Raw genomic sequence first — 138,895 nt, 5'->3', positions numbered from 1 at the left:
TCATGTTTTTTTCTATGTCTGCTTTTTATTGTACAGTGTTTCAAATATGGAAATGTATTTGGAAGTATTGTACATGTAAATAAAAAAGAAAGTAAAAAGGAGTTGGCTAGGAACTTTTCCTATGTACACATTCTACTAAGCAAAAAGAATGACAGTGATTGCTGAAAATTTTTTTAATGAAATTATTGTAAACATGACAAAATTTACAATATATAATACAGATGTTCTTGTTTATATTGACTATAGATTTAGATAAAGATATTTATTAATTAAATATTTCTTTCCAAAGGTAGCAATATAAAATCAGAATCATAAAAGTAATTTACTATCCAATGAAAACCTATACAATTTCCTGACTATACATGTGTTTAGGAAGAGTTATTGAAAGTGGAAGATCAGGCTAAGGCTCCCTATGACCTCAAATAGGTGACATGGGATTTGAGGAATGCTTGTTCTTCCTCAGTCCAGGTGCCCCTTTCCTTCACACTCTTTGGAAATGGGAAATTGTTGGGAGAGAGCAGTGAGCTGGAATTAGGTGGGAGGGAATCAGAGATTCAGAAAAGAGTATGTATTTGGCAAAATGAATATAAAAAGTCGTCGCTCTTATAAAGAGGCAAACTGGAGACTTCTGAGCTGCCACAATAACGCAAGGGTTCTCCCATCCTTCCTGGTCTTCTGAGCTTTTCTTCTGTGTCTGGATGCCTGGTTTGGAATTCCATAGTTGTTTCTGCAGTTTCCTCATGTCCCTCATAGCCCCTGAGGGGGATTTTACATGACTTTTCCTGATCTTCCTCCATTTCTGGACATTTCTTGTGTCTCTTGCAGCAACCATTCAGCCTGCAGCATGACCAGCAGCTGAGGATCCCTTTTCCAACCCCTCTGAAGACAGCAATTATTTTCCCTGTGATGTCTCTTTCTGCAAAAACAAAGAGGAAGTGAATAAGCTTTTATTCAACACCTACTATGTGCCAGCCCCTTGCTAAGGGCTATACACATATTGCTTTGTTTATTGTATGCATGTATGTATAGCTTGCTCTTGTGCAGGTACACACACACACACAGAGGATCTGGCATTTTCTACAATCGTGTCCCATCTCTTTCTGGCCAGGAAAAGGCAGGCTGGGGTTTTCCTTTTGTAAAGAAGTTTTGGCCCCCAAATGTTCCCCAGGATGCTAGCAACCCTTAGGAAGTTCAGTTCTTAGCTGCTGTTAGTCCTGCCCCAGTTCTTCTCTATAGCCCAACAATGCTACCTGCCTCATCTTCCTGAATTAATATCAAACCTCACATGCTTACTAAGAGTATGACCCTGGGCAAGTCAATTCTTTCTTAGCTCATTTCCTTATTGATAAACAGGGTCACTACAGAAAAGGGTAAAGCATTCTAGGCTCTCAGTAAAGAGAACTGAAAAATAACAGAAGGGGAGCTGGTGTTACCTGGCCACTTGATCCCTGAGTCCCTAAAGGCAGGAATATCCTGTAGGTTTTGCTCCATCACTGGCTCTTCCATCAATGACATTTCACAAAAAGATGACAAAACTTCTATCTTGCTTATAGGAGAATGGGCATTATCTGCCAAAGAAAGTAAAAACCCATTAGGAATAAGGTCTATTTCCCCAGCGGAGGAGTGGAAGATGGCAATGTCATGAGAGAACAGTACTCACTGCTAGGGCTTCCTTTTTCTTCCTTTATCTTCTCCAGATACAGTGGATTTTCAGTGCTCCTCTTAGCATCAGAGTGGGAGTTTTCCAATTGACATAGAGGTGGAGTTGCCATGGTCTAAATTAATAAAATTTAAAACAAAATATGCACCGACTGGATTTTGCATCAGGACAATTGGTCACACAACAATACCACCAACAAAAAAAAAATATAAGATGTTCTAAAACTCATTAAAAAGAAACAAACGAACAAAGGGTAAACTCATGGGGCCATTTTATAAATTTAAAACTTTTATTTTCATCCATACATCTGGCTTTGCTATTAAATCATATCCCTTCTCGCTGCATTCATTCTTTCTCTCCTCCTGCCTCAAATTCATAATAAATCACTTTTCTTTGAGGCTGGGGTTAAGTGACTTGCCCAGGGTCACAGAGCTAGGAAGTGTTAAGTGTCTGAGGCCACATTTGAACTCAGGTCCTCCTGAATTCAGGGCTGGTGCTCTATCCACTGTGCCACCTAGCTGCCCCTTCATAATAAATCACTAATCCTGCCTTTAGTCATTGCCCTCCTGGATTTCTCTACTTGTCCTCATTAATGTCTAACGTGTAAGTGTCTCATTCAAGTATCATTTTACAGATGAAGGAACTGAGGCTACTGCAGAAGGAGGCCCAATATATTCCAGATGGGAAATAGCAGATCTTCTGCCCCCATAGCCAGTCCCATTACTACTCCTAACTTCTATTCCCTCTGGCCATCCATGCCATCAACACTGCATTAAAATTTTGGATCCTTTCTCTATTATAATTAACCTATTGCCCTCACCGCCTGAAGGTTGCAGCTTCTGCACCCTTCTAACACCCAAGGGGATCAACCCTTCCCATGTGCCTATTCCCCTATAAAAACTGCCAATAAGCCTGATAATTGACCCACATCATTGCCCCAGAGCTACTGAAAAATGATAGCTCTATGACTCCATTTTTTTTCCTGCTGAGGCAATTGGGACTAAAAGACTTGCCCAGGGTCACACAGGTAGGAAGTGTTAAGTGTCTGAGGTCAAATTTGAACTCAGATAGTCTTGATTTCAGGGCTGGTGCTCGGATCCACTGAGCCTCCTAGCTGCCATTCTTCCATTCAGAAAAAACCCTCCTTCCAGGGAGAGCAAATAGCCAACCATCCCTTCCCCAGAAGCTCTGATTCCCCCTCAGGATAACCTTGTGAAATCCCTGGGGATCTGGGCTGTGGGCACACTCTGCCCACTCAATAGACAGCAGAGAGAAATATTTGGATGTCTAATAAATAGCCTGTGCTACTTTAATCTCAAGACCTAAAGAATCAAAAGCTGAAATTTAGTGATTAGTGAAAATTGATTAGTGAAAACCCCAATTGCCTCAGGGGGAAAAAAAAGAAATCTGGTGATTAAAAAAGAGGTAGGGAGGTGCCACAGTGGATTGAATGCTAGGCCTGGAGTCAGGAAGACAACTTCCTGAATTCAAATGTACTTCCAACCACCAGCTTTGTGACCTTGGGCAAGTCACTTAATGCTGTTTGCCTCAGTTTCCTCGTCGGTAAATTGAGCTGGAAAAGAAACCCAATACCACCCTACAGTAGTTTTACCACAAAACCCAAAAATGGGTAAAAGAACGCTCACATCAGACAGAAAACGACAGGGCTAAAATTTTTAAACCTCCCTTTGTACTCCCAAGTAATGCTAGAGGATACCCCGTACCTCCTCGGCCTGAAAGAAGTAGAGCTTTATGGAGAAGAAAAAAAATAAAGAGATCCTTTGGATGACTAGCAGAGAAAGGAAAAGCTTTGTCCCACACCCCAGGTCTCCAGGAGAAAGCAGTGCTTTCCTTTCTCCCTGCCCAAGGCAGGCAGGGACAGCCCAGGCTGCCTAGGGGCAGGTGAAGGAGCTCCAAACTCAGCCCAAGCTTACCTGTGGTCAGAGGGGGATCTCTGTCCAAGGTGCTGAAAGCGGCCGCAACGTGCGCTGAGACTCAAGCAGGGTCCCTTCTCTTTCCAATCCTTAGCCCGGCCACAGGAGCCCGATTCAGCCCACTGAGAGTTGTGGAGACTTCTGTGCGAGTTTCCCCAGAGGCCCAGGAACGTTCCTTCAGAAGAAGGGAAGGAGACGCCAAAGGAGCTTGGACTTCTGCTATGGCTTCATCCACCTGGAGGACCGCTTTTTATAGCTCGATTTGAGAAGGAGTGGGTGGGAAGGCTGGCTGATTGGGGCCCTCTGGACAAACGCCGACACCATTTACCACCTCAGGCTCCTGTTCTCACCTCCTAGAACCTCCCACCCATCATCAGCGGATTTCCAAGTGAACGTTTTCCTCAGGATCTCATTTATTTTGCAGAAAGAAATGCAAACTAGGGAGAAGCAGAGCAGGGGGTCCAGTGCATTAAAAGGTTGATGTCTAATGAGCATCCATTGGTCTTTATTGGGGTTCAATCAAGAATTTCAAGACTTTGGGCTGATCACATGGTTCACCCTTCACTTTAGTATCTTTTTCACTCAAGGCACATCACTGAACTTCCTAGTGGCCCACACCATTGTCTAACTATCCAAGTTGAAGAGGTGTCAAGTAGCCTTGGTGGGCAAGTCCTTCATCCTCCATTCCCTTTATTGATGAGTTCACAGGTCTAGTCCCAAAACAGCCTTCCAAACAACCCAAACAAACCAGACTAGGAAAGGAAATGCTGCACCTAGATAGCAAACTCTATCACATTGCTTGTCATCTTGGATAGGGGGGGAGGAGAAAAAGTGTAGCTCAAAATCTTATAGAAGTAAATGCTGAAAATTATGTTTACATGTTATTGGAAAAAATAAACTACTATGGGGGAGAAGGAGGCTAGAGAGGGAATCAAGAGTTGCAACAGAAGTATCTTCCTAGCCTCCATGGGACTTCTATTATATGTACTTACAACCTACCCAACAGCTTTGCAGCTTAGAGCTGCTGCCGGGACTGCTGGCACTATCTGTGACTTCCAGGCTGATTCCTCTTTCACTTCAAGGCACCAGTCAGAAAGGACCAAACTGTCCTGGTCAGTAGAGGCTTCCCTTCTCCTCAAGGAGTTGCAGGACCAATCTATCATCTTCTAATTCTAGAGGGAATCCCCTGTGATAAACCAAAAAGCCCTCACTGGGCCTGATCTGCACCTACTGTCTTTCCACATTATTCCTCCAGACAAGGAAATGTGACCGCCAACATTCAAATGCACAGTGGTGACATTGGCTCAATTAGTGAAAAGAATCTTTCCAGCAAATTGTAGATCATACTTTGAGATTGAGGAGAGAACTTGATTGAGTGCTATTATTGTTCTATTGGAACTCTCGACTTCTCGTATTTATCGAGTACTTGTCTTAACATTTTAATAACAATTTCAGAGAGAATTTGAGGGGGAGGAAGGATGAGTATGTGAGGTGAAGTGTCACCCAACTAATCAACCAACAACTTTTCCTTTAAACATCATCCTTTTAAGATGGGAAACCATTTTTCTCCATTTAGCCATCAGTTATCATTCTTTCAGCACTGGGTGTTAACTAAGTTAACTACGGACTATGCATGTGCTATTTTCTATTCTTGTACATAATCACTAAAGTCCTTCAAAGGATAGCTCAAAAATAGCCTTTTACTTGAAACTTTCCCTGAGCTTTCTCTGTCTCTGTCTTTCTCTCTGTGTGTGTCTCTCTGTATGTCTGTCTTTCTCTGTCTCTCTCTGTCTCCTACCTCCATCACTACCTCCCCCAGGCATGAATCTCTAACAAAGTACAAATACTGTTATTAGGAAAATCTAGGTGCTGCACTGCATATGATGCTACACTTGGAATGAGGAAGACTTTCAATTCTAACCTCAAGTCACATAATAGTTTGGGATCCTGATTTCCTCAGTTCTTTAACTATAAAATGAGCTGGAAGAGGAGATGCAAACTACTCTAGGATCTTTACCAAGAAAACCCCAGATGAAGTGATAAAGAGTTGGGCATGACTGTACAAACAACAATATTCTAGGCAGAGTAAAAGTGGGCAAAAAGAGGGCAGGAAATATGAACTTTGGGGTTCCCTGTGGAATGGTAGAACAAACACTGGGTCTAAAGTTAGAGCACTTGGTCCTAACTTTCTCTGTGACTTTGGAGAACAGTTATAGCTCACAGGTATACAGCATTTACTATGTTCTACATACTGTGTTAAAAACTTTAGAAACATCTCATTTGATTGTTACAAAATCCCAAATTTATTCCCATCTGATCATCCTAGAAGTTTACTATCACTTCAGTGTATTTCACTTTGCTTGAATTTGTGTGCAATTATCCAGGTTTTTCTGAAAACATCCTGCTCATCATTTTTCACAGAGCAATAATATTCTATCAGAATCACATGACATAATTTATTCATCCATTCCCTAATTGATGGGCATCCCCTCAGTTTCCAGTTTTTTGTTCTGAGAAGAGAGCTGCTGTAAAGGGCAGGAACTTTGGGGACATATAATTAAGATGACAATACTCCCCAAACTAATCTATTTATTTAGTGCTATACCAATCAGACTCCCAAGAAACTATTTTAATGACCTAGAAAAAATAACAACAAAATTACAAGTACAAGTACAAGGGATAATGTTGTAAAAAATAAAATTATTTATATATATGTACTGTCAAAGAAAATGTTATAATTTTAAAAATTAATTTTAAAAAATTTAATGTAAAAAAAAGAAATTCTGCTATGAATTTTGACTTTTTAAAAAAGCAAGCTTTTCTATTTCTTCATTGAAAATAGCCTCACATTTCACCACTCATTTTTCTCTAGCAGTTCTTGCTCTGGGTCTCTGAATTTTTAAAATAAAATAAATAATTGGATCATGGCATTTCAATGTAACTGATTTCTTTTGTAATCCTATGTGTTCTGTTTTATCTATTTACATATATCATTTGGAGAAAGTATCTATAGATAGCCCAAAAGGTCCATAAAACACAAAAAGATTAAGAATGGCTAATTTAAGGGGAAGCAAGGTAGCAAAGTATAGTGAAGAGGACATGAGTCCAAATATTATCTCAATTCCTAGAATTCTGGAGGAAAAAAGGGAGAGACAAAAGAGAAAACCAAATAGGAGTCTGAAACATAGGACAGGGGCCATACTGAGGAAACCAAGTTCAAGTGACTCACTCCCTATTGTCCCCAAAATACCCAAAACAAACAAAAAAGAATCACAATTCTAGGTAGGATATTGTTGGAGCAAGACACTGGCTACAAGGCAGAAGAACAGAATTCTGATTTTAGCTCTGCTATATACCATGGGACCTCATGCAGTTTTTTCATCTGTGGTGCTCAGTTTCTTCATTTATAACATCAGAGGACTGGACAAGATCTAGGAAGCCCCTCCCTCCCTTCCTTCTTTTCCTTTCCTTCCTTCCATGTCTTCTTTTTTCTTTCTTTTAGGAGCAGACTGGATCATCTGGAAAGCCCCTTCCTTCTGTCTCTGTCTCTCGCTTTTTGCTTTTTTTTTCTTCATTCTTTCTCTCAACATAATTCATAAAACAATGTGTATTAAAAATAAATAAACTTTTAAAAGTAATGATATGTCACAGTTTAATCACTCCAGCTTTGGCTGTCTGTTAAGTAAAATGGAGATGTTTGAATTCCTGTTCATCTATAATAAAGGATAATTCCTGATCAAAATAGTAAGTGAAAAAAAAAGGAAAGTACTATACCATCTCTGAAGTTCCTTTCTTCTTTTTCCTTTCCTGTCTTCCTCCATACCAGTGAGTTTTCCTATTCCACTCAGATTGGAAGTGTAACAGCCACTCACTGTTCACCTGAGCCTGGTGTCCCTCCTTGGGCATGGTGGTTTTCCACTTCTGCAGGCTTTTCCCATTGAAGCCAGGCTTAATGGAGACACCTGATGGGCTCATGAGCTTTGTAACACCTTAGAACTTCAGGGCTCCAAGGATCCACCAGCCTCAGCTCCTTAGGAGCAAGGACTACACATGTCAACCAAGAAACACAGCCAGTTCTTCTCCCCTTTAACAATGTAGGAGTCGCCTCCTGAGACGAGCTTGACAATTTTCTCACTTCAACTCCTTTTTGGACTTAAAAGTGTCTTACTCGCATCTTTCTCGATCACATGACATTATTTTTCATACAGAGGAAGACAACTTCTTATTTCTTCTGAATGTCAATGTCTGTGCACCTTTAAAACTACATAAATACCAAATTAAGATAACTTTGGTCAAAAATTACAGTCCTTTGGGGATCTCTGAGCATGGAACTCTAAAGGAAAAAAATAATCAAGCAACTTCTGTGATCCAGTCTTCTTAGACAGTGTCTTTCCAAAAATATATCAAAGCACACCATGTACACAGATCACATGAATAATGCAAATGGAAAAAGACACACAAAGTGTAAAGGAGATCAGTGAGGTACATAGCTTCTGTATTTATACTATGCTTATGAACAAGTTTAAAAGATAGTACAAAAAATGAATGGGAGAAGGAAATGGCAAACCACCCCAACATCTCTGCCAAGAAAATCCCAAATGGAGTCATGGAGAGTTGGGACAGAACTGCAAAAGTCACAGTAATAAAATGGGTGTTTTATACTGTTCACCCCACAATTCCATTGGGAGTTTACTTCAAACTTTATTAGTAAAGTTGTTTACAATACTATTTCATTGGTGGTCTGTCCTATAAAAGGTTCCATATATGTTTCATTTATCATATATATCAATTGTATAAGAATATATACATGGTGCAGTATTGAGTCATCTTATTTTCTTTAATGTTTTAATAATGTGTATGCAAAGTTGTGATTTATCTCCTCTTGACCATCAGATATGTTGTGTTTTTTGAGATTTAATTTTAAAGTTTTCTGCAGTTTCACTTCGTGTAATAACTTTTCATAACCTATTGTTTTTGTAATTCAGAAGCTTGAAATGTATATTTAGAATATGTGTTACATAATTCTACCAATAAAGATGATATGAAAAAGAACACATTTTACTCTACCGTACAGCACAGGTGTTTCCTCATAATCTTAAATTTTTCTAGAAAAACTTATGACTTACACCTTACACCTTAAAAGTACACCTAAAAAAGGAGTAAGTAAATGTTATCCATACCTAGAGAAAAAACCATGGACACTGAATGTGGATTGAATTGATCAGATTTTTATTGCACAATGTTACAAATATGGAAATATATGTGGAATTATACATGTAAACAAAAAAGAAAGAAATGCAGTAAAAAGGAGTTGGCTGAGGACTTTTCCTATATGACACATTCTACTAAGCAAAAAGAATGAATGGTAGTGATTGTTGAAATTTTTTTAAATAAAATTATTGTAAACATGACAAAATTGACAATATATACAGATGTTCTTGCTTATATTGACTATTTAGATAAAGATATTTTGTAATTAAATATTTCCTTCCAAAGGTGAGCAATATAAAATCTGACTCATAGACGTTATTTACTATCCAATAGAAAAACTATACAATCGCTGACTATACATCTGTTCAGGAAGAGTTACATACAGTGGAAGACCAGGATAAGGGTCCATATGTCCTCAAATAGGTGATAGGGGATTGGAGGAATGTTTGTTCTTCCTCAGTCCAGGTGGTCCTTTCCTTCATACTCTGTGGAAATGGGAAATTTGGGGAGAGAGCAGTTAGCTGGAATAAGGTGGGAGGGAATCAGAGGGAAGAAAGGTATGTACTGCCATCATCACTATGCCAGCTTCACTGGAATCTAAAAAGACGCTTGTTCACTTGCCATATTCCCGGGACCTTTGTTCCCCACCTTCCTCCTCTCAGAATGCCTTTCCTCCAGCTTTCTGCCCAAACAGATACTCAGAATCCCCCAAAGCTTCTCTCCCCCAGGAAACCAAAGGTCCCCTCTCCCTGCCCTGCACACAGAGCTTGGATCTATACCAGTCACCTAGCAAGTAACAGCTGAGATTCATACTCAAACTTCAAACAAGTCAGACATTGTTTCCACCTATTCTCGTTTTCTGACTCAGAGGAGGGCAAAGAGGGGAAGTTATCCATACCAATCTATGTGGGGCACAGGGGACTAGTTGCAGATGGGGGTGAAACTTCACCATCCTCATTTGTTTATTAAGACACAAGCTGTAGATATCTGGTCATTTCTTAGGAAATTCAGCTTGTGAGAACAAGAGCTAGGGATGGTTCTCTAGCCCCCAAGTCACTGTTCAGAGGCAGCTGAGACCTCGGCAGCAAACCAGCGTCCTTTTGGGATATGGAGACTTAAAAAAAAAAAAATCCGGGTGCTTATGGGAAGGATGGAATGGGAAACTGAGGAAAGAACAGAAGGTCCCAACTGTGCATTCTGACCTGGAGGGAATCTGGCAAAGTGCTTCCAGAGCTGGCCAGAGTAGTCAGGAGGGTCGTGGTGGTGGTGCCGATGTTGGAGCCCAGGGTCTGGGGGTACGCTCTCTCCAGGCTGATCACTCTGATGCCTAAGGGGGGAGAGGGAATACAGGTTCAGTCCTGGCTGGGAATGACTCAGCATGGCAAGACCAAGGGTAAAAATGGAGACATGGACATGGGCAAGGGGAAATGGGGGGGGGGAAAGGGAGGACTCACCAAATAGAAGAATGATGGTAGACGTGAACACAGAGCTGCTCTGCACCAGAAATGTTTTCCCAGCTCCAACAAGAATGGTGAGGTAGTCCTTCAGCCAGGCAAAAGGAAAAGGAAAATCTGGGGAAAAGAAGAAAAGGCCCCGTTTGTCCACGTGTCCTGACAAATCGCTATTTCATCCTTACCAAAAAAACCTCTGGGAGGTAGATTCTATCCTCATCCTAACAGAGGAGGAAAGTGCGGTAAACAGAAGACAAGTGACTTACTTGGAGGATTTGAATTCATATTCCTTTCTCTAAGCCCTCTGTGCTATCTCTTACAGTCAGCCCATTCCTTCTTGCCTAATAACTGCTCTTTAATTTTATTAATAACTTTGATGATTTTTAGGATTTTAATGAGAACATCTGATTATTTTGGGTGGCCAGAGAGGGCCACCACAGCCATGCTCTGCCCGCTTGATTCCTTTTCCTTGGACATTCTTCTTCTGTGTTTGTGTATAAGGTAGGAGGGAGATGGAGCAGCATGGGACAATGATCCCTGGCCAACTACTGAGGACAGTGACATTTCTAGAGCCCTTTTGTATTTACAATGACCTTAGCGATGATTTCTTTATTTACAAATTCATTTTATCAGAACATAGAATCTTCAAACTTAGAGACAGAAAAAGTAGAGGAGCAGAGGAAGGCCCAGGAAGGGAGGAATTCTACCTGTATTGATGGTCTTCTTAATCACCGAAGCAATTTGTCCCTTGAGCATGGAGTTCAGGACCTTGACAATCAGGATCAAACAGGTGCACAGGACCAGCAAGGAGAGGGCCAGAAGAATGAGTCCAATGGTCAGGTCAGAGAGACCGACATCCACAAATGCGTGTTTGCCTGTGGGAACCAGAGCAGCCACCCGTCATCATCTCTCTCTTCTTCATCACTTAACCCAGATACAGAGCGTTCTATAGAGCACAAGCTCTTACAGAAAGTGGTTGTAATTCACAGGTTTATATAATTCCCCCCAAAAGATCTCAGGAGATATTGAAATTAAATACAAATAACATTTAACCCTGGTGCCACACAGATTTTATAAAAAGCCATTTTGGATTTCTAAAAAGACTTAAAATGTGAGGACATGAGGGTTAACTGAACGATTTCCTACTCACACTTTGCAATGTTCTGTTTAGATGTTGTGTTCATGACGGTCCAGGTCATGTTCCCATTGGTCCAGGAGAAGCTGGGAGAGGTGCAGTTTTCTGGTGAGGGAACAGTAACATTTCTTAATGCCTAAATGAAAATAAAGGAAAAAAACCTTGTTATTGAAAATGGCATTTTGGAAAATTCGATTTTACTGCACATGGCGTACTAGCCAATGAATCCTCACTTTCCCCGTCTTCTCTACTCCACCTTTCCCATAATGCTTAGAAAAGGCCTTCTGTCTCTGTGCTTGGTCCATAGACCATGGAGCATCTAAAGTCCAGACTCTGGGTTACTTCTGAAGGTCAGCCCAGCTGTGCTCAGCCTGAGCACTGTTACCCTGGAATGGGGACCTGAGCATCACTTGCTTTAGCTCTGTCTTAGAGAAGCATTCTGCTCCACAGAGTCTGAGGTAGAACTAAGGCAGGGTGAGGAGAGCTTTGGTATAGAGCTGATATTTACCACATATTTTACTGTTTTACACCAAGTCTTTATCAGGCTCTTGTTTTTGGCTGCCTCATTTCCCATAGCAATTTCATTTATCACTTTTTTATCCAGCTGGAAAAGCAACACACATGAGGAAAGAGTTAGCTTGTTCCTCACCTATAATTTGTGACTGAAAAGTTACTCTCCCAGGGGCTCCAGTGCACAGAAGACAAAACCCTGATGTATATAAAAGGGACACAGATTGGTCTCGTTCCCCAAGGACCTCACTTCTACATGGGACTGTCTCATCTTAACCTGACCCGCATCAGGCCAGATAGACCCTTTTGCCCTATTCTGGGGGGCCAGTACCACCAGCTCCTTGAAGCCTTGAAGGGGCTCGCATTTGGTCATCATATCTCCCAGTGCCTGGTTCAGAAAGGCAACAAAGCAACCAACAAAACAGTGATTGGGCCCCAAATGGCAGAATGGAGGTTCTGAAGAACACAACTGCCAATGTGGAGGGCCAAGCAAGCCCTTTAGCTCCACTCCCTCAAATAAAATGGGGGAGTCAGAGCAAGGAAAGGCATGTCTAACCAGCACTACAGATTGGGGGAAGAGACTTAGAGCTCTGCTTTCACAGGAACCTAGTCCACCACTGGCACCATTTCATTCTCATATTAAAATCAGAGGGAGTCTTGATGCTCACCCGGATAATGAGTTGGGTGAAGGGATCGGTGATGACTTTCAGGAGGTCAGGGACATTTTCCTCGCTATTGATATTAAAGGTTTCCACGATGGGATCGGTGAGGTGGTAGAGGTAGCCAGTGACCACCTCCACGGGCAGCAGCACCAGCACTAACAACCAGTTAAAGTAATCGTGGACAGTCGCTCCAGCAAAAGCCCTAAAGCAGGGAGAAAAAAACAAAGCAATTAATGTGATGGTTTTTTTTCACTCTGAAATTATACCCCCCCACATCCTTTCTTATGGCCCAATAGCATTCCATCACAATCACATGCCATAAAGAATGTCTGAGGCCAGATTTTAACTATTCTTCTTAATCTTAATGAAATCATTATCAATTCAAGGTTATTGAAATCGCAGCTGAATTATGTGAACTTCTGAGTAGTTATTCCACACTCTGAAAGAACCACTGGAAGAGCAAGAGGAGTATCTAGAGCAGAGTAAAGATTCTCACCTTTATAAAATACAGTTACAGCAGTGATTAAAAAAAAAAACAAAGCTTCATACCCTCGGAACCCATTTCTGTCTCCAGCCTGCATGAGGGCCACGATGGTCTTGGTCACTGGAGTCCCAATACTGGCTCCTATGATGATGGGAATGGCTGCCTTTACTGTCAGCACTGTCAAAGTAAAAAAAGAAAATGAAAATAAAATAGGGAAATTCATAGGGAGAAGCTTCAACAAGCCAAGGAATCAACTTAAAAAAAAAGTTAGGGAAGCTATGAAGACCAAGAAACAGGAATCTTTTCTACAATGTCTCCAACCAGTCAGTCACCCAGTCTTTGCTTGAAGATCTGTGTGAAGAACAACTCATTATAGTTGCAACCAGGTGCCCACGGCTCTAAGTGGGGCAGGGCAACTGGACCTTTACTCATAGCAAGAAAACTAGACTACTGGCAGCAATGTTGGGATATGTGGGCATGGTTTGGATCAAGACTGTAGCAAGAGCTCTGTCCCAAGCTTGGAAGGATGGAAAATCGGGGAGATGATGACTCTGGGGCACATAGGGAACAATTTCACAGTTCTAAAATTTGGCATGAAGTTATTTCAAGAGATCCAGTTTGGCATAGGGACTGGGGCACTGGGGGAGAGGGGAACGTGCTGACTCACGTGAAGAGGATACCAGGCTGACAACAATGGATGTAGAAGTGCTGGAACTCTGCACCAGGACTGTCAACAGCATGCCAATCATCAGGCCAGCCACAGGGTTGTTCAACACTGAACCATCTTGGAAAATCTTCCCAGCCATTTTCCCTGCAAAGAGAAGGGAAAATTTTAAGTTATACGTGGTTATATTAGGGACTTCTGGGCCATAGACCAAATTTAGAGGCCCCTGTGGGGGAAGGAGGAATGAAGAAGAGTCACTGGCTGCTGAGGAAGGCAATGTGGCAGAGGACAGTGAGGGCTGAATTTGCTTAGAGCGGGGCTTGACACAAATGATCTAGAAATGCTTATTCCCTTTCCTGATATGGGTTATTAGAGGAAAGAGAGACAGAGACAAAGGGAGGGAGATTGGGAAGAATCTGTGGAGAGGGGGTTAAGGAAGGTCTCCAGGAGGCTGATTTGGACAAAAACGACCTCCATTTTTCTAGTTGCTTTCCGGGGACAAATTTGACTTCTCACTCTTTCCACTTGAAACCATTTCTGTTGCCAACACAACATCTAACATCCAAAGATGCATCTAACACAGATGCCAATCTCTGAATCCAAAGCTATGATTCAGACATCAATGTAAAGATACAGAGGGTCACCCTCAACGCAACTTTTATCTGATGACCTAAGGTGCCCAACTATCACATTCTTCCACACAAATTTTTGATTCCTATTCCCTAAAGTCTTTTCCCCAAATATGAGAGTGTAAGTAGGGAAGAGGGAAGAGAGAAGGGCAGAAAGAATGGAGAAGCATCCATGTCTCTGGAGTGGATGAAAAGATGAGACATCTTGGCCAGGAAGAGTTTAAGAAAGGGGACATTACTTGGGTTGAGTTGGCCAGTTGGTTGGCTACATGCTGAACCAAAATCAACTCTAAAGCTACAAAAGCCATGCAGAAACTTTTGATCTGTGCTGATATCGCTCCTCATACCTCCAACCAGTTGGAAAGCGCTGCCGAGAACATCCAAGGAACATACAAAGAAGTAGAGAAATCCCAGGAGGAGGATCCCTTTTCCAAACCCTCTGAAGACAGCAATTATTTTCCCTGTGGTGTCTTTCTCTGCAAAAACAAAGAGTAAGTGAATAAGCTTTTATTCAACACCTACTCTGTGCCAGCCCCTGTGCTAAAAGCTATACAAATTGCTTTAGTTATTGTGTCCATATATGTAAAGCTTGCTCTTGTGCAAGTGCACACACACACACACACACACACACACACAAAGGATGTGGCATTTTCTGGAATCTTGTCCTATCTCTTTCTAGCCAGGAGAAGGCAGGCTGGGGTTTTGCTTTTGTAAATGTTCCCAATGATGCTAGCCAAATCTAGGAGGTTCAGCCCTTAGCTGCTGTTAATCCAGCCCCAGCTCTTCTCTGAGGCCAACAATGCCTCATCTTCCTGAGTTCAAATTGGATCTCAGAGGCTTACTCGTTGTATGACCTTGGGCAAGTCACTTATTCGTTACCTCATTTCCTTATCTATACACATGGTCACTACAGAAAATGGCAAAGCATTCTAGGCTCTGTCAGGAAAATTGCAGAGAGAACTGAACAATAACAGAAGGGGAGCTGGCGTTACCTGACCACTCGATCCCTGAGTCCCTAAAGTCAGGAACATCCTGTAAGTCTTGCTCCACCACTGGCTCTTCCACCACTGGCTCCTCCATCAATGCAATTTCACAAAAAGATGACAGAACTTCTATCTTACTTATAGGAGAATGGGCATTATCTGCCAAAGAAAGTAAAAAACCATCAGGAATAAGGTCCATTTCCCCAGGGGAGGAGTGGAAGATAGCAATGTCATGAGAGAACAGTACTCACTGCTAGGGCTTCTTTTATCTAACTTTGTCTTTTCCAGATATAGTGGATCTTCAGTGCTCTTCTTAGCATCACAGTGGGAGTTTTCCAATGGAGATAGAGGTAGAGTTTCCATGGTCTGAATAATAAAATTTAAAACAAAGTATGCATCACCATTTTAGATCACCATGGACCGCAGGACAATTAATCACACAATAATAGCATCAACAAAACAAAAACCAAAAAATAAGTTCTAGAGCTCATTAAAACTCATTAAAAAACAAAGAAACAAATGGGGCCATTTTGTAAATTTCATCCATACATTCGGCTTTGCTATTAAATCATCCCTTCTCCCTGCATTCATTCTTTCTTTCCTCCTGCCCCAACTTCATAATAAATCATTAATCCTGGTCTTAGTCATTGCCCTCCTGGATTCCTCTACTCTTCCTCATTAATCTCTAACGTGTAAGTGTCTCATTCAAGTATCATTTTACAGATGAAGGAACTGAGGCTACTGCAGAAGGAGTCCCAATATCTTCCAGATGGGAAATAGCAGATCTTCTGCCTCCACAGCCAGCCCCATTCCTACTCCTAACTTCTGCTCCCTCTGGCCATCCTTGCCATCAACACTGCATTAAAATTTTGGATCCTTTCTCTGTTGGCATTAATTAGCCCACTGCCCTCACCTACAGAAGCCTGGAGCTCCTGCACCCTTTTAACAACTAAGGGGATCAATCCTTCCCATGTGCCTATTCCCCTATAAAAACTGCCTCCCCATAAGCCTGATAATTGACCCACATCAAAGCCCCAAAGCTACTGAAAAGTGATAGCTCTATGACTCCATTTTTTTTTTCTTGCTGAGGCAATTGGGACTAAGGGACTTGCCTAGGGTCACACAGATAGGAAGTGTTAAGTGTCTGAGGTCAAATTTGAACTCAGATCCTCTTGATTTCAGAGCTGGTGCTGGATCCACTGAGCCTCCTAGCTGCCATTCTTCCATTCAGAAAAAAACCCTCCTTCCAGGGAGAGCAAATAGCCAACCATCCCTTCCCCAGAAGCTCTGATTCCCCCTCAGGATAACCTTGTGAAATCCCTGGGGATCTGGGCTGTGGGCACACTCTGCCCACTCAATAGACAGCAGAAAGAAATATTTGGATATCTAATAAATAGCCTGTGCTTCTTTAATCTCGAGACCTAAAGAATCAAAAGCTGAAATTTAGTGATTAGTGAAAACTGATTATTGAAAATCCCAATTGCCTCAGGGGAAAAAAAAAAGAAATCTAGTGATTAAAAAAGGAGGTAGGGAGGTGCCACAGTGGATTGAATGCTAGACCTGGAGTCAGGAAGACAACATCCTGAATTCAAATGTAGTTCCAACCACTAGCTTTGTGACCTTGGGCAAGTCACTTAATGCTGTTTGCCTCAGTTTCCTCATCGGTAAATTGAGCTGGAAAAGGAAACCGAATACCAACATGCAGTAGTTTTACCACAAAACCCATAGATGGGTGAAAGAACGCTCAGATCAGACAAAAAACGACTGGGCTAAAATTTTTAAACCTCCCTTTGTGCTCCCCAGATATGCTAGAGGATACCCCGAACCGTCTCGGCCAGCAAGAAGTAGAGCTTTATGGAGAAAAAAAAAAGTAGAGAGAACCTATGGATGATTGGCAGAGAAAGGAAAAGCTTTGTCCCGCACCAAAGGTCTCCAGGAGGAAGCAGTGCTTTCCTTTCTCCCTGCCGAATCCCGGCAGGGACGGCCCAGGTTGGCTAGGGGCAGCTGAAGGAAGGCTAAACTCCAGCCAAGCTTACCTGTGGTCTGAGGGATCTGTCCAAGGTGCTTAAAGTGGCCCAGATGTGAGCTGTAGTGGGAGCTGGCTTCTCAGCACAGGGCAGGGGGTGCAGTCCAGGGAAGGGGCCCGCAGACTCTCACCCTCGTTCTCGGTCACCAGGGTCCCTTCTCTTTCCAATCCTTAGCCCGGCCACAGGAGCTGGGAGCTCAATTCGGCCCACTGAGAATTGTGGATACTTCGGTGCCACTCTCCCCGGAGGCCCAGGAACGTTCCTTCAGAAGAAGGGAAGGAGACGCCAAAGGAGCTTCTTCTTCTGCTCTGGCTTCATGCACCTGGAGGACCGCTTTTTATAGCAGGATTTGAGAAAGAGTGGGTGGGAAGCCTGGCTGATTGGAGCCCTCTAAACAAAAGCCAAAACTCTTTACCTAATCAGGCTCCTGTTCTCACCTCCTAGAACCACCCACCCACCATCAGCGCATTTCCAAGCCAACGTTTTCCTCAGGTTCTCATTCATTTTGCAGAAAGAAATGCAAACTAGGGAGAAGCAGAGCAGGGGGTCCAGTGCATTAAAAGGTTGATGTGTAATGAGGATCCATTGGTCTTTATTGGGGTTCAATCAAGAATTTCAAGACTTTGGGCTGATCACTTGGTTCACCCTTCACTTTAGTATCTTTTTCACTCAAGGCACATCACTGAACTTCCTAGTGGCCCACACCATTGTCTAACTATCCAAGTTGAAGAGGTGTCAACTAGCCTTGGTGGGCAAGTCCTTCATCCTCCATTCCCTTTATTGATGAGTTCACAGGTCTAGTCCAAAACAGCCTTCCAAACAACCCAAACAAAACCAGACTCGGAAAAGAAATGCTGCACCTAGATAGCAAACTCTATCACATTTCTTGTCATCTAGGAGAGGGGAAGGGAGAAAAAGTGTAGCTCAAAATCTTATAGAAGTAAATGCTGAAAATAATGTTTACATGTTATTGGAACAAATAAACTACTATGGGGGAGAAGGGGGATGGAGAGGGAATCAAGAGTTGCAACAGAAGTATCTTCCTGGCCTCCATGGCACTTCTATTATATGTACTTACTCCCTACCCAACAGCTTTGCAGCTCAGAGCTGCTGCCAGGACTGCTGGCACTATCTGTGACTTCCAGGCCGATTCCTCTTTCACTTCAAGCCACTAGTCAGAAATGACCAAACTGTCCTGGTCAGTAGAGGCTTCCCTTCTCCTCAAGGAGTTGCAGGACCAATCTATCATCTTCCAGTTCTGCAAGAATCCCCAGTGATAAACCAGAAAGCCCTCACTGGGCCTGATCTGCACCTACTGTCTTTCTACATTATTCCTCCAGACTGGGAAATGTGACCTCCAACATTCAAATGCACAGTGGTGACATTGGCTTAATTAGTGAAGAGAATCTATCCAGCAAATTGTAGATCATACTTTGAGATTGAGGAGAGAATTTGAGGGGGAGGAAGGATGAGTATGTGAGGTGAAGTGTCACCCAATAATCAATCAACAACTTTTCCTTTAAACATCATCCTCTTCAGATGGGAAACCATTTTTCCCCATTTACCCATCAGTTATCATTCTTTCAGCACTGTGTGCTAAGTTAACTAAGGACTATGGATGTGCTATTTTCTATTCTTGTACATAATCACTAAAGTCCTTCAAAGGTCAGCTCAAAAAATAGCCTTTTACTTGAAACTTTCCCTGAACTTTCTCTGTCTCTGTTTTTCTCTGTCTGTCTGTCTGTCTTTCTCTGTCTCTCTCTGTCCCCTACCTCCATCACTACCTCCCCCAGACATGAATCTCTAACAAGATACAAATACTAATATTAGAAAAATCTAGGTGCTGCACTGCGTATAATGCTGCACTTGGAATGAGGAAGGCTTTCAAATCTAACCTCAGACACATAATAGTTTGGGATCCTGATTTCCTCCGTTCCTTAAGTATAAAATGAGCTGGAAGAGGAGATGCAAACCACTCTAGGATCTTTACCAAGAAAACCCCAGATGAAGTTATAAAGAGTTAGGCATGACTGGACAAACAACAATATTATTGGCAGAGTAAAACTGGGCAAAAAGTGGGCAGGAACTATGAACTTGGGGGCTCCCTGTGGAATGGTAGAATAAACACTGGATCTAAAGTTAGAGTACTTGGTCCTAACTTTCTCTGTGACTTTGGAGAACAGTTATAGCTCACAGGTATACAGCATTTACTATGTTCTAGGCACTGTTTTAAAAACTTTACAAACATCTCATTTGTTTCTTACAAAATTCCAAAGTCATTTCCATCTGATCATCCTAGAAGTTTGCTATCACTTCAGTGTATTTCACTTTGCTTGAATTTGTGTACAACTTTCCAGGTTTTTCTGAAAACATCCTGCTCATCATTTTTCATAGAGCAATAATATTCTATCAGAATCACATGACATAATTTATTCATCCATTCCCCAATTGATGGGCATCCCCTCAGTTTCCAGTTTTTTTGTTCTGAGAAGAGAGCTGCTGTAAAGGGCAGGAACTTTCGGGACATATAATTAAGGCTCAGTATGAGTGATTTAATTCTATTGCAAAGTGTCAACTTGTAGAACTATACTAAGTGCAGGTAAAGTAAATAACCCTATCTTATCAATTCCACTGAGGTGTTAAACCTTATTTTGAATATATTTCTCTAAAGTTCTGGCTCTCTACATCACCCCATTTCTTTTGTTTTTGAACATAGGTAGGCATGCCCTCCCTGACTTCTCAGGGAGGTGGGAACCCCCAAAATGAGAGCACAAAAAAGGTGTTAACTCAGTGGAATTGAGAAGACAATAGTTACCTAGTTTACATATGCTTAGTATAGTTCTACAAGTTAACACCTTGGAGGATTAAATCAATCCTATTGAGCTTCAAGTATATTTCTCCAAAGTTTCTGCTCTTTACAAGCTGCTGAAAATATTTTCGTAGGACTTATAGGTTCCTTTTCTTTCTTAAAAAATTTTATTCAGGATTCATGTCTGCTAGTGCTATGGCTAGGTTAAAGGATATACATTATTTTATATTATTTTTGGACAAGGTTCATATTTTTTAAAAGGGGATTCTTACAGGGACTAGATGACTTATAATGTTTCTCCCAGCTCTGAAATTCTATACTTCTAGTACTGATGTAACCCTGTAAATGCCTCATTTACTTACAGGGCTCACAGTAGCTTAGCACTTAGTAGGTGCTTGGCAAACATTAATTGAATGAATAAAGAAAGAATTAAATCTCTTTTTATTTAGCACTGGCCCCAAGAAAGAAATGAAAATGTTCTGATAGTTTTTACATGTTACTTTTTATTTACTTCAAAAAAGAGTTACTAAGAATCAGCTATGTGCAAAGTCTTCTATTAGACACTGGGTAAATGAAAGTAAAATGAAAAATGAACGTAAATGAAAGTAATCCAGCCCATCCCCACAAAACAGATCAATTGTTTGTCTTGTCAATTTGTTTTCTTTGATTCCACTCTGACAAAATGAACAAAAAATTCAAAAGGGCTTTAAGCACTGACAGCTTCTGTATGGAGAGAGAGTAGACTTCAAATCCTGAGGAGACTAAAAACAGACTGTCCCCAGAGGAATCCCTTAAGGGGATATGATCTGCTCCTCAATACAAAAGAATCTCATAGAGGAAATCAAAAAGGCTCTCACAAGAGAGCTAGAAGGGAAATGGGAAAAGGAAAGGGAAGCTTGGCAAGAGAGCCTGGAGAAGTTATCCAGAGTGGATAAAGAGATCAAATCATTGAGAATCAAAATTAGTTAATTGGAAAAGGTAAACAACTCCAAGGAAAATAGGATTAGTGAGCTGGATGAAGAAAATAGCTCTCTAAAAAATAAAATGGATAAAATGGAAAAAAATTCCATAAAAGAAAAAAACTCACTTAAAAACACAATTGGACAATTACAAAAAGATATAAAAAAAGTGAGTGAAGAAAATACAGCATTGAAAATTAGACTTGAACAAGTAGAAATGAATGACTCAAGGAGAAACCAAGAAGTAGTCAAGCAAAACCAGAGAAATGAAACAATTGAAAAGAATGTCAAGTACCTTATTAGAAAGACAACAGACCTGGAAAACAGATCTAGGAGAGATAATTTGAGAATAATCGGACTCCCTGAAAAATATGAGGAAAAAAAGAACTTGGACACTATTTTCGAGGAAATTATCAAAGAGAACTGCCCAGAAGTTTTGGAAACAGAGGGTAAAATAGACATTGAAATAATTCATCAATCCCCTTCTGAAAGGGACCCTAAAATCAAAACGCCAAGAAATATAGTGGCCAAGTTCAAGAACCATCAAACAAAGGAACAAATACTGGAAGTTGCTAGAAAAAAAGCAATTCAGATATGGATGAGCCACAATAAGGATAACCCAGGATCTAGCAGCGTCCATATTAAAATAACAAAGGGCCTGGAACATGATGTTCTGAAAGGCTAAGGAACTTGGTATGCAGCCAAGAATAACTTACCCAGCAAGAATGAGCATCGTTTTCCAGGGAAGAAGATGGACATTTAATGAAATAAATGGATTCCATCTATTCTTGATGAAAAAAAAAGACCTACATAAAATGTTTGATTTTCAAATATAGAACTCAAGAGATTTCTAAAAAGGTAAAAAGAAATCTTGAGAACTATACTTCTGCCATAAAAATATGTAAAGAACATATGTATAATTTGTCCTAGAAACTAGAGGTGGAAAGGAAAATATATCACAAAAAAGTGTCAAGTGATGGTACTACATCTCATGAAGAGGCAAAGGTATCCTATTATATCTGAGAGAAAGAAAGGAGGGAGATGAACATAGTGTATATCAATAGACATATTCGATTTATGATGAAACTTCTTCCACTTCATTGCAAAGTGAGAGGGAAGGGGTAAGCTAAAGGGAAGGGAATACAGAAATTGTGAGGAAAAAGGGTAAAATAAGGGGAGGACCTTTAAAGTAGGGGAGGGATACTAAAAAGGGAGGGCTGTGAAAAACAAGTGGTGTTCACAAGTTCAATCCTGGGTAGGGGGATAAGAGGGAAGGAAAGGAGAAAAGCATAATCAGGGGTTAACACGATGGCAAACAATATAAAATTAGTCATTCTACCCATAAATGTGAATTGGGTAAACTCCCTCATAAAGAGGAAGCAGTTAGCAGACTGGATTAAAAGTCAGAATCCTACTTACTATATGTTGTTTACAGGAAACACACCTGAAACAGGATGATACATTCAAACTTTTAGTTTAGTAAATGGGTGGAGCAGAATCTACTATGCTTCAGGCAAAGTCAAAAAAGCTGGGGTAGCCATCCTCATTTCAGATCAAGCAAAAACAAAAATTGATCTAATTAAAAGAGATAAGGAAGGGCATTATATCCTGCTAAAGGGTAGCATCAATAATGAAGCAGTATCAATATTAAACATATATGCACTAAGTGGTGCAGCATCTAAATTCTTAAAAGAGAAATTAAGAGAGCTGCAAGAAGAAATAGACAGCAAAACGATAATAGTGGGAGATCTCAACCTTGCACTCTCAGAATTAGATAAATCAAACCACAAAGTAAATAAGAAAGAAGTCAAAGAAGTAAATAGAATACTAGAAAAATTTGATATGATAGATCTTTGGCAAAAGCTAAATGGGGACAGAAAGGCATATACTTTCTTCTCAGCAGTTCATGGAACCTATACAAAAATTGATCATATATTAGGGCATAAAAACCTCAAAATCAAATGCAGTAAGGCAGAAATAGTAAATGCATCCTTTTCAGACCACAATGCAATCGAAATTACATTTAATAAAAAGCCAGGGGGAAATACACCAAAAAATAATTGGAAACTAAATAATCTTACACTAAAGAATGATTGGGTAAAACAGCAAATCATAGACATAATTAATAACTTCATCCAAGAAAATGACAATAATGTGACATCATACCAAAATGTGTGGAATACAGCCAAAGCAGTAATAAGCTGAAGTTTTATATCTCTACAGGCCTAGTTGCATAAAATAGAGAAACAGAAGGCCAACGAATTGTGCTTACAACTAAAATTGCTAGGAAAGGAACAAATTAAAAACCCCCAGACAAACACGAAACTTGAAATTCAAAAAAATAAAAGGTGAGATTAATAAAATTGAAAGTAAAAAAACTATTGAATTACTTAATAAAACTAAGAGTTGGTTCTATGAAAAAACCAACAAAAAGACAAAACCTTAGTAAACCTGATTAAAAAAAGGAAAGAGAAAAAGCAAATTGTTAGTCTTGAAAATGAAAAGGGAGAACTCACCACTAATGAAGAGGAAATTAGAACAATAGTTAGGAGCTACTTTGCTCAACTTTATGCCAATAAATTGGATAACTTAAATGAAATGGAAGAATACCTTCAAAAAAATAGCTTGCCCAAATTAACAGAGGAAGAAGTAAGTAGTCTAAATAGTCCTATCTCAGAAAAAGAAATAGAACAAGCTATCAACCAACTCCCTAAGAAAAAATCCCCAGGACCAGATGGATTTACATGTGAATTCTACCAAACATTTAAAGAACAACTAACTCCAATGCTATATAAACTATTTGAAAAAATAGGGATTGAAGGAGTCCTACCAAATTCCTTTTGTGGCACAGACGTGGTACTGATATCTAAACCAGGTAGATCGAAAACTGGGAAAGAAAACTATAGACCAATCTCCTTAATGAATATTGATGCTAAAATCTTAAATAAGATATTAGCAAAAAGACTTCAGAAAATCATCCGCAGGATAATACACTATGCCCAAGTGGGATTTGTACCAGGAATGCAGGGCTGGTTTAATATTAAGAAAACTATTAGTCTGATTGACGATATTAATAATCAAATTAATAAAAACCATATGATCATCTCAATAGATGCAGAAAAAGCATGTAATAAAATCCAACATCCATTCCTACTAAAAACGCTTGAAAGTATAGGAATAAATGAACTATGACTTAAAATAATAACGAGCATATATTTAAAACCGTCAGTAAACATCATATGTAATGGTGATAAACTAGAACCTTTCCCTGTAAGATCAGGAGTGAAACAAGGTTACCCACTATCACCATTACTATTCAGTATAGTACTAGAAACTCTAGCCTCATCAATAAGAGCCAAGAAAGAGATTCAAGGAATTAGAGTAGGAAATGAGGAAATCAAACTATCACTCTTTGCAGATGACATGATGGTATACTTAGAGAACCCCAAAGACTCTGCTAAAAAGCTATTAGAAATAATTCAGAATTTTAGCAAAGTTGCAAGATACAAAATAAATCCACATAAATCCTCAGCATTTTTATACATTACCAACACAATCCAACAGCATGAAATACAAAGAGAAATTCCATTCAAAATAATGGTCGATAGTATAAAATATTTGGGAATATATCTACCAAAGGAGAGTCAGGAATTATATGAGCAAAATTACAAAACACTTGCCACAAAAATGAAGTCAGATTTAAATAATAGGAAAGACATTCAGTGTTCTTGGATAGGCCGAGCGAATATAATAAAGATGACAATACTCCCTAAACTAATCTATTTATTTAATGCTATACCAATCAGACTCCCAAGAAACTATTTTAATAACCTAGAAAAAATAACAAAAGAATTCATATGAAACAACAAAAGTTCGAGAATTTCAAGGGAAGTAATGAAAAAAAAATTAAATGAAGGTGGTCTAGCTGTACCTGATCTAGAACTATGTTATAAAGCAACCATCACCAAAACCATTTGGTATTGGCTAAGAAATAGACTAGTTGATCAGTGGCATAGGTTAGGCTCACAGGGCAAGATAGTGAATAAAAACAGCAATCTAGTGTTTGACAAACCCAAAGATCCCAAATTTTGGGATAAGAATTCATTATTTGACAAAAATGGCTGGGAAAACTGGAAATTAGTATGGCAGAAACTAGGCATGGATCTACATTTAACACCACATACTAAGATTAGATCAAAATGGGTCCAAGATTTAGGCATAAAGAACAAAATCTTAATTAAATTGAAGGAACATGGGATGGTTTACCTCTCAGACTTGTGGAGGAGAAAGGAGTTTGTGTCCAAGGGAGAACTAGAGACCATTATTGATCACAAAACAGAAAATTTTGATTAAACCAAATTAAAAAGTTTCTGCACAAACAAAACTAATGCAAACAAGATTAGAAGGGAAATAACAAATTGGGAAAACATGTTTACAGTTAAAGGTTCTGATAAAGGCCTCATCTCCAAAATATACAGAGAATTGACTTTAATTTATAAGAAATCAAGCCATTCTCCAATTGACAAATGGTCAAAGGATATGAACAGACAATTTTCCGATGATGAAATTGAAACTATTTCCACTCATATGAAAGAGGGTTCCAAATCACGATTGATCAGAGAAATGCAAATTAAAACAACTCTGAGATATCATTACACACCTGTCAGATTGGCTAAGATGACAGGAACAAATAACGATGATGTTGGAGGGGCTGTGGGAAAACTGGGACACTGATGCATTGTTAGTGGAGTTCTGAAAAAAGCCATCCATTCTGGAGAGCAATCTGGAATTATGCCCAAAAAGTTATCAAACTGTTGATACCTCTTGAGCCAGCAGTGTTTCTTCTGTGCTTATATCCCAAGGAAATTAACTAAAGAAGGGAAAGGGACCTGTATATGCCAAAATGTTTGTGGCGGCCCTTTTCATAATGGCTAGAAACTGGAAGATGAATGGATGTCCATCAATTGGAGAATGGTTGGGTAAATTATGGTATATGAAGGTTATGGAATATTATTGTTCCGTAAGAAATGACCATCAGGAGGAATACAGAGAGGCTTGGAGAGACTTATACCAACTGATGTTGAGTGAAAAGAGCAGAACTAGGGGATCATTATACACTTCAACAACAATACTGTATGAGGACATATTCTGATGGAAGTGGATATCTTCAACATAAAGAAGAGCTAATCCAATTCCAATTGATCAATGATGGACAGAATCAGCTACATCCAGAGAAGGAACACTGGGAAATGAGTGTAAACTGTGAGCATTGGTTTGTTTTGTTTTGTATTGTTTTGTTTCTCTTCCCAGATTATTTTTACCTTCCAAATACAATCCTTCCTTTGCAACAACAACAACAACAAAATTCGGTTCTGCACATATATATTGTACCTAGGATAGACTATAAGATATTTAATATGTATGGGAATGCCTGCCATCTAGGGGAGGGGGTGGAGGGAAGGAGTCTGGGTCTGTGAATTTTTAAAATAAAATAAATAATTGGATCATGGCATTTCAATGTAACTGATTTCTTTTGTAATCCTATGTGTTCTGTTTTGTCTATTTATATATATTATTCTGAGAAAGGATCTATAGATTGCCCAAAAGGTCCATAAAACACAAAAATATTAAGAATGGCTAATTTAAGGGGAAGCAAGGTAGCAAAGTATAGTGAAGAGGACATGAGTTCAAATATTATCTCAATTCCTAGAATTCTGGAGGAAAAAAGGGAGAGACAAAAGAGAAAACCAAATAGGAGTCTGAAACATAGGACAGGGGCCATGCTGAGGAAACCAAGTTCAAGTCACTCACTCCCTATTGTCCCCAAAATACCCAAAACAAACAAAAAAGAATCACTATTCCCTGTAGGATATTGTTGGAGAAAGACACTAGGCTAGAAGGCAGAAGAACAGAATTCTGATTTTAGCTCTGCTATATACCATGGGACCTCATGCAGTTTTTTCATCTGTGGTGGTCAGTTTCTTCATTTATAACATCAGAGGACTGGACAAGATCTAGAAAGCCCCTCCCTCCCTTCCTTCCTTTCCTTTCCTTCCTTCCATGTCTTTTTTTCTTTCTTTTAGGAGCAGACTGGATCATCTGTAAAGCCCCTTCCTTCCTTGTCTCTGTCTCTTGCTTTTTGCTTTTTTTCCCCTTCATTCTTTATCTCAACATAATTCATAAAATAATGTGTATTAAAAATAAATAAACTTTTAAAAGTAATGATATGTCAGAGTTTAATGACTCCAGCTTTGGCTACCTGTTAACTAAAATTGAGATGTTTGAATTCCTATTCAGATATAATAAAGGATAATTCCTGATCAAAATAGTAAGTGAAAAAAAAAAAAAAAAGGAAGGTACTATACCATCTCTGAAGTTCCTTTCTTCTTTTTTCTTTCCTGTCTTCCTCCATACCAGTGAGTTTTCCTATTCCACTCAGATTGGAAGTGTAACAGCCACTCACTGTTCACCTGAACCTGTTGTCCCTCCTTAAGCATGGTGGTTTTCCACTTCTGCAGGCTTTTCCCATTGAAGCCAGCCTTAATGGAGACACCTGATGGGCTCATGAGCTTTGTAACACCTTAGAACTTCAGGGCTCCAAGGATCCACCAGCCTCGGCTCCCTAGGAACAAGGACTACACATTTCAACCAACAAACACAGCGAGTTCCTCTCCCCTTTAACAATGTAGGAGTCGCCTCCTGAGACAAGCTTGACAATTCTCTCACTTCAACTCCTTATTGGACTTAAAAGTGTCTTACTCGCCTCTTTCTTGATCACATGACATTATTTTTCATACAGAGGAAGACAACTTCTTATTTCTTCTAACTGTCAATGTCTGAGCACGTTTAAAACTACATAAATACCAAATTAAGATAACTTTGGTCAAAAATTACAGTCCTTTGGGGATATCTGAGCATGGAACTCTAAGGAAAAAAAATAATCAAATAATTTCTGTGATCCAGTCTTCTTGAGCAATTAGTTTTAGTGAGTAGTGTCTTTCCAAAAATATGTCAAAGCACACCATGTACACAGATCACATGAATAATCCAAATGGAAAAAGACACACAAAGTGTAAATGAGATCAGTGAGGTACTTAGCTTCTGTATTTATACTATGCTTATGAACAAGTTTAAAAGATAGTACAAAAAATGAACAGGAGAAGGAAATGGCAAACCACCCCAATATCTCTGCCAAGAAAATCCCAAATGGAGTCATGGAGAGTTGGGAAAGAACTGAAAAAGTCACAGTAATAAAATGGGTGTTTTATACTGTTCACCCCACAATTCCATTGGGAGTTTACTTCAAACTTAAAAGTTTGTAAAATTGTTTACAATACTTTTCATTGGTGGTCTGTCCTATAAAAGGTTCCATATATGTTTCATTTATCATATATATCAATTGTATAAGATACATGGTGCAATATTGAGGCATCTTATTTTCTTTAATGTTTCAATAATTTGTATATAAAGTTGTGATTCAATTTATCTCCTCTTGACCATCAGATATTGTTTTTTTTGAGATTTAATTTTAAAGTTTTCTGGAGTTTCACTTCATTTAATAACTTTTCATAACGTACATTATTTTTGTAATTCAGAAGTTTTAAAGGTATATTTAGAATATGTACTATATAATTTTATCAATAAAGATGATACAAGCCATTCTCCAATTGATAAATGGTCAAAGGATATGAACAGACAATTTTCAGATGATGAAATTGAAACTATTTCCACTCATAGGAAAGAGTGTTCCAAATCACTACTGATTAGAGAAATGCAAATTAATTCAACTCTGAGATACCACTACACACCTGTCAGATTGGCTAAGATGACAAGAACAAATAACGATGATGTTGGAGGGGATGTGGGAAAACTGGGACACTGATGCATTGTTGTTGGAGTTCTGAAAGAATCCAACCATTCTGGAGAGCAATCTGGAACTATACCCAAAAAGTTATCAAACTGTGCATACACTTTGACCCAGCAGTGCTACTACTGCGCTTATATCCCAAAGAAATACTGAGGAGGGGAAAGGGACCTGTATGTGCCAAAATGTTTGTGGCAGCTCTTTTTGTAGTGGCTAGAAACTGGAAGATGAATGGATGTCCATCAGTTGGAGAATGGTTGGGTAAATTATGGTATATGAAGGTTATGGAATATTATTGCTCTGTAAGAAATGACCAGAAGGAGGAATACAGAGAGGCCTGGAGAGACTTAAATCAAATGATGCTGAGTGAAATGAGCAGAACCAGAAGATCACTGTACACTTCAACAACAATACTGTATGAGGATGTATTCTGATGGAAGTGGAAATCTTCAACATAAAGAAGATCCAACTCACTTCCAGTTGATCAATAATGGACAGAAACAACTACATCCAGAGAAGGAACACTGGGAAATGAATGTAAATTGTTAGCACTACTGTCTATCTACCCAGGTTACTTATACCTTCGGAATCTAATACTTAATGTGCAACAAGAAAATGGTATTTACACACATATATTGTATCTAGGTTATAGTGTAACACATGTAAAATGTATGGGATTGCCTGTCATCTAGGGGAGGCAGTAGAGGGAGGGAGGGGAAAATCTGGGAAAATGAATACAAGGGATAATGCTATAAAAAAAATTAATCATGCATATGTACTGTCAAAAAAATTTCTAATTATAAAATTATTTTTTAAAAAAAGGAGGAGTAAAGAAAAAAAAAAAGAATTTCAAGACTTTGGGCTGATCACTTGGTTCACCCTTCACTTTAGTATCTTTTTCACTCAAGGCACATCACTGAACTTCCTAGTGGCCCAGACCATTGTCTAACTATCCAAGTTGAAGAGGTGTCAACTAGCCTTGGAGGGCAAGTCCTTCATCCTCCATTCCCTTTATTGATTAGTTCAAGGGTCTAGTCCCAAAACAGCCTTCCAAACAACCAAAACAAAAAGAGACTAGGAAAAGAAATGCTGCACCTAGATAACAAACTATATTAAATTGCTTACTATCTAGGAGAGGTGGAGGGGAGAAAAGTGTAGCTCAAAATCTTATAGAAGTAAATGCTGAAAATTATGTTTACATGTTATTGGAAAAAATAAACTACTATGGGGGAGAAGGGGGCTGGAGAGGGAATCAAGAATTGCAACAGAAGTATCTTCCTACATTCTATGGGACCTATTTTATATGTACTTACTCCCTACCCAATAGCTTTGCAGCTTAGAGCTGCTGCTGGGACTGCTGGCACTATCTGTGACTTCCAGGCCGATTCCTCTTTCACTTCAAGCCACCAGTCAGAAAGGACCAAACTGTCCTGGTCAGGAGAGGCTTCCCTTCTCCTCAAGGCGTTGCAGGACCAATCTATCATCTTCTAATTCTGGAGGCAATCCCCAGTGATAAACCAGAAAGCTCTCACTGGGCCTGATCTGCACCTACTGCCCTTCCACATTATTCCTCCAGACTGGGAAATGTGACCTCCAACATTCAAATGCACAGTGGTGACATTGGCTTAATTAGTGAAGAGAATCTATCCAGCAAAAATCATACTTTGAGATTGAGGAGAGAATTTGATTGAGTCCCATTATTGTTCTATTGGAAGACTTGACTTCTAGTATTTATCTAGTACTTGTCTTAACCCTTCAATAACAACTTCAGAGAGAATTTGAGGGGGAGGAAGGATGACTATGTGAGGTGAAGTGTCACCCAACTAATCGATCAACAACTTTTCCTTTAAACATCATCATTTCAGATGGGAAACCATTTTTCCCCATTTACCCATCAGTTATCATTCTTTCAGCACTGTGTGTTAACTAAGTTAACTAAGGACTATGGATGTGCTATTTTCTATTCTTGTACATAATCACTATAGTTCTTCAAAGGTCAGCTCAAAAAATAGCCTTTTACTTGAAACTTTCCCCGAACTTTCTGTCTCTCTCTGTCTTTCTCTCTCTATGTGTCTCTCTATCTGTCTGTATGTCTTTGTCTTTCTCTGTCCCCTCCCTCCATTTCTAGATCCCCTAGACATGCATCTCTAACAAAGGACAAATACTGTTATTAGGAAAATCTAGGTGCTGCACTGCATATGATCCTACACTTGTAATGAGGAAGACTTTGAAATCTAACCTCATTCACATAATAGTTTGGGATCCTGATTTCCTCAGTTCCTTAACTATAAAATGAGCTGGAAGAGGAGATGCAAACCACTCTAGGATCTTTACAAAAACCCCAGATGAAGTCATAAAGAGTTGGGCATGACTGGACAAACAACAATATTATTGGCAGACTAAAATTGGGCAAAAAGTGGGCAGGAATTATGAACTTTGGGGCTCCCTGTGGAATGGTAGAACGAACACTGGGTCTAAAGTTAGAGCACTTGGTCCTAACTTTCTCTGTGACTTTGGAGAACAGTTATAGCTCACAGGTATACAGCATTTACTATGTTCTACATACTGTGTTAAAAACTTTAGAAACATCTCATTTGATTGTTACAAAATCCCAAATTTATTCCCATCTGATCATCCTAGAAGTTTGCTATCACTTCAGTGTATTTCACTTTGCTTGAATTTGTGGATGACTTTCCAGGTTTTTCTGAAAACATCCTGCTCATCATTTTAAAAAGAGCAATAATATTCTATCAGAATCACATGACATAATTTATTCATCCATTCCCCAATTGATGGGCATCCCCTCACTTTCCAGTTTTTTGTTCTGAGAAGAGAGCTACTGTAAAGGGCAGTAATTTTGGGGACATATAATTAAGGCTCAGTATGAGTGATTTAATTTTACTGCAAAGTGTCAACTTGTAGAACTATACTAAGTGCAGGTAAAGTAAATAACCTTTATCTTATCAATTCCAATGAGGTGTTAAACCTTATTTTGAATATATTTCTCTAAAGTTCTGGCTCTCTACATCACCCCATTTCTTTTGTTTTCGAACATAGATAGGCATGTCCTCCCTGACTTCTCAGGGAGGTGGGAACCCCCAAAATGAGAGCCCAAAGTATACTATACACAAGGTGTTAACTCGGTGGAATTGAGAAGACAATGGTTACCTACTTTACATGTACTTAGTATAGTTCTACAAGTTGACACTTTGTTGTAGGATTAAATCCATCCTACCGAGCCTCAAGTGTATTTCTCCAAAGTTGCTGCTCTTTACAAGCTGCTGAAAATATTTTTATAGGACCTATAGGTTCCTTTTCTTTCTTAAAAAATTTCATTCAGGATTCATGTGTACGAGTGGTATTGCTAGATTAAAGGATATACATGATTTTATAGCCCTTTGGGCAAGGTTCATGTTTTTTAAAAGGGGATTCTTCCAGGAGTCAGATGACTTATAATGTTTCTCCCAGTTCTGAAATTCTATGATTCTAGTAATGATGTAACCTACTTTCTCTGATGCCTTAGTTATATCCAAAGCTGAAAGTAGGTTAGCCCTTGATAGGTGCTTGGCAAATATTAGTTGTGATTTATCTCCTCTTGACCATCAGATATGTTGTGGTTTTTCTGCAGTTTTCTGCAGTTTCACTTCATGTAATAACTTTTCATAACCTATTGTTTTTGTAATTCAGAATCTTGAAATGTATATTTAGAATATTGTTACATAATTCTACCAATAAAGATGATATTAAAAAGAACACATTTTACTCTACCGTACAGCACAGGTGTTTCCTCATAAGCTTAAATTTTTCTAGAAAAACTTATGACTTACACCTTACACCTTAAAAGTACACCTAAAAAAGGAGTAAGCAAATGTTATCCATACCTAGAGAAAAAACCATGGACACTGAATGTGGATTGAATTGATCTGATTTTTATTGCACAATGTTACAAATATGGAAATATATTGGGAATTATGCATGTAAACAAAAAGAAATAAATGCAGTAAAAAGGAGTTGGCTGAGGACTTTTCCTATATGACACATTCTACTAAGCAAAAAGAATGAATGGTAGTGATTGTTGAAAATTTTTTTAATAAAATTATTGTAAACATGACAAAATTGACAATATATACAGATGTTCTTGCTTATATTGACTATTTAGATAAAGATATTTTATAATTAAATATTTCCTAACAAAGGTGAGCAATATAAAATCAGACTCATACATGTTATTTACTATCCAATAGAAAAACTATACAATCGCTGACTATACATCTGTTCAGGAAGAGTTACATACAGTGGAAGACCACGATAAGGGTCCATATGACCTCAAATAGGTGACATGGGATTTGGGGAATGCTTGTTCTTCCTCAGTCCAGGTGCCCCTTCCCTTCACACTCTTTGGAAATGGGCAATTTTGGGGAGAGAGCAGTTAGCTGGAATTAGGTGGGAGGGAATCAGGGATTCAGAGAAGAGTATGTATTTGGCAAAATGAATATAAAGAGTAGTCTCCCTTATAACGAGGCAACGTAAAGACTTCTGAGCTGCCACAATAACGCAGGGGTTCCCCCATCCTTCCTAGACTTCTTAGCTTTGCTCCTGTGTCTGGATGCCTGGCTTGGAATTCCATAGTTACTGCAGTTTCCTCATGGCCCTCTTGGCCCCTGAGGGGGATTTTACTTGTCTTTTCCTGATCTTCATCCACTTCTGGACATTTTCTGCTTCTTCTGCAGCATCTGGTCAGCCCGCAGCGGCAGCAGCTGCATGTCAGGAGGGACACCAGCCCATCCCAGGGCTTAAGGGAGCGCATCCACAAGGGCAAGAAGTCCCAGGTTTGCAGCGTGTCAGGGAGAACTTGAGGGCAGCGGGCTTGGAGGACAGAAATCACCAGGATCACCAGCAACAGAAATAGGAAAGGTGCCCCTACACCCACCAGCACAGTCCAGCCTGCCAGGGAAAGCCCAAGCACTGCCACTGGGGCTAGGAAAAAGCAGATGATCAGGTAGAAGACGGCGAACCAACGGTAGGTGGCCGAGATATTCCCCAGGCCCCTGGCAAGACGGATCGGCAGGCGCATGAACGGGACTGGGTACCACAGAAGAAGTCCAGACAAGTTGAAGAAGAAATGGCACAGGGCAATCTGAAATCAAACAGAGTAAACATAATGAGATCTCATGGAGACACACTGGGAGCCAATCAGGGAGAGGGAAGGGAAATCAGGAGGCAAGTGCTGGGGAGAAGGGAAAGATCAGAGGCTCCAGAGAAATTTTCCATGACTATTTTCACTGTGGGCTCATCCATTTAAGAGCCAAGAGGGAGAGCAGCAGGCAGCTGGGCCAGTCTGTTTAGTTTTGTAAGAATACAGCTGGCTGATAGGGGGGCTGGGACCCAGACAGCATCGGACCCAAATCCAGGGAGACTTGGGGTGGAAGCCTCTCAGCCTCACTTTGCTCATCTGACATCAGCAATGGAGCCTTCATTCCCTGGGTTACTGTGGACGTCCAATGAGATCATGTTGTCAAGAGCTAGGGAACCTTTCATGCACCCTACAAGTAAAAGTCCTATTATGGCCTTGTGGAAAGAACAAACCATCTAAATGGGAGTCTGAAGATCTAGCTACAATCTAATCAACAAGTATTGATCAAGTACCTCATGGATACAAAGCCCCATGCAAAGGGAAAGCTCCTGCCCACCATCAGCTTACATTCTGCTCTTCTGAACTCTTACCTTATGACCTTGACCTTTAGCAAAACCCTTGTCCTATGTACAAAAGGAGAACCAGATGATCTCAAAGATCCTTAAATCCTATGAAAATGGGCCTTTTTGCAAAGGGCCATGCAGCAAGGAACAAAATTCAAGGAAGAGCTCAAGTCTCAGATTACAAATGAATGAAGTTGAATATTTGAGCCACATTTGCTGAGCTCCAAAAGAGTGATTTCTGCTCCTGAGTCCTTCTACAGGATCTCTTATTTGTTCTTTTGCTCCTATCCACCAGATTTTCATTTTTCATGACCTGCAAAATAATGCTGCCTATCCTCTGGGAAATACCATTTCCGTGACAGTGGGCAAGTCATTGAATCTCAAATTAATTTAAACTCAAATTTACAAAACGAGGGGAGATTGGACAGGATCATTTCTGAAAGCCCTTCTCTCTCCACACTCCGGAACTATTCCAAAGCACCTCCTGGCTGGTCCTTGGCTCAAATGCTTCCTCCACGTACTCTGTTCCTAAATCACACCTCCAGGGCTACCTGTAAATCTCTGATACCTGTTGCCTTTCTAATGCATGAAGGATAAAAGTAAAATCCTTGGTTCAGTTCTCAGGACCCTCTAGAACCTGATCTCACCTGGCTTTTTTAGCATCACCTCAGCTGCTTCTAACCATCCAGCATCCAACAATCCCATCCTCATCATTCATACTACCACTATCCCTGCCATCATCACCATGCCAGCTTCACTGGAATCTAAAAAGATGCTCTTCACTTGCCATATTCCCGGGACCTTTGTTCCCCACCTTCCTCCTCTCAGAATGCCTTTCCTCCAGCTTTCTGCCCAAACAGATCCTCAGAATCCCCCAAAGCTTCTCTCCCCCAGGAAACCAAAGGTCCCCTCTCCCTGCCCTGCACACAGAGCTTGGATCTATACCAGTCACCTAGCAAGTAACAGCTGAGATTCAAACTCAAACTTCAAACAAGTCAGACATTGTTTCCACCATTTCTTGTTTTCTGACTCAGAGGAGGGCAAAGGGGGAAGTTATCCATACCAATCTATGTGGGGGACAGGGGACTGGTCGCAGATGGGGGTGAAACTTCACCATCCTCATTTGTTTATTAAGACACAAGCTTAGATATCTGGTCATTTCTTAGGAAATTCAGCTTGTGAGAACAAGAGCTAGGGATGGTCCTCTAGCCCCCAAGTCACTGTTGGGAGGCAGCTGAGACCTCGGCAGCAACCAGCGACCCTTTGGGATATGGAGGATCTTTCAGAAAAGGAACCCAGGTGCTTATGGGAAGGATGGAGTGGGAAGTTGAGGAAAGAACAGAAGGTCCCAACTGTGCATTCTGACCTGGAGAGAACCTTCCAAAGTGCTTCCAGGGCTGGCCAGTGCACCCAGGATGGTCGTGGTGGTGGTGCCGATGTTGGAGCCCAGGGTCCGGGGGTACGCTCTCTCCAGGCTGGTCGCTCCGATGCCTAAGGGGAGGGGAAACACAGGTTCAGTCCTGGCTGGGAATGACTCAGCATGGCAAGACCAATGTAAAAATGGAGACATGGACATGGGCAAGGGGAAATGTGGGAAAAGGGAGAACTCACCAACCAGAAGAATGATGGTAGACATGAACACAGAGCTGCTCTGCACCAGAAATGTACTCCCAGCTCCAACAAGAATGGTGAGGTAGTCCTTCAGCCAGGCAAAAGGAAAAGGAAAATCTGGGGAAAAGAAGAAAAGGCCCCGTTTGTCCACTTATCCTGATAAATCTCTATTTCATCCTACCAAAAAAACCTCTGGGAGGTAGATTCTATCCTCATCCTAACAGAGGAGGAAAGTGGGGTAAACAGAAGTCAAGTGACTTACTTGTAGGATTTGAATTCATATTCCTTTCTCTAAGCCCTCTGTGCTATCTCTTACAGTCAGCCCATTCCTTCTTGCCTAATAACTGTTCTTTAATTTTATTAATAACTTTGATGATTTTTAGGATTTTAATGAGAATATCTCTGATTATTTTGGGTGGCCAGAGAGGGCCACCACAGCCATGCTCTGCCCGCTTGATTCCTTTTCCTTGGACATTCTTCTTCTGTGTTTGTGTATAAGGTAGGAGGGAGATGGAGCAGCTTGGGACAATGATCCCTGGCCAACTACTGAGGACAGTGACATTTCTAGAGCCCTTTTGTATTTACAATGACCTTAGCGATGATTTCTTTATTTACAAATTCATTTTCTCAGAACATAGAATCTTCAAACTTAGAGACAGAAAAAGTAGAGGAGCAGAGGAAGGAACAGGAAGGGAGGAATTCTACCTGTATTGATGGTCTTCTTAATCACCGTAGCAATTTGTCCCTTGAGCATAGAGTTCAGGACCTTGACCATCAGGATCAAACAGGTGCACAGGACCAGCAAGGAGAGGGCCAGGAGAATGAATCCAATGGTCAGGTCAGAGAGACCGACATCCACAAGTGCGTGTTTGCCTGTGGGAACCGGAGCAGCCACCCGTCATCATCTTTCTCTTCCTCTTCATCACTTAACCCAGAAACAGTGTTCTACCCAGCACTAGCTCTTACAGAAAGTGGTTGTAATTCAGCGATTTACACAGTCCTCCCCAAAAGATCTCAGGAGATATTGAAATTAAATACAAATAACATATAGCCCTGGTCCCACACAGATTTTATAAAAAGCCATTTTGGATTTCTAAAAAGACTTAAAATGTGAGGACATGAGGGTTAACTGAACGATTTCCTACTCACACTTTGCAATGTTCTGTTTAGATGTTGTGCTCATGAGGGTCCAGGACGTGTTCCCATTGGTCCAGGAGAAGCTGGGAGAGGTACAGTTTTCTGAGGGAACAGTAACGTTTCTTAATGCCTAGATGACACAATAAAGGAAAAAAAGCTTGTTATTGAAAATGGCATTTTGGAAAATTCGATTTTACTGCACATGGCCTACTAGCCAATGAATCCTCACTTTCCCCGTCTTCTCTACTCCACCTTCCCCATAATGCTTAAAAGGCCTTCTGTCTCTGTGCTTGGTCCATAGACCATGGAGCATCTAAAGTCCAGACTCTGGGTTACTTCTGAAGGTCAGCTGGGCTGCGCTCAGCCTGAGCACTGTTACCCTGGAATGGGGACCTGAGCATCACTTGCTTTAGCTCTGTCTTAGAGAAGCATTCTGCTCCACAGAGTCTGAGGTAGAACTAAGGCAGGGTGAGGAGAGCTTTGGTATAGAGCTGATATTTACCACATATTTTGCTGTTTTACACCAAGTCTTTATCAGGCTCTTGTTTTTGGCTGCCTCATTTCCCATAGCAATTTCATTTATGACTTTTTTATCCAGCTGGAAAAGCAACACACATGAGGAAAGAGTTAGCTTGTTCCTCACCTATAATTTGTGACTGAAAAGTTACTCTCCCAGGGGCTCCAGTGCACAGAAGACAAAACCCGGATGTATATAAAAGGGAGACAGATTGTGCTCGTTCCCCAAGGACCTCACTTCTACATGGGACTGTCTCATATTAACCTGACCCCCATCAGGTCAGATAGACCCTTTTGCCCTATTCTGGGGGGCCAGTACCACCAGCTCCTTGAAGCCTTGAAGGGGCTCGCATTTGGTCATCATATCTCCCAGTGCCTGGTTCAGAAAGGCAACAAAGCAACCAACAAAACAGTGATTGGGCCCCAGATGGCAGAATGGGGGTGCTGAAGAACACAACTGCCAATGTGGAGGACCAAGCAAGCCCTTTAGCTCCACTCCCTCAAATAAAATGGGGGAGTCAGAGCAAGGAAAGGCATGTCTAACCAGCACTACAGATTGGGGGAAGAGACTTAGAGCTCTGCTGTCACAGGAACCTAGTCCACCACTGGCACCATTTCATACTCATATTAAAATCAGAGGGAGTCTTGATGCTCACCCGGATAATGAGTTTGGTGAAGGGATCTGTGATGACTTTCAGGAGGTCAGGGACATTTTCCTCGCTATTGATATTAAAGGTTTCCACGATGGGATCGGTGAGGTGGTAGAGGTAGCCAGTGACCACCTCCACGGGCAGCAGCACCAGCACTAACAACCAGTTAAAGTAATCGTGGACAGTCGCTCCAGCAAAAGCCCTAAAGCAGGGAGAAAAAAGCAAAGCAATTAATGTGATGGGTTTTTTTCACTCTGAAATTATACCCCCCCATCTTTTCTTATGGCCCAATAGCATTCCATCACAATCACATGCCATAAACAATGTCTTAGGCCAGATTTTAACTATTCTTCTTAATCTTAATGAAATCATTATCAATTCAAGGTTATTGAAATCGCAGCTGAATTATGTGAACTTCTGAGTAGTTATTCCACACTCTGAAAGAACCACTGGAAGAGCAAGATGAGTATCTAGAGCAGAGTAAAGATTCTCACCTTTATAAAATACAGTTACAGCAGTGATTAAAAAAAAAGCAAACAAAGCTACCTACCTGTGGAACCCATTTCTGTCTCCAGCCTGCATGAGGGCCACGATGGTCTTGGTCACTGGAGTCCCAATACTGGCTCCTATGATGATGGGAATGGCTGCCTTTACTGTCAGCACTGTCAAAGGAAAAAAAGAAAATGAAAATAAAATAGGGAAATTCGTAGGGAAAAGCTTCAACAAGCCAAGGAATTAACTTAGCAAAAAGTTAGGGAAACTATGAAGACCAAGAAAGAGGAATCTTTTCTACAATGTCTCCAACCAGTCAGTCACCCAGTCTTTGCTTGAAGATCTGGGTGAAGAACAACTCCCTACAGCGGCAACCAGGTGCCCACAGCTCTAAGTGGGGCAGGGCAACTGGACCTTTACCCATAGCAAAAAACGAGACCACTGGCAGCAATGTTGGGATATGTGGGCATGGCTCGTATCGAGACTGTAGCAAGAGCTCTGTCCCAAGCTTGGAAGGATGGAAAATCGGGGAGATGATGACTCTGGGGCACATAGGGAACAATTCCACAGTTCTAAAATTTGGCATGAAGTTCTTTCAAGAGATCCAGTTTGGCATAGGGACTGGGGCACTGGGGGAGAGGGGAACGTGCTGACTCACGTGAAGAGGATACCAGGCTGACAACAATGGATGTAGAGGTGAGGAAACTCTGCACCAGGACTGTCAACAGCATGCCAATCATCAAGCCAGCCACAGGGTTGTTCAACACTGAACCATCTTGGAAAATCTTCCCAGCCATTTTCCCTGCAAAGAGAATGGAAAATTTTAAATTATACATGGTTATATTAGGGACTTCTGGGCCATAGACCAAAGTTAGAGGCCCCTGTGGGGGAAGGAGGAGTGAAGAAGAGTCACTGGCTGCTGAGGAAGGCAATGTGGCAGAGGACAGTGAGGGCTGAATTTGCTTAGAGCGGGGATTGACACATAAATGATCTAGAAATGCCTATTCCCTTTCCTGATATGGGTTATTAGAGGAAAGAGAGAGACAGACACAAAAGGAGGGAGATTGGGAAGAATCTGTGGAGAGTGGACTTTAAGGAAGGTCCACCGGAAGCTGATTTGGACAAAAACGACCCCATTTTTCTAGTTGCTTTCCGGGGACAAATTTGACTTCTCACTCTTTCCACTTGAAACCATTTCTGTTGCCAACACAACATCTAACATCCAAATATGCATCTAACACAGATGCCAATCTCTGAATCCAAAGCTATGATTCAGACATCAATGCAAAGATACAGAGGGTCACCCTCAACGCAACTTTTATCTGATGACCTAAGGTGCCCAACTATCACATTCTTCCACACAAATTTTTGATTCCTATTCCCTAAAGTGTCTTTTCCCCAAAGACTAGAGTGTAAGTAGGGAAGAGGGAAGAGAGAAGGGCAGAAAGAATGGAGAAGCATCTACGTCTCTGGAGTGGATGAAAAGATGAGACAGCTTGGCCAGGAAGAGTTTAAGAAAGGGGACATTACTTGGGTTGAGTTGGCCAGTTGGTTGGCTCCATGCTGAACCAAAATCAACTCTTAAGCTACAAAAGCCACGCAGAAACTTTTGATCTGTGTTGATATCGCGTCTCATACCTCCAACCAGTAGGAAAGCGCTGCCGAGAACATCCAAGGAACATACAAAGAAGTAGAGAAATCCCAGGAGGAGGATCCCTTTTCCGAACTCTCTGAAGACAGCAATTATTTTCCCTGTGGTGTCTTTCTCTGCAAAAACAAAGAGGAAGAGAATAAGCTTTTATTCAACATTTACTCTGTGCCAGCCCCTGTGCTAAAAGCTATACAAATTGCTTTAGTTATTGTGTCCATATATGTACAGCTTGCTCTTGTTCAGGTGCACATACACACACACACACACACACACACACACACACACACACACACACACAAAGGATCTGGCATTTTCTGGAATCTTGTCCCATCTCTTTCTAGCCAGGAGAAGGCAGGCTGCGGTTTTGCTTTTGTAAATGTTCCAATGATGCTAGCCAGCTCTAGGAGGCTCAGCCCTTAGCTGCTGTTAATCCTGCCCCAGCTCTTCTCTGAGGCCAACAATGCCTCATCTTCCTGAGTTCAAATTGGATCTCAGAGGCTTACTCGTTGTATGACCTTGGGCAAGTCACTTCTTCCTTACCTCATTTCCTTATCTATACACATGGTCACTACAGAAAATGGCAAAGCATTCTAGGCTCTGTCAGGAAAATTGCAGAGAGAACTGAACAATAACAGAAGGGGAGCTGGCGTTACCTGACCACTTGATCCCTGAGTCCCTAAAGTCAGGAACATCCTGTAGGTCTTGCTCCTCCACTGGCTCTTCCACCACTGTCTCCTCCATCAATGCAATTTCACAAAAAGATGACAGAACTTCTATCTTACTTATAGGAGAATGGGCATTATCTGCCAAAGAAAGTAAAAAACCATCAGGAATAAGGTCCATTTCCCCAGGGGAGGAGAGGAAGATGGCAATGGGATGAGAGAACAGTACTCACTGCTAGGGCTTCTTTTATCTAACTTTGTCTTTTCCAGATATAGTGGATCTTCAGTGCTCTTCTTAGCATCACAGTGGGAGTTTTCCAATGGAGATAGAGGTGGAGTTGCCATGGTCTGAATAATGAAATTTAAAACAAAATATGCATCACCATTTTAGATCACCATGGACCGCAGAACAATTAATCACACAATAATAGCATCAACAAAACAAAAACCAAAAAATAAGTTCTAGAGCTCATTAAAACTCATTAAAAAACAAAGAAACAAATGGGGCCATTTTGTAAATTTCATCCATACATTTGGCTGTGCTATTAAATCATCCCTTCTCCCTGCATTCATCCTTTCTTTCCTCCTGCCCCAACTTCATAATAAATCACTAATCCTGGTCTTAGTCATTGCCCTCCTGGATTCCTCGACTCTTCCTCATTAATGTCTAACGTGTAAGTGTCTCATTCAAGTATCATTTTACAGATGAAGGAACTGAGGCTACTGCAGAAGGAGTCCCAATATCTTCCAGATGGGAAATAGCAGATCTTCTGCCTCCACAGCCAGCCCCATTCCTACTCCTAACTTCTGCTCCCTCTGGCCATCCTTGCCATCAACACTGCATTAAAATTTTGGATCCTTTCTCTGTTGGCATTAATTAGCCCACTGCCCTCACCTACAGAAGCCTGGACCTTCTGCACCCTTCTAAAAAGCAAGGGGATCAATCCTTCCCATGTGCCTATTCCCATATAAAAACTGCCTCCCCATAAGCCTGATAATTGACCCACATCAAAGCCCCAAAGCTACTGAAAAGTGATAGCTCTATGACTCCATTTTTTTTTCCTGCTGAGGCAATTGGGACTAAGGGACTTGACTAGGGTCACACAGATAGGAAGTGTTAAGTGTGGGAGTACACATGTGAACTCAGATCCTCTTGATTTCAGGGCTGGTGCTCTGATCCACTGAGCCTCCTAGCTGCCATTCTTCCATTCAGAAAAAAACCCTCCTTCCAGGGAGAGCAAATAGCCAACCATCCCTTCCCCACAAGCCCTGATCCCCCCTCAGGATAACCTTGTGAAATCCCTGGGGATCTGGGCTGTGGGCACACTCTGCCCACTCAATAGACAGCAGAGAGAAATATGTGGATGTCTAATAAATAGCCTGTGCTTCTTTAATTTCAAGAGCTAAAGAATCAAAAGCTGAAATTTAGTGATTAGTGAAAACTGATTAGTGAAAACCCCAATTGCCTCAGGGGAAAAAAAAGAAATCTGGTGATTAAAAAAGGAGGTAGGGAGGTGCCACAGTGGATTGAATGCTAGGCCTGGAGTCAGGAAGACAACTTCCTGAATTCAAATGTAGTTCCAACCACCAGCTTTGTGACCTTGGGCAAGTCACTTAATGCTGTTTGCCTCAGTTTCCTCATCGGTAAATTGAGCTGGAAAAGAAACCCAACAACACCCTGCAGTAGTTTTACCATAAAACCCACAAATGGGTGAAAGAACGCTCAGATCAGACAGAAGCCGACTGGGCTAAAATTTTTAAACCTCCCTTTGTGCTCTCCAGAAATGCTAGAGGATACCAGGAACCCTCTCGGCCAGCAAGAAGTAGAGCTTTATGTAGAAGAAAAAAAAAATAGAAAGAACTTTTGGATGACTAGGAGAGAAAGGAGAAGCTTTGTCCTGCACCAAAGGTCTCCAGGAGGAAGCAGTGCTTTCCTTTCTCCCTGCCGAATCCCGGCAGGGACGGCCCAGGTTGGCTAGGGGCAGCTGAAGGAAGGCCAAACTCCAGCCTAGCTTACCTGTGGTCTGAGGGTTCTGTCCAAGGTGCTTAAAGTGGCCCAGATGTGAGCTGTAGTGGGCGCTGGCTTCTCGGCACAGGGCAGGGGGGGCAGTCCAGGGAAGGGGCCCACAGACTCTCACCCTCGTTCTCGATCACCAGGGTCCCTTCTCTTTCCAATCCTTAGCCCGGCTACAGGAGCCAGGAGCTCGATTCAGCCCACTGAGAGTTGTGGATACTTCGGTGCCAGTCTCTCCGGAGGCCCAGGAACGTTGCTTCAGAAGAAGGGAAGGAGACGCCAAAGGAGCTTCTTCTTCTGCTCTGGCTTCATGCACCTGGAGGAACGCTTTTTATAGCACTACTGAGAAGGCGTGGGTGGGAAGCCTGGCTGATTAGGGCCCTCTGGACAAAAGCCGACACCATTTACCACCTCAGCTCGTGTTCTCACCTCCTAGAACCCCCCCAGCCACCATCAGCCCATTTCCAAGGGAACTTTTTCCTCAGGTTCTCATTCATTTTGCAGAAAGAAATGCAAACTAGGGAGAAGCAGAGCAGGGGGTCCAGTGCATTAAAAGGTTGATATGTAATGAGCACCCATTGGTCTTTATTGGGGTTCAATCAAGAATTTCAAGACTTTGGGCTGATCACTTGGTTCACCCTTCACTTTAGTATCTTTTTCACTCAAGGCACATCACTGAACTTCCTAGTGGCCCACACCATTGTCTAACTATCCAAGTTGAAGAGGTGTCAACTAGCCTTGGTGGGCAAGTCCTTCATCCTCCATTCCCTTTATTGATGAGTTCACAGGTCTAGTCCCAAAACAGCCTTCCAAACAACCCAAACAAAACCAGCCTCGGAAAAGAAATGCTGCACCTAGATAGCAAACTCTATCACATTGCTTGTCATCTAGGAGAGGGGAAGGGAGAAAAAGTACAGCTCAAAATCTTATAAAATTAAATGTTGAAAATTATGTTTACATGTTATTGGAACAAATAAACTACTACGGGAGAGAAGGGGGCTGGAGAGGGAATCTGGAGTTGCAACAGAAGTATCTTCCTAGCCTCCATGGGACTTCTATTATATGTACTTACTCCCTACCCAACAGCTTTGCAGCTCAGAGCTCCTGCCGGGACTGCTGGCACTATCTGTGACTTCCAGGCTGATTCCTCTTTCACTTCAAGCCACCAGTCAGAAAGGACCAAACTGTCCTGGTCAGTAGAGGCTTCCCTTCTCCTCAAGGAGTTGCAGGACCAATCTATCATCTTCCAATTCTGGAAGAATCCCCAGTGATAAATCACAAAACCCTCCCTGGGCCTGATCTGCACCTACTGTCGTTCCACATTATTCCTCCAGACTGGGAAATGTGAACTGCAACATTCAAATGCACAGTGGTGACATTGGCTCAATTAGTGAAGAGAATCTATGAAGCAAACTGTAGATCATACTTTGATATTGAGGAGAGAACTTGATTGAGTGCTATTATTGTTCTGTTGGAACAGAGGACTTTTAGTGTTTATCTAGTACTTGTCTTAACCCTTCAATAACAATTTCAGAGAGAATTTGAGGGGGAGGAAGGATGAGTATGTGAGGTTAAGTGTCACCCAATTAATCAATCAACAACTTTTCCTTTAAACAACATCCTCTTCAGATGGGAAACCATTTTTCCCCATTTAGCCATCAGTTATTCTTTCAGCACTGTGTGTTAACTAAGTTAACTACGGACTATGCATGTGCTATTTTCTATTCTTGTACATAATCACTAAAGTCCTTCAAAGGTCAGCTCAAAAATAGCCTTTTACTTGAAACTTTCCTTGAACTTTCTGTCTCTCTCTGTCTTTCTCTCTATATCTGTCTGTCTGTCTGTCTTTCTCTGTCTCTCTCTGTCCTCCCTTCACCTGTTCCTCCCCCCGACATGAATCACTAACAAGATACAAATACTATTATTAGGAAAATCTAGGTGCTGCACTGCATATAATGCTGCACTTGGAATGAGGAAGGCTTTCATATCTAATCTCTGACACATAATAGTTTGGGATCCTGATTTCCTCAGTTCCTTAACTATAAAATGAGCTGGAAGAGGAGATGCAAACCACTCTAGGATCTTAACCAAGAAAACCCCAGATGCAGTTATAAAGAGCTGGGCATGACTGTACAAACAACAATATTATTGGTAGAGTAAAATTGGGCAAAAAGTGGGTAAGAACTATAAACTTGGGGGCTCCCTATGGAATAGTAGAATAAACACTGGATCTAAAGTTAGAGCACTTGATCCTCACTTTCTCTGTGACTTTGGAGAACACTTATAGCTCACAGGTGTACAGCATTTACTATGTTCGAGGCACTGTTTTAAAAACTTTACAAAAATCTCATTTGATTCTTACAAAACCCCGAAGTCATTCCCATCTGATCATCCTCAAAGTTTCTATTACTTCAGTGTATTTCACGTTGCTTGAATTTGTGTACAGTTATCCAGGTTTTTCTGAAAACATCCTTCTCATCATTTTTCATAGAGCAATAATATTCTATCAGAATCACATGACACAATTTATTCATCCATTCCCCAATTGATGGGCATCCCCTCAGTTTCCAGTTTTTTGTTCCGAGAAGAGAGCTGCTGTAAAGAGCAGTAATTTGGGGGACATATAATTAAGGCTCAGTATGAGTGATTTACTTCTACTGCCAAGTGTCAACTTGTAGAACTATACTAAGTGCAGGTAAAGTAAATAACCTTTATCTTATCAATTCCACTGAGTTAACACCTTCTTTTAAGTAGACTTTTCAAAAGTTCTGGCTCACTACATCACCCACATTCCTTTGTTTTTGAACATAGATAGGCATGCCCTCCCTGACTTCTTAGGAACGTGAGAGCCCCGAAAATTAGAGCCCAAAGTATACTACACACAAGGTGTTAACTCAGTGGAATTGAGAAGACAATGGGTATCTAGTTTACATGTACTTAGTATACTTCTACAAGTTAACACCTTGTAGGATTAAATCAATCCTACTGAGCCTTAAGTATATTTCTCCAAAGTTGCTGCTCTTTACAAGCTGCTGAAAATATTTTTGTAGAACTTATAGGTTCCTTTTCTCTCCTAAAAAATTTCATTCAGGATTCATGCCTACTAGTGGTTTTGCCAGTTTTAATGATTTTATAGCCCTTTGGGCAAGGTTCATGTTATTAAAAAGGGGATTCTTACAGGGACTAGATGACTTATAATGTTTCTCTCAGCTCTGAAATTCTATGATTCTAGTAGTGATGTAACCTACTTTCTCTGATGCCTCAGTTACTTGCAGGGCTCACAGTAGGTTAGCACTTGGTAGGTGCTTGACAAATATTAGTTGAATGAATAAAGAAAGTAGTAAATCTCCTTTCATTTAGCACTGGCCCCAAGAAAGAAATGAAAATGTTCTCATAGTTTTATACATCTTATCTTTCATTTATTCAGCAAAGAGTTAGTAAGAATCAGCTATGTGCAAAGTCCTCTATTAGACACTGGGTAAATGAAAGTAAAATGACAAATGAAAGCAAATGAGTTTTAAAAATATAATAAATAAATAAAAAGGCTTTCTTTCAATGAGCTTACATACTACTGAAATTTTGCTATGAATTTTGACTAAAAAAAAACAGAAAACAAAAACAAAAACAAGGTTTTGTATTCCTTCACTGAAAGTAGCCTCATATTTCACCACTAATTTTTCTCTAGCAGTTCTTGCTCTGGGTCGGTGAATTTTTAAAATAAAATAAATTATTGATTTATGACATTTCAATGTAATCAATTTCTTTTGTAATCCTATGTGTTCTGTTTTATCTATTTACAAATATTATTTGGAGAAAGAATACATAGATTGACCAAAAGGTCCATAAAACACACAAAAAAAATAAGAATGGCTAATTTAAGGGGAAGCAAGGTGGCAAAGTACAATGAAGAAGACATGAGTTCAAATCTTATGTCAATTAATTCCCATAATTCTGGAGAAATAATAAGGAGGGACAGAAGAGAAAACCAAATAGGTGTCTGAAACATAGGATATGGCCCATGCTGAGGAAGCTGAGGGCAAGTGGCTTGCTCACTATTGTCCCCAAAATACCCAAAACAAACAAAAAACAATCACAATTCCAGGTAGGATATTGTTGGAAAAAGACACTAGACTAGAAGGCAGAAGAACAGAATTCCGATTTTAGCTCTGCTACATATCATGGCAACTCATGCAGTTTTTTTCATTTGTGGTGGTCAGTTTCTTCATTTATAAATTCAGAGAACTGGACAAGATCTATGAAGCCCCTCCCTCAATTCCTTCCTTTCTCTCATTTCCTTCTTTTCCTTCCCTCCCTGTATTCTTTTTTCTTTCTTTTAGGAGCAGACTGGATCATCTGTAAAGCCCCTTCCTTCTGTCTCTGTCTCTCCCTTTTTGCTTTTTTTTTTCTTTATTCTTTCTCTCAACATAATTCATAAAACAATGTATATTAAAAATAAATAAACTTTTAAAAGTAAAGATATGTCAGAGTTTAATTACTCCAACTTTGGCTATCTGTTAACTAAAATGGAGATGTTTGAATTCCTGTTCATCTATGATAAAGGGTAAGTCCTGATCAAAATAGAAAGTGAAAAAAAAGGAAGATACTCTATCATCTCTGAAGTTCCTTTCTTCTTTTTTCTATCCTGTCTTCCTCCATACCAGTGAGTTATCCTATCTCATTCAGATTGGAAGTGTAACAGCCACTCACTGTTCACCTGAGCCTGGTGTCCCTCCTTGGGCATGGTGGTTTTCCACTTCTGCAGGCTCATCCTATTGAAGCCAGGCTTAATGGAGACACCCGATGGGCTCATGAGCTTTGTAACACCTTAGAACTTCAGGGCTCCAAGGATCCACCAGCCTCGGCTCCCTAGGAGCAAGGACTACACATGTCAACCAACAAACACAGCCAGTTCCTCTCCCCTTTAACAATCTAGGAGTGCTAGTTCTCCTGAGATGAGCTTCAACTCCTTTTTGGACTTAAAAGTGTCTTACTTGCCTCTTTCTTGATCAAATGAACTTATTTTTCATACTGAGAAAAGAACTTCCTAGTTCCTCTAAATATCAATGTCTGTGCACCTTTAAACTACATAAATACCAAATTAAGATAACTTTTGTCAAAAATTACACTTCTTCTGTTCTATAGTACTGATGTTTTTAATGAACTACTTTTTATAGCTTTAATCAAAATAATCTTTCATAGTAAAATTATCATTTAATTCAGTGATTACTTATTTCTCTAATGCAATTGTGGCTTTTTTCATTAGGAAAAACACAACTTTCTTAACAGGATTATGCTCAAAAATGTTTGTAATGAAATTTTTTGATTTGGTACTTGAGGGTGACAATGGGCATGTGTGTGAATGGAAACCGGCCCATGACTTATTGCTTTCTTCCATACAAGGGTAAGAAAACATATGGATGTTTAGTATTTTTTTTCCATTGTATAGGACACTGTCAACTATTGACAGTCACTCTAAAGAAGCTGGAAATAAGCAATGTTTGGGGTTTGGTCTTGTGTGATTGTTATTTTTTTTCTATTTTTAGAGAAAAGATTAAATTTGAAATATCAAACTAACAAGTTCCAGTAAAGTTCCTTGAAAAGCAAAAAAAAAAGTTACAATCCTTCAGGGATATCTGAGCATGGAACTCTAAGGGGGGAAAAATCAAATAACTTCTGTGATCCATTCTTCTTGACCAATCAGTTCAAGCACAATGTCTTTCCAAAAACATGTCAAAGCATACCAAGTACACAGATCACAGGAATAATGCAAATGGAAAAAGACAAAGTGTAAAGGAGATCAAAGAGGTACTTAGGTTCTGTATTTATAGTATGCTTACGAACAAGTATAAAAGATAGTATAAAAGATGAACATGAGAAGAAAATGGCAAACCACTCCAATATCTCTGTCAAGAAAATCTCAAATGGAGTCATGGAGAATTGCGACACAACTGAAAAAGTCACAGTAACAAAATGGGTGTTTTCTATTGTTTACCCCACAAATACATAGGGAGTTTACTTCAAACTTTATTAGTAAACTTGTTTACAATACTTTTTCATTGGTCGTGTGTCCTATAAAATGTTCCATATAGGTTTCATTTATTATATATATCAATTGTATGAGAATATATACATGGTGCAATATTGAGGCATCTTATTTTCTTTAATGTTTTAATAATTTGTATATAAAGTTGTGATTTAATTTATCTCCTCTTGACCCTCAGATATATTGTGTTTTTTGAGATTTAATTTTAAAGTTTTCTGGAGGGGCAGCTAGGTGGCCCAGTGGATAGAGCACCCACCTTGAATTCAGGAGGACCCCAGTTCAAATCTGGTTTCAGACACTTAACACTTCCTAGCTGTGTGACCCTGGGCAAGTCACTTAACCCCAGCCTCAGGGAAAAAAAAGTTTTCTGTAGTTTCACTTTGTGCAATAACTTTTCATAAGGTACATTATTTTTGTAATTCAAAAGCTTGAAAGATATATTAAGAATATGTAAATAATCTTTATCAATAAAGATGATAAAAACAATTTTTACTCTATCCTACAACATAGGTGTTTCTCATATTCTTGAAAATTTTTTTCTAAAAAAACTTATAACTTCCACCTTCCACCTGAAAAGTATAGCTAAAAAAAGAAGTAAGTAAATATCATCCATATCTAGAGAAAAAACCATGGACACTGAATGTGGATTCAATTGATCAGATTTCTATTGTATAATGTTACAAATATGCAAACGAGAGAGAAGCAGAGCAGGGGGTCCAGTACATTAAAAGGTTTATTTGTAATGAGAATCTGTTGGTGTTTATGTGGGGCTCAATCAAGAATTTCAAGACTTTGGGCAGATCACTTGGTTCACCCTTCACTTTAGTATCTTTTTCACTCAAGGCACATCACTGAACTTCCTAGTGGCCCACACCATTGTCTAACTATCCAAGTTGAAGAGGTGTCCACTAGCCTTGGTGGGCAAGTCCTTCATCCTCCATTCCATTTATTGATGAGTACACAGGTATAGTCCCAAAACAGCCTTCCAAACAACCCAAACAAAAACAGACTCGGAAAAGAAATGCTGCACCTAGATAGCAAACTCTATCACATTGCTTGTCATCTAGGAGAGCTGGAGGGGAGAAAAGTGTAGCTCAAAATCTTAAAGAAGTGAATGTCGAAAATTATCTGTACATGTCATTGGAAAAAATAAATATTGGAGAGGGAATCAAGAGTTGCAACAGAAGAATCTTCTTAGCTTCCATGGGACTTCTATCATATGTACTTATTCCCTACCCAACAGCTTCAGAAAGGACCAAACTGTCCTGGTCAGTAGAGGCTTCCCTTCTCCTCAAGGAGTTGCAGGACCAATCTATCATCTTCCAATTCTGGAAGAATCCCCAGTGATGAATAATAAAACCCTCCCTGGGCCTAATCTGAACCTACTGCCCTTCCACATTATTCCTCCAGACTGGGAAATGTGAACTCCAACATTCAAATGCACAGTGGTGACCTTGGCTCAATTAGTGAAGACAATCTATGAAGCAAATTGTAGATTGAGTCCCATTATTGTTCTATTGGAACACTTGACTTCTAGTATTTATCGAGTACTTGTCTTAACCCTGCAATAACAATTTCAGAGAGAATTTGAGGGGGAGAAAGGATGAGTATGTGAGGTGAAGTGTCACCCAACTAATCGATCAACAACTTTTCCTTTAAACATCATCATTTCAGATGGGAAGCCATTTTTCCCCATTTACCCATCAGTTATCATTCTTTCAGCACTGTGTGTTAACTAAATTAACTAAGGACTATGGATGTGCTATTTTCTATTCTTGCACATAATCACTATAGTTCTTCAAAGGTCAGCTCAAAAATAGCCTTTTACTTGAAACTTTCCCTGACCTTTCTATCTCTCTCTGTCTTTCTCTCTGTGTGTGTCTCTCTGTCTGTCTGTCTGTCTTTCTCTGTCTCTCTCTGTCCCCTCCCTCCATCTATCGCTGCCCCAGACATGAATCTCTAACAAAGGACAAATACTATTATTGGGAAAGTCTAGGTGCTGCACTGCATATAATGCTGCACTTGGAATGAGGAAGGCTTTCAAATCTAATCTCAGACACATAATAGTTTGGGATCCTGATTGCCTCAGTTCCTTAACTATAAAATGAGCTGGAAGAGGAGATGCAAACCACTCTAGGATCTTTACAAAAACCCCAGATGAAGTCATAAAGAGTTGGGCATGCAAAAAGTTATCAAACTGTGCATACCCTTTGACCCAGCAGCGCTACTACTGGGATTATATCCCAAAGAAATACTAAAGAGCGGAAAGAGACATATATGTGCCAAAATGTTTGTGGCAGCTCTTTTTGTTGTAGCTAGAAACTGGAAGATGAATGGATGTCCATCAGTTGGAGAATGGTTGGGTAAATTGTGGTATATGAAGGTTATGGAATATTATTGCTTGGTAAGAAATGACCAGCAGGAGGAATATAGAGAGGCCTGGAGAGACTTACATCAACTGATGCTGAGTGAAATGAGCAGAACCAGAAGATCACTGTACACTTCAACAACAATACTGTATGGGGATGTATTCTGATGGAAGTGGAAATCTTCAACATAAAGAAGATCCAACTCACTTCCAGTTGATCAATGATGGACAGAGGTAGCTGCACCCAGAGAAGAAACACTGGGAGGGGAATGAAAATAGTTAGCACTAATATCTGTCTGCCCAGGTTGCATGTACCTTCGGATTCTAATGTTTATTGTGCAACAAGAAAATGATATTCGCACACATGTATTGTACCTAGACTATATTGTAACACATGTAAAACGTATGGTATTGCCTGTCGTCGGGGGGAGGGAATAAAGGGAGGGGGGGTAATTTGGAAAAATGAATACAAGGGATAATATTATAAAATATATATATATATATATATAATAAAAAAAAAGTCTTCGGAAGACTTACATAGATTAATGCAGAATAAATGACAAAATATGAAAAATAATTTATATAGTAATGACAGTGTAAACGAAAATATCTTTGAAAAACTTAAGAGTTCTGACCAATGTAATTATCACTAAGATTCCAGATTATTGAAGATGGAGTTTCTACCCACTTCCTGACTTAGAAATTATTGACTGAAGATGACAAATAATAAGATATATTTCTGCCAAAAAAAAAAAAAAAAAAAAAAGAGTTGGGCATGACTGTACAAACAACAATATTATTGGCAGACTAAAATTGGGCAAAAAGTGGGCAGGAATTATGAACTTTGGGCCTCCCTGTGGAATGGGAGACTAAACTCTGGATCTAAAGTTAGAGCACTTGGTCCTAACTTTCTCTGTGACTTTGGAGAACAGTTATAGCTCACAGGTATACAGCATTTACTATGTTCTACATACTGTGTTAAAAACTTTACAAACATCTCATTTGATTGTTACAACATACCAAAGTCATTCCCTTCTGATCATCCTAGAAGTTTACTATCACTTCAGTGTATTTCACTTTGCTTGCATTTGTGTACAATTATCCAGGTTTTTCTGAAAACATCCTGCTCATCATTTTTCATAGAGCAATAATATTCTATCAGAATCACATGACATAATTTATTCATCCATCCCCCAATTGAGGGGTATCCCCTCAGTTTCCAGTTTTTTGTTCTGAGAAGAGAGCTGCTGTAAAGGGCAGGAACTTTGGGGACATATAATTAAGGCTCAGTATGAGTGATTTAATTCTACTGCCAAGTGTCAACTTGTAGAAGTATACTAAGTGCAGGTAAAGTAAATAACCTTTATCTTATCAGGTCCACTGAGGTGTTAAACCTTATTTTGAATATATTTCTCTAAAGTTCTGGCTCACTACATCACCCACATTCCTTTGTTTTCGAACATAGGTAGGCATGCCCTCCCTGCCTTCTCAGGGAGGTGGGAACCCCCAAAATGAGATCACAAAAAGGTGTTAACTCAGTGGAATTGAGAAGACAATGATTACCTACTTTACATGTACTTAGTATAGTTCTACAAGTTGACACTTTGTTGTAGGATTAAATCCATCCTACTGAGCCTTAAGTATATTTCTCCAAAGTTGCTGCTCTTTACAAGCTGCTGAAAATATTTTCGTAGGACCTATAGGTCCCTTTTCTTTCTTAAAAAATTTTATTCAGGATTCATGTCTACTAGTGGTATTGCTAGGTTAAAGGATATAAATGATTTTATAGAACTTTGGGCAAGGTTCATATATTAAAAAAAAAAAAAAACAGATCCTTACAGGGACAAGATGACTTATTATGTTTCTCCCAGCTCTGAAATTCTATGATTCTAGTAGTGATGTAACCCTGCTTTCTCTGATGCCTCAGTTACTCGCAGGGCTCACAGTAGCTTAGCACTTGGTAGGTGCTTGACAAACATAGTTGAATGAATAAAGAAAGAATTAAATCTCTTTACATTTAGCACTGGCCCCAAGAAAGAAATGAAAATGTTCTCATAGTTTTATACTTGTTACCTTTAACTGATTTCAATTCAACAAAGAATTACTTAAACATAAGTGCAAAACCCTCTATCAGACACTGGGAAAACCAAAGTAAAATGACAAATGAAAGTAAATAAGAGTAAAATGAAATGAAAGTAAAAAGGCCTTCACTCAATGAGTTTCCATTCTAATGAAATTCTGTTATGAATTTTGACTTTAAAAAAAACAACCTTATCTATTCCTTCACTTAAAGTAGCCACACATTTCACCACTAATTTTCCTCCAGCAGTTCTTATTCTGGGTCTGTGAATTTCTAAAATAAAATAAATTATTGGATCACTGCCTCTTAATGTAATTGATTTTTCTTGTAATTCTATGGGTTCTATTTTATATATTTTCAAGTATTCTTCGGAACAGAATCCATAATTGCCCCAAAGGTCCATAAAACACAAAATGATTAAGAATGGCTGATTCAAGGGGAAGCAAGGTGACAAAGTACACTCAAGAGGACATGAGTTCAAATCTTATCTCAGATAATTCCTAGAATGCTAGAGGAAAAAGGAGAGAGAAGAGGAAACCAAGTAGTTGTCCAAGCAGTAGGACAGGGGCCATGCTAAGGAAGCCAAGGGCAAGTCACTTGACCCCTATTGCCCCCCAAATATCTAAAACAAACAAACAAAAAAGAATCACAATTCTAGGTAAGGTATTTTTGGAGAAAGACACTAGTCTAGAAGGCAAAAGAACACAATTCGGATTTTAGTTCTGCTACATACCATGGGACCTCATGCAGTTTTTTCATCTGTGGTGCTCAGTTTCTTCATTTATAAAATCAGAGGACTGGACAAGATCTATGAAGTTCCTCCCTTCCTTTTTTTTCTTTCCTTCCTTCTTTCCATCTCTCTCTTTTTTCTTTCTTTATTTTAGGAGTAAACAGGATCATCTGTAAAGCCCCTTCCCTCCTTCTCTCTCTATCTCTCCTTTTTTTCCCCTTTTTTTCCTTATTCTTTCTCTCAACATAATTCATTAAACAATGTGTATTAAAAATAAACTTTTAAAAGTAATGATATGTCAGAGTATAATTACTCTAGGTTTGGCTATCTGTTAACTAAATGTTTGAATTCCTGTTCATCTATTGTAAAGGATAAGTCCTGATCAAAATAGTAAGTGAAAAAAAAAAGAAAAGGAAAATACTATATCATCTCTGAAGTTCCTTTCTTCTTTATTTTCTTTCCTGGCTTCCTTCCTCCATACCAGTGAGTTATCCTATCTCATTCAGATTGGAAGTGTAACAACCACTCACTCTTCACCTGAGCCTGTTGGCCCTCCCTGGGCTGCCTGGTGGTTTCCCACGTGTGTGGAGGCTCATCCTATTGATGCCAGACTTAGTGGAGACACCTGATGGGCTCATTAACTTTGTAACATCTTAGAACTTCAGGGCTCCAAGAATCCACCAGCCTCAGCTCCCTGGGAGCAAGGATTACACGTGTCAACCAACAAATACAGCTAGAGTTTCTCCTCCCTCTAACAATCTAGGAGTGTTCTTCCTCCTGAGACGAGCTTGACTATTCTCTCATTTCAACTCCTTTTTGAAACTAAAAATGTCTTATTCGCTTCTTCCTTGATCACATGACATTATTTTTCATATTGAGGAAGAGAACTTCCTACTTCCTGTAAATATCAATGTCTGTGCACCTATAAAACTACATTTAAGACGACTCATGTCAAAAATTACAGTCCTTCAGGGATATCTGATCATGGAACTCTAAGAGGAAAAAAATAGTCAAATAACCTCTGCAATTCAGTCTTTTGAATTAGTTCAAGAACAATCTGTCTTTCTGAAAATATGTCAAAGCACACCAAGTACACAGATCACATGACCAATCCAAATGGAAAAAAAGACATAGAAAGTGTAAAGGAGAGCCAAGAGGCACTAAATTTCTGTATTTATAGTATGCTTATGAACAAGTTTAAAAGACAGTACAAAAAATGAACGGGAGAAGAAAATGGCAAAGCACTCCTCTATCCCTGCCAAGAAAATCCCAAATAGAGTCATGGAGAGTTGAGATACAACTTACAAAGTCACATTTAAAATAGGTGTTTTCTATTGTTTACCCCACAATTACATTGGGAGTTTTCTTCAAACTTTATTAGTAAAGTGGTTTATAATACTTTTTCATTGGTGGTCTGTCCTATAAAAGATTCCATATATGTTTATCAATTGTTTAAGAATATACTCACGGTGCAATATTGAAGCAGCTATTTTCTTAATGCTTGAATAATTTGTACATAAAGTCATGATTTATCTTCTCTTGACCATCAGATATTGTGTTTTTTGAAATTTAATTTTAAAGTTTTCTGAAGTTTCATTTAGCGTAATAAGTTTTCATAACATACATTATTTTTGTAACCCAGAATCTTGAAATGCATATTTAGAATATGTACTATATAGTTTATCAATAAAGATGATAAAAAAGAACATATTTTACTCTATCCTACAACACAGGCTTTTCTCCTATCCTTAAAAAATTATTTCTAGAAAAACTTATTTATTCAAAATATTTCAATTACAAGAAGGACTTAAAAATCGGTTAAATAAATTATCCATGTCCAGAGAAACAACCATGGACACCGAATGTGGATTGAAGCATAGTATTTTCTCATTTTTGTTTGTCCCTTTGCCTTTTCTTCTTCATGTTTTTTTCTATCTCTGATTTTTATTGTACAGTGTTACAAATACGGAAATGTATTTGGAAGTATTGTACATGTAAATAAAATAGAAAGAAAGTAAAAAGGAGTTGGCTAGGAACTTTTCCTATGTACACATTCTACTAAGCAAAAAGAATGGCAGTGATTGCTGAAAATTTTTTTAATGAAATTATTGTAAACATGACAAAATTTACAATATATAATACAGATGTTCTTGTTTATATTGACTATAGATTTAGATAAAGATATTTACTAATTAAATATTTCTTTCCAATGGTAGCAATATAAAACCAGAATCATAAAAGTAATTTACTATCCAATGAAAACCTATACAATTTCCTGACTCTACCTCTGTTTAGGAAGAGTTATTTAAAGTGCAAGATCAGGCTAATGCTCCCTATGACCTCAAATAGGTGACATGGGATTTGAGGAAGGCTTGTTCTTCCTCAGTCCAGGTGCCCCTTTCCTTCACACTCTTTGGAAATGGGAAATTGTTGGGAGAGAGGAGTGAGCTGGAATTAGGTGGGAGGGAATCAGAGATTCAGAAAAGAGTATGTATTTGGCAAAATGAATATAAAAAGTCATCGCTCTTATAAAGAGGCAGAGCAAAGATTTCTGAGCTGCCACAATAACGCAAGGGTTCTCCCATCCTTCCTGGTCTTCTGAGCTTTCCTTCTGTGTCTGGATACCTGGCTTGGAATTCCATAGTTGTTTCTGCAGTTTCCCCATGTCCCTCATGGCCCCTGAGGGGGATTTTACATGACTTTTCCTGATCTTCCTCCATTTCTGGACATTTCTTGTGTCTCTTGCAGCATCCGTTCAGCCTGCAGCATGACCAGCAGCTGAGGATCCCTTTTCCAACCCCTCTGAAGACAGCAATTATTTTCCCTGTGATGTCTCTTTCTGCCGAAATAAAAGGAAGTGAATAAGCTTCTATTCAACACCTACTATATGCCAGCCCCTTGCTAAGGGCCATCCAAATATTGCTTTGTTTATTGTATTCACGTATGTATAGCTTGCTCTTAGGCAGGTGCACACACACACACACACACACACACACACACACACACAGAGGATCTGGCATTTTCTGGAATCGTGTCCCATCTCTTTCTGGCCAGGAAAAGGCAGGCTGGGGTTTTCCTTTTGTAAAGAAGTTTTTGGCCCCCAAATGTTCCCCATGATGCTAGCCACCCTTAGGAAGTTCAGCTCTTAGCTGCTGTTAGTCCTGCCCCAGTTCTTCTCTATAGCCGAACAATGCTACCTGCCTCATCTTCCTGAATTAAAATCAAATCTCACATGCTTACTAATTGTATGACCCTGGGCAAGTCAATTCTTTCTTAGCTCATTTCCTTATCGATAAACAGGGTCACTACAGAAAAGGGTAAAGCATACTAGGCTCTCAGTAAAGAGAACTGAAAAATAACAGAAGGGGAGCTGGTGTTACCTGGCCACTTGATCCCTGAGTCCCTAAAGTCAGGAATATCCTGTAGGTTTTGCTCCACCACTGGCTCTTCCATCACTAGGTCTTTAATCTTTGGCTCTTCCATCAATGACATTTCACAAAAAAATGACAAAACTTCTATCTTACTTATAGGAGAATGGGCATTATCTGCCAAAGAAAGTAAAAACCCATCAGGAATAAGGTCTATTTCCCCAGGGGAGGAGTGGAAGATGGCAATGTCATGAGAGAATAGTACTCACTGCTAGGGCTTCCTTTATCTTCCTTTATCTTCTCCGGAACAGTGGATTTTCAGTGCTCTTCTTAGCAGCAGAGTGGGAGTTTTCCAATTGAGATAGAGGTGGAGTTGCCATGGTCTGAATTAATAAAATTTAAAAGAAAATATGTACCGACTGGATTTTGCATCAGGACAATTAGTCACACAACAATAGCACCAAAAAAAAAAAAAAAAAAAAAAAAAAAAAAAAAAGATGTTCTAAAACTCATTAAAAACAAACAAACAAACAAAGGGTGAACTCATGGGGCCATTTTATAAATTTAAAACTTTTATTTTCATCCATACATCTGTCTTTGCTATTAAATCATATCCCTTCTCCCTGCATTCATTCTTTCTCTTCTCCTGCCTCAAATTCATAATAAATCACTTTTTTTTGAGGCTGGGTTAAGTGACTTGCCCAGGGTCACACAGCTGGGAAGTGCTAAGTGTCTGAGACCACATTTGAACTCAGGTCCTCCTGAATTCAAGGCTGGTGCTCTATGCACTGTGCCACCTAGCTGCCCCTTCATAATAAATCACTACTCCTGGTCTTAGTCATTGCCCTCCTGGATTTCTCTACTCTTCCTCATTAATGTCTAACGTGTAAGTGTCTCATTCAAGTATCATTTTACAGATGAAGGAACTGAGGCTACTGCAGAAGGGGACCCAATATATTCCAGATGGGAAATAGCAGATCTTCTGCCCCCATAGCCAGTCCCATTACTACTCCTAAATTCTATTCCCTCTGGCCATCCATGTCATCAACACTGCATTAAAATTTTGGATCACTTTCTCTATTATAATTAACCTATTGCCCTCACCGCCTGAAGGTTGCAGCTTCTGCACCCTTCTAACACCCAAGGGGATCAACCCTTCCCATGTGCCTATTCCCCTATAAAAACTGCCCATAAGCCTGATAATTGGCCCACATCATTGCCCCACAGCTACTGAAAATTGATAGCTCTATGACTCCATTTTTTTTCCTGCTGAGGCAATTGGGACTAAAAGACTTGCCCAGGGTCACACAGGTAGGAAGTGTTAAGTGTCTGAGGTCAAATTTGAACTCAGATAGTCTTGATTTCAGGGCTGGTCCTCGGATCCACTGAGCCTCCTAGCTGCCATTCTTCCATTCAGAAAAAACCCTCCTTCCAGGTAGAGCAAATAGCCAACCATCCCTTCCCCAGAAGCTCTGATTCCCCTTCAGGATAACCTTGTGAAATCCCTGGGAATCTGGGCTGTGGGCACAATCTGCCCACTCAATAGACAGCAGAGAGAATTGTTTGGATATCTAATAAATAGCCTGTGCTACTTTAATCTCAAGACCTAAAGAATCAAAAGCTGAAATTTAGTGATTAGTGAAAACTGATTAGTGAAAACCCCAATTGCCTCAGGGGGAAAAAAAGAAATCTGGTGATTAAAAAGAGGTAGGGAGGTGCCACAGTGGACTGAATGTTAGGCCTGGAGTCAAGAAGACAACTTCTTGAATTCAAATGTACTTCCAACCACCAGCTTTGTGACCTTGGGCAAGTCACTTAATGCTGTTTGCCTCAGTTTCTTTGTCGGTAAATTGAGCTGGAAAAGAAACCCAACACCACCCTACAGTAGTTTTACCACAAAACCCACAAATGGGTAAAAGAACGCTCACATCAGACAGAAAACGACAGGGCTAAAATTTTTAAACCTCCCTTTGTACTCCCAAGTAATGCTAGAGGATACCCCGTACCTCCTCGGCCAGCAAGAAGTAGAGCTTTATGGAGAAGAAAAAAGTAAAGAGATCCTTTGGATGACTAGCAGAGAAAGGAAAAGCTTTGTCCCACACCCCAGGTCTCCAGGAGAAAGCAGTGCTTTCCTTTCTCCCTGCCGAAGGCAGGCAGGGACAGCCCAGGCTGCCTAGGGGCAGGTGAAGGAGCTCCAAACTCAGCCCAAGCTTACCGGTGGTCATAGGGGGATCTCTGTCCACGGTGCTGAAAGCGGCCGCAACGTGCGCTGAGACTCAAGCAGGGTCCCTTCTCTTTCCAATCCTTAGCCCGGCCAGAGGAGCCAGGAGCCCGATTCAGCCCACTGAGAGTTGTGGAGACTTCGGTGCGAGTTTCCCCGGAGGCCCAGGAACGTTCCTTCAGAAGAAGGGAAGGAGACGCCAAAGGAGCTTCGTCTTCTGCTCTGGCTTCATCCACCGGGAGGACCGCTTCTCGATTTGAGAAGGATTGGGTGGGAAGGCTGGCTGATTGGGGCCCTCTGGAAAAAAGCCAACACTGTTTACCTCCTCAGGCACCTGATCTCACCTCCTAGAACCTCCCACCCACCATCAGCGGATTTCCAAGTGAACGTTTTCCTCAGGTTCTCATTCATTATGCAGAAAGAAATGCAAACTAGGGAGAAGCAGAGCAGGGGGTCCAGTGCATTAAAAGGTTGATGTCTAATGAGCATCCATTGGTCTTTATTGGGGTTCAATCAAGAATTTCAAGACTTTGGGCTGATCACTTGGTTCACCCTTCACTTTAGTATCTTTTTCACTCAAGGCACATCACTGAACTTCCTAGTGGCCCACACCACTGTCTAACTATCCAAGTTGAAGAGGTGTCAAGTAGCCTTGGTGGGCAAGTCCTTCATCCTCCATTCCATTTATTGATGAGTTCACAGGTCTAGTCCCAAAACAGCCTTCCAAACAACCCAAACAAAAACAGACTCGGAAAAGAAATGCTGCACCTAGATAGAAAACTATATCATATTGCTTGTCATCTAGGAGAGGGGAAGGGAGAAAAAGTGTAGCTCAAAATCTTATAGAAGTAAATGCTGAAAATAATGTTTACATGTTATTGGAACAAATAAACTACTATGGGGGAGAAGGGGGCTGGAGAGGGAATCAAGAGTTGCAACAGAAGTATCTTCCTAGCCTCCATGGGACTTCTATTATATGTACTTACTCCCTACCCAAAAGCTTTGCAGCTCAGAGCTTCTGCCGGGAATGCTGGAACTATCTGTGACTTCCAGGCCGATTCCTCTTTCACTTCAAGCCACCAGTCAGAAAGGACCAAACTGTCCTGGTCAGTAGAGGCTTCCCTTCTCCTCAAGGAGTTGCCGGACCAATCTATCATCTTCCAATTCTGGAAGAATCCCCAGTGATAAATAACAAAACCCTCCCTGGGCCTAATCTGCACCTACTGTCTTTCCACATTATTCCTCCAGACTGGGAAATGTGAACTCCAACATTCGAATGCACAGTGGTGACTTTGGCTCAATTAGTGAAGACAATCTATGAAGCAAATTGTAGATCATACTTTGAGATTGAGGAGAGAATTTCATTGAGTCCCATTATTGTTCTATTGGAACACTTGACTTCTAGTATTTATCGAGTACTTGTCTTAACCCTTCAATAACAATTTCAGAGAGAATTTGAGGGGGAGGAAGGATGAGTATGTGAGGTGAAGTGTCACCCAACTAATCGATCAACAACTTTTCCTTTAAACATCATCATTTCAGATGGGAAGCCATTTTTCCCCATTTACCCATCAGTTATCATTCTTTCAGCACTGTGTGTTAACTAAATTAACTAAGGACTATGGATGTGCTATTTTCTATTCTTGCACATAATCACTATAGTTCTTCAAAGGTCAGCTCAAAAATAGCCTTTTACTTGAAACTTTCCCTGAACTTTCTATCTCTCTCTGTCTTTCTCTCTATGTGTGTCTCTCTCTGTCTGTCTGTCTTTCTCTGTCTCTCTCTGTCCCCTCCCTCCATCTCTCGCTGCCCCACACATGAATCTCTAACAAAGTACAAATACTGTTATTGGGAAAGTCTAGGTGCTGCACTGCATATAATGCTGCACTTGGAATGAGGAAGACTTTCAAATCTAATCTCAGACGCATAATAGTTTGGGATCCTGATTGCCTCAGTTCCTTAACTATAAAATGAGCTGGAAGAGGAGATGCAAACCACTCTAGGATCTTTACCAAGAAAACCCCAGATGAAGTTATAAAGAGTTGTGCATGACTGTACAAACAACAATATTCGAGGCAGAGTAAAATTGGGCAAAAAGTGGGCAGGAACTATGAACTTGGGGGCTCCCTGTGGAATGGTAGAATGAACACTGGATCTAAAGTTAGAGCACTTGTTCCTAACTTTCTCTGTGACTTTGGAGAACAGTTATAGCTCACAGGTATACAGCATTTACTATGTTCTACATACTGTGTTAAAAACTTTAGAAACATCTCATTTGATTGTTACAAAATCCCAAAGTCATTCCCATCTGATCATCCTAGAAGTTTACTATCACTTCAGTGTATTTCACTTTGCTTGAATTTGTGTACAATTATCCAGGTTTTTCTGAAAACATCCTGCTCATCATTTTTCATAGAGCAATAATATTCTTTCAGAATCACATGGCATAATTTATTCATCCATTCCCCAATTGAGGGGCATCCCATCAGTGTCCAGTTTTTTGTTCTGAGAAGAGAGCTGCTGTAAAGGGCAGGAACTTTGGGGACATATAATTAAGGCTCAGTATGAGTGATTTAATTCTACTGCCAAGTGTCAACTTGTAGAAGTATACTAAGTGCAGGTAAAGTAAATAACCTTTATCTTATCAACTCCACTGAGGTGTTAAACCTTATTTTGAATATATTTCTCTAAAGTTCTGGCTCTCTACATCACCCCATTTCTTTTGTTTTTGAACATAGGTAGGCATGCCCTCCCTGACTTCTCAGGGAGGTGGGAATCCCCAAAATGAGAGCACAAAAAAGGTATTAACTCGGTGGAATTGAGAAGATAATAGCTACCTAGTTTACATGAACTTACTATAGTTCTACAAGTTAACACCTTGGAAGATTAAATCAATCCTACTGAGCCTCAAGTAAATTTCTCCAAAGTTGCTGCTCTTTACAAGCTGCTGAAAATATTTTCGTACAACTTATAGGTTCCTTTTCTTTCTTAAAATTTTTATTCAGGATTCATGTCTGCTCATGCTATGGCTAGGTTAAAGGATATACATTATTTTATATTATTTTTGGACAAGGTTCATATTTTTAAAAAGGGGATTCTTATAGGGACTAGATGACTTATAATGTTTCTCCCAGCTCTGAAATTCTATACTTCTAGTAGTTATGTAACCCTGTAAATGCCTCATTTACTTATAGGGCTCACAGTAGCTTAGCACTTGGTAGGTGCTTGGCAAACATTAATTGAATGAATAAAGAAAGAATTAAATCTCTTTTTATTTAGCACTGGCCCAAGAAAGAAATGAAAATGTTCTGATAGTTTTTACATGTTACTTTTTATTTACTTCAAAAAAGAGTTACTAAGAATCAGCGATGTGCAAAGTCCTCTATTAGACACTGGGTAAATGAAAGTAAAATGAAAAATGAACATAAATGAAAGTAATAAAAAAGTCTTCCTTCAAAGAGCCTACATTCTATTGAAATTCTTCCCCCCCCCCCAGTCTGTAGAGGAAGCCCTTTAACACCATCCAGCCCCATCCCCCCAAAACAGATCAATTGTTTGTCTTGTCAATTTGTTTTCTTCGATTCCACTCTGACAAAATGAACAAAAAATTCAAAAGGGCTTTAAGCATTGACAGCTTCTGTATGGAGAGAGAGTAGACTTCAAATACTGAGGAGACTAAAAACAGACTGTCCCCAGAGGAATCCCTTAAGGGGATATGATCTGCTCCTCAATACAAAAGAATCTCATAGAGGAAATTAAAAAGGCTCTCACAAGAGAGCTAGAAGGGAAATGGGAAAAGGAAAGGGAAGCTTGGCAAGAGAGCCTGGAGAAGTTATCCAGAGTGGATAAAGAGATCAAATCATTGAGAAATAAAATTAGTGAATTGGAAAAGTTAACAACTCTAAGGAAAACAGGATTAGTGAGCTGGATGAAGAAAACAGCTCTCTAAAAAATAAAATGGATAAAATGGAAAAAAAATTCCATAGAAGGAAAAAACTCACTTAGTGAATAAAAACAGCAATCTAGTGTTTGACAAACCCAAAGATCCCAACTTTTGGGATAAGAATTCATTATTTGACAAAAATGGCTGGGAACACTGGAAATTAGTATGGCAGAAACTAGGCATGGATCTACATTTAACACCACATACTAAGATTAGATCAAAATGGGTCCAAGATTTAGGCATAAAGAATGAAATCTTAATTAAATTGGAGGAACATGGGATGGTTTACCTCTCAGATTTGTGGAGGAGGAAGGAGTTTGTGTCCAAGGGAGAACTAGAGACCATTATTGATCACAAAATAGAAAATTTTGGTTAAACCAAATTAAAAAGTTTCTGCACAAACAAAACTAATGCAAACAAGATTAGAAGGGAAACAATAAATTGGGAAAACATGTTTATAGTTAAAGGTTCTGATAAAGGCCTCATCTCCAAAATATACAGAGAATTGACTTTAATTATAAGAAATCAAGCCATTCTCCAATTGACAAATGGTCAAAGGATACGAACAGACAATTTTCAGAGGATGAAATTGAAACTATTTCCACTCATATGAAAGAGGGTTCCAAATCACTATTGATCAGAGAAATGCAAATTAAGACAACTCTGAGTTATCATTACACAACTGTCAGATTGGCTAAGATGACAGGAACAAATAACGATGATGTTGGAGGGGCTGTGGGAAAACTGGGACACTGATGCATTGTTAGTGGAGTTGTGACAAAAGCCATCCATTCTGGAGAGCAATCTGGAATTATGCCCCAAAAGTTATCAAACTGTTGATACCCCTTGAGCCAGCAGTGTTTCTTCTGTGCTTATATCCCAAGGAAATTAACTAAAGAAGGGAAAGGGACCTGTCTTTGCCAAAATGTTTGTGGCAGCCCTTTTCATAGTGGCTAGAAACTGGAAAATGAATGGATGTCCATCAATTGGAGAATGGTTGGGTAAATTATGGTATATGAATGTTATGGAATATTATTGTTCTGTAAGAAATGACCATCAGGAGGAATACACAGAGGCTTGGAGAGACTTATACCAACTGATGTTGAGTGAAAAGAGCAGAACTAGGGGATCATTATACACTTCAACAATGATACTGTATGAGTAGGTATTCTGATGGAAGTGGATATCTCAACATAGAGAAGAGCTAATGCAATTCCAATTGATCAATGATGGACAGAATCAGCTATACCTAGAGAAGGAACACCGGGAAATGAGTGTAAACTGTGAGCATTTTTTTTTTGTTTTTCTTCCCAGATTATTTTTACCTTCCAAATACAATCCTTCCTTTGCAACAACAACAACAACAAAATTCGGTTCTGCACATATATATTGTACTTAGGATATACTATAACATATTTAATATGTATGGGAATGCCTGCCATCTAGGGGAGGAGGTGGAGGGAAGGAGGGGAAAATTCAGAATAGAAGGGAGTACAAGGGATAATGTTGTAAAAAATAAAATTACTTATGCATATGTACTGTCAAAGAAAATGTTATAATTTTAAAAATTAATTTTAAAAAATTTAATGTAAAAAAAAAGAAATGCTGCTATGAATTTTGACTTTTTAAAAAAGCAAGCTTTTCTATTTCTTCATTGAAAATAGCCTCGCATTTCACCACTAATTTTTCTCTAGCAGTTCTTGCTCTGGGTCTGTGAATTTTTTAAATAAAATAAATAATTGGATCATGGCATTTCAGTGTAACTGATTTCTTTTGTAATCCTATGTGTTTTGTTTTATCTATTTACATATATCATTTGGAGAAAGGATCTATAGATAGCCCAAAAGGTCCATAAAACACAAAAAGATTTAGAATGGCTAATTTAAGGGGAAGCAAGGTAGCAAAGTATAGTGAAGAGGACATGAGTTCAAATATTATCTCAATTCCTAGAATTCTGGAGGAAAAAAAGGAGAGACAAAAGAGAAAACCAAATAGGTGTCTGAAACATAGAACAGGGGCCATGCTGAGGAAACCAAGTTCAAGTGACTCGCTCCCTATTGTCCCCAAAATACCCAAAACAAACAAAAAAGAATCACAATTCCATGTAGGATATTGTTGGAGAAAGACACTGGCTAGAAGGCAGAAGAACAGAATTCTGATTTTAGCTCTGCTATATACCATGGGACCTCATGCAGTTTTTTCATCTGTGCTGCTCAGTTTCTTCATTTATAACATCAGAGGACTGGACAAGATCTAGGAAGCCCCTCCCTCCCTTCCTTCTTTTCCTTTCCTTCCTTCCATGTCTTCTTTTTTCTTTCTTTTAGGAGCAGACTGAATCATCTGTAAAGCCCCTTCCTTCTGTCTCTGTCTCTCGCTTTTTGCTTTTTTTTTCTTCATTCTTTCTCTCAACATAATTCATAAAATAATGTATATTAAAAATAAATAAACTTTTAAAAGTAATGATATGTCACAGTTTAATCACTCCAGCCTTGGCTATCTGTTAAGTAAAATGGAGATGTTTGAATTCCTGTTCAGATATAATAAAGGGTAAGTCCTGATCAAAATAGTAAGTGAAAAAAAAAGGTACTATACCATCTCTGAAGTTCCTTTCTTCTTTTTTCTTTCCTGTCTTCCTCCATACCAGTGAGTTTTCCTATTCCACTCAGATTGGAAGTGTAACAGCCACTCACTATTCACCTGAGCCTGGTGTCCCTCCTTAGGCATGGTGGTTTTCCACTTCTGCAGGCTCTTCCTATTGAAGCCAGGCTTAATGGAGACACCTGATGGGCTCATGAGCTTTGTAACACCTTAGAACTTCAGGGCTCCAAGGATCCACCAGCCTCGGCTCCCTAGGAGCAAGGACTACACATGTCAACCAACAAACACAGCCAGTTCTTCTCCCCTTTAATAATGTAGGAGTCGCCTCCTGAGACGAGCTTGACAATTCTCTCACTTCAACTCTTTATTGGACTTAAAAGTGCCTTACTCGCCTCTTTCTTAATCACATGACATTATTTTTCATACAGAGGAAGACAACTTCTTATTTCTTCTAAATGTCAATGTCTGTGCACCTTTAAAAGTACATAAATACCAAATTAAGATAACTTTGGTCAAAAATTACAGTCCTTTGGGGATCTCTGAGCATGGAACTCTAAAGGAAAAAAATAATCAAGCAACTTCTGTGATCCAGTCTTCTTAGACAATGTCTTTCCAAAAATATATCAAAGCACACCATGTACACAGATCACATGAATAATCCAAATGGAAAAAGACACACAAAGTGTAAAGGAGATCAGGAGGTACATAGCTTCTGTATTTATAGTATGCTTATGAACAAGTTTAAAAGATAGTACAAAAAATGAACGAGAGAAGGAAATGGCAAACCACCCCAACATCTCTGCCAAGAAAATCCCAAATAGAGTCATGGAGAGTTGGGACAGAACTGAAAAAGTCACAGTAATAAAACGGGTGTTTTATACTGTTCACCCCACAATTCCATTGGGAGTTTACTTCAAACTTTATTAGTAAAGTTGTTTACAATACTATTTCATTGGCGGTCTGTCCTATAAAAGGTTCCATATATGTTTCATTTATCATATATATCAATTGTATAAGAATATATACATGGTGCAGTATTGAGTCATTTTATTTTCTTTAATGTTTTAATAATGTGTATGCAAAGTTGTGATTTATCTCCTCTTGACCATCAGATACGTTGTGTTTTTTGAGATTTAATTTTAAAGTTTTCTGCAGTTTCACTTCGTGTAATAATTTTTCATAACCTATTGTTTTTGTAATTCAGAAGCTTGAAATGTATATTTAGAATATGTGTTACATAATTCTACCAATAAAGATGATATTAAAAAGAACACATTTTACTCTACCGTACAGCACAGGTGTTTCCTCATAATCTTAAATTTTTCTAGAAAAACTTATGACTTACACCTTACACCTTAAAAGTACACCTAAAAAAGGAGTAAGTAAATGTTATCCATGCCTAGAGAAAAAACAATGGACACTGAATGTGGATTGAATTGATCAGATTTTTATTGCACAATGTTACAAATATGGAAATATATTGGGAATTATACATGTAAACAAAAAAGAAATAAATGAAGTAAAAAGGAGTTGGCTGAGGACTTTTCCTATGTGGCACATTCTACTAAGCAAAAAGAATGAATGGTAGTGATTGTTGAAATTTTTTTAAATAAAATTATTGTAAACATGACAAAATTGACAATATATACAGATGTTCTTGCTTATATTGACTATTTAGATAAAGATATTTTATAATTAAATATTTCCTTCCAAAGGTGAGCAATATAAAATCTGACTCATACACGTTATTTACTATCCAATACAAAAACTATACAATTCGCTGACTATACATCTGTTCAGGAAGAGTTACATACAGTGGAAGACCAGGATAAGGGTCCATATGACCTCAAATAGGTGACAGGGGATTGGAGGAATGCTTGTTCTTCCTCAGTCCAGGTGGCCCTTTCCTTCATACTCTGTGGAAATGGGAAATTTTGGGGAGAGAGCAGTTAGCTGGAATTAGGTGGGAGGGAATCAGAGGGAAGAAAGATATGTACTGCCATCATCACCATGCCAGCTTCACTGGAATCTAAAAAGATGCTCATTCACTTGCCATATTCCCGGGACCTTTGTCCCCCCCCCTGCACACAAAGCTTGGATCTATACCAGTCACCTAGCAAGTAACAGCTGAGATTCATACTCAAACTTCAAACAAGTCAGACATTGTTTCTACCTATTCTCGTTTTCTGACTCAGAGGAGGGCAAAGGGGGAAGTTATCCATACCAATCTATGTGGGGGACAGGGGACTGGTTGCAGATGGGGGTGAAACTTCACCATCCTCATTTGTTTATTAAGACACAAGCTGTAGATATCTGGTCATTTCTTAGGAAATTCAGCTTGTGAGAACAAGAGCTAGGGATGGTTCTCTAGCCCCCAAGTCACTGTTGGGAGGCAGCTGAGACCTCGGCAGCAACCAGCGACCCTTTGGGATATGGAGGATCTTTCAAAAAAGGAACCCGGGTGCTTATGGGAAGGATGGAGTGGGAAACTAAGGAAAGAACAGAAGGTCCCAACTGTTCATTCTTACCTGGAGGGAATCTGGCAAAGTGCTTCCAGAGCTGGCCAGAGTAGTCAGGATGGTCGTGGTGGTGGTGCCGATGTTGGAGCCCAGGGTCCGGGGGTACGCTCTCTCCAGGCTGATCACTCTGATGCCTAAGGGGAGGGGGAATACAGGTTCAGTCCTGGCTGGGAATGACTCAGCATGGCAAGACCAATGTAAAAATGGAGACATGGACATGGGGAGGAAGGGAGGACTCACCAAACAGAAGAATGATGGCAGACGTGAACACAGAGCTGCTCTGCACCAGAAATGTACTCCCAGCTCCAACAAGAATGGTGAGGTAGTCCTTCAGCCAGGCAAAAGGAAAAGGAACATCTGGGGGAAAGAAGAAAAGGCCACGTTTGTCCACTTGTCCTGATAAATCTCTATTTCATTCTTACCAAAAAACCTCTGGGAGGTAGATTCTATCCTCATCCTAACAGAGGAGGAAAGTGGGGTAAACAGAAGACAAGTGACTTACTTGTAGGATTTGAATTCATATTCCTTTCTCTAAGCCCTCTGTGCTATCTCTTACAGTCAGCCCATTCCTTCTTGTCTAATAACTGTTCTTTAATTTTATTAATAACTGTGATGATTTTTAGGATTTTAATGAGAATATCTGATTATTTTGGGTGGCCAGAGAGGGCCACCACAGCCATGCTCTGCCCGCTTGATTCCTTTTCCTTGGACATTCTTCTTCTGTGTTTGTGTATAAGGTAGGAGGGAGATGGAGCAGCTTGGGACAATGATCCCTGGCCAACTACTGAGGACAGTGACATTTCTAGAGCCCTTTTGTATTTACAATGACCTTAGCGATGATTTCTTTATTTACAAATTCATTTTCTCAGAACATAGAATCTTCAAACTTAGAGACAGAAAAAGTAGAGGAGCAGAGGAAGGCCCAGGAAGGGAGGAATTCTACCTGTATTGATGGTCTTCTTAATCACCGTAGCAATTTGTCCCTTGAGCATAGAGTTCAGGACCTTGACCATCAGGATCAAACAGGTGCACAGGACCAGCAAGGAGAGGGCCAGAAGAATGAGTCCAATGGTCAGGTCAGAGAGACCGACATCCACAAATGCGTATTTGCCTGTGGGAACCAGAGCAGCCACCCGTCATCTTTCTCTTCCTCTTCATCACTTAACCCAGAAACAGTGTTCTACCCAGCACTAGCTCTTACAAAAAGTGGTTGTAATTCAGCAATTTATACAGTCCTCCCCAAAAGATCTCAGGAGATATTGAAATTAAATACAAATAACATATAGCCCTGGTCCCACACAGATTTTATAAAAAGCCATTTTTGATTTCTAAAAAGACTTAAAATGTGAGGACATGAGGGTTAACTGAAAGATTTCCTACTCACACTTTGCAATGTTCTGTTTATATGTTGTGTTCATGAGGGTCCAGGTCATGTTCCCATTGGTCCAGGAGAAGCTGGGAGAGGTACAGTTTTCTGAGGGAACAGTAATGTTGCTTAATGCCTAGATGACACAATAAAGGAAAAAAAGCTTGTTATTGAAAATGGTATTTTGGAAAATTCGATTTTACTGCACATGGCCTACTAGCCAATGAATCCTCACTTTCCCCGTCTTCTCTATTCCACCTTCCCCATAATGCTTAGAAAAGGCCTTCTGTCTCTGTGCTTGGTCCATAGACCATGGAGCATCTAAAGTCCAGACTCTGGGTTACTTCTGAAGGTCAGCCCAGCTGTGCTCAGCCTGAGCACTGTTACCCTGGAATGGGGACCTGAGCATCACTTGCTTTAGCTCTGTCTTAGAGAAGCATTCTGCTCCACAGAGTCTGAGGTAGAACTAAGGCAGGGTGAGGAGAGCTTTGGTATAGAGCTGATATTTACCACATATTTTACTGTTTTACAGCAAGTCTTTATCAGGCTCTTGTTTTTGGCTGCCTCATTTCCCATAGCAATTTCATTTATCACTTTTTTATCCAGCTAGAAAAGCAACACACATGAGGAAAGAGTTAGCTTGTTCCTCACCTATAATTTGTGACTGAAAAGTTACTCTCCCAGGGGCTCCAGTGCACAGAAGACAAAACCCTGATGTATATAAAAGGGAGACAGATTGTTCTCGTTCCCCAAGGACCTCACTTCTACATGGGACTGTCTCATCTTAACCTGACCCCCATCAGGCAAGATAGACCCTTTTGCCCTATTCTAGGGCGCCAGTACCACCAGCTCCTTGAAGCCTTGAAGGGGCTCGCATTTGGTCATCATATCTCCCAGTGCCTGGTTCAGAAAGGCAACAAAGCAACCAACAAAACAGTGATTGGGCCCCAAATGGCAGAATGGAGGTGCTGAAGAACACAACTGCCAATGTGGAGGGCCAAGCAAGCCCTTTAGCTCCACCCCCTCAAATAAAATGGGGGAGTCAGAGCAAGGAAAGGCATGTCTAACCAGCACTACAGATTGGGGGAAGAGACTTAGAGCTCTGCTTTCACAGGAACCTAGTCCACCACTGGCACCATTTCATACTCATATTAAAATCAGAGGGAGTCTTGATGCTCACCCGGATAATGAGTTGGGTGAAGGGATCGGTGATGACTTTCAGGAGGTCAGGGACATTTTCCTCGCTATTGATATTAAAGGTTTCCACGATGGGATCGGTGAGGTGGTAGAGGTAGCCAGTGACCACCTCCACGGGCAGCAGCACCAGCACTAACAACCAGTTAAAGTAATCGTGGACAGTCGCTCCAGCAAAAGCCCTAAAGCAGGGAGAAAAAAACAAAGCAATTAATGTGATGGGTTTTTTTCACTCTGAAATTATACCCCCCCCACATCCTTTCTTATGGCACAATAGCATTCCATCACAATCATATGCCATAAACAATGTCTGAGGCCAGATTTTAACTATTCTTCTTAATCTTAATGAAATCATTATCAATTCAAGGTTATTGAAAACTGAGCTGAATTATGTGAACTTCTGAGTAGTTATTCCACACTCTGAAAGAACCACTGGAAGAGCAAGATGAGTATCTAGAGCAGAGTAAAGATTCTCACCTTTATAAAATACAGTTACAGCAGTGATTAAAAAAAAAAAACAAAGCTTCATACCCTCGGAACCCATTTCTGTCTCCAGCCTGCATGAGGGCCACGATGGTCTTGGTCACTGGAGTCCCAATACTGGCTCCTATGATGAGGGGAATGGCTGCCTTTACTGTCAGCACTGTCAAAGGAAAAAAAGAAAATGAAAATGAAATAGGGAAATTCATAGGGAAAAGCTTCAACAAGCCAAGGAATCAACTTAGCAAAAAGTTAGGCAAGCTATGAAGACCAAGAAAGAGGAATCTTTCCTACAATGTCTCCAACCAGTCAGTCACCCAGTCTTTGTTTGAAGATCTGTGTGAAGAACAACTCATTACAGTTGCAACCAGGTGCCCACGGCTCTAAGTGGGGCAGGGCAACTAGACCTTTACCCATAGCAAAAAACGAGACCACTGGCAGCAATGTTGGGATATGTGGGCATGGCTCGGATCGAGACTGTAGCAAGAGCTCTGTCCCAAGCTTGGAAGGATGGAAAATCGGGGAGATGATGACTCTGGGGCACATAGGGAACAATTCCACAGTTCTAAAATTTGGCATGAAGTTCTTTCAAGAGATCCAGTTTGGCATAGGGACTGGGGCACTGGGGGAGAGGGGAACGTGCTGACTCACGTGAAGAGGATACCAGGCTGACAATAATGGATGTAGAGGTGATGAAACTCTGCACCAGGACTGTCAACAGCATGCCAATCATCAAGCCAGCCACAGGGTTGTTCAACACTGAACCATCTTGGAAAATCTTCCCAGCCATTTTCCCTGCAAAGAGAATGGAAAATTTTAAATTATATGTGGTTATATTAGGGACTTCTGGGCCATAGACCAAATTTAGAGGCCCCTGTGGGGGAAGGAGGAGTGAAGAAGAGTCACTGGCTGCTGAGGAAGGCAATGTGGCAGAGGACAGTGAGGGCTGAATTTGCTTAGAGCGGGGTTTGACACATAAATGATCTAGAAATGCTTATTCCCTTTCCTGATATGGGTTATTAGAGGAAAGAGAGAGACAGACACAAAGGGAGGGAGACTGGGAAGAATCTGTGGAGAGGGGGTTAAGGAAGGTCTCCGGGAGGCTGATTTGGACCAAAACGACCACAATTTTCTAGTTGCTTTCCGGGGACAAATTTGACTTCTCACTCTTTCCACTTGAAACCATTTCTGTTGCCAACACAACATCTAACATCCAAATATGCATCTAACACAGATGCCAATCTCTGAATCCAAAGCTATGATTCAGACATCAATGCAAAGATACAGAGGGTCACCCTCAACGCAACTTTTATCTGATGACCTAAGGTGCCCTACTATCACATTCTTCCACACAAATTTTTGATTCCTATTCCCTAAAGTGTCTTTTCCCCAAAGATTAGAGTGTAAGTAGGGAAGAGGGAAGAGAGAAGGGCAGAAAGAATGGAGAAGCATCCATGTCTCTGGAGTGGATGAAAAGATGAGACATCTTGGCCAGGAAGAGTTTAAGAAAGGGGACATTACTTGGGTTGAGTTGGCCAGTTGGTTGGCTACATGCTGAACCAAAATCAACTCTTAAGCTACAAAAGCCACGCAGAAACTTTTGATCTGTGTTGATATCGCGTCTCATACCTCCAACCAGTTGGAAAGCGCTGCCGAGAACATCCAAGGAACATACAAAGAAGTAGAGAAATCCCAGGAGGAGGATCCCTTTTCCAAACTCTCTGAAGACAGCAATTATTTTCCCTGTGGTGTCTTTCTCTGCAAAAACAAAGAGGAAGAGAATAAGCTTTTATTCAACATTTACTCTGTGCCAGCCCCTGTGCTAAAAGCTATACAAATTGCTTTGGTTATTGTGTCCATATATGTAAAGCTTGCTCTTGTGCAGGTGCACATACACACACACACACACACACACACACACACACACACACACACACACACACACACACACACACAAAGGATCTGGCATTTTCTGGAATCTTGTCCCATCTCTTGCTAGCCAGGGGAAGGCAGGCTGGGGTTTTGCTTTTGTAAATGTTCCCAATGATGCTAGCCAGGTCTAGGAGGTTCAGCCCTTAGCTGCTGTTAATCTACAGAAAATGGCAAAGCATTCTAGGCTCTGTTAGGAAAATTGCAGAGAGAACTGAACAATAACAGAAGGGGAGCTGGCGATACCTGACCACTCCATCCCTGAGTCCCTAAAGTCAGGAACATCCTGTAGGTCTTGCTCCACCACTGGCTCTTCCACCACTGGCTCTTCCATCAATGCAATTTCACAAAAAGATGACAGAACTTCTATCTTACTTATAGGAGAATGGGCATTATCTGCCAAAGAAAGTAAAAAACCATCAGGAATAAGGTCCATTTCCCCAGGGGAGGAGTGGAAGATGGCAATGTCATGAGAGAACAGTACTCACTGCTAGGGCTTCTTTTATCTAACTTTGTCTTTTCCAGATATAGTGGATCTTCAGTGCTCTTCTTAGCATCACAGTGGGAGTTTTCCAATGGAGATAGAGGTGGAGTTGCCATGGTCTGAATAATGAAATTTAAAACAAAATATGCATCACCATTTTAGATCACCATGGACAGCAGGACAATTAATCACAAAATAATAGCATCAACAAAACAAAAACCAAAAAATAAGTTCTAGAGCTCATTAAAACTCATTAAAAAACAAAGAAACAAAGGGTGAACTCATGGGGCCATTTTGTAAATTTCGTCCATACATTCGGCTGTGCTATTAAATCATCCCTTCTCCCTGCATTCATCCTTTCTTTCCTCCTGCCCCAACTTCATAATAAATCACTAATCCTGGTCTTAGTCATTGCCCTCCTGGATTCCTCTACTCTTCCTCATTAATGTCTAACGTGTAAGTGTCTCATTCAAGTATCATTTTACAGATGAAGGAACTGAGGCTACTGCAGAAGGAGTCCCAATATCTTCCAGATGGGAAATAGCAGATCTTCTGCCTCCACAGCCAGCCCCATTCCTACTCCTAACTTCTGCTCCCTCTGGCCATCCTTGCCATCAACACTGCATTAAAATTTTGGATCCTTTCTCTGTTGGCATTAATTAGCCCACTGCCCTCACCTACAGAATCCTGGAGCTTCTGCACCCTTCTGACACCCAACGGGACCAATCCTTCCAATGTGCATATTCCTCTATAAAAACTGCCTCCCCATAAGTCTGATAATTGGCCCACATCAAAGCCCCAAAGCTACTGAAAAGTGATAGCTCTATGACTCCATTTTTTTTTCCTGCTGAGGCAATTGTGACTAAAGGACTTGCCTAGGGTCACACAGATAGGAAGTGTTAAGTGTCTGAGGCCAGATTTGAACTCAGATCCTCTTGATTTCAGAGCTGGTGCTGGATCCACTGAGCCTCCTAGCTGCCATTCTTCCATTCAGAAAAAAACCCTCCTTCCAGGGAGAGCAAATAGCCAACCATCCCTTCCCCACAAACCCTGATCCCCCCTCAGGATAACCTTGTGAAATCCCTGGGGATCTGGGCTGTGGGCACACTCTGCCCACTCAATAGACAGCAGAAAGAAATATTTGGATGTCTAATAAATAGCCTGTGCTTCTTTAATCTCAAGACCTAAAGAATCAAAAGCTGAAATTTAGTGATTAGTGAAAACTGATTAGTGAAAACCCCAATTGCCTCAGGGGAAAAAAAAAAAAGAAATCTAGTGATTAAAAAAGGAGGTAGGGAGGTGCCACAGTGGATTGAATGCTAGGCCTGGAGTCAGGAAGACAACTTCCTGAATTCAAATGTACTTCCAACCACCAGCTTTGTGACCTTGGGCAAGTCACTTAATGCTGTTTGCCTCAGTTTCCCCATCGGTAAATTGAGCTGGAAAAGGAAACCGAACACCACCCTGCAGTAGTTTTACTATAAAACCCACAGATGGGTGAAAGAACGCTCAGATCGGACAGAAAGCAATTGGGCTATAATTTTTAAACCTCCCTTCGTGCTCCCCAGAAATGCTAGAAAATACTCCGTACGGTCTCGGCCAGCAAGAAGTAGAGCTTTGTGGAGAAAAAAAAAAAGTAGAGAGAACCTTTCAATGACTGGCAGAGAAAAGAAAAGCTTTCTCCCTGGCGAACGCCAGCAGGGACAGCCCACGATGGCTAGGGGCAGCTGAAGGAGCGCCAAACTCCAGCCAAGCTTACCTGAGGTCTGCGGGATCTGTCCAAGGTGCTTAAAGTGGCCCAGATGTGAGCTGTAGTGGGAGCTGGCTTCTCGGCACAGGGCAGGGGGGGCAGTCCAGGGAAGGGGCCCACAGACTCTCACCCTCGTTCTCGATCACCAGGGTCCCTTCTCTTTCCAATCCTTAGCCCGGCCACAGGAGCTGGGAGCTCAATTCGGCCCACTGAGAGTTGTGGATACTTCGGTGCCAGTCTCCCCGGAGGCCCAGGAACGTTCCTTCAGAAGAAGGGAAGGTGACGCCAAAGGAGCTTCTTCTTCTGATCTGGCTTCATGAGCCTGGAGGAGCGCTTTTTATAGCAGGATTTGAGAAGGAGTGGGTGGGAAGCCTGGCTGATTGGGGCCCTCTGGACAAAAGCCGACACCATTTACCACCTCAGGCTCCTGTTCTCACCTCCTAGAACCCACCCACCCACCATCAGCGCATTTCCAAGCCAACGTTTTCCTCAGGTTTTCATTCATTTTGCAGAAAGAAATGCAAACTAGGGAGAAGCAGAGCAGGGGGTCCAGTGCATTAAAAGGTTGATGTCTAATGAGCATCCATTGGTCTTTATTGGGGTTCAATCAAGAATTTCAAGACTTTGGGCTGATCACTTGGTTCACCCTTCACTTTAGTATCTTTTTCACTCAAGGCACATCACTGAACTTCCTAGTGGCCCACACCATTGTCTAACTATCCAAGTTGAAGAGGTGTCAAGTAGCCTTGGTGGGTAAGTCCTTCATCCTCTATTCCCTTTATTGATGAGTTCACAGGTCTAGTCCCAAAACAGCCTTCCAAACAACCCAAACAAAAACAGACTAGGAAAAGAAATGCTGCACCTAGATAGCAAACTCTATCACACTGCTTGTCATCTTGGATGGGGGGGGGGAGAAAAAGTGTAGCTCAAAATCTTATAGAAGTAAATGCTGAAAATTATGTTTACATGTTATTGGAAAAAATAAACTACTATGGGGGAGAAGGGGGCTGGAGAGGGAACCAAGAGTTGCAACAGAAGTATCTTCCTAGCCTCTATTATATGTACTTACTCCCTACCCAACAGCTTTGCAGCTCAGAGCTGCTGCCGGGACTGCTGGCACTATCTGTGACTTCCAGGCCGATTCCTCTTTCACTTCAAGCCACTAGTCAGAAATGACCAAACTGTCCTGGTCAGTAGAGGCTTCCCTTGTCCTCAAGGAGTTTCAGGACCAATCTATCATCTTCCAGTTCTGGAAGAATCCCCAGTGATAAACCAGAAAGCCCTCATTGGGCCTGATCTGCACCTACTGTCTTTCCACATTATTCCTCCAGACTGGGAAATGTGACCTCCAACATTCAAATACACAGTGGTGACATTGGCTCAATTAGTGAAGAGAATCTATCCAGCAAATTGTAGATCATACTTTGAGATTGAGGAGAGAATTTGAGGGGGAGGAAGGATGAGTATGTGAGGTGAAGTGTCACCCAAGTAATCAATCAACAACTTTTCCTTTAAACAACATCCTCTTCAGATGGGAAACCATTTTCCCCCATTTACCCATCAGTTATCATTCTTTCAGCACTGTGTGTTAACTAAGTAAACTAAGGACTATAGATGTGCTATTTTCTATTCTTGTACATAATCACTAAAGTCCTTCAAAGGTCAGCTCAAAAAATAGCCTTTTACTTGAAACTTTCCCTGAACTTTCTCTGTCTCTGTCTGTCTTTCTCTGTCTCTCTCTGTCTTCCCTCCACCTGTACCTCTCCCAGACATGAATCTCTAACAAGATACAAATACTAATATTAGAAAAATCTAGGTACTGCACCGCATATAATGCTGCAATTGGAATGAGGAAGGCTTTCAAATCTAACCTCAGACACATAATAGTTTGGGATCCTGATTGCCTCCGTTCCTTAACTATAAAATGAGCTAGAAGAGGAGATGCAAACCACTCTAGGATCTTTACCAAGAAAACCCCAGATGCAGTGATAAAGAGTTGGGCATGACTGGACAAACAACAATATTATTGGCAGAGTAAAAGTGGGCAAAAAGTGGACAGGAACTATGAACTTGGGGGCTCCCTGTGGAATGGGAGAATAAACACTGGATCTAAAGTTAGAGCACTTGGTCCTAACTTTCTCTGTGATTTTGGAGAACAGTTATGGCTCACAGGTATACAGCATTTACTATGTTCTAGGCACTGTTTTAAAAACTTTACAAACATCTCATTTGTTTCTTACAAAATTCCAAAGTCATTCCCATCTGATCATCCTAGAAGTTTGCTATCACTTCAGTGTATTTCATTTTGCTTGAATTTGTGTACAACTTTCCAGGGTTTTCTGAAAACATCCTGCTCATCATTTTAAATAGAGCAATAATATTCTATCAGAAACACATGCCATAATTTATTCATCCATTCCCTAATCGATGGTCATCCCCTCAGTTTCCAGTTTTTGTTCTGAGAAGAGAGCTACTGTAAAGGGCAGTAACTTTGGGGGCATATAATTAAGGCTCAGTATGAGTGAATTAATTCAACTGCAAAGTGTCAACTTGTAGAAATATACTAAGTACAGGTAAAGTAAATAACCTTTATCTTATCAATTCCAAGGCTTTCATTCAATGAGCTTACATACTACTGAAATTTTGCTATGAATTTTGACTAAAGAAACAAAAAACAATAATACCTTATTTTAAGTATACTTCTCTAAAGTTCTGGCTGTCTACATCACGCCCATTCCTTTGTTTTTGAACATAGATAGGCATGTCCTCCCTGACTTCTCAGGAAGGTGAGAACCCCCAAAATGAGAGCCCAAAATATACTACACACAAGGTGCTAACTCAGTGGAATTGAGAAGACAATAGGTACCTAGTTTACTTGTACTTAGTATAGTTCTAAAAGTTAACACCTTGTAGGATTAAATCAATCCTACTGAGCCTTAAGTATATTTCTCCAAAGTTGCTGCTCTTTACAAGCTGCTGAAAATATTTTTGTAGAACTTATAGGTTCCTTTTCTTTTCTAAAATATTTCATTCAGGATTCATGCCTACTAGTGGTATTGCTAGGTTAAAGGATATACATGATTTTATAGCCCTTTGGGCAAGGTTCATATTTTTAAAAAGGGGATTCTTACAGGGACTAGATGACTTATGTTTCTCCCATCTCTGAAATTCTATGATTACATCTAGTGATGTAACCCTGCTTTCTCTGATGCCTCAGTTACTTGCAGGGCTCACAGTAGGTTAGCACTTGGTAGGTTCTTGGCAAATATTAGTTGAATGAATAAAGAAAGAAGTAAATCTCTTTTCATTTAGCACTGGCCCCAAGAAAGAAATGAAAATATTCTCATAGTTTTATACACGTTATCTTTAATTTATTCAGCAAAGAGTTAGTAAGAATCAGCTATGTGTAAAGTCCTCTATTAGACACTGGGTAAATGAAAGTAAAATGACAAATGAAAGCAAATTAAAGTAAAATGAAATGAAGGTAAAAATAAATAAATAAATAAATAAATAAATAGGCTTTCATTCAATGAGCTTACATAATACTGAAATTTTGCTATGAATTTTTACTTAAAAAAAAAACAAGCTTTTCTATTCCTTCACTGAAAGTAGCCTCATATTTCACCACTAATTTTTCTCCAGCAGTTTTTGCTCTGGGTCGGTGAATTTTAAAAAAATAATATAAATTATTGATTCATGACATTTCAATGTAATCGATTTCTTTTGTAATCCTATGTGTTCTGTTTTATCTATTTCAAAATATTATTTGGAGAAAGAATACATAGATTTTTTTATAATATTATCCCTTGTATTCATTTTTCCAAATTATCCCCCCCTCCCTCTATTACCCTCCCCCCGATGACAGGCAATACCATACATTTTACATGTGTTACAATATAGTCTAGGTACAATACATGTGTGTGAATATCATTTTCTTGTTGCACAATAAACATTAGAATCCGAAGGTACATGCAACCTGGGCAGACAGATATTAGTGCTAACAATTTACATTCACTTCCCAGTGTTTCTTCTCTGGGTGTAGCTACCTCTGTCCATCATTGATCAACTGGAGGTGAGTTGGCTTTTCTTTATGTTGAAGATTTCCACTTCCATCAGAATACATCCTCATACAGTATTGTTGTTGAAGTGTACAGTGATCTTCTGGTTCTGCTCATTTCACTCAGCAACAGTTGATTTAAGTCTCTCCAGGCCTCTCTGTATTCCTCCTGCTGGTCATTTCTTACAGAGCAATAATATTCAATAACCTTCATATACCACAATTTACCCAACCATTCTCCAACTGATGGACATCCATTCATCTTCCAGTTTCTAGCTACAACAAAAAGAGCTGCCACAAACATTTTGGCACATACAGGTCCCTTTCCCCTCCTCAGTATTTCTTTGGGATATAAGCCCAGTAGTAGCGCTGCTTGCTGGGTCAAAGTATGCACAGTTTGATAACTTTTGGGGCATAATTCCAGATTGCTCTCCAGAATGGCTGGATTCTTTCGCAACTCCACCAGCAATGTATCAGTGTCCCAGTTTCCCCACATCCCCTCCAACATTTATCATTATTTGTTCCTGTCATCTTAGCCAATCTGACAGGTGTGTAGTGGTATCTCAGAGTGGTCTTAATTTGCATTTCTCTGATCAGTAGTGATTTGGAACACTCTTTCATGTGAGTGGATATAGTTTCAATTTCTTCATCTGAGAATTGTCTGTTCATATCCTTTGACCATTTATCAATTGGAGAATGGTTCGGTTTCTTATAAATCAGGGTCAGTTCTCTATATATTTTGGAAATGAGACCTTTGTCAGAACCTTTACTTTAAAAAATATTTTCCCAATTTGTTACTTCCCTTCTAATTTTGTTTGCATTAGTATTATTTGTACAGAAACTTTTTAGTTTGATGTAATCAAAATCTTCTATTTTGTGATCAATAATGATCTCTAGTTCTCCTCTGGTCATAAATTCCTTCCTCCTCCACAGGTCTGAGAGGTAGACTATCCTCTGTTCCTCTAATCTATTTATTATCTCCCTCTTTATGCCTAAATCATGGACCCATTTTGATCTTATCTTGGTATATGGTGTTAAGTGTGGATCCATATCTAATTTCTGCCATACTAATTTCCAGTTTTCCCAACAGTTTTTTCCGAATAATGAATTTTTATCCCTAATGTTGGTATCTTTGGGTTTGTCAAAGACTAGATTGCTATAGATGTACCCTTTTTTGTCCTTTGTATCTAATCTGTTCCACTGATCTACCGGTCTATTTCTTAGCCAATACCAAATGGTTTTGGTGACTGCTGCTATATAATATAGCTTTAGATCAGGTACACTTAGACCACCTTCCTCTGAGTTTTTTTTCATTAGTTCCCTTGCAATTCTCGACCTTTTATTCTTCCATATGAATTTTGTTGTTATTTTTTCTAGGTCATTAAAATAGTTTCTTGGGAGTCTGATTGGTATAGCACTAAATAAATAGATTAGTTTGGGGAGTATTGTCATCTTTATTATATTCGCTCGGCCTATCCAAGAGCATTGAATGTCTTTCCAATTATTTAAATCTGATTTTATTTTTGTGGCAAGTGTTTTGTAATTTTTCTCATATAATTCCTGACTTTTCTTTGGTAGATGGATTCCCAAATACTTTATACTCTCAACATTTGTTTGGAATGGAATTTCTCTTTCTATCTCTTGCTGTTGCATTTTGTTAGTGATATATAAAAATGCCGAGGATTTATGTGGATTTATTTTGTATCCTGCCACTTTGCTGAAATTTTGAATTGTTAAAAGAATACAAACATTGACCAAAAGGTCCATAAAACACAAAAAAATTAAGAATGGCTTAATTTAAGGGGAAGCAAGGTGGCAAAGTACAATGAAGAAGACATGAGTTCAAATCTTATGTCAATTAATTCCCATAATTCTGGAGAAATAATAAGGAGGGACAGAAGAGAAAACCAAATAGGTGTCTGAAACATAGGACCGGGGCCATGCTGAGGAAGCTGAGGGCAAGTGGCTTGCTCACTATTGTCCCCAAAATACCCAAAACAAACAAAAAACAATCTCAATTCCAGGTAGGATATTGTTGGAGAAAGACACTAGACTAGAAGGCAGAAGAACAGAATTCCAATTTTAGTTCTGCTACATACCATGGGAACTCATGCAGTTTTTTCATTTGTGGTGGTCAGTTTCTTCATTTATAAATTCAGAGAACTGATCAAGATCTATGAAGCCCCTCCCTCGCTTCCTTCCTTTCCCTTACTTCCTTCTTTTCCTTCCCTCGCTGTATTCTTTTTTCTTTCTTTTAGGAGCAGACTAGGTCATCTGTAAAGCCCCTTCTTTCTGTCTCTGTCTCTCCCTTTTTGCTTTTTTTTCTTTATTCTTTCTCTCAACATAATTCATAAAACGATGTATATTAAAAATAAATAAACTTTTAAAAGTAAAGATATGTCAGAGTTTAATTACTCCAGCTTTGGCTGTCTGTTAACTAAAATGGAGATGTTTGAATTCCTGTTCATCTATAATAAAGGGTAAGTCCTGATCAAAATAAAAAGTTAAAAAAAAAAGGAAGACACTCTATCATCTCTGAAGTTCCTTTCTTCTTTTTTCTTTCCTGTCTTCCTCCATACCAGTGAGTTATGCTATCTCACTCAGATTGGAAGTGTAACAGCCACTCACTGTTCACCTGAGCCTGGTGTTCCTCCTTAGGCGTGGTGGTTTTCCACTTCTGCAGGCTCATCCTATTGAAGCCAGGCTTAATGGAGACACCTGATGGGCTCATGAGCTTTATAACACCTTAGAATTCAGGGCTCCAAGGATCCACCAGCCTCGGCTCCCTAGGAGCAAGGACTACACATGTCAACCAACAAACACAGCCAGTTCCTCTCCCCTTCAACAATCTAGGAGTGCTAGTTCTCCTGAGATGAGCTTCAACTCCTTTTTGGACTTAAAAGTGTCTTACTTGCCTCTTTCTTGATCACATGACCTTATTTTTCATACTGAGAAAGAGAACTTCCTAGTTCCTCTAAATATCAATGTCTGTGCACCTTTAAACTACATAAATAGCAAATTAAGATAAATTTTGTCAAAAATTACACTCCTTCTGTTCTGTATTACTGATGCTTTTAATGAACTACTTTTTATAGCTTTATTCAAAACAATCTTTTATAGTAAAATTGTCATTTAATTCAGTGATTACTTATTTCTCTAATATAATTGTGGCTTTTTTCATTAGGAAAAATGCAACTTTCTTAACATGATTATGCTTAAAAATGTTTTTAATGAAATTTTTTGATTTGGTACTTGAGGGTGACAATGGGCATGTGTGTGAATGGAAACAGGCCCATGACTTATTGCTTTCTTCCATACAAGGGTAAGAAAACATATGGATGTTTAATATTTTTTTTCCATTGTATAGGACACTGTCAACTATTGACAGTCACTCTAAAGAAGCTGGAAATAAGCAACGTTTGGGGTTTGGTCTTGTGTGATTGTTATTTTTTTTCTGTTTTTAGAGAAAAGATTAAATTTGAAATATGAGACTAACAAGTTCCAGTAAAGTTCCTTGAAAAGCAAAAAAAAAGTTACAATCCTTCAGGGATATCTGAGCATGGAACTCTAAGGGGGGAAAAATCAAATAACTTCTGTGATCCAGTCTTCTTGACCAATCAGTTCAAGGACAATGTCTTTCCAAAAGTATGTCAAAGCATACCAAGTACACAGACCACAGGAATAATGCAAATGGAAAAAGACAAAGTGTAAAGGAGATCAAAGAGGTACTTAGTTTCTGTATTTATACTATGCTTATGAACAAGTTTAAAAGATAGTATAAAAGATGAACATGAGAAGAAAATGGCAAACTACTCCAATATCTCTGTCAAGAAAATCCCAAATGGAGTCATGGAGAATTGCGACACAACTGAAAAAGTCACAGTAACAAAATGGGTGTTTTCTATTGTTTACCCCACAAATACATAGGGAGTTTACTTCAAACTTTATTAGTAAACTTGTTTACAATACTTTTTCATTGGTGGTGTGTCCTATAAAATGTTCCATATAGGTTTCATTTATCATATATATCAATTGTATGAGAATATATACATGGTGCAATATTGAGGCATCTTATTTTCTTTAATGTTTTAATAATTTGTATATAAAGTTGTGATTTAATTTATCTCCTCTTGACCCTCAGATATATTGTGTTTTTTGAGATTTAATTTTAAAGTTTTCTGGAGGGGCAGCTAGGTTGCGCAGTGGATAGAGCACCCACCTTGAATTCAGGAGGACCCCAGTTCAAATCTGGTTTCAGACACTTAACACTTCCTAGCTGTGTGACCCTGGGCAAGTCACTTAACCCCAGCCTCAGGGGGGAAAAAAAAAGTTTTCTGTAGTTTCACTTTGTGCAATAACTTTTCATAAGGTACATTATTTTTGTAATTCAAAAGCTTGAAAGGTCTATTTAGAATATGTAAATAATCTCTATCAATAAAGATGATAAAAACAAATTTTACTCTATCCTACAACACAGGTGTTTCTCATATTCTTGAAAACTTATACCTTACACCTTGCACCTGAAAAGTATAGCTAAAAAAAGAAGTAAACATCATCCATAACTAGAGAAAAAACCATGGACACTGAATGTGGATTGAATTGATCAGATTTTTATTGTATAATGTTATAAATATGCAAACTAGAGAGAAGCAGAGCAGGGGGTCCAGTATATTAAAAGGTTTATGTGTAATGAGAATCTGTTGGTGTTCATGTGGGGCTCAATCAAGAATTTCAAGACTTTGGGCTGATCACTTGGTTCACCCTTCACTTTAGTATCTTTTTCACTCAAGGCACATCACTGAACTTCCTAGTGGCCCAGACCATTGCCTAACTATCCAAGTTGAAGAGGTGTCAACTAGCCTTGGTGGGCAAGTCCTTCATCCTCCATTCCCTTTATTGATGAGTTCACAGGTCTAGTCCCAAAACAGCCTTCCAAACAACCCAAACAAAAACAGACTCGGAAAAGAAATGCTGCACCTAGATAGCAAACTCTATCACATTGCTTGTCATCTGGAGAGGTGCAGAGGGGAAAAATGTAGCTCAGAATGTTAAAAAAGTGAATGTTGAAAATTATCTGTACATGTCATTGGAAAAAATAAATATTGGAGAGGGAATCAAGAGTTGCAACAGAAGTATCTTCTTAGCTTCCATGGGACTTCTATCATATGTACTTATTCCCTACCCAACAGCTTCAGAAAGGACCAAACTGTCCTGGTCAGTAGAGGCTTCCCTTCTCCTCAAGGAGTTGCAGGACCAATCTATCATCTTCCAATTCTGGAAGAATCCCCAGTGATAAATCACAAAGCCTTCATTGGGCCTGATCTGCACCTACTGTCTTTCCACATTATTATTCCAGACTGGGAAATGTGACCTCCAACATTCAAATACACAGTGGTGACCTTGGCTCAATTAGTGAAGACAATCTCTCCAGCAAATTGTAGACCATACTTTGATATTGAGAAGAGAACTTGATTGAGTGCTATTATTGTTCTATTGGAACAGTGGACTTTTAGAATTTGAGTACTTGTCTTAACCCTTCAATAACAATTTCAGAGAGAATTTGAGGGGGAGGAAGGATGAGTATGTGAGGTGAAGTGTCACCCAACTAATCAATCAACAACTTTTCCTTTAAACATCATCATTTCAGATGGGAAGCCATTTTTCCCCATTTACCCATCAGTTATCATTCTTTCAGCACTGTGTTAACTAAATTAACTAAGGACTATGGATGTGCTATTTTCTATTCTTGCACATAATCACTAAAGTCCTTCAAAGGATAGCTCAAAAATAGCCTTTTACTTGAAACTTTCCCTGAACTTTCTCTGTCTCTGTCTTTCTCTCTGTGTGTGTCTCTCTGTCTCTGTCTCTGTCTCTCTCTCTTTCTCTCTCTCTCTCTCTGTCTCTCTCTGTCCCCTCCCTCCATCTCTCGCTGCCCCACACATGAATCTCTAACAAAGTACAAATACTATTATTCGGAAAATCTAGGTGCTGCACTGCAAATAATGCTGCACTTGGAATGAGGAAGGCTTTCAAATCTAATCTCTGACACATAATAGTTTGGGATCCTGATTGCCTCAGTTCCTTAACTATAAAATGAGCTGGAAGAGGAGATGCAAACCACTCTGGGATCTTAACCAAGAAAACCCCAGATGCAGTGATAAAGAGTTGGGCATGACTGGACAAACAACAATATTCTAGGCAGAGTAAAAGTGGGCAAAAAGTGGACAGGAAGTATGACCTTTGGGCCTCCCTGTGGAATGGTAGAATGAACACTGGATCTAAAGTTAGAGCACTTGTTCCTAACTTTCTCTGTGACTTTGGAGAACAGTTATAGCTCACAGGTATGCAGCATTTACTATGTTCTAGGCACTGTTTTAAAAACTTTACAAACATCTAATTTGATTGTTACAAAATCCCAAAGTCATTCCCATCTGATCATGCTAAAAGTTTGTTATTACTTCACTGTTTTTCACGTTGCTTGAATTTGTGGACGACTTTCCAGGTTTTTCTGAAAACATCCTGCTCATCATTTTAAATAGAGCAATAATATTCTATCAGAATCACATGACATAATTTATTCATCCATTTCCCCAATTGAGGGGCATCCCCTCAGTTTCCAGTTTTTTGTTCTGAGAAGAGAGCTGCTGTAAAGGGAAGGAACTTTGGAGTCATATAATTAAGGCTCAGTATGAGTGAATTAATTCTACTGCCAAGTGTCAACTTGTAGAAGTATACTAACTGCAGGTAAAGTAAATAACCTTTATCTTATCAATTCCACTGAGGTGTTAAACCTTATTTTGAATATATTTCTCTAAAGTTCTGGCTCACTACATCACCCACATTCCCTTGTTTTCGAACATAGGTAGGCATGCCCTCCCTGCCTTCTCAGGGAGGTGGGAACCCCCAAAATGAGAGCACAAAAAGGTGTTAACTCAGTGGAATTGAGAAGACAATGGTTACCTACTTTACATGTACTTAGTATAGTTCTACAAGTTGACACTTTGTTGTAGGATTAAATCCATCCTACTGAGCCTTAAGTATATTTCTCCAAAGTTGCTGCTCTTTACAAGCTGCTGAAAATATTTTTGTAGGACCTATAGGTTCCTTTTCTTTCTTAAAAATTTTATTCAGGATTCATGTCTCCTAGTGGTATTGCTAGGTTAAAAGATATACATGATTTTATAGCCCTTTGGGCAAGGTTCATATTAAAAAAAAAAAAAAAACAGATTCTTACAGGGACTAGATGACTTACAATGTTTCTCCCAGCTCTGAAATTCTATGATTCTAGTAGTGATGTAACCCTGCTTTCTCTGATGCCTCAGTCACTTGCAGGGCTCACAGTAGGTTAGCACTTAGTAGGTGCTTGACAAATATAGTTGAATGAATAAAGAAAGAATTAAATCTCTTTACATTTAGCACTGGCCCCAAGAAAGAAATGAAAATGTTCTCATAGTTTTATACTTGTTACCTTCAACTGATTTCAATTCAACAAAGAGTTACTTAAACATAAGTGCAAAACCCTCTATCAGACACTGGGAAAATGAAAGTAAAATGACAAATTAAAGTAAATAAGAGTAAAATGAAATGAAAGTTAAAAGGCCTTCACTCAATGAGTTTCCATTCTACTGAAATTCTGCTATGAATTTTGACTTTTAAAAAAACAAGTTTTTCTATTCCTTTACTTAAAGTAGCCACATTTCACCACTAATTTTCCTCCAGCAGTCTGTGAATTTTTAAAATATAATAAATTATTGGGTCACTGTCTTTTAATGTAATGGATTTTTCTTGTAATTCTATGCGTTCTATTTTATATTTTTTCAAATATTCTTCGGAAAAGAATCCATACATTGCCCCAAAGGTCCATAAAACACAAAATGATTAAGAATGGCTGATTCAAGGGGAAGCAAGGTGACAAAGTACAGTCAAGAGGACATGAGTTCAAATCTTATCTCAGATAATTCCTAGAATGCTAGAGGAAAAAGGAGAGAGAAGAGGAAACCAAGTAGTTGTCCAAGCAGTAGGACAGGGGCCATGCTAAGGAAGCCAAGGGCAAGTCACTTGACCCCTATTGCCCCCCAAATATCCAAAACAAACAAACAAAAAAGAATCACAATTCTAGGTAAGGTATTTTTGGAGAAAGACACTAGACTAGAAGGCAAAAGAACACAATTCGGATTTTAGCTCTGCTACATACCATGGGACCTCATGCAGTTTTTCTTCTGTGGTGCTCAGTTTCTTCATTTATAAGATCAGAGGACTGGACAAAATCTATGAAGTTCCTCCCTTCCTTTTTTTTCTTTCCTTCCTTCTTTCCATCTCTCTCTTTTTTCTTTCTTTCTTTTAGGAGTAAACAGGATCATCTGTAAAGCCCCTTCCCTCCTTCTCTCTCTATCTCTCCTTTTTTCCCCTTTTTTTCCTTATTCTTTCTCTCAACATAATTCATAAAACAATGTGTATTAAAAATAAACTTTTAAAAGTAATGATATGTCAGAGTATAATTACTCCAGGTTTGGCTATCTGTTAACTAAATGTTTGAATTCCTATTCATCTATTGTAAAGGATAAGTCGTGATCAAAATAGTAAGTGAAAAAAAAAAGAAAAGGAAAATACTATATCATCTCTGAAGTTCCTTTCTTCTTTATTTTCTTTCCTGGCTTCCTTCCTCCATACCAGAGAGTTATCCTATCTCACTCACATTGGAAGTGTAACAACCACTCACTCTTCACCTGAGCCTGTTGGCCCTCCCTGGGCTGCCTGGTGGTTTCCCACGTGTGTGGAGGCTCATCCTATTGATGCCAGACTTAGTGGAGACACCTGATGGGCTCATTAACTTTGTAACATCTTAGAACTTCAGGGCTCCAAGAATCCACCAGCCTCAGCTCCCTGGGAGCAAGGATTACACGTGTCAACCAACAAATACAGCTAGAGTTCCTCCTCCCTCTAACCATCTAGGAGTGTTCTTCCTCCTGAGACGAGCTTGACAATTCTCTCATTTCAACTCCCTTTTGGATCTAAAAATGTCTTATTCGCCTCTTCCTTGATCACATGACATTATTTTTCATATTGAGGAAGAGAACTTCCTATTTCCTCTAAATATCAATGTCTGTGCACCTTTAAAACTACATTTAAGATAACTCATGTCAAAAATTACAGTCCTTCAGGGATATTTGAACTCTAAGAGAAAAAAATAGTCAAATAACCTCTGCAATTCAGTCTTTTGAATTAGTTCAAGAACAATCTGTCTTTCTGAAAATATGTCAAAGCACACCAAGTACACAGATCACATGACCAATCCAAATGGAAAAAAAGAAATAGAAAGTGTAAAGGAGAGCCAAGAGGCACTAAATTTCTGTATTTATATGCTTATGAACAAGTTTAAAAGACAGTACAAAAAATGAACGGGAGAAGAAAATGGCAAAGCACTCCTATATCTCTGCCAAGAAAATCCCAAACAGAGTCATGGAGAGTTGAGATACAACTGAAAAAGTCACAGTAATAAAATAGGTGTTTTCTATTGTTTACCCCACAATTACATTGGGAGTTTTCTTCAAACTTTATTAGTAAAGTGGTTTATAATACTTTTTCATTGGTGGTCTGTCCTATAAAAGATTCCATATATGTTTATCAATTGTTTAAGAATATACACACGGTGCAATATTAAAGCAGCTATTTTCTTAATGCTTGAGTAATTTGTATATAAAGTCATGATTTATCTTCTCTTGACCATCAGATATTGTGTTTTTTGAAATTTAATTTTAAAGTTTTCTGAAGTTTCATTTAGCGTAATAAGTTTTCATAACATACATTATTTTTGTAATCCAGAATCTTGAAATGCATATTTAGAATATGTACTATATAGTTTATCAATAAAGATGATAAAAAAGAACACATTTTACTCTATCCTACAACACAGGCTTTTCTCCTATCCTTAAAAAAATATTTCTAGAAAAACTTATTTATTCAAAATATTTCAATTACAAGAAGGACTTAAAAATGGGTTAAATAAATTATCCATGTCCAGAGAAACAACCATGGACACCGAATGTGGATTGAAGCATAGTATTTTCTCATTTTTGTTTGTCCCTTTGCCTTTTCTTCTTCATGTTTTTTTCTATGTCTGCTTTTTATTGTACAGTGTTTCAAATATGGAAATGTATTTGGAAGTATTGTACATGTAAATAAAAAAGAAAGTAAAAAGGAGTTGGCTAGGAACTTTTCCTATGTACACATTCTACTAAACAAAAAGAATGACAGTGATTGAAAATTTTTTTAATGAAATTATCGTAAACATGACAAAATTTACAATATATAATACAGATGTTCTTGTTTATATTGAGTATAAATTTAGATAAAGATATTTACTAATAAAATATTTCTTTCCAAAAGTAGCCATATAAAATCAGAATCATAAAAGTTATTTACTATCCAATGAAAACCTATACAATTTCCTGACTCTACCTCTGTTTAGGAAGAGTTATTTAAAGTGCAAGATCAGGCTAAGGCTCCCTATGACCTCAAATAGGTGACATGGGATTTGAGGAATGCTTGTTCTTCCTCAGTCCAGGTGCCCCTTTCCTTCACACTCTTTGGGAATGGGAAATTGTTGGGAGAGAGCAGGGAGCTGGAATTAGGTGGGAGGGAATCAGAGATTCAGAAAAGAGTATGTATTTGGCAAAATGAATATAAAAAGTCGTCGCTCTTATAAAGAGGCAGAGCAAAGACTTCTGAGCTGCCACAATAATGCAAGGGTTCTCCCATCCTTCCTGGTCTTCTGAGCTTTCCTTCTGTGTCTGGATACCTGGCTTGGAATTCCATAGTTGTTTCTGCAGTTTCCTCATGTCCCTCATAGCCCCTGAGGGGGATTTTACATGACTTTTCCTGATCTTCCTCCATTTCTGGACATTTCTTGTGTCTCTTGCAGCAACCGTTCAGCCTGCAGCATGACCAGCAGCTGAGGATCCCTTTTCCAACCCCTCTGAAGACAGCAATTATTTTCCCTGTGATGTCTCTTTCTGCAAAAACAAAGAGGAAGTGAATAAGCTTTTATTCAACACCTACTATGTGCCAGCCCCTTGCTAAGGGCTATACAAATATTGCTTTGTTTATTGTATGCATGTATGTATAGCTTGCTCTTGTGCAGGTACACACACACACACAGAGGATCTGGCATTTTCTGGAATCGTGTCCCATCTCTTTCTGGCCAGGAAAAGGCAGGCTGGGGTTTTCCTTTTGTAAAGAAGTTTTTGGCCCCCAAATGTTCCCCAGGATGCTAGCAACCCTTAGGAAGTTCAGTTCTTAGCTGCTGTTAGTCCTGCCCCAGTTCTTCTCTATAGCCCAACAATGCTACCTGCCTCATCTTCCTGAATTAAAATCAAATCTCACATGCTTACTAAGAGTATGACCCTGGGCAAGTCAATTCTTTCTTAGCTCATTTCCTTATCTATAAACAGGGTCACTACAGAAAAGGGTAAAGCATTCTAGGCTCTCAGTAAAGAGAACTGAAAAATAACAGAAGGGGAGCTGGTGTTACCTGGCCACTTGATCCCTGAGTCCCTAAAGGCAGGAATATCCTGTAGGTTTTGCTCCATCACTGGCTCTTCCATCACTGGCTCTTCCATCAATGACATTTCACAAAAAGATGACAAAACTTCTATCTTGCTTATAGGAGAATGGGCATTATCTGCCAAAGAAAGTAAAAACCCATTAGGAATAAGGTCTATTTCCCCAGGGGAGGAGTGGAAGATGGCAATGTCATGAGAGAACAGTACTCACTGCTAGGGCTTCCTTTTTCTTCCTTTATCTTCTCCAGATACAGTGGATTTTCAGTGCTCTTCTTAGCATCAGAGTGGGAGTTTTCCAAATGACATAGAGGTGGAGTTGCCATGGTCTAAATTAATAAAATTTAAAACAAAATATGCACCGACTGGATTTTGCATCAGGACAATTGGTCACACAACAATACCACCAACAAAAAAAAAAAAGGGTGAACTCATGGGGCCATTTTATAAATTTAAAACTTTTATTTTCATCCATACATCTGGCTTTGCTATTAAATCATATCCCTTCTCGCTGCATTCATTCTTTCTCTCCTCCTGCCTCAAATTCATAATAAATCACTTTTCTTTGAGGCTGGGGTTAAGTGACTTGCCCAGGGTCACACAGCTAGGAAGTGTTAAGTGTCTGAGGCCACATTTGAACTCAGGTCCTGCTGAATTCAAGGCTGGTGCTCTATCCACTGTGCCACCTAGTTGCCCCTTCATAATAAATCACTAATCCTGCCTTTAGTCATTGCCCTCCTGGATTTCTCTACTTGTCCTCATTAATGTCTAACGTGTAAGTGTCTCATTCAAGTATCATTTTACAGATGAAGGAACTGAGGCTACTGCAGAAGGAGTCCCAATATCTTCCAGATGGGAAATAGCAGATCTTCTGCCTCCACAGCCAGTCCCATTCCTACTCCTAACTTCTGCTCCCTCTGGCCATCCTTGCCATCAACACTGCATTAAAATTTTGGATCCTTTCTCTATTATAATTAACCTATTGCCCTCACCGCCTGAAGGTTGCAGCTTCTGCACCCTTCTAACACCCAAGGGGATCAACCCTTCCCATGTGCCTATTCCCCTATAAAAACTGCCCATAAGCCTGATAATTGACCCACATCATTGCCCCAGAGCTACTGAAAAATGATAGCTCTATGACTCCATTTTTTTTCCTGCTGAGGCAATTGGGACTAAAAGACTTGCCCAGGGTCACACAGGTAGGAAGTGTTAAGTGTCTGAGGTCAAATTTGAACTCAGAGAGTCTTGATTTCAGGGCTGGTGCTCGGATCCACTGAGCCTCCTAGCTGCCATTCTTCCATTCAGAAAAAACCCTCCTTCCAGGGAGAGCAAATAGCCAACCATCCCTTCCGCACAATCTCTGATTCCCCCTCAGGATAACCTTGTGAAATCCCTGGGGATCTGGGCTGTGGGCACAATCTGCCCACTCAATAGACAGCAGAGAGAAATATTTGGATGTCTAATAAATAGCCTGTGCTACTTTAATCTCAAGACCTAAAGAATCAAAAGCTGAGATTTAGTGATTAGTGAAAACTGATTAGTGAAAACCCCAATTGCCTCAGGGGAAAAAAAAAGAAATCTGGTGATTAAAAAAGAGGTAGGGAGGTGCCACAGTGGATTGAATGCTAGGCCTGGAGTCAGGAAGACAACTTCCTGAATTCAAATGTACTTCCAACCACCAGCTTTGTGACCTTTGGCAAGTCACTTAATGCTGTTTGCCTCAGTTTCCTCCTCGGTAAATTGAGCTGGAAAAGAAACCCAACACCACCCTACAGTAGTTTTACCACAAAACCCAAAAATGGGTAAAAGAACGCTCACATCAGACAGAAAACGACAGGGCTAAAATTTTTAAACCTCCCTTTGTACTCCCAAGTAATGCTAGAGGATACCCCGTACCTCCTCGGCCAGCAAGAAGTAGAGCTTTATGGAGAAGAAAAAAAATAAAGAGATCCTTTGGATGACTAGCAGAGAAAGGAAAAGCTTTGTCCCACACCCCAGGTCTCCAGGAGAAAGCAGTGCTTTCCTTTCTCCCTGCCCAAGGCAGGCAGGGACAGCCCAGGCTGCCTAGGGGCAGCTGAAGTTGCTCTAAACTCAGCCCAAGCTTACCTGTGGTCAGAGGGGGATCTCTGTCCAAGGTGCTGAAAGCGGCCAGAAAGTGCGCTGAGACTCAAGCAGGGTCCCTTCTCTTTCCAATCCTTAGCCCGGCCACAGGAACCAGGAGCTCGATTCAGCCCACTGAGAGTTGTGGAGACTTCGGTGCGAGTTTCCCCAGAAGCCCAGGAACGTTCCTTCAGAAGAAGGGAAGGAGACGCCAAAGGAGCTTCGTCTTCTGCTATGGCTTCATCCACCTGGAGGACCGCTTTTTATAGCTCGATTTGAGAAGGATTGGGTGGGAAGGCTGGCTGATTGGGGCCCTCTGGACAAAAGCCTACACCATTTACCACCTCAGGCTCCTGTTCTCACCTCCTAGAACCTCCCACCCACCATCAGCGGATTTCCAAGTGAACGTTTTCCTCAGGATCTCATTTATTTTGCAGAAAGAAATGCAAACTAGGGAGAAGCAGAGCAGGGGGTCCAGTGCATTAAAAGGTTGATGTCTAATGAGCATCCATTGGTCTTTATTGGGGTTCAATCAAGAATTTCAAGACTTTGGGCTGATCACTTGGTTCACCCTTCACTTTAGTATCTTTTTCACTCAAGGCACATCACTGAACTTCCTAGTGACCCACACCATTGTCTAACTATCCAAGTTGAAGAGGTGTCAACTAGCCTTGGTGGGCAAGTCCTTCATCCTCCATTCCCTTTATTGATGAGTTCACAGGTCTAGTCCCAAAACAGCCTTCCAAACAACCCAAACAAAACCAGACTAGGAAAAGAGATGCTGCACCTAGATAGAAAACTATATCACATTGCTTGTCATCTAGGAGAGGGGAAGGGAGAAAAAGTGTAGCTCAAAATCTTATAGAAGTAAATGCTGAAAATAACGTTTACATGTTATTGGAACAAATAAACTACTATGGGGGAGAAGGGGGCTGGAGAGGGAATCAAGAGTTGCAACAGAAGTATCTTCCTAGCCTCCATGGGACTTCTATTATATGTACTTACAACCTACCCAACAGCTTTGCAGCTGAGAGCTGCTGCCAGGAATGCTGGCACTATCTGTGACTTCTAAGGCCGATTCCTCTTTCACTTCAAGGCACCAGTCAGAAAGGACCAAACTGTCCTGGTCAGTAGAGGCTTCCCTTCTCCTCAAGGAGTTGCAGGACCAATCTATCATCTTCCAATTCTGGAAGAATCCCCAGTGATAAATCACAAAACCCTCCCTGGGCCTGATCTGCACCTACTGTCTTTCCACATTATTATTCCAGACTGGGAAATGGGACCTCCAACATTCAAAAGCACAGTGGTGACCTTGGCTCAATTAGTGAAGACAATCTATGAAGCAAATTGTAGATCATACTTTGAGATTGAGGAGAGAATTTCATTGAGTCCCATTATTGTTCTATTGGAACACTTGACTTCTAGTATTTATCGAGTACTTGTCTTAACCCTTCAATAACAATTTCAGAGAGAATTTGAGGGGGAGGAAGGATGAGTATGTGAGGTGAAGTGTCACCCAACTAATCGATCAACAACTTTTCCTTTAAACATCATCATTTCAGATGGGAAACCATTTTTCCCCATTTACCAATCAGTTATCATTCTTTCAGCACTGTGTGTTAACTAAATTAACTAAGGACTATGGATGTTCTATTTTTTATTCTTGCACATAATCACTATAGTTCTTCAAAGGTCAGCTCAAAAATAGCCTTTTATTTGAAACTTTCCCTGAACTTTCTATCTCTTTCTGTCTTTCTCTCTCTATGTGTCTCTCTGTCTATCTGTCTGTCTTTCTCTGTCTCTCTCTGTCCCCTCCCTCCATCTCTCGCTGCCCCACACATGAATCTCTAACAAAGTACAAATACTATTATTGGGAAAGTCTAGGTGCTGCACTGCATATAATGCTGCACTTGGAATGAGGAAGGCTTTCAAATCTAATCTTAGACACATAATAGTTTGGGATCCTGATTGCCTCCGTTCCTTAACTATAAAATGAGCTGGAAGAGGAGATGCAAACCACTCTAGGATCTTTACCAAGAAAACCCCAGATGAAGTGATAAACAGTTGGGCATGACTGTACAAACAACAATATTCTAGGCAGAGTAAAAGTGGGCAAAAAGAGGGCAGGAAGTATGACCTTTGGGCCTCCCTGTGGAATGGTAGAATGAACACTGGATCTAAAGTTAGAGCACTTGGTCCTAACTTTCTCTGTGATTTTGGAGAATAGTTATAGCTCACAGGTATATAGCATTTACTATGTTCTACACACTGTGTTAAAAAGTTTAGAAACATCTCATTTGATTGTTACAACATACCAAAGTCATTCCCATCTGATCATCCTAGAAGTTTACTATCACTTCAGTGTATTTCACTTTGCTTGCATTTGTGTACAATTATCCAGGTTTTTCTGAAAACATCCTGCTCATCATTTTTCATAGAGAAATAATATTCTATCAGAATCACATGACATAATTTATTCATCCATTCCCCAATTGAGGGGCATCCCCTCAGTTTCCAGATTTTTGTTCTGAGAAGAGAGCTGCTGTAAAGGGCAGGAACTTTGGGGACATATAATTAAGGCTCAGTATGAGTGATTTAATTCTACTGCCAAGTGTCAACTTGTAGAAGTATACTAAGTGCAGGTAAAGTAAATAACCTTTATCTTATCAATTCCACTGAGGTGTTAAACCTTATTTTGAATATATTTCTCTAAAGTTCTGGCTCACTACATCACCCACATTCCCTTGTTTTCGAACATAGGTAGGCATGCCCTCCCTGCCTTCTCAGGGAGGTGGGAACCCCCAAAATGAGAGCACAAAAAAACGTGTTAACTCAGTGGAATTGAGAAGACAATGGTTACCTAGTTTACATGTACTTAGTATAGTTCTACAAGTTGACACTTTGTTGTAGGATTAAATCCATCCTACTGAGCCTTAAGTATATTTCTCCAAAGTTGCTGCTCTTTACAAGCTGCTGAAAATATTTTCGTAGAACCTATAGGTCCCTTTTCTTTCTTAAAAAATTTTATTCAGGATTCATGTCTACTAGTGGTATTGCTAGATTAAAGGATATAAATGATTTTATAGCACTTTGGGCAAGGTTCATATATTTAAAAAAAAACAGATTCTTACAGGGACAAGATGACTTATTATGTTTCTCCCAGCTCTGAAATTCTATGATTCTAGTAGTGATGTAACCCTGCTTTCTCTGATGCCTCAGTCACTTGCAGGGCTCACAGTAGCTTAGCACTTGGTAGGTGCTTGACAAATATAGTTGAATGAATAAAGAAAGAATTAAATCTCTTTACATTTAGCACTTGCCCCAAGAAAGAAATGAAAATGTTCTCATAGTTTTATACTTGTTACCTTTAACTGATTTCAATTCAACAAAGAGTTACTTAAACATAAGTGCAAAACCCTCTATCAGACACTGGGAAAACAAAAGTAAAATGACAAATGAAAGTAAATGAAAGTAAAATGAAATGAAAGTAAAAAGGCCTTCACTCAATGAGTTTCCATTCTAATGAAATTCTGTTATGAATTTTGATTTTAAAAAAACAACCTTTTCTATTCCTTCACTTAAAGTAGCCACACATTTCACCACTAATTTTCCTCCAGCAGTTCTTATTCTGGGTCTGTGAATTTCTAAAACAAAATAAATTATTGGGTCACTGCCTCTTAATGTAATTGATTTTTCTTGTAATTCTATGCGTTCTATTTTATATATTTTCAAGTATTCTTCGGAACAGAATCCATACATTGCCCCAAAGGTCCATAAAACACAAAATGATTAAGAATGGCTGATTCAAGGGGAAGCAAGGTGACAAAGTACACTCAAGAGGACATGAGTTCAAATCTTATCTCAGATAATTCCTAGAATGCTAGAGGAAAAAGGAGAGAGAAAAGGAAACCAAGTAGTTGTCCAAGCAGTAGGACAGGGGCCATGCTAAGGAAGCCAAGGGCAAGTCACTTGACGCCTATTGCGCCCAAATATCCAAAACAAACAAACAAAAAAGAATCACAATTCTAGGTAAGGTATTTTTGGAGAAAGACACTAGTCTAGAAGGCAAAAGAACACAATTCGGATTTTAGCTCTGCTACATACCATGGGACCTCATGCAGTTTTTTCATCTGTGGTGCTCAGATTCTTCATTTATAAGATCAGAGGACTGGACAAGATCTATGAAGTTCCTCCCTTCCTTTTTTTCCTTTCCTTCCTTCTTTCCATCTCTCTCTTTTTTCTTTTTGTCTTTTAGGAGGAAAAGGATCATCTGTAAAGCCCCTTCCCTCCTTCTCTCTCTATCTCTCCTTTTTTCCCCCTTTTTTTCCTTCATTCTTTCTCTCAACATAATTCATAAAACAATGTGTATTAAAAATAAACTTTTAAAAGTAATGATATGTCAGAGTATAATTACTCCAGGTTTGGCTATCTGTTAACTAAATGTTTGAATTCCTATTCATCTATTGTAAAGGATAAGTCCTGATCAAAATAGTAAGTGAAAAAAAAAAAAAGGAAGATACTATATCATCTCTGAAGTTCCTTTCTTCTTTATTTTCTTTCCTGGCTTCCTTCCTCCACACCAGTGAGTTATCCTATCTCACTCACATTGGAAGTGTAACAACCACTCACTCTTCACCTGAGCCTGTTGGCCCTCCCTGGGCAGCCTGGTGGTTTCCCACGTGTGTGGAGGCTCATCCTATTGATGCCAGACTTAGTGGAGACACCTGATGGGCTCATTAACTTTGTAACATCTTAGAACTTCAGGGCTCCAAGAATCCACCAGCCTCAGCTCCCTAGGAGCAAGGATTACACGTGTCAACCAACAAATACAGCTAGAGTTCCTCCTCCCTCTAACAATCTAGGAGTGTTTTTCCTCCTGAGACGAGCTTGAAAATTCTCATTTCAAATCCTTTTTGGAACTAAAAATGTCTTATTCGCTTCTTCCTTAATCACATTATATTATTTTTCATATTGAGGAAGAGAACTTCCTATTTCCTCTAAATATCAATGTCTGTGCACCTTTAAAACTACATTTAAGATAACTCATGTCAAAAATTACAGTCCTTTAGGGATATCTGATCGTGGAACTCTAAGAGAAAAAAATAGTCAAATAACCTCTGCGATTCAGTCTTTTGAATTAGTTCAAGAACAATCTGTCTTTCTGAAAATATGTCAAAGCACACCAAGTACACAGATCACATGACTAATCCAAATGGAAAAAAAGACATAGAAAGTGTAAAGGAGAGCCAAGAGGCACTAAATTTCTGTATTTATAGTATGCTTATGGACAAGTTTAAAAGATAGTACAAAAAATGAACGGGAGAAGAAAATGGCAAAGCACTCCTATATCTCTGCCAAGAAAATCCCAAATAGAGTCATGGAGAGTTGAGATACAACTGAAAAAGTCACATTTAAAATAGGTGTTTTCTATTGTTTACCCCACAATTACATTGGGAGTTTTCTTCAAACTTTATTAGTAAAGTGGTTTATAATACTTTTTCATTGGTGGTCTGTCCTATAAAAGATTCCAAATATGTTTATCAATTGTTTAAGAATATACACACGGTGCAATATTAAAGCAGCTATTTTCTTTTTTTTTTTTTTATTATATATATATATATATATATTTTATAATATTATCCCTTGTATTCATTTTTCCAAATTACCCCCCCTCCCTCTATTCCCTCCCCCCGACGACAGGCAATACCATACATTTTACATGTGTTACAATATAGTCTAGGTACAATACATGTGTGTGAATATCATTTTCTTGTTGCACAATAAACATTAGAATCCGAAGGTACATGCAACCTGGGCAGACAGATATTAGTACTAACAATTTTCATTCCCCTCCCAGTGTTTCTTCTCTGGGTGCAGCTACCCCTGTCCATCATTGATCAACTGGAAGTGAGTTGGATCTTCTTTATGTTGAAGATTTCCACTTCCATCAGAATACATCCCCATACAGTATTGTTGTTGAAGTGTACAGTGATCTTCTGGTTCTGCTCATTTCACTCAGCATCAGTTGATTTAAGTCTCTCCAGGCCTCTCTGTATTCCTCCTGCTGGTCATTTCTTACAGAGCAATAATATTCCATAACCTTCATATACCACAATTTACCCAACCATTCTCCAACTGATGGACATCCATTCATCTTCCAGTTTCTAGCTACAACAAAAAGAGAGCAGCTATTTTCTTAATGCTTGAGTAATTTGTATATAAAGTCATGATTTATCTTCTCTTGACCATCAGATATTGTGTTTTTTGAAATTTAATTTTAAAGTTTTCTGAAGTTTCATTTAGCGTAATAAGTTTTCATAACATACATTATTTTTGTAACCCAGAATCTTGAAATGCATATTTAGAATATGTACTATATAGTTTATCAATAAAGATGATAAAAAAGAACACATTTTACTCTATCCTACAACACAGGCTTTTCTCCTATCCTTAAAAAATTATTTCTAGAAAAACTTATTTATTCAAAATATTTCAATTACAAGAAGGACTTAAAAATGGGTTAAATAAATTATCCATGTCCAGAGAAACAACCATGGACACCGAATGTGGATTGAAGCATAGTATTTTCTCATTTTTGTTTGTCCCTTTGCCTTTTCTTTTTCATGTGTTTTTCTATCTCTGATTTTTATTGTACAGTGTTACAAATATGGAAATGTATTTGGAAGTATTGTACATGTAAACAAAAAAGAAAGAAAGTAAGTAAAAAGGAGTTGGCTAGGAACTTTTCCTATGTACACATTCTACTAAGCAAAAAGAATGACAGTGGTTGCTGAAAATTTTTTTAATGAAATTATTGTAAACATGACAAAATTTACAATATATAATACCGATGTTCTTGTTTATATTGACTATAGATTTAGATAAAGATATTTACTAATTAAATATTTCTTTCCAATGGTAGCAATATAAAACCAGAATCATAAAAGTAATTTACTATCCAATGAAAACCTATACAATTTCCTGACTCTACCTCTGTTTAGGAAGAGTTATTTAAAGTGCAAGATCAGGCTAAGGCTCCCTATGACCTCAAATAGGTGACATGGGATTTGAGGAATGCTTGTTCTTCCTCAGTCCAGGTGCCCCTTTCCTTCACACTCTTTGGAAATGGGAAATTGTTGGGAGAGATCAGTGAGCTGGAATTAGATGGGAGGGAATCAGAGATTCAGAAAAGAGTATGTATTTGGCAAAATGAATATAAAAAGTCGTCGCTCTTATAAAGAGGCAAAGCAAAGACTTCTGAGCTGCCACAATAACGCAAGGGTTCTCCCATCCTTCCTGGTCTTCTGAGCTTTCCTTCTGTGTCTGGATACCTGGCTTGGAATTCCATAGTTGTTTCTGCAGTTTCCTCATGTCCCTCATAGCCCCTGAGGGAGATTTTACATGACTTTTCCTGATCTTCCTCCATTTCTGGACATTTCTTGTGTCTCTTGCAGCATCTGTTCAGCCTGCAGCATGACCAGCAGCTGAGGATCCCTTTTCCAACCCCTCTGAAGACAGCAATTATTTTCCCTGTGATGTCTCTTTCTGCCGAAATAAAAGGAAGTGAATAAGCTTTTATTCAACACCTACTATATGCCAGCCCCTTGCTAAGGGCCATCCAAATATTGCTTTGTTTATTGTATGCATGTATGTATAGCTTGCTCTTGTGCAGGTGCACACCCACACACACACACACACACACACACACACACACACACACACAGAGGATCTGGCATTTTCTGGAATCGTGTCCCATCTCTTTCTGGCCAGGAAAAGGCAGGCTGGGATTTTCCTTTTGTAAAGAAGTTTTTGGCCCCCAAATGTTCCCCATTATGCTAGCCACCCTTAGGACGTTCAGCTCTTAGCTGCTGTTAGTCCTGCCCCAGTTCTTCTCTATAGCCGAACAATGCTACCTGCCTCATCTTCCTGAATTAAAATCAAATCTCACATGACCCTGGGCAAGTCAATTCTTTCTTAGCTCATTTCCTTATCTATAAACAGGGTCACTACAGAAAAGGGTAAAGCATTCTAGGCTCTCAGTAAAGAGAACTGAAAAATAACAGAAGGGGAGCTGGTGTTACCTGGCCACTTGATCCCTGAGTCCCTAAAGGCAGGAATATCCTGTAGGTTTTGCTCCATCACTGGCTCTATCATCACTAGGTCTTTAAACTTTGGCTCTTCCATCAATGACATTTCACAAAAAGATGACAGAAGATCTATCTTACTTATAGGAGAATGGGCATTATCTGCCAAAGAAAGTAAAAAACCATCAGGAATAAGGTCTATTTCCCCAGGGGAGGAGTGGAAGATGGAAATGTCATGAGAGAACAGTACTCACTGCTAGGGCTTCCTTTTTCTTCCTTTATCTTCTCCAGATACAGTGGATTTTCAGTGCTTTTCTTAGCAGCAGAGTGGGAGTTTTCCAATTGAGATAGAGGTGGAGTTGCCATGGTCTAAATTAATAAAATTTAAAACAAAATATGCACCGACTGGATTTTGCATCAGGACAATTGGTCACACAACAATACCACCAACAAAACAAAAATATAAGATGTTCTAAAACTCATTAAAAACAAACAAACGAACAAAGGGTGAACTCATGGGGCCATTTTATAAATTTAAAACTTTTATTTTCATCCATACATCCGGCTTTGCTACTAAATCATATCCCTTCTCCCTGCATTCATTTTTTCTCTCCTCCTACCTCAATTTCATAATAAATCATTTTTTTTGAGGCTGGGGTTAAGTGACTTGCCCAGGGTCACACAGCTAGGAATTGTTAAGTGTCTGAGGCCACATTTGAACTCAGGTCCTCCTGAATTCAAGACTGGTGCTCTATCCACTGTGCCACCTAGCTGCCCCTTCATAATAAATCACTAATCCTGGTCTTAGTCATTGCCCTCCTGGATTTCTCTACTCTTCCTCATTAATATCTAAATTATAGGTGTCACATTCAAATGTCCTGTTACAGATGAGGGAACTGAGGCTGCTCAAGGCGTCCCAATGTCTTCCAGATGGAAAATAGTAGATCTTCTGCCCCCACAGCCAGTCCCATTCTGACTCCGAACTTCTACCCTCTCTGGCCATCCTTGTCATCAACACTGCATTAAAATTTTGGATCACTTTCTCTATCATAATTGACCTATTGCCCTCACCTTCTGCACCCTTCTAACACCCAAGGGGATCAACCCTTCCCATGTGCCTATTCCCCTATAAAAACTGCCCATAAGCCTGATAATTGGCCCACATCATTGCCCCAGAGCTACTGAAAAGTGATAGCTCTTTGACTCCATTTTTTTTCCTGCTGAGGCAATTGGGACTAAAAGATTTGCCCAGGGTCACACAGGTAGGAAGTGTTAAGTGTCTGAGGTCAAATTTGAACTCAGATAGTCTTGATTTCAGGGCTGGTGCTCGGATCCACTGAGCCTCCTAGCTGCCATTCTTCCATTCAGAAAAAACCTTCCTTCCAGGGAGAGCAAATAGCCAACCATCCCTTCCCCAGAAGCTCTGATTCCCGCTCAGGATAACCTTGTGAAATCCCTGGGGATCTGGGCTGTGGGCACAATCTGCCCACTCAATAGACAGCAGAGAGAAATATGTGGATGTCTAATAAATAGCCTGTGCTTCTTTAATCTCAAGACCTAAAGAATCAAAAGCTGAAATTTAGTGATTAGTGAAAACTGATTAGTGAAAAATTGCCTCAGGGGAAAAAAAAAGAAATCTGGTGATTAAAAAAGGAGGTAGGGAGGTGCCACAGTGGATTGAATGCTAGGCCTGGAGTCAGGAAGACAACTTCCTGAATTCAAATGTACTTCCAACCACCAGCTTTGTGACTTTGGGCAAGTTACTTAATGCTGTTTGCCTCAGTTTCCTCATCGGTAAATTGAGCTGGAAAAGGAAACCGAACACCACCCTGCAGTAGTTTTACCACAAAACCCACAAATGGGTGAAAGAACGCTCACATCAGACAGAAAACGACTGGGCTAAAATTTTTAAACCTCCCTTTGTACTCCCAAGTAATGCTAGAGGATACCCCGAACCGTCTCGGCCAACAAGAAGTAGAACTTTATGGAGAAGAAAAAAAGTGGAGAGATCCTTTGGATGACTGTTAGAGAAAGGAAAAGCTTTGTCCCGCAGCGCAGGTCTCCAGGAGGAAGCACTGCTTTCCTTTCTCCCTGCAGAACACCTGCAGGGACGGCCCAGGCTGCCTAGGGGCAGGGGAAGGAGCACCAAACTTGCCCCAAGATTACCTGCAGTCTGAGGGGGATCTGTCCAAGGTCCTTAAATCGACTGTGACGTGCTCTGGGACCCGAGCAGAGTCACTTCTCTATCCAATCCTTAGCCCGACCAGTGGAGCCAGGAGCTCGATTCGGCCCCCTGAGAGTTGTGGAGACTTCTGTGCGAGTCTTCCCGGAGGCCCAGGAACGTTCCTTCAGAAGAAGGGAAGGAGACGCCAAAGGAGCTTCGTCTTCTGCTCTGGTTTCATCCACCTGGAGGACCGCTTTTTATAGCTCGATTTGAGAAGGAGTGGGTGGGAAGGCTGGCTGATTGCGGCCCTCTGGACAAAAGCCAACACTGTTTACCTCCTCAGGCACCTGATCTCACCTCCTAGAACCCCCCACCCACCATCAGCGCATTTCCAAGCCAACGTTTTCCTCAGGTTCTCATTCATTATGCAGAAAGAAATGCAAACTAGGGAGAAGCAGAGCAGGGGGTCCAGTGCATTAAACTATTTATGTGTAATGAGCATCCATTGGTCTTTATTGGGGTTCAATCAAGAATTTCAAGACTTTGGGCTGATCACTTGGTTCACCCTTCACTTAATAACGTAGGAGTCTCCTCCTGAGACGAGCTTGACAATTCTCTCACTTCAACTTCTTTTTGGACTTAAAAGTGTCTTACTCGCATCTTTCTCGATCACATGACATTATTTTTCATACAGAGGAAGACAACTTCTTATTTCTTCTGAATGTCAATGTCTGTGCACCTTTAAAACTATATAAATACCAAATTAAGATAACTTTGGTCAAAAATTACAGTCCTTTGGGGATCTCTGAGCATGGAACTCTAAAGGAAAAAAATAATCAAGCAACTTCTGTGATCCAGTCTTCTTAGACAATGTCTTTCCAAAAATATATGAAAGCACACCATGTACACAGATCACATGAATAATCCAAATGAAAAAAGACACACAAAGTGTAAAGGAGATCAGTGAGGTACATAGCTTCTGTATTTATACTATGCTTATGAACAAGTTTAAACGATAGTACAAAAAATGAAAGGGAGAAGGAAATGGCAAACCACCCCAATATCTCTGCCAAGAAAATCCCAAATGGAGTCATGGAGAGTTGGGACAGAACTGCAAAAGTCACAGTAATAAAACGGGTGTTTTATACTGTTCACCCCACAATTCCATTGGGAGTTTACTTTAAACTTTATTAGTAAAGTTGTTTACAATACTATTTCATTGGCGGTCTGTCCTATAAAAGGTTCCATATATGTTTCATTTATCATATATATCAATTGTATAAGAATATATACATGGTGCAGTATTGAGTCATCTTATTTTCTTTAATGTTTTAATAATGTGTATGCAAAGTTGTGATTTATCTCCTCTTGACCATCAGATATGTTGTGTTTTTTGAGATTTAATTTTAAAGTTTTCTGCAGTTTCACTTCGTGTAATAACTTTCCATAACCTATTGTTTTTGTAATTCAGAAGCTTGAAATGTATATTTAGAATATGTGTTACATAATTCTACCAATAAAGATGATATGAAAAAGAACACATTTTACTCTACCGTACAGCACAGGTATTTCCTCATAATCTTAAATTTTTCTAGAAAAACTTATGACTTACACCTTACACCTTAAAATTACACCTAAAAAAGGAGTAAGTAATGTTATCCATGCCTAGAGAAAAAACCATGGACACTGAATGTGGATTGAATTGATCTGATTTTTATTGCACAATGTTACAAATATGGAAATATATGTGGAATTATACATGTAAACAAAAAAGAAAGAAATGCAGTAAAAAGGAGTTGGCTGAGGACTTTTCCTATATGACACATTCTACTAAGCAAAAAGAATGAATGGTAGTGATTGTTGAAATTTTTTTAAATAAAATTATTGTAAACATGACAAAATTGACAATATATACAGATGTTCTTGCTTATATTGACTATTTAGATAAAGATATTTTGTAATTAAATATTTCCTTCCAAAGGTGAGCAATATAAAATCTGACTCATACACATTATTTACTATCCAATACAAAAACTATACAATTCGCTGACTATACATCTGTTCAGGAAGAGTTACATACAGTGGAAGACCAGGATAAGGGTCCATATGACCTCAAATAGGTGACAGGGGATTGGAGGAATGCTTGTTCTTCCTCAGTCCAGGTGGCCCTTTCCTTCATACTCTGTGGAAATGGGAAATTTTGGGGAGAGAGCAGTTAGCTGGAATTAGGTGGGAGGGAATCAGAGGGAAGAAAGGTATGTACTGCCATCATCACCATGCCAGCTTCACTGGAATCTAAAAAGACGCTTGTTCACTTGCCATATTCCCGGGACCTTTGTTCCCCACCTTCCTCCTCTCAGAATGCCTTTCCTCCAGCTTTCTGCCCAAACGGATACTCAGAATCCCCCAAAGCTTCCCTCCCCCAGGAAACCAAAGGTCCCCTCTCCCTCCCCTGCACACAGAGCTTGGATCTATACCAGTCACCTAGCAAGTAACAGCTGAGATTCATACTCAAACTTCAAACAAGTCAGACATTGTTTCCACCTATTCTCGTTTTCTGACTCAGAGGAGGGCAAAGGGGGAAGTTATCCATACCAATCAATGTGGGGGACAGGGGACTAGTTGCAGATGGGGGTGAAACTTCACCATCCTCATTTGTTTATTAAGACACAAGCTATAGATATCTGGTCATTTCTTAGGAAATTCAGCTTGTGAGAACAAGAGCTAGGGATGGTTCTCTAGCCCCCAAGTCACTGTTGGGAGGCAGCTGAGACCTCGGAACCAACCAGCGACCCTTTGGGATATGGAGGATCTTTCAAAAAAGAAACCCGGGTGCTTATGGGAAGGATGGAATGGGAAACTGAGGAAAGAACAGAAGGTCCCAACTGTGCATTCTGACCTGGAGGGAATCTGGCAAAGTGCTTCCAGAGCTGGCCAGAGTAGTCAGGAGGGTCGTGGTGGTGGTGCCGATGTTGGAGCCCAGGGTCCGGGGGTACGCTCTCTCCAGGCTGATCACTCTGATGCCTAAGGGGAGGGGGAATACAGATTCAGTCCTGGCTGGGAATGACTCAGCATGGCAAGACCAAGGGTAAAAATGGAGACATGGACATGGGCAAGGGGAAATGGGGGGGGGGGGGAAGGGAGGACTCACCAAATAGAAGAATGATGGCAGAGCTGCTCTGCACCAGAAATGTACTCCCAGCTCCAACAAGAATGGTGAGGTAGTCCTTCAGCCAGGCAAAAGGAAAAGGAACATCTGGGGGAAAGAAGAAAAGGCCACGTTTGTCCACGTGTCCTGACAAATCGCTATTTCATCCTTACCAAAAAAACCTCTGGGAGGTAGATTTTATCCTCATGCTAACAGAGGAGGAAAGTGCGGTAAACAGAAGACAAGTGACTTACTTGGAGGATTTGAATTCATATTCCTTTCTCTAAGCCCTCTGTGCTATCTCTTACAGTCAGCCCATTCCTTCTTGCCTAATAACTGCTCTTTAATTTTATTAATAACTGTGATGATTTTTAGGATTTTAATGAGAACATCTGATTATTTTGGGTGGCCAGAGAGGGCCACCACAGCCATGCTCTGCCCGCTTGATTCCTTTTCCTTGGACATTCTTCTTCTGTGTTTGTGTATAAGGTAGGAGGGAGATGGAGCAGCATGGGACTATCTTCCCTGGCCAACTACTGAGGACAGTGACATTTCTAGAGCCCTTTTGTATTTACAATGACCTTAGCGATGATTTCTTTATTTACAAATTCATTTTATCAGAACATAGAATCTTCAAACTTAGAGACAGAAAAAGTAGAGGACCAGAGGAAGGCCCAGGAAGGGAGGAATTCTACCTGTATTGATGGTCTTCTTAATCACCGAAGCAATTTGTCCCTTGAGCATGGAGTTCAGGACCTTGACAATCAGGATCAAACAGGTGCACAGGACCAGCAAGGAGAGGGCCAGAAGAATGAGTCCAATGGTCAGGTCAGAGAGACCGACATCCACAAGTGCGTGTTTGCCTGTAGGAACCAGAGCAGCCACCCGTCATCATCTCTCTCTTCTTCATCACTTAACCCAGATACAGAGCGTTCTATAGAGCACAAGCTCTTACAGAAATTGGTTGTAATTCACAGGTTTATATAATTCCCCCCAAAAGATCTCAGGAGATATTGAAATTAAATACAAATAACATATAGCCCTGGTCCCACACAGATTTTATAAAAAGCCATTTTGGATTTCTAAAAAGACTTAAAATGTGAGGACATGAGGGTTAACTGAACGATTTCCTACTCACACTTTGCAATGTTCTGTTTAGATGTTGTGTTCATGACGGACCAGGTCATGTTCCCATTGGTCCAGGAGAAGCTGGGAGAGGTGCAGTTTTCTGGTGAGGGAACAGTAACATTTCTTAATGCCTAGATGACACAATAAAGGAAAAAAAGCTTGTTATTGAAAATAGTTTTTTTGGAAAAATCGATTTCATTGCACATGGCCTACTAGCCAATGAATCCTCACTTTCCCAGTCTTCTCTACTCCACCTTCCCCATAATGCTTAGAAAAGGCCTTTGGTCTCTGTGCTTGGTCAATAGACCATGGAGCATCTAAAGTCCAGACTCTGGGTTACTTCTGAAGGTCAGCCCAGCTCTGCTCAGCCTGAGCACTGTTACCCTGGAATGGGGACCTGAGCATCACTTGCTTTAGCTCTGTCTTAGAGAAGCATTCTGCTCCACAGAGTCTGAGGTAGAACTAAGGCAGGGTGAGGAGAGCTTTGGTATAGAGCTGATATTTACCACATATTTTACTGTTTTACACCAAGTCTTTATCAGGCTCTTGTTTTTGGCTGCCTCATTTCCCATAGCAATTTCATTTATGACTTTTTTATCCAGCTGGAAAAGCAACACACATGAGGAAAGAGTTAGCTTGTTCCTCACCTATAATTTGTGAATGAAAAGTTACTCTCCCAGGGGCTCCAGTGCACAGAAGACAAAACCCTGATGTATATAAAAGGGAGACAGATTGTTCTCGTTCCCCAAGGACCTCACTTCTACATGGGACTGTCTCATCTTAACCTGACCCGCATCAGGTCAGATAGACCCTTTTGCCCTATTCTGGGGGGCCAGTACCACCAGCTCCTTGAAGCCTTGAAGGGGCTCGCATTTGGTCATCATATTTCCCAGTGCCTGGTTCAGAAAGGCAACAAAGCGTCCAACAAAACAGTGATTGGGCCCCAAATGGCAGAATGGGGGTGCTGAAGAACACAACTGCCAATGTGGAGGGCCAAGCAAGCCCCTTAGCTCCACTCCCTCAAATAAAATGGGGGAGTCAGAGCAAGGAAAGGCATGTCTAACCGGCACTACAGATTGGGGGAAGAGACTTAGAGCTCTGCTTTCACAGGAACCTAGTCCAAGAGTGACACCATTTCATTCTCATATTAAAATCAGAGGGAGTCTTGATGCTCACCCGGATAATGAGTTGGGTGAAGGGATCGGTGATGACTTTCAGGAGGTCAGGGGCATTTTCCCCGCTCTTGATATTAAAGGTTTCCACGATGGGATCGGTGAGGTGGTAGAGGTAGCCAGTGACCACCTCCACGGGCAGCAGCACCAGCACTAACAACCAGTTAAAGTAATCGTGGACAGTCGCTCCAGCAAAAGCCCTAAAGCAGTGAGAAAAAAACAAAGCAATTAATGTGATGGGTTTTTTTCACTCTGAAATTATACCCCCCCATCCTTTCTTATGGCCCAATAGCATTCCATCACAATCACATGCCATAAAGAATGTCTGAGGCCAGATTTTAACTATTCTTCTTAATCTTAATGAAATCATTATCAATTCAAGGTTATTGAAATCGCAGCTGAATTATGTGAACTTCTGAGTAGTTATTCCACACTCTGAAAGAACCATTGGAAGAGCAAGATGAGTATCTAGAGCAGAGTAAAGATTCTCACCTTTATAAAATACAGTTACAGCAGTGATTAAAAAAAAAAAAACAAAGCTTCATACCCTCGGAACCCATTTCTGTCTCCAGCCTGCATGAGGGCCACGATGGTCTTGGTCACTGGAGTCCCAATACTGGCTCCTATGATGATGGGAATGGCTGCCTTTACTGTCAGCACTGTCAAAGGAAAAAAAGAAAATGAAAATAAAATAGGGAAATTCATAGGGAAAAGCTTCAACAAGCCAAGGAATCAACTTAAAAAAAAAGTTAGGGAAGCTATGAAGACCAAGAAAGAGGAATCTTTTCTACAATGTCTCCAACCAGTCAGTCACCCAGTCTTTGCTTGAAGATCTGGGTGAAGAACAACTCACTACAGCTGCAACCAGGTGCCCACGGCTCTAAGTGGGGCAGGGCAACTGGACCTTTACTCATAGCAAGAAAACGAGACCACTGGCAGCAATGTTGGGATATGTGGGCATGGCTCGGATCGAGACTGTAGCAAGAGCTCTGTCCCAAGCTTGGAAGGATGGAAAATCGGGGAGATGATGACTCTGGGGCACATAGGGAACAATTTCACAGTTCTAAAATTTCGCATGAAGTTATTTCAAGAGATCCAGTTTGGCATAGGTACTGGGACACTGGGGGAGAGGGGAACGTGCTGACTCACGTGAAGAGGATACCAGGCTGACAACAATGGATGTAGAAGTGCTGGAACTCTGCACCAGGACTGTCACCAGCACGCCAATCATCAAGCCAGCCACAGGGTTGTTCAACACTGAACCATCTTGGAAAATCTTCCCAGCCATTTTTCCTGCAAAGAGAATGGAAAATTTTAAATTATACGTGGTTATATTAGGGACTTCTGGGCCATAAACCAAATTTAGAGGCCCCTGTGGGGGAAGGAGGAATGAAGAAGAGTCACTGGCTGCTGAGGAAGGCAATGTGGCAGAGGACAGTGAGGGCTGAATTTGCTTAGAGCGGGGCTTGACACAAATGATCTAGAAATGCTTATTCCCTTTCCTGATATGGGTTATTAGAGGAAAGAGAGACAGAGACAAAGGGAGGGAGATTGGGAAGAATCTGTGGAGAGGGGGTTAAGGAAGGTCTCCAGGAGGCTGATTTGGACAAAAACGACCCCAATTTTTCTAGTTGCTTTCCGGGGACAAATTTGACTTCTTACTCTTCCCACTTGAAACCATTTCTGTTGCCAACACAACATCTAACATCCAAAGATGCATCTAACACAGATGCCAATCTCTGAATCCAAAGCTATGATTCAGACATCAATGCAAAGATACAGAGGGTCACCCTCAACGCAACTTTTATCTGATGACCTAAGGTGCCCAACTATCACATCCTTCCACACAAATTTTTGATTCCTATTCCCTAAAGTGTCTTTTCCCCAAAGATTAGAGTGTAAGTAGGGAAGAGGGAAGAGAGAAGGGCAGAAAGAATGGAGAAGCATCCATGTCTCTGGAGTGGATGAAAAGATGAGACATCTTGGCCAGGAAGAGTTTAAGAAAGGGGACATTACTTGGGTTGAGTTGGCCAGTTGGTTGGCTACATGTTGAACCAAAATCAACTCTTAAGCTACAAAAGCCACGCAGAAATTTTTGATCTGTGCTGATATCGCTTCTCATACCTCCAACCAGTTGGAAAGCGCTGCCGAGAACATCCAAGGAACATACAAAGAAGTAGAGAAATCCCAGGAGGAGGATCCCTTTTCCGAACTCTCTGAAGACAGCAATTATTTTCCCTGTGGTGTCTTTCTCTGCAAAAACAAAGAGTAAGTGAATAAGCTTTTATTCAACACCTACTCTGTGCCAGCCCCTGTGCTAAAAGCTATACAAATTGCTTTAGTTATTGTGTCCATATATGTAAAGCTTGCTCTTGTGCAAGTGCGCACACACACACACACACACACACACACACACACACACACACACACAAAGGATCTGGCATTTTCTGGAATCTTGTCCTATCTCTTTCTAGCCAAGAGAAGGCTGGCTGGGGTTTTGCTTTTGTAAATGTTCCCAATGATGCTAGCCAAATCTAGGAGGTTCAGCCCTTAGCTGCTGTTAATCCTGCCCCAGCTCTTCTCTGAGGCCAACAATGCCTCATCTTCCCGAGTTCAAATTGGATCTCAGAGGCTTATTAGTTGTATGACCTTGGGCAAGTCACTTCTTCCTTACCTCATTTCCTTATCTATACACATGGTCACTACAGAAAATGGCAAAGTATTCTAGGCTCTGTCAGGAAAATTGCAGAGAGAACTGAACAATAACAGAAGAACAGCTGGCGTTACCTGACCACTTGATCCCTGAGTCCCTAAAGTCAGGAACATCCTGTAAGTCTTGCTCCACCACTGGCTCTTCCACCACTGGCTCTTCCACCACTGGCTCTTCCAGCACTGGCTCCTCCATCAATGCAATTTCACAAAAAGATGACAGAACCTCTATCTTACTTATAGGAGAATGGGCATTATCTGTAAAAGAAAGTAAAAAACCATCAGGAATAAGGTCCATTTCCCCAGGGGAGGAGTGGAAGATAGCAATGTCATGAGAGAACAGTACTCACTGCTAGGGCTTCTTTTATCTAACTTTGTCTTTTCCAGATATAGTGGATCTTCAGTGCTCTTCTTAGCATCACAGTGGGAGTTTTCCAATGGAGATAGAGGTAGAGTTTCCATGGTCTGAATAATAAAATTTAAAACAAAGTATGCATCACCATTTTAGATCACCATGGACCGCAGAACAATTAATCACACAATAATAGCATCAACAAAACAAAAACCAAAAAATAAGTTCTAGAGCTCATTAAAACTCATTAAAAAACAAAGAAACAAATGGGGCCATTTTGTAAATTTCGTCCATACATTCGGCTGTGCTATTACATCATCCCTTCTCCCTGCATTCATCCTTTCTTTCCTCCTGCCCCAACTTCATAATAAATCACTAATCCTGGTCTTAGTCATTGCCCTCCTGGATTCCTCTACTCTTCCTCATTAATGTCTAACGTGTAAGTGTCTCATTCAAGTATCATTTTACAGATGAAGGAACTGAGGCTACTGCAGAAGGAGTCCCAATATCTTCCAGATGGGAAATAGCAGATCTTCTGCCTCCACAGCCAGTCCCATTCCTACTCCTAACTTCTGCTCCCTCTGGCCATCCTTGCCATCAACACTGCATTAAAATTTTGTATCCTTTCTCTCTTGGCATTAATTAGCCCACTGCCCTCACCTACAGAAGCCTGGAGCTTCTAAACCCTTCTAACATCCAAGGGGACCAATCCTTCCCATGTGCATATTCCCCTATAAAAACTGCCTCCCCATAAGCCTGATAATTGACCCACATCAAAGCCCCAAAGCTACTGAAAAGTGATAGCTCTATGACTCCATTTTTTTTTCTTGCTGAGGCAATTGGGACTAAGGGACTTGCCTAGGGTCACACAGATAGGAAGTGTTAAGTGTCTGAGGTCAAATTTGAACTCAGATCCTCTTGATTTCAGAGCTGGTGCTGGATCCACTGAGCCTCCTAGCTGCCATTCTTCCATTCAGAAAAAAACCCTCCTTCCAGGGAGAGCAAATAGCCAACCATCCCTTCCCCACAAACCCTGATCCCCCCTCAGGATAACCTTGTGAAATCCCTGGGGATCTGGGCTGTGGGCACACTCTGCCCACTCAATAGACAGCAGAAAGAAATATTTGGATGTCTAATAAATAGCCTGTGCTTCTTTAATCTCAAGACCTAAAGAATCAAAAGCTGAAATTTAGTGATTAGTGAAAACTGATTAGTGAAAACCCCAATTGCCTCAGGGGAAAAAAAAAAAAGAAATCTAGTGATTAAAAAAGGAGGTAGGGCTCCTGTTCTCACCTCCTAGAACCCCCCACCCACCATCAGCGCATTTCCAAGCCAACGTTTTCCTCAGGTTCTCATTCATTTTGCAGAAAGAAATGCAAACTAGGGAGAAGCAGAGCAGGGGGTCCAGTGCATTAAAAGGTTGATGTGTAATGAGGATCCATTGGTCTTTATTGGGGTTCAATCAAGAATTTCGAGACTTTGGGCTGATCACTTGGTTCACCCTTCACTTTAGTATCTTGTTCACACAAGGCACATCACTGAACTTCCTAGTGGCCCACACCATTGTCTAACTATCCAAGTTGAAGAGGTGTCAAGTAGCCTTGGTGGGCAAGTCCTTCATCCTCCATTCCCTTTATTGATGAGTTCACAGGTCTAGTCCCAAAACAGCCTTCCAAACAACCCAAACAAAACCAGACTCGGAAAAGAAATGCTGCACCTAGATAGCAAACTCTATCACATTGCTTGTCATCTAGGAGAGGGGAAGGGAGAAAAAGTGTAGCTCAAAATCTTATAGAAGTGAATGTTGAAAATTATGTTTACATGTTATTGGAAAAAATAAACTACTATGGGGGAGAAGGGGGATGGAGAGGGAATCAAGAGTTGCAACAGAAGTATCTTCCTGGCCTCCATGGCACTTCTATTATATGTACTTACTCCCTACCCAACAGCTTTGCAGCTCAGAGCTGCTGCCGGGACTGCTGGCACTATCTGTGACTTCCAGGCCGATTCCTCTTTCACTTCAAGCCACTAGTCAGAAATGACCAAACTGTCCTGGTCAGTAGAGGCTTCCCTTCTCCTCAAGGAGTTGCAAGACCAATCTATCATCTTCCAGTTCTGCAAGAATCCCCAGTGATAAACCATAAAGCCCTCACTGGGCCTGATCTGCACCTACTGTCTTTCTACATTATTCCTCCAGACTGGGAAATGTGACCTCCAACATTCAAATGCACAGTGGTGACATTGGCTTAATTAGTGAAGAGAATCTATCCAGCAAATTGTAGATCATACTTTGAGATTGAGGAGAGAATTTCAGGGGGAGGAAGGATGAGTATGTGAGGTGAAGTGTCACCCAAGTAATCAATCAACAACTTTTCCTTTAAACATCATCCTCTTCAGATGGGGAACCATTTTTCCCCATTTACCCATCAGTTATCATTCTTTCAGCACTGTGTGCTAAGTTAACTAAGGACTATGGATGTGCTATTTTCTATTCTTGTACATAATCACTAAAGTCCTTCAAAGATCAGCTCAAAAAATAGCCTTTTACTTGAAACTTTCCCTGAACTTTCTCTGTCTCTGTTTTTCTCTGTCTGTCTGTCTGTCTTTCTCTGTCTCTCTCTGTCCCCTCCCTCCATCACTACCTCCCCCAGACATGAATCTCTAACAAGATACAAATACTAATATTAGAAAAATCTAGGTGCTGCACTGCGTATAATGCTGCACTTGGAATGAGGAAGGCTTTCAAATCTAACCTCAGACACATGATAGTTTGGGATCCTTATTTCCTCCGTTCCTTAAGTATAAAATGAGCTGGAAGAGGAGATGCAAACCACTCTAGGATCTTTACCAAGAAAACCCCAGATGCAGTGATAAAGAGTTGGGCATGACTGGACAAACAACAATATTATTGGCAGAGTAAAAGTGGTAAAAAAGTGGGCAGGAACTATGAACTTGGGGGCTCCCTGTGGAATGGGAGAATAAACTCTGGATCTAAAGTTAGAGCACTTGGTCCTAACTTTCTCTGTGACTTTGGAGAACAGTTATAGCTCACAGGTATACAGCATTTACTATGTTCTAGGCACTGTTTTAAAAACTTTACAAACATCTCATTTGTTTCTTACAAAATCCCAAAGTCATTCCCATCTGATCATCCTAGAAGTTTGCTATCACTTCAGTGTATTTCATTTTGCTTGAATTTGTGTACAACTTTCCAGGTTTTTCTGAAAACATCCTGCTCATCATTTTAAATAGAGCAATAATATTCTATCAGAAACACATGCCATAATTTATTCATCCATTCCCTAATCGATGGTCATCCCCTCAGTTTACAGTTTTTGTTCTGAGAAGAGAGCTTGTGTAAAGGGGACAAATATTTGGGGACAAATAATTAATAATTAAGGCTCAGTATGAGTGAATTAATTCAACTGCAAAGTGTCAACTTATAGAAATATACTAAGTGCAGGTAAAGTAAATAATCTTTATCTTATCAATTCCAAGGCTTTCATTCAATGAGCTTACATACTACTGAAATTTTGCTATGAATTTTGACTAAAAAAAAAAACCAATAACACCTTATTTTAAGTAGACTTCTCTAAAGTTCTGGCTTTCTACATCACGCCCATTCCTTTGTTTTTGAACATAGATAGGCATGTCCTCCCTGACTTCTCAGGAAGGTGAGAACCCCCAAAATGAGAGCCCAAAGTATACTACACACAAGGTGCTAACTCAGTGGAATTGAGAAGACAATGGGTACCTAGTTTACAAGTACTTAGTATAGTTCTAAAAGTTAACACCTTGTAGGATTAAATCAATCCTACTGAGCCTTAAGTATATTTCTCCAAAGCTGCTGCTCTTTACAAGCTGCTGAAAATATTTTTGTAGAACTTATAGGTTCCTTTTCTTTTCTAAAAAATTTCATTCAGGATTCATGGCTACTAGTGGTATTGCTAGGTTAAAGGATATACATGATTTTATAGCCCTTTGGGGAAGGTTCATGTTTTTAAAAAGGGGATTCTTACAGGGACTAGATGACTTATAATGTTTCTCTCAGCTCTGAAATTCTATGATTCTAGTAGTGATGTAACCCTGCTTTCTCTGATGCCTCAGTTACTTGCAGGGCTCACAGTAGGTTAGCACTTGGTAGGTGCTTGGCAAATATTAGTTGAATGAATAAAGAAAGAAGTAAATCTCTTTTCATTTAGCACTGGCCCCAAGAAAGAAATGAAAATGTTCTCATAGTTTTATGCACATTACCTTTCATTTATTCAGCAAAGAGTTAGTAAGAATCAGCTATGTGTAAAGTCCTCTATTAGACACTGGGTAAATGAAAGTAAAATGACAAATGAAAGCAAATTAAAGCAAAATGAAATGAAGGTAAAAATAAATAAATAAATAAATAAAAAGGCTTTCATTCAATGAGCTTACATACTACTGAAATTTTGCTATGAATTTTTACTAAAAAAAAAAAAAAAAAAAAAAAAAAAAAACAAGCTTTTGTATTCTTTCACTGAAAGTAGCCTCATATTTCACCACTAATTTTTCTCCAGCAGTTCTTGCTCTGATTCGGTGAATTTTTAAAAAATAAAATAAATTATTGATTCATGACATTTCAATGTAATCGATTTCTTTTGTAATCCTATGTGTTCTGTTTTATCTATTTCCAAATATTATTTGGAGAAAGAATACATAGATTGACCAAAAGGTCCATAAAACACAAAAAAATTAAGAATGGCTTAATTTAAGGGGAAGCAAGGTGGCAAAGTACAATGAAGAAGACATGAGTTCAAATCTTATGTCAATTAATTCCCATAATTCTGGAGAAATAATAAGGAGGGACAGAAGAGAAAACCAAATAGGTGTCTGAAACATAGGATATGGCCCATGCTGAGGAAGCTGAGGGCAAGTGGCTTGCTCACTATTGTCCCCAAAATACCCAAAACAAACAAAAAGCAATCACAATTTCAGGTAGGATATTGTTGGAGAAAGACACTAGACTAGAAGGCAGAAGAACAGAATTCCGATTTTAGCTCTGCTACATTCCATGGGAACTCATGCAGTTTTTTCATTTGTGGTGGTCAGCTTCTTCATTTATAAATTCAGAGAACTGGACAAGATCTATGAAGCCCCTCCCTCGCTTCCTTCCTTTCTCTCATTTCCTTCTTTTCCTTCCCTCCCTGTATTCTTTTTTCTTTCTTTTAGGAGCAGACTAGATCATCTGTAAAGCCCCTTCTTTCTGTCTCTGTCTCTCCCTTTTTGGTTTTTTTTTTCTTTATTCTTTCTCTCAACATAATTCATAAAACAATGTACATTAAAAATAAATAAACTTTAAAAAGTAAAGATATGTCAGAGTTTAATTACTCCAGCTTTGGCTGTCTGTTAACTAAAATGGAGATGTTTGAATTCCTGTTCAGATATAATAATGGGTAAGTCCTGATCAAAATAGAAAGTTAAAAAAAAAAGGAAATTACTATATCATCTCTGAAGTTCCTTTCTTTTTTTTTCTATCCTGTATTCCTCCATACCAGTGAGTTATGCTATCTCACTCAGATTGGAAGTGTAACAGCCACTCACTGTTCACCTGAGCCTGGTGTCCCTCCTTGGGCATGGTGGTTTTCCACTTCTGCAGGCTCATCCTATTGAAGCCAGGCTTAATGGAGACACCCGATGGGCTCATGAGCTTTGTAACACCTTAGAACTTCAGGGCTCCAAGGATCCACCAGCCTCGGCTCCCTAGGAGCAAGGACTACACATGTCAACCAACAAACACAGCCAGTTCCTCTCCCCTTTAACAATCTAGGAGTGCTAGTTCTCCTGAGATGAGCTTCAACTCCTTTTTGGACTTAAAAGTGTCTTACTTGCCTCTTTTTAGATCTCATGACCTTATTTTTCTTACTGAGAAAGAGAACTTCCTAGTTCCTCTAAATATCAATGTCTGTGCACCTTTAAACTACATAAATACCAAATTAAGATAATTTTTGTCAAAAATTACACTCCTTCTGTTCTATATTACTGATGTTTTTAATGAACTACTTTTTATAGCTTTAATCAAAACAATCTATCATAGTAAAATTATCATTTAATTCAATGATTATTTATTTCTCTAATGCAATTGTGGCTTTTTTCATTAGGAAAAACACAACTTTCTCAACAGGATTATGCTCAAAAATGTTTTTAATGAAATTTTTTGATTTGGTACTTGAGGGTGACAATGGGCATGTGTGTGAATGGAAACCGGCCCATGACTTATTGCTTTCTTCCATACAAGGGTAAGAAAACATATGGATGTTTAGTATTTTTTTTCCATTGTATAGGACATGTCAACTATTCACAGTCACTCTAAAGAAGCAGAAAATAAGCAAAGTTTGGGGTTTGGTCTTGTTGTGATTGTTATTTTTTTCTATTTTTAGAGAAAAGATTAAACTTGAAATACCAGACTAATAAAGTTCCAATAAAGTTACTTGAAAGGCAAAAAAAATTACAATCCTTCAGGGATATCTGAGCATGGAACTCTAAGGGGGGAAAAATCAAATAACTTCTGTGATCCAGTCTTCTTGACCAATTAGTTCAAGCACAATGTCTTTCCAAAAATATGTCAAAGCATACCAAGTACACAGATCACATGAATAATCCAAATGGAAAAAGACAAAGGAGATCAAAGAGGTACTTAGGTTCTGTATTTATAGTATGCTTACGAACAAGTATAAAAGATAGTACAAAAGATGAACATGAGAAGAAAATGGCAAACTACTCCAATATCTCTGTCAAGAAAATCCCAAATGGAGTCATGGAGAATTGCGACACAACTGAAAAAGTCACAGTAACAAAATGGGTGTTTTCTATTGTTTACCCCACAAATACATAGGGAGTTTACTTCAAACTTTATTAGTAAACTTGTTTACAATACTTTCTCATTGGTGGTGTGTCCTCTAAAATGTTCCATATAGGTTTCATTTATCATATATATCAATTGTATGAGAATATATACATGGTGCAATATTGAGGCATCTTATTTTCTTTAATGTTTTAATAATTTGTATATAAAGTTGTGATGTAATTTATCTCCTCTTGACCCTCAGATATATTGTGTTTTTTGAGATTTAATTTTAAAGTTTTCTGGAGGGCAGCTAGGTGGCCCAGTGGATAGAGCACCCGCCTTGCTTCAGGAGGACCCCAATTCAAATCTGGTTTCAGACACTTAACACTTCCTAGCTGTGTGACCCTGGGCAAGTCACTTAACCCCAGCCTAAGGAGAAAAAAAAAAACCAAAAACTTTTCTGTAGTTTCATTTTGTGTAATAACTTTTCATAATGTATTTTTGTAATTCAGAAGCTTGAAGGGTATATTTAGAATATGTAAATAATCATTATCAATAAAGATGATAAAAACAATTTTTACTCTACCCTATAACACAGGTGTTTCTCATCTTCTTGAGAATTTTTTTCTAAAAACTTATACCTTACACCTTACACCTGAAAAGTATACCTAAAAAAAGAAGTAAGTAAATATCATCCATATCTATAGAAAAAACCATGGACACTGAATGTGGATTGAATTGATCAGATTTTTATTGTACAATGTTACAAATATGGAAATATATTTGGAATTATTATACATATAAACAAAAAAGAAAGAAATGAAGTAAAAAGGAGCTGGCTAAAGATTTTTCTGTGACACACTCTACTAACCAAAAAGAATGAATAGCAGTGATTACTGAAATTTTTTTTAACAAAGTAAATATAATAAAAATAAAAAATAAAATAAAATTACTGTAAACATGACAAAATTCACAATATATGCTATCTATTTAGATAAAGATATTTTATAATTAAATTATAATTAAATATTTCCTTCCAAAGGTGAGCAATATAAAATCAGAATCATACAGGTTATTTACTGTCCAATGAAAAACTATACAATTCGCTGACTACACATCTGTTCAGGAAGAGTTACATACAGTGGAAGACCAGGATAAGGGTCCATATGTCCTCAAATAGGTGACAGGGGATTTGGGGAATGCTTGTTCTTCCTCAGTCCAGGTGCCGCTTGCCTTCATACTCTTGGGAAATGGGCAATTTGGGGGAGAGAGCAGTTAGCTGGAATTAGGTGGGAGGGAATCAGAGGGAAGAAAGGTATGTACTTGGTAAAATGAATGGAAAGAGTGGTCTCCCTTATAAAGAGGCAAAGTTAAAACTATTGAGCTGGCAGATTAATTCAAGGATTTCCCCATCCATCCTGGTCTTCTTAGCTTTGCTCCTGTGTTTGTGCTTCTTTAATCGCAAGACCTAAAGAATCAAAAGCTGAAATTTAGTGATTAGTGAAAACTGATTAGTGAAAACCCCAATGTTATTAGTGAATTAGTGAAATCCCCAAACGGGGGGAGAGGGGGACGAGTAGAAATCTAGTGATTAAAAAAGGAGGTAGGGAGGTGCCACAGTGGATTGAATGCTAGGCCTGGAGTCAGGAAGGCAACTTCCTGAATTCAAATGTACTTCCAACCACCAGCTTTGTGACCTTGAGCAAGTCACTTAATGCTGTTTGCCTCAGTTTACTCATTGGTAAATTGAGCTGGAAAAGGAAATGGAACACCACCCTGCAGTAGTTTTACCACAAAACCCACAAATGGGTGAAAGAACGCTCAGATCGGACAGAAAAAGACTGGGCTAAAATTTTTTAAACCTCCCTTTGTGCTCCCCAGAAATGTTGGAGGATACCAGGAACCCTCTCGGCCAGCAAGAAGTAGAGCTTTATGGAGAAAAAAAAAAGTAGAGCGAACGTTTGGATGACTAGGAGAGAAAGGAAAAGCTTTGTCCTGCACCGCAGGTCTCCAGGAGGAAGCAGTGCTTTCCTTTCTCCCTGCCGAACGCCGGCAGGGACAGCACAGGCTGCCTTGGGGCAGCGGAAGGAGCTCCGAACTCCGCCCGCCCGGGCCAGGCCCAGCCCAAACTTACTTGCGCTCGGCGGTGGCGGCGGTGTTTCAAGCGTCGCCGACGTGCGCTGGGACGCGAGCGGGCTTTGCGGGCTGCTCGGCGCAAGGCAGAGCGGACAGCCCGGGTAAGGGCCACAAGGGGTCTCATGCTCTCGTTCTTGGACATCAGGGTCCCTTCTCTTTCCAATCCTTAGACCGGCCAGAGGAGCCAGGAGCCCGATTCGGCCCCCTGAGAGTTGTGGAGACCTCGGTGCCAGTCTCCCCGGAGGCCCAGGAACGTTCCTTCAGAAGAAGGGAAGGAGACGCCAAAGGAGCTTCTTCTGCTGCTCTGGCTTCATGCCCCTGGAGGACCGCTTTTTATAGCTCCAGTGGGAAGGAGTGGGTGGGAAGGCTGGCTAATTGGGGCCCTCTGGACAAAAGCCGACTCCGTTTACCACCTCGGCTCGTGTTCTCACCTCCTCGAACCTCCCACCCACCGTCAGCGGATTTCCAAGTGAACGTTTTCCTCACGTTCTCATTCATTTTGCAGAAAGAAATGCAAACTAGAGAGAAGCAGAGCAGGGGGTCCAGTGCATTAAAAGGTGTAATGAGCATCCATTGGTCTTTATTGGGGTTCAATCAAGAATTTCAAGACTTTGGGCTGATCACTTGGTTCACCCTTCACTTCAGTATCTTTTTCACTCAAGGCACATCACTGAACTTCCTAGTGGCCCACACCATTGTCTAACTATCCAAGTTGAAGAGGTGTCAAGTAGCCTTGGTGGGCAAGTCCTTCATCCTCCATTCCCTTTATTGATGAGTTCACAGGTCTAGTCCCAAAACAGCCTTCCAAACAACCCAAACAAAACCAGACTAGGAAAAGAAATGCTGCACCTAGAGAGCAAACCCTATCACATTGCTTGTCATCTTGGAGAGGGGCAAGGAGAAAAAGTGTAGCTCAAAATCTTATAGAAGTGAATGTTGAAAATTATCTGTACATGTCATTGGAAAAAATAAATATTGGAGAGGGAATCAAAAGTTGCAACAGAAGTATCTTCCTAGCCTCCATGGCACTTCTATTATATGTACTTACTCCCTACCCAACAGCTTTGCAGCTTAGAGCTGCTGCCGGGACTGCTGGCACTATCTGTGACTTCCAGGCCGATTCCTCTTTCACTTCAAGCCACAAGTCAGAAAGGACCAAACTGTCCTGGTCAGTAGAGGCTTCCCTTCTCCTCAAGGAGTTGCAGGACCAATCTATCATCTTCCAATTCTGGAGGGAATCCCCTGTGATAAACCAGAAAGCCCTCACTGGGCCTGATCTGCACCTACTGTCTTTCTACATTATTCCTCCAGCCTGGGAAATGTAACCTCCAACATTCAAATGCACAGTGGTGACATTGGCTCAATTAGTGAAGAGAATCTATCCAGCAAACTGTAGATCATACTTTGATATTGAGAAGAGAACTTGATTGAGTGCTATTATTGTTCTATTGGAACAGAGGACTTTTAGTGTTTATCTAGTACTTGTCTTAACCCTTCAATAACAATTTCAGAGAGAATTTGAGGGGGAGGAAGGATGAGTATGTGAGGTGAAGTGTCACCCAATTAATCAATCAACAACTTTCCCTTTAAACAACATCCTCTTCAGATGGGGAACCATTTTTCCCCATTTACCCATCAGTTATTCTTTCAGCACTGTTTGCTAAGTTAACTAAGGACTATGGATGAGCTATTTTCTATTCTTGTACATAATCACTAAAGTCCTTCAAAGGTCAGCTCAAAAATAGCCTTTTACTTGAAACTTTCCCTGAACTTTCTTTGTCTCTGTCTTTCTCTCTGTGTGTGTCTCTCTGTCTGTCTATCTGTCTTTCTCTGTCTCTCTCTGTCCCCTCCCTCCATCTCTAGCTGCCCCAGACATGAATCTCTAACAAGGTACAAATACTGTTATTAGGAAAATCTAGGTGCTGCACTGCATATAATGCTGCACTTGGAATGAGGAAGGCTTTCAAATCTAATCTCAGACACATAATAGTTTGGGATTCTGATTGCCTCAGTTCCTTAACTATAAAATGAGCTGTAAGAGGAGATGCAAACCACTCTAGGATCTTTACCAAGAAAACCCCAGATGAAGTGATAAAGAGTTGGGCATGACTGTACAAACAACAATATTTTTGGCAGAGTAAAAGTGGGCAAAAAGTGGGCAGGAACTATGAACTTGGGGGCTCCCTGTGGAATGGTAGAATGAACACTGGATCTAAAGTTAGAGCACTTGGTCCCATCTTTCTCTGTGACTTTGGAGAACAGTTATGGCTCACAGGTATACAGCATTTACTATGTTCTAGGCACTGTTTTAAAAACTTTACAAACATCTCATTTGATTCTTAGAAAACCCCAAAGTCATTCCCATCTGACTTCCTAGAAGTTTGCTATTACTTCAGTGTATTTCACTTTGCTTGAATTTGTGTACAACTTTCCAGGTTTTTCTGAAAACATCCTGCTCATCATTTTTCATAGAGCAATAATATTCTATAAGAATCACGTACCATAATTTATTCATCCATTCCCCAATTGATGGGCATCCCCTCAGTTTCCAGTTTTTTTGTTCTGAGAAGAGAGCTGCTGTAAAGGGCAGGAACTTTGGGGACATATAATTAAGGCTCAGTATGAGTGATTTAATTCTATTGCAAAGTGTCAACTTGTAGAACTATACTAAGTGCAGGTAAAGTAAATAACCCTATCTTATCAATTCCACTGAGGTGTTAAACCTTATTTTGAATATATTTCTCTAAAGTTCTGGCTCTCTACATCACCCCATTTCTTTTGTTTTTGAACATAGGTAGGCATGCCCTCCCTGACTTCTCAGGGAGGTGGGAACCCCCAAAATGAGAGCACAAAAAAGGTGTTAACTCAGTGGAATTGAGAAGACAATAGTTACCTAGTTTACATGTGCTTAGTATAGTTCTACAAGTTAACACCTTGGAGGATTAAATCAATCCTATTGAGCTTCAAGTATATTTCTCCAAAGTTTCTGCTCTTTACAAGCTGCTGAAAATATTTTCGTAGGACTTATAGGTTCCTTTTCTTTCTTAAAAAATTTTATTCAGGATTCATGTCTGCTAGTGCTATGGCTAGGTTAAAGGATATACATTATTTTATATTATTTTTGGACAAGGTTCATATTTTTAAAAAGGGGATTCTTACAGGGACTAGATGACTTATAATGTTTCTCCCAGCTCTGAAATTCTATACTTCTAGTACTGATGTAACCCTGTAAATGCCTCATTTACTTACAGGGCTCACAGTAGCTTAGCACTTAGTAGGTGCTTGGCAAACATTAATTGAATGAATAAAGAAAGAATTAAATCTCTTTTTATTTAGCACTGGCCCCAAGAAAGAAATGAAAATGTTCTGATAGTTTTTACATGTTACTTTTTATTTACTTCAAAAAAGAGTTACTAAGAATCAGCGATGTGCAAAGTCCTCTATTAGACACTGGGTAAATGAAAGTAAAATGAAAAATGAACGTAAATGAAAGTAATCCAGCCCATCCCCACAAAACAGATCAATTGTTTGTCTTGTCAATTTGTTTTCTTTGATTCCACTCTGACAAAATGAACAAAAAATTCAAAAGGGCTTTAAGCACTGACAGCTTCTGTATGGAGAGAGAGTAGACTTCAAATACTGAGGAGACTAAAAACAGACTGTCCCCAGAGGAATCCCTTAAGGGGATATGATCTACTCCTCAATACAAAAGAATCTCATAGAGGAAATCAAAAAGGCTCTCACAAGAGAGCTAGAAGGGAAATGGGAAAAGGAAAGGGAAGCTTGGCAAGAGAGCCTGGAGAAGTTATCCAGAGTGGATAAAGAGATCAAATCATTGAGAATCAAAATTAGTTAATTGGAAAAGGTAAACAACTCCAAGGAAAATAGGATTAGTGAGCTGGATGAAGAAAATAGCTCTCTAAAAAATAAAATGGATAAAATGGAAAAAAATTCCATAAAAGAAAAAAACTCACTTAAAAACACAATTGGACAATTACAAAAAGATATAAAAAAAGTGAGTGAAGAAAATACATCATTGAAAATTAGACTTGAACAAGTAGAAATGAATGACTCAAGGAGAAACCAAGAAGTAGTCAAGCAAAACCAGAGAAATGAAACAATTGAAAAGAATGTCAAGTACCTTATTAGAAAGACAACAGACCTGGAAAACAGATCTAGGAGAGATAATTTGAGAATAATCGGACTCCCTGAAAAATATGAGGAAAAAAAGAACTTGGACACTATTTTTGAGGAAATTATCAAAGAGAACTGCCCAGAAGTTTTGGAAACAGAGGGTAAAATAGACATTGAAATAATTCATCAATCCCCTTCTGAAAGGGACCCTAAAATCAAAACGCCAAGAAATATAGTGGCCAAGTTCAAGAACCATCAGACAAAGGAACAAATACTGGAAGTTGCTAGAAAAAAAGCAATTCAGATATGGATGAGCCACAATAAGGATAACCCAGGATCTAGCAGCGTCCATATTAAAATAACAAAGGGCCTGGAACATGATGTTCTGAAAGGCTAAGGAACTTGGTATGCAGCCAAGAATAACTTACCCAGCAAGAATGAGCATCGTTTTCCAGGGAAGAAGATGGACATTTAATGAAATAAATGGATTCCATCTATTCTTGATGAAAAAAAAAAGACCTACATAAAATGTTTGATTTTCAAATATAGAACTCAAGAGATTTCTAAAAAGGTAAAAAGAAATCTTGAGAACTATACTTCTGCCATAAAAATATGTAAAGAACATATGTATAATTTGTCCTAGAAACTAGAGGTGGAAAGGAAATTATATCACAAAAAAGTGTCAAGTGATGGTACTACATCTCATGAAGAGGCAAAGGTATCCTATTATATCTGAGAGAAAGAAAGGAGGGAGATGAACATAGTGTATATCAATAGACATATTCGATTTATGATGAAACTTCTTCCACTTCATTGCAAAGTGAGAGGGAAGGGGTAAGCTAAAGGGAAGGGAATACAGAAATTGTGAGGAAAAAGGGTAAAATAAGGGGAGGACCTTTAAAGTAGGGGAGGGATACTAAAAAGGGAGGGCTGTGAAAAACAAGTGGTGTTCACAAGTTCAATCCTGGGTAGGGGGATAAGAGGGAAGGAAAGGAGAAAAGCATAATCAGGGGTTAACACGATGGCAAACAATATAAAATTAGTCATTCTACCCATAAATGTGAATTGGGTAAACTCCCTCATAAAGAGGAAGCAGTTAGCAGACTGGATTAAAAGTCAGAATCCTACTTACTATATGTTGTTTACAGGAAACACACCTGAAACAGGATGATACATTCAAACTTTTAGTTTAGTAAATGGGTGGAGCAGAATCTACTATGCTTCAGGCAAAGTCAAAAAAGCTGGGGTAGCCATCCTCATTTCAGATCAAGCAAAAACAAAAATTGATCTAATTAAAAGAGATAAGGAAGGGCATTATATCCTGCTAAAGGGTAGCATCAATAATGAAGCAGTATCAATATTAAACATATATGCACCAAGTGGTGCAGCATCTAAATTCTTAAAAGAGAAATTAAGAGAGCTGCAAGAAGAAATAGACAGCAAAACGATAATAGTGGGAGATCTCAACCTTGCACTCTCAGAATTAGATAAATCAAACCACAAAGTAAATAAGAAAGAAGTCAAAGAGGTAAATAGAATACTAGAAAAATTTGATATGATAGATCTTTGGCAAAAGCTAAATGGGGACAGAAAGGCATATACTTTCTTCTCAGCAGTTCATGGAACCTATACAAAAATTGATCATATATTAGGGCATAAAAACCTCAAAATCAAATGCAGTAAGGCAGAAATAGTAAATGCATCCTTTTCAGACCACAATGCAATCGAAATTACATTTAATAAAAAGCCAGGGGGAAATACACCAAAAAATAATTGGAAACTAAATAATCTTACACTAAAGAATGATTGGGTAAAACAGCAAATCATAGACATAATTAATAACTTCATCCAAGAAAATGACAATAATGTGACATCATACCAAAATGTGTGGAATACAGCCAAAGCAGTAATAAGCTGAAGTTTTATATCTCTACAGGCCTACTTGCATAAAATAGAGAAACAGAAGGCCAACGAATTGTGCTTACAACTAAAATTGCTAGGAAAGGAACAAATTAAAAACCCCCAGACAAACACAAAACTTGAAATTCAAAAAAATAAAAGGTGAGATTAATAAAATTGAAAGTAAAAAAACTATTGAATTACTTAATAAAACTAAGAGTTGGTTCTATGAAAAAACCAACAAAAAGACAAAACCTTAGTAAACCTGATTAAAAAAAGGAAAGAGAAAAAGCAAATTGTTAGTCTTGAAAATGAAAAGGGAGAACTCACCACTAATGAAGAGGAAATTAGAACAATAGTTAGGAGCTACTTTGCTCAACTTTATGCCAATAAATTGGATAACTTAAATGAAATGGAAGAATACCTTCAAAAAAATAGCTTGCCCAAATTAACAGAGGAAGAAGTAAGTAGTCTAAATAGTCCTATCTCAGAAAAAGAAATAGAACAAGCTATCAACCAACTCCCTAAGAAAAAATCCCCAGGACCAGATGGATTTACATGTGAATTCTACCAAACATTTAAAGAACAACTAACTCCAATGCTATATAAACTATTTGAAAAAATAGGGATTGAAGGAGTCCTACCAAATTCCTTTTATGGCACAGACGTGGTACTGATATCTAAACCAGGTAGATCGAAAACTGGGAAAGAAAACTATAGACCAATCTCCTTAATGAATATTGATGCTAAAATCTTAAATAAGATATTAGCAAAAAGACTTCAGAAAATCATCCCCAGGATAATACACTATGCCCAAGTGGGATTTGTACCAGGAATGCAGGGCTGGTTTAATATTAGGAAAACTATTAGTCTGATTGACCATATTAATAATCAAATTAATAAAAACCATATGATCATCTCAATAGATGCAGAAAAAGCATGTAATAAAATCCAACATCCATTCCTACTAAAAACGCTTGAGAGTATAGGAATAAATGAACTATGACTTAAAATAATAACGAGCATATATTTAAAACCGTCAGTAAACATCATATGTAATGGTGATAAACTAGAACCTTTCCCTGTAAGATCAGGAGTGAAACAAGGTTGCCCACTATCACCATTACTATTCAGTATAGTACTAGAAACTCTAGCCTCATCAATAAGAGCCAAGAAAGAGATTCAAGGAATTAGAGTAGGAAATGAGGAAATCAAACTATCACTCTTTGCAGATGACATGATGGTATACTTAGAGAACCCCAAAGACTCTGCTAAAAAGCTATTAGAAATAATTCAGAATTTTAGCAAAGTTGCAAGATACAAAATAAATCCACATAAATCCTCAGCATTTTTATACATTACCAACACAATCCAACAGCATGAAATACAAAGAGAAATTCCATTCAAAATAATGGTCGATAGTATAAAATATTTGGGAATATATCTACCAAAGGAGAGTCAGAAATTATATGAGCAAAATTACAAAACACTTGCCACAAAAATGAAGTCAGATTTAAATAATAGGAAAGACATTCAGTGCTCTTGGATAGGCCAAGCAAATATAATTAAGATGACAACACTCCCTAAACTAATCTATTTATTTAATGCTATACCAATCAGACTCCCAAGAAACTATTTTAATAACCTAGAAAAAATAACAAAAGAATTCATATGAAACAACAAAAGTTCGAGAATTTCAAGGGAAGTAATGAAAAAAAAATTAAATGAAGGTGGTCTAGCTGTACCTGATCTAGAACTATGTTATAAAGCAACCATCACCAAAACCATTTGGTATTGGCTAAGAAATAGACTAGTTGATCAGTGGCATAGGTTAGGCTCACAGGGCAAGATAGTGAATAAAAACAGCAATCTAGTGTTTGACAAACCCAAAGATCCCAAATTTTGGGATAAGAATTCATTATTTGACAAAAATGGCTGGGAAAACTGGAAATTAGTATGGCAGAAACTAGGCATGGATCTACATTTAACACCACATACTAAGATTAGATCAAAATGGGTCCAAGATTTAGGCATAAAGAACAAAATCTTAATTAAATTGAAGGAACATGGGATGGTTTACCTCTCAGACTTGTGGAGGAGAAAGGAGTTTGTGTCCAAGGGAGAACTAGAGACCATTATTGATCACAAAACAGAAAATTTTGATTAAACCAAATTAAAAAGTTTCTGCACAAACAAAACTAATGCAAACAAGATTAGAAGGGAAATAACAAATTGGGAAAACATGTTTACAGTTAAAGGTTCTGATAAAGGCCTCATCTCCAAAATATACAGAGAATTGACTTTAATTTATAAGAAATCAAGCCATTCTCCAATTGACAAATGGTCAAAGGATATGAACAGACAATTTTCCGATGATGAAATTGAAACTATTTCCACTCATATGAAAGAGGGTTCCAAATCACTATTGATCAGAGAAATGCAAATTAAGACAACTCTGAGATATCATTACACACCTGTCAGATTGGCTAAGATGACAGGAACAAATAACGATGATGTTGGAGGGGCTGTGGGAAAACTGGGACACTGATGCATTGTTAGTGGAGTTCTGAAAAAAGCCATCCATTCTGGAGAGCAATCTGGAATTATGCCCAAAAAGTTATCAAACTGTTGATACCTCTTGAGCCAGCAGTGTTTCTTCTGTGCTTATATCCCAAGGAAATTAACTAAAGAAGGGAAAGGGACCTGTATATGCCAAAATGTTTGTGGCAGCCCTTTTCATAATGGCTAGAAACTGGAAGATGAATGGATGTCCATCAATTGGAGAATGGTTGGGTAAATTATGGTATATGAAGGTTATGGAATATTATTGTTCCGTAAGAAATGACCATCAGGAGGAATACAGAGAGGCTTGGAGAGACTTATACCAACTGATGTTGAGTGAAAAGAGCAGAACTAGGGGATCATTATACACTTCAACAACAATACTGTATGAGGACGTATTCTGATGGAAGTGGAAATCTTCAACATAAAGAAGAGCTAATCCAATTCCAATTGATCAATGATGGACAGAATCAGCTACATCCAGAGAAGGAACACTGGGAAATGAGTGTAAACTGTGAGCATTGGTTTGTTTTGTTTTGTATTGTTTTGTTTCTCTTCCCAGATTATTTTTACCTTCCAAATACAATTCATCCTTTGCAACAACAACAACAACAAAATTCGGTTCTGCACATATATATTGTACCTAGGATAGACTATAAGATATTTAATATGTATGGGAATGCCTGCCATCTAGGGGAGGGGGTGGAGGGAAGGAGTCTGGGTCTGTGAATTTTTAAAATAAAATAAATAATTGGATCATGGCATTTCAATGTAACTGATTTCTTTTGTAATCCTATGTGTTCTGTTTTGTCTATTTATATATATTATTCTGAGAAAGGATCTATAGATTGCCCAAAAGGTCCATAAAACACAAAAATATTAAGAATGGCTAATTTAAGGGGAAGCAAGGTAGCAAAGTATAGTGAAGAGGACATGAGTTCAAATATTATCTCAATTCCTAGAATTCTGGAGGAAAAAAGGGAGAGACAAAAGAGAAAACCAAATAGGAGTCTGAAACATAGGACAGGGGCCATGCTGAGGAAACCAAGTTCAAGTCACTCACTCCCTATTGTCCCCAAAATACCCAAAACAAACAAAAAAGAATCACAATTCCCTGTAGGATATTGTTGGAGAAAGACACTAGGCTAGAAGGCAGAAGAACAGAATTCTGATTTTAGCTCTGCTATATACCATGGATACCTCATGCAGTTTTTTCATCTGTGGTGCTCAGTTTCTTCATTTATAACATCAGAGGACTGGACAAGATCTAGAAAGCCCCTCCCTCCCTTCCTTCCTTTCCTTTCCTTCCTTCCATGTCTTTTTTTCTTTCTTTTAGGAGCAGACTGGATCATCTGTAAAGCCCCTTCCTTCCTTGTCTCTGTCTCTTGCTTTTTGCTTTTTTTCCCCTTCATTCTTTATCTCAACATAATTCATAAAATAATGTGTATTAAAAATAAATAAACTTTTAAAAGTAATGATATGTCAGAGTTTAATCACTCCAGCTTTGGCTACCTGTTAACTAAAATTGAGATGTTTGAATTCCTATTCAGATATAATAAAGGATAATTCCTGATCAAAATAGTAAGTGAAAAAAAAAAAAAGGAAGGTACTATACCATCTCTGAAGTTCCTTTCTTCTTTTTCCTTTCCTGTCTTCCTCCATACCAGTGAGTTTTCCTATTTCACTCAGATTGGAAGTGTAACAGCCACTCACTGTTCACCTGAGCCTGGTGTCCCTCCTTAAGCATGGTGGTTTTCCACTTCTGCAGGCTTTTCCCATTGAAGCCAGCCTTAATGGAGACACCTGATGGGCTCATGAGCTTTGTAACACCTTAGAACTTCAGGGCTCCAAGGATCCACCAGCCTCGGCTCCCTAGGAACAAGGACTACACATTTCAACCAACAAACACAGCGAGTTCCTCTCCCCTTTAACAATGTAGGAGTCGCCTCCTGAGACAAGCTTGACAATTCTCTCACTTCAACTCCTTATTGGACTTAAAAGTGTCTTACTCGCCTCTTTCTTGATCACATGACATTATTTTTCATACAGAGGAAGACAACTTCTTATTTCTTCTAAATGTCAATGTCTGAGCACGTTTAAAACTACATAAATACCAAATTAAGATAACTTTGGTCAAAAATTACAGTCCTTTGGGGATATCTGAGCATGGAACTCTAAGGAAAAAAAATAATCAAATAATTTCTGTGATCCAGTCTTCTTGAGCAATTAGTTTTAGTGAGTAGTGTCTTTCCAAAAATATGTCAAAGCACACCATGTACACAGATCACATGAATAATCCAAATGGAAAAAGACACACAAAGTGTAAATGAGATCAGTGAGGTACTTAGCTTCTGTATTTATACTATGCTTATGAACAAGTTTAAAAGATAGTACAAAAAATGAACAGGAGAAGGAAATGGCAAACCACCCCAATATCTCTGCCAAGAAAATCCCAAATGGAGTCATGGAGAGTTGGGAAAGAACTGAAAAAGTCACAGTAATAAAATGGGTGTTTTATACTGTTCACCCCACAATTCCATTGGGAGTTTACTTCAAACTTAAAAGTTTGTAAAATTGTTTACAATACTTTTCATTGGTGGTCTGTCCTATAAAAGGTTCCATATATGTTTCATTTATCATATATATCAATTGTATAAGATACATGGTGCAATATTGAGGCATCTTATTTTCTTTAATGTTTCAATAATTTGTATATAAAGTTGTGATTCAATTTATCTCCTCTTGACCATCAGATATTGTTTTTTTTGAGATTTAATTTTAAAGTTTTCTGGAGTTTCACTTCATTTAATAACTTTTCATAACGTACATTATTTTTGTAATTCAGAAGTTTTAAAGGTATATTTAGAATATGTACTATATAATTTTATCAATAAAGATGATACAAGCCATTCTCCAATTGATAAATGGTCAAAGGATATGAACAGACAATTTTCAGATGATGAAATTGAAACTATTTCCACTCATAGGAAAGAGTGTTCCAAATCACTACTGATTAGAGAAATGCAAATTAATTCAACTCTGAGATACCACTACACACCTGTCAGATTGGCTAAGATGACAAGAACAAATAACGATGATGTTGGAGGGGATGTGGGAAAACTGGGACACTGATGCATTGTTGTTGGAGTTCTGAAAGAATCCAACCATTCTGGAGAGCAATCTGGAACTATACCCAAAAAGTTATCAAACTGTGCATACACTTTGACCCAGCAGTGCTACTACTGCGCTTATATCCCAAAGAAATACTGAGGAGGGGAAAGGGACCTGTATGTGCCAAAATGTTTGTGGCAGCTCTTTTTGTAGTGGCTAGAAACTGGAAGATGAATGGATGTCCATCAGTTGGAGAATGGTTGGGTAAATTATGGTATATGAAGGTTATGGAATATTATTGCTCTGTAAGAAATGACCAGAAGGAGGAATACAGAGAGGCCTGGAGAGACTTAAATCAAATGATGCTGAGTGAAATGAGCAGAACCAGAAGATCACTGTACACTTCAACAACAATACTGTATGAGGATGTATTCTGATGGAAGTGGAAATCTTCAACATAAAGAAGATCCAACTCACTTCCAGTTGATCAATAATGGACAGAAACAACTACATCCAGAGAAGGAACACTGGGAAATGAATGTAAATTGTTAGCACTACTGTCTATCTACCCAGGTTACTTATACCTTCGGAATCTAATACTTAATGTGCAACAAGAAAATGGTATTTACACACATATATTGTATCTAGGTTATAGTGTAACACATGTAAAATGTATGGGATTGCCTGTCATCTAGGGGAGGCAGTAGAGGGAGGGAGGGGAAAATCTGGGAAAATGAATACAAGGGATAATGCTATAAAAAAAATTAATCATGCATATGTACTGTCAAAAAAATTTCTAATTATAAAATTATTTTTTAAAAAAAGGAGGAGTAAAGAAAAAAAAAAAGAATTTCAAGACTTTGGGCTGATCACTTGGTTCACCCTTCACTTTAGTATCTTTTTCACTCAAGGCACATCACTGAACTTCCTAGTGGCCCAGACCATTGTCTAACTATCCAAGTTGAAGAGGTGTCAACTAGCCTTGGAGGGCAAGTCCTTCATCCTCCATTCCCTTTATTGATTAGTTCAAGGGTCTAGTCCCAAAACAGCCTTCCAAACAACCAAAACAAAAAGAGACTAGGAAAAGAAATGCTGCACCTAGATAACAAACTATATTAAATTGCTTACTATCTAGGAGAGGTGGAGGGGAGAAAAGTGTAGCTCAAAATCTTATAGAAGTAAATGCTGAAAATTATGTTTACATGTTATTGGAAAAAATAAACTACTATGGGGGAGAAGGGGGCTGGAGAGGGAATCAAGAATTGCAACAGAAGTATCTTCCTACATTCTATGGGACCTATTTTATATGTACTTACTCCCTACCCAATAGCTTTGCAGCTTAGAGCTGCTGCTGGGACTGCTGGCACTATCTGTGACTTCCAGGCCGATTCCTCTTTCACTTCAAGCCACCAGTCAGAAAGGACCAAACTGTCCTGGTCAGGAGAGGCTTCCCTTCTCCTCAAGGCGTTGCAGGACCAATCTATCATCTTCTAATTCTGGAGGCAATCCCCAGTGATAAACCAGAAAGCTCTCACTGGGCCTGATCTGCACCTACTGCCCTTCCACATTATTCCTCCAGACTGGGAAATGTGACCTCCAACATTCAAATGCACAGTGGTGACATTGGCTTAATTAGTGAAGAGAATCTATCCAGCAAAAATCATACTTTGAGATTGAGGAGAGAATTTGATTGAGTCCCATTATTGTTCTATTGGAAGACTTGACTTCTAGTATTTATCTAGTACTTGTCTTAACCCTTCAATAACAACTTCAGAGAGAATTTGAGGGGGAGGAAGGATGACTATGTGAGGTGAAGTGTCACCCAACTAATCGATCAACAACTTTTCCTTTAAACATCATCATTTCAGATGGGAAACCATTTTTCCCCATTTACCCATCAGTTATCATTCTTTCAGCACTGTGTGTTAACTAAGTTAACTAAGGACTATGGATGTGCTATTTTCTATTCTTGTACATAATCACTATAGTTCTTCAAAGGTCAGCTCAAAAAATAGCCTTTTACTTGAAACTTTCCCCGAACTTTCTGTCTCTCTCTGTCTTTCTCTCTCTATGTGTCTCTCTATCTGTCTGTATGTCTTTGTCTTTCTCTGTCCCCTCCCTCCATTTCTAGATCCCCTAGACATGCATCTCTAACAAAGGACAAATACTGTTATTAGGAAAATCTAGGTGCTGCACTGCATATGATCCTACACTTGTAATGAGGAAGACTTTGAAATCTAACCTCATTCACATAATAGTTTGGGATCCTGATTTCCTCAGTTCCTTAACTATAAAATGAGCTGGAAGAGGAGATGCAAACCACTCTAGGATCTTTACAAAAACCCCAGATGAAGTCATAAAGAGTTGGGCATGACTGGACAAACAACAATATTATTGGCAGACTAAAATTGGGCAAAAAGTGGGCAGGAATTATGAACTTTGGGGCTCCCTGTGGAATGGTAGAACGAACACTGGGTCTAAAGTTAGAGCACTTGGTCCTAACTTTCTCTGTGACTTTGGAGAACAGTTATAGCTCACAGGTATACAGCATTTACTATGTTCTACATACTGTGTTAAAAACTTTAGAAACATCTCATTTGATTGTTACAAAATCCCAAATTTATTCCCATCTGATCATCCTAGAAGTTTGCTATCACTTCAGTGTATTTCACTTTGCTTGAATTTGTGGATGACTTTCCAGGTTTTTCTGAAAACATCCTGCTCATCATTTTAAAAAGAGCAATAATATTCTATCAGAATCACATGACATAATTTATTCATCCATTCCCCAATTGATGGGCATCCCCTCACTTTCCAGTTTTTTGTTCTGAGAAGAGAGCTACTGTAAAGGGCAGTAATTTTGGGGACATATAATTAAGGCTCAGTATGAGTGATTTAATTTTACTGCAAAGTGTCAACTTGTAGAACTATACTAAGTGCAGGTAAAGTAAATAACCTTTATCTTATCAATTCCAATGAGGTGTTAAACCTTATTTTGAATATATTTCTCTAAAGTTCTGGCTCTCTACATCACCCCATTTCTTTTGTTTTTGAACATAGATAGGCATGTCCTCCCTGACTTCTCAGGGAGGTGGGAACCCCCAAAATGAGAGCCCAAAGTATACTATACACAAGGTGTTAACTCGGTGGAATTGAGAAGACAATGGTTACCTACTTTACATGTACTTAGTATAGTTCTACAAGTTGACACTTTGTTGTAGGATTAAATCCATCCTACCGAGCCTCAAGTGTATTTCTCCAAAGTTGCTGCTCTTTACAAGCTGCTGAAAATATTTTTATAGGACCTATAGGTTCCTTTTCTTTCTTAAAAAATTTCATTCAGGATTCATGTGTACGAGTGGTATTGCTAGATTAAAGGATATACATGATTTTATAGCCCTTTGGGCAAGGTTCATGTTTTTTAAAAGGGGATTCTTCCAGGAGTCAGATGACTTATAATGTTTCTCCCAGTTCTGAAATTCTATGATTCTAGTAATGATGTAACCTACTTTCTCTGATGCCTTAGTTATATCCAAAGCTGAAAGTAGGTTAGCCCTTGATAGGTGCTTGGCAAATATTAGTTGTGATTTATCTCCTCTTGACCATCAGATATGTTGTGGTTTTTCTGCAGTTTTCTGCAGTTTCACTTCATGTAATAACTTTTCATAACCTATTGTTTTTGTAATTCAGAATCTTGAAATGTATATTTAGAATATGTGTTACATAATTCTACCAATAAAGATGATATTAAAAAGAACACATTTTACTCTACCGTACAGCACAGGTGTTTCCTCATAAGCTTAAATTTTTCTAGAAAAACTTATGACTTACACCTTACACCTTAAAAGTACACCTAAAAAAGGAGTAAGCAAATGTTATCCATACCTAGAGAAAAAACCATGGACACTGAATGTGGATTGAATTGATCTGATTTTTATTGCACAATGTTACAAATATGGAAATATATTGGGAATTATGCATGTAAACAAAAAGAAATAAATGCAGTAAAAAGGAGTTGGCTGAGGACTTTTCCTATATGACACATTCTACTAAGCAAAAAGAATGAATGGTAGTGATTGTTGAAAATTTTTTTAATAAAATTATTGTAAACATGACAAAATTGACAATATATACAGATGTTCTTGCTTATATTGACTATTTAGATAAAGATATTTTATAATTAAATATTTCCTAACAAAGGTGAGCAATATAAAATCAGACTCATACATGTTATTTACTATCCAATAGAAAAACTATACAATCGCTGACTATACATCTGTTCAGGAAGAGTTACATACAGTGGAAGACCACGATAAGGCTCCCTATGACCTCAAATAGGTGACATGGGATTTGGGGAATGCTTGTTCTTCCTCAGTCCAGGTGCCCCTTCCCTTCACACTCTTTGGAAATGGGCAATTTTGGGGAGAGAGCAGTTAGCTGGAATTAGGTGGGAGGGAATCAGGGATTCAGAGAAGAGTATGTATTTGGCAAAATGAATATAAAGAGTAGTCTCCCTTATAACGAGGCAAACGTAAAGACTTCTGAGCTGCCACAATAACGCAGGGGTTCCCCCATCCTTCCTAGACTTCTTAGCTTTGCTCCTGTGTCTGGATGCCTGGCTTGGAATTCCATAGTTACTGCAGTTTCCTCATGGCCCTCTTGGCCCCTGAGGGGGATTTTACTTGTCTTTTCCTGATCTTCATCCACTTCTGGACATTTTCTGCTTCTTCTGCAGCATCTGGTCAGCCCGCAGCGGCAGCAGCTGCATGTCAGGAGGGACACCAGCCCATCCCAGGGCTTAAGGGAGCGCATCCACAAGGGCAAGAAGTCCCAGGTTTGCAGCGTGTCAGGGAGAACTTGAGGGCAGAGGGCTTGGAGGACACAAATCACCAGGATCACCAGCAACAGAAATAGGAAAGGTGCCCCTACACCCACCAGCACAGTCCAGCCTGCCAGGGAAAGCCCAAGCACTGCCACTGGGGCTAGGAAAAAGCAGATGATCAGGTAGAAGACGGCGAACCAACGGTAGGTGGCCGTGATATTCCCCAGGCCCCTGGCAAGACGGATCGGCAGGCGCATGAACGGGACTGGGTACCACAGAAGAAGTCCAGACAAGTTGAAGAAGAAATGGCACAGGGCAATCTGAAATCAAACAGAGTAAACATAATGAGATCTCATGGAGACACACTGGGAGCCAATCAGGGAGAGGGAAGGGAAATCAGGAGGCAAGTGCTGGGGAGAAGGGAAAGATCAGAGGCTCCAGAGAAATTTTCCATGACTAT

General features: G+C 39.6%; 5 protein-coding genes and 1 long non-coding RNA gene across 6 annotated transcripts in view; all 6 read right to left on the bottom strand.

Annotated features, from left to right (window-relative positions):
- Positions 1-9,865: 9,865 nt before the first annotated feature.
- On the bottom strand, positions 9,866-17,676 carry LOC141546378 (sodium-dependent phosphate transport protein 2B-like). The gene is made up of 13 exons (XM_074274150.1): positions 17,360-17,676; positions 15,575-15,689; positions 15,333-15,482; positions 14,688-14,816; positions 13,715-13,858; positions 13,113-13,224; positions 12,570-12,765; positions 11,900-11,995; positions 11,407-11,527; positions 10,964-11,131; positions 10,260-10,376; positions 10,008-10,132; positions 9,866-9,919 (listed from the first exon to the last, which is right to left on the bottom strand). The coding sequence occupies exons 2-13, from the start codon at positions 15,684-15,686 to the stop codon at positions 9,866-9,868; spliced, it is 1,524 nt and encodes a 507-aa protein (XP_074130251.1). The 5' UTR covers positions 15,687-15,689; positions 17,360-17,676.
- Positions 17,677-32,891: 15,215 nt separating this feature from the next.
- LOC141545822 (sodium-dependent phosphate transport protein 2B-like) lies at positions 32,892-83,144 on the bottom strand. The gene is made up of 15 exons (XM_074273110.1): positions 82,958-83,144; positions 54,637-54,947; positions 43,416-43,728; positions 41,632-41,746; positions 41,390-41,539; positions 40,724-40,852; positions 39,744-39,887; positions 39,144-39,255; positions 38,600-38,795; positions 37,930-38,025; positions 37,440-37,557; positions 36,996-37,163; positions 36,291-36,407; positions 36,046-36,170; positions 32,892-34,119 (listed from the first exon to the last, which is right to left on the bottom strand). The coding sequence occupies exons 4-15, from the start codon at positions 41,741-41,743 to the stop codon at positions 33,445-33,447; spliced, it is 2,142 nt and encodes a 713-aa protein (XP_074129211.1). The 5' UTR covers positions 41,744-41,746; positions 43,416-43,728; positions 54,637-54,947; positions 82,958-83,144; the 3' UTR covers positions 32,892-33,444.
- LOC141546372 (sodium-dependent phosphate transport protein 2B-like) lies at positions 60,213-76,658 on the bottom strand. The gene is made up of 13 exons (XM_074274129.1): positions 76,495-76,658; positions 74,740-74,854; positions 74,498-74,647; positions 73,952-74,080; positions 72,974-73,117; positions 72,374-72,485; positions 71,829-72,024; positions 71,159-71,254; positions 70,667-70,784; positions 70,226-70,393; positions 69,523-69,639; positions 69,292-69,416; positions 60,213-60,398 (listed from the first exon to the last, which is right to left on the bottom strand). Exons 2-13 carry the CDS (start codon positions 74,849-74,851, stop codon positions 60,213-60,215), a joined length of 1,653 nt encoding a protein of 550 aa, XP_074130230.1. The 5' UTR covers positions 74,852-74,854; positions 76,495-76,658.
- A 7,748-nt stretch (positions 83,145-90,892) lies between the features above and the next one.
- Positions 90,893-94,250, bottom strand: LOC141545823 (uncharacterized). Its single transcript, XR_012483146.1, has 4 exons — positions 94,207-94,250; positions 92,315-92,429; positions 92,073-92,222; positions 90,893-91,554 (listed from the first exon to the last, which is right to left on the bottom strand). It is a non-coding gene; the product is annotated as an uncharacterized LOC141545823 (long non-coding RNA).
- Positions 94,251-107,495: 13,245 nt separating this feature from the next.
- LOC141548059 (sodium-dependent phosphate transport protein 2B-like) lies at positions 107,496-114,317 on the bottom strand. Its single transcript, XM_074276836.1, has 11 exons — positions 114,272-114,317; positions 112,684-112,863; positions 112,021-112,149; positions 111,046-111,189; positions 110,444-110,555; positions 109,901-110,096; positions 109,231-109,326; positions 108,735-108,855; positions 108,292-108,459; positions 107,600-107,704; positions 107,496-107,515 (listed from the first exon to the last, which is right to left on the bottom strand). Exons 1-11 carry the CDS (start codon positions 114,315-114,317, stop codon positions 107,496-107,498), a joined length of 1,317 nt encoding a protein of 438 aa, XP_074132937.1.
- Positions 114,318-137,535: 23,218 nt separating this feature from the next.
- The window catches only part of LOC141545966 (sodium-dependent phosphate transport protein 2B-like), an 8,624-nt gene continuing 7,264 nt past the window's right edge, over positions 137,536-138,895 (bottom strand). The window contains exon 10 of the mRNA XM_074273416.1: positions 137,536-138,755. Within this exon, the coding sequence (XP_074129517.1) occupies positions 138,129-138,755 (627 nt within the window). The 3' untranslated portion in view covers positions 137,536-138,128. The remainder of the gene's footprint in view (positions 138,756-138,895) is intronic.

Source organism: Sminthopsis crassicaudata, chromosome 6, assembly GCF_048593235.1.
Source record: "Sminthopsis crassicaudata isolate SCR6 chromosome 6, ASM4859323v1, whole genome shotgun sequence".
In the NCBI taxonomy this organism is placed as follows: Eukaryota; Metazoa; Chordata; class Mammalia; order Dasyuromorphia; family Dasyuridae; genus Sminthopsis; species Sminthopsis crassicaudata.
This window is presented reverse-complemented; position numbering and strand designations above follow the sequence as displayed.

Bases quoted from the DNA above. Each gene is read 5' to 3' on its own strand.
- LOC141548059 (XM_074276836.1), bottom strand. From the start codon at position 114,317: ATGAATGAGAACCTGAGGAAAACGTTGGCTTGGAAATGCGCTGATG. The intron at 110,556-111,045 runs GTGAGTCAGCAC...TTCCTTTGACAG, and splicing joins CAGCCTGGTATCCTCTTCAC to TGCTGACAGTAAAGGCAGCC. The intron at 108,856-109,230 runs GTAAATATCAGC...TGTGTCATCTAG, and splicing joins GTAAAACAGTAAAATATGTG to GCATTAAGAAATGTTACTGT.
- LOC141546378 (XM_074274150.1), bottom strand. From the start codon at position 15,686: ATGGAAACTCTACCTCTATCTCCATTGGAAAACTCCCACTGTGATGCT. The intron at 15,483-15,574 runs GTGAGTACTGTT...TTTCTTTGGCAG, and splicing joins AGATAAAAGAAGCCCTAGCA to ATAATGCCCATTCTCCTATA. The intron at 11,996-12,569 runs GTGAGCATCAAG...TTGCTTTTCCAG, and splicing joins TCACCCAACTCATTATCCGG to CTGGATAAAAAAGTGATAAA.
- LOC141545822 (XM_074273110.1), bottom strand. From the start codon at position 41,743: ATGGCAACTCCACCTCTATCTCCATTGGAAAACTCCCACTGTGATGCT. The intron at 38,026-38,599 runs GTGAGCATCAAG...TTGCTTTTCCAG, and splicing joins TCACCAAACTCATTATCCGG to CTGGATAAAAAAGTCATAAA. The intron at 34,120-36,045 runs GTCAGAATGCAC...GTTTGATTTCAG, and splicing joins CTTTGGAAGGTTCTCTCCAG to ATTGCCCTGTGCCATTTCTT.
- LOC141546372 (XM_074274129.1), bottom strand. From the start codon at position 74,851: ATGGCAACTCCACCTCTATCTCCATTGGAAAACTCCCACTGTGATGCT. The intron at 71,255-71,828 runs GTGAGCATCAAG...TTGCTTTTCTAG, and splicing joins TCACCCAACTCATTATCCGG to CTGGATAAAAAAGTGATAAA. The intron at 60,399-69,291 runs GTAAGAATGAAC...CTTCTTCTGAAG, and splicing joins CTTTGCCAGATTCCCTCCAG to GAACGTTCCTGGGCCTCCGG.